Source organism: Anolis sagrei, chromosome 3 (assembly GCF_037176765.1).
Source record: "Anolis sagrei isolate rAnoSag1 chromosome 3, rAnoSag1.mat, whole genome shotgun sequence".
Classification (NCBI taxonomy): Eukaryota; Metazoa; Chordata; class Lepidosauria; order Squamata; family Dactyloidae; genus Anolis; species Anolis sagrei.
The window spans coordinates 191,772,389-191,916,567 of record NC_090023.1 but is presented as its reverse complement, the minus strand read 5'-3'; the positions used below and the strand labels follow the sequence as shown (position 1 = coordinate 191,916,567).

General features: G+C 39.6%; 1 pseudogene; it reads right to left on the bottom strand.

Annotated features, from left to right (window-relative positions):
- Nucleotides 1-69,593: 69,593 nt before the first annotated feature.
- Nucleotides 69,594-109,005, bottom strand: LOC137096587 (delta-aminolevulinic acid dehydratase-like; annotated as a pseudogene).
- Between the last annotated feature and the right edge of the window lie 35,174 nt (nucleotides 109,006-144,179).

Below are 144,179 nucleotides of genomic sequence, written 5' to 3'. Positions count from 1 at the left end.
AGAAAGCCATAACCACCTATGGAGTTGGAAAAAAAGAACTGGATGCAAAAAGTTTAGACATCACAACTTTACAAAAAGTACAGCAGGCCTTACTTTCCCATAGCCTCCCCCTAAAGATTCCTTGTATAGCAAGCAATATTCTCAGAGTTAGCTTTATTTCCAAACTGCTAGAATAGATATGTAATCTATTCCTCCTCTTAATCCCCCACTGGAATTCCAGCAATTTTCATAGAACTGATCTTAGAATATAATCCCTTTTCTCATTATTCATGTTTTTCCTTTTCTAACTAGGAAGGCAATCCTCACTCTAAACTTAAAGCCACAGGTAAGAGCAAAGACTGTTGGGAAATGTTGTCCCAAGATGTCATGTCATATTACGGTTACATATATATAAATATAACTTCTTCCAGAATATCTGGAGTAGAATCCTTTCTGGTCCTCAGGGAGTGCCATAGGAAATTCTGATGGAGACCATTAGCCAGGGGTAACCTGTCATAATGCTATGCTCTTTGTATGTGTAATAGTATAAAGGATGGCCGTCGGAGTTCATATTCCATGAACTAACGAAATATATACTGCACATAGTACTTATAGCACTAGATTCATTATGAAACATACAATCACCCTTAAAGCACTGGTGAGCATACATTCCAGAATTTTGGCATCGGTTGCTGACACATAGCAGGAAAAACTTAACATAACAACTGCTGAACCTCTGTTCTAAATGTCACCCTACGGGTGTCATCCGTAGGTATACCAAGGTGCTTGTCTATAAAGTTATTGTCCTCCCAACCCTGCTATATGCCTGCGAAATGTGGATTGTCTACAGGCGTCACATGCAACTCCTGGAACGATTCCATCAGCGCTGCCTCCGGAAAATCCTGCAAATCTCTTGGGAAGACAGGCAGACAAATGTCAGCATGCTGCAAGAAGCAAAGACTACCAGCATCGAAGCAATGGTCCTCTGAGATCAACTCCACTGGACCGGGCACGTTGTCCAGATGCACGACCACCGTCTCCCAAAGAAGTTGCTCTACTCCGAACTCAAGAATGGAAAATGGAATGTTGGTGGACAGGAAAAGAGATTTAAAGATGGGCTCAAAGCCAACCTTAAAAACTCTGGCATAGACACTGAGAACTGGGAAGCCCTGGCCCTTGAGCGTTCCAGCTGGAGGTCAGCTGTGATCAGCAGTGCTGCAGAATTTGAAGAGGTATGAATGGAGGGTGAAAGAGAGAAACGTGCCAAGAGGAAGGTGCATCAAGCCAACCACGACCGAGACCGCGTCCCACCTGGAAACCAATGCCCTCACTGTGGGAGAAGATGCAGATCAAGAATAGGGCTCCACAGCCACCTACGAACCCACCCCCAGGACACTGAACTTGGAGGACCATCATCCTCAGACTATGAGGGATCGCCTAAGTAAGTAAAGTAAAGTACTAAATGTCACCAAACCAATTTATTATATCTTCCTGTGACTAACCTGTATGAAAGATTTCTGTAATTTACACCCAATTCTGAAACAAGTATGCTAAATATGACTGAGCAAAAGGTGGAATCAAGGGGATAAATATGTTAAATTTCACCACTTCTTAACATACCTTATCTGAGTTAATGTCTATGGGATAACTTTGAAATTTGATACATTTGTAAACCTCATTAAACTGAGGTTTAAACACTATGGACTCAGAATACCAAGTTATTATCTCAGCATTCTTAAAAGGTATAGAGTTCTAACACTTCTAATTTTATTATCTTTGCAATTTACTTTAATTAAAGGGTTCACATGTGCCCCTTTAATTAGTCTTTTATGCACAAAATTGCCATTGTGTACACTTTGACTGTAATTGTTCACCATTGAACTCATACTTCAAAAAAGGTATCTACTGTTTTTTACCTCATGTTAGCTATAATTTTACCATATAATTTCAGCTTTTCCTTGCTGAAATGACAAGTACACTTCCTTTGGTTTACAGCCTTTGTTGTGAGACAAGTTTTCCAGAGAGAATGCAGAGATAAGATTTTTAATCAAGAAGGCTGCAGCACTATCAGTTTTCTTGTTAGATTCTCTGAGTGGGAAGGATGTAGATCACTTTATTGCCTGACAGCCACTAATGTGTTTTGCTTATGGTTTGCATCTCTCAATTGAGCTGGTATGATGACAGAATGTTTATGAACAGGGTAGTTGGTTGTATATTAAAGTTGGTGGGCGAGCATGGAGGCCCACTGAAGTAAGAGAACAGTGAATGGAATCAGCAAGTCAAAGGGCTGTCCATATCGAGCGGTTCTCCCCATTTCAAGTCCATGAAAGTATTAGGCTAGAAAAATGTTTCTCATTGGAATCAATGTGAGGCTTTCTTCTAAACCCAAGGAGAAATTATTTATTTCCAACATTTCTATCCAGTCCTTCTCAACCCCCGAGGGGGGACTCAGGGCAGCTCATAATTATGTTCGATGCCGCAACATAAGACAGATATACATAAATGTAACAATAGTTTAAAGCAATAAATAGAACATTGAGTTAAAAACAAGTTCAAATTGTCATCAAACCATATAGCCAGTTCCAGCCCGATTCAACGTCCAGTGTTGTTATACTTGCAGTCCGAAGGCCTGGTCCCAGAGCCATGGTTTAACCTTCTTCCTAAAAGAAAGGAGGGAAGAAGCCGACCTGATCTTGCTGGGGAGCAAATATAATCCCAATGAAAATATAATTCCAACAAGTGTTGGGATGGGAATTAGGTTTAGATATGCCATATTATTCAATCAACTCTGTGTAGTCATACTGTGTTTTGTACTACTGTTGCTTAGTGGTTAAAGTGTCAGACAGCCCATGAAGATCCAAGTTCAATTTTTCACTGTGGCACAAAATGCCTAGGGTGACCAATCATTATCTCAGCTAACAAAGTTGATGCACAGATAAATTGGAGAAAGGAAACCCATAAACAACACCATGAAGAAAAAAAGGGATACAAATGCAGCTAATAAACAAATTAGGCTTGTATAACCCTTCCTTTGGAACTGAGACATTTGCAGAAGGGTTGGTGGGATCCATGTCAATTCTAGGTTTCAGTCAAAACTTGAAGAGAGTTAACTATGATGTTGAATCCTAAATTCTCCCAGATAAGTCCCACAACCTGAATTGCACATTTGCAGTATGGACTAATCCCACTAAAGGATTCAATACCACAATGATACAGTAGCCTAAAGCTGTCCCTGGATCTTTGTGTATTTTCATTAGCTTACCCAGTCTCAATCTCTTCCATTACTCATATATAGGTCCTAGATCAGTAGTTCTCAACCTGGAGTCCCCAGATGTTTTTGGCCTACAACTCCCAGAAATCCCATCCAGCGTATCCATGCCAAAAATATCTGGGGACCCCAGGTTGAGAACCACTGTCCTAGATGGTTATCTACAGAGGAGATGTAGTCCTTGTAAAAAATATGTTTTTTAAAAAATAAAACAAAACATACTACTAGAAAATATTTCTGGCAAAGTGATGTTATGCATAATAGTAACATTATGTGCAGAATTATACAAATCATTAAAAAAATCACCCAAAATCTAGAAATGTCTATTCAACTCAGGGCCCTGAAATGTTTTGCATTGAAGAAAAATTAATCATCCTACTATAAATCATGGGTTCTAGGTTATCTATGTCAGGGGGCACAATTTCATCTGTTACAAAACACTGAAAACTTACTTTTAAAAAATGCTGTTTAAGGAAAGCAGAGTTGCATCTAATTAGAACCTCCCAGCAAGAACCTCAGAAGTTTTCTTATATACAGAGGTTCATGAATAATACCAAACAGTAACGGCTACAACAGCACTTGATGTTATTTGATTTTCTAAAATGAAATAAATTACTATCATTCAAATACACAACATATTAATTAAAACATAAGACAAATGAAACACCAATTAAAATGCACCAATAAAGGAAATAAAAATTTCTTTACCCAATAGCGTTTTCTGTAGCAGCCCAACTTAGCTGCTAAAATCTTATTGGAATAAAAATATTTTTTAGAGGAAATATAGCTAAGACCAGCCTAGGCTGCCTCAGCAGGGAGTTTCAGAGACACAGCTTGTAATGTTTTTGTTTTCTGCCCAATTGGCACTAAAGTCACAGGAAGTTCAGTAGGACAGTACTGGATGAGTGGATTTGAACATTTAATATTTTCTAAGCAGGTATCCAGCCTCTCAGGTCCCATGGCCTTTTCCAAAACACTTCAAGAATCATGTTCTTGCAAGAAAATAGCTAACAGTGAAGACTGGTTGAATCCAGTGAGACACAAAAAAATTCAGCATCTCTGTCCCAAAAGCAATGGGAATAGAAGCTCCTGAGACAACTTTTTTGTGTAGCTAGAAGCTTGAGCTGTCATTTTCAGAGAGTTGTGCCTTGTAGTTCCCATGTCAGTGGAAAGCTAAGTCCGTTCTGAGTTATAAACTGAACTTTTCATGAGGTATACTGAAGCTCTTTGGGGAATAAGGTTGAGGACTTGAGTATCTTCTTCTTCAGAGTTTATACTGAAATCCAAATGGGATCTACCCGACTTACATGGGAACTGCCAACCACCACTGATCTTCACTGATACTATCATGAAGGGGAGCTGAATCAACTCCATCACAGTTGAACAATGTATGGAGCTGATTATGTTTAAAGCAGCCTTGTATTGTATTAACAGAGGCTGCAGGATACTCCAGAGCTTCCCCTGAAATATGGGGAAAACCATGTTACTTTGAACCCACGTAAGTGCTGCACTCCAGGACAGGGGTAATCCTCCGACTTTAAACACCACATGTTAAATAGGAAAAAAACAATCATTTTATGGAAGATAAGTAAAAAAAAAAAACAGCAAAGTAAGAAGCACTTTAAAGAAATAGGTAAATCCAATTAGGTATGAAGATGAGCAGGAACAAATTAGTCCAAGGCAGAGATCAGCAAAGTCCATAAAAGCAAAGTCCACACAACTCTAATACAATCCAGAAAATCATGAATATGTTGATACAAAGGCTTGGGTAAGCAATCATGAGATCCAGGAATCAGAACCATGAAACAAGAAATATCTTAGCATGAAACTTCAAAGCAAGGCTTCCCTGAAACTAGGACAAGAACTTGGTGTGATTCTAAACGATGCTTCATCTGACTACATATCCCAAACTTGAGACTTTTATTCCTTCGTTAGCTAGGTCACTAGTGGTCAGAAATTGATTTCTCTTTACTTGAAGCTATGTTATTATTTTCTGTCAAAGCCTGGCAGAGTGCCTAAGCCATTGCACAGCTCTACTTGACTGAACTCTTCTCGTCTATCTCTTGGCTTGTTATCTACTTGCTCATTAATTTCTGCAGGTGCTGAGCTATTTTCATGTTCTCTCTCATGAGAACTCTCTGGTATCAATTCAGAAAGCACATCATCATCCCCACACCCCTCAGGGACATTCACATGGGAAACTTCCTCCTTTTCTCTCTTCCCTGTCTCACATTGCATTGTTGCTCTGGATATTGTCATTCCAGGTACTGAGCACTGTCCAGTGATATTTTTCTGCCTCAGGGTCACTGCAAACTCTAGAATCTAGATTGTCAGATGCAAGATAAGGATGACAGTGAAACAGAGCTCCACTCAGCCATGCAGCCACTAGCCAGCCATTGAGCCAATTCAAGGGCATGTAGTGCACCCAACATCCAGGTTCTGTACTAGCTCAGTGGAGTGGAGTTCAGCCTCCAGTGATGCTGACCTGAAATATCACACTCTGGATGAGCAGAGTGTCATATTTCTGGCTAGTGAAGATTAATTCCCCTTCTCCCTTAAAAATCTTAGAGAAGAATGCTGAAGAAAAAAAATTAAAATTCATCCCAGAATCACACATGTGATCCAAAGAGCTACTCGAGGCATACCCAAAGGTGGAGGTATCATTTTTGTCTTTGAATATCGGATCTCCATAAAATATCATAAGTTGCATTTAAAAGTGTTTCAGTTTTAGAAGTGATTTTCTATCTACCTTTTGGGCATTTGAAATACACAGAACTTAAGCCCAAGGTTCAGTCTGCTGATATAGGTCAGAAGTGAGAAACATGTGGTGGAGGGGAGGGAGTTCATTGCAGCCCTTACACCCAAGTTCCCCAAATTTCACAGAAGCAATTTTTTTTCTTTTCAGGAAAAAAGTGAAAATTTAGATTGAAAAAAGCCATTAGATCTATATGTGTTCATTGGCTTCTGCAGAAGGCCCTGTCCCTAAAGCAACCCAAACCAGTCAAGCATAGTAGCCAGAGCATTGCTTAATATATTACACATATGGAATTGGGAGAGCCAATAAAAACATCAGACCCTCCCCATGTACCCATCTAGGTGAAGCATGATTCATTTCCTAGGGGAAAAATTGCAAGAAGGGAAGGAAGAGCCGCCCTTTTTCTCTGGGCAAGGGAATATAGATCAACAGTATGGTATGATTCTGGTTGGACCAAGTCTCTGAATTATCCAGATTCCATTCATCCTAAAGCACAGGAACTAATTGTCCAGTTTCTATGCATTGCCATTTCATATTATCAATATAAATTGATAATATGAAATGGCAGTGCATAGAAATATAAATTTCTCTTTGGGGTGTGCATGATTATGGGGATATGGGAAAAAGCACTAGGGGTGTGCAATTTGGTTAAATCCCATGCCATTTTTAGTGTCTGTTTTTGGTACCCTCCCCCCAAATCTATTTTTCAGGAGCCTCCCAAATTTGGGTGGCAAAAATTCCATTTTTCGATCTGACAGCCAAAAGGTCCATTTCACCCTGGGAAGAGCCAGCCATTGGCAGCAAGGGCAGGAACTTCCGAGGCTCCCCTTTCCAGCATTTTTAGGGCACGAGTCTTAAGAAACCATGTTTTTCTGGGATTGTTTCTCCTCATATCCTTCAGTAAGACCTGGGTTAAGGCAGCAGACTTAAGAAACCACCTTTTCTGGGATTGTTTATCGTCATATCCTTCAATAAGACCTGTCTTAATGAATCAGACTTAAGAAACCACTTTTTCTGGGATTATTTGTTCTCAATACCCTTTCAAAGAAACTGAGTTAAGGCACCCTTTTTAAACACTTATTTCAGTGGAAGCCGCACCACCTGAAGGGGCATTTGTCATTGTTAAATATATATATAAATTACCTTCTCATTTTATGGCAGCTTTAGAAATGAAAAGATACCTCTACCCCACATTGAAGATTAGGCCATGTAAAGGGTACCATCAGTGGCAGTTTCTTAAGTGTGTAGAAACACTTATTTATTGCTATTTGAATCACATAGTAAGGCAAGTGACACAGAGCCGTGAATGGCACTGAGAATTTAGATTACCAGCAGACTGGAGCATGAGCTGTCTCTTTCAGAAGTCTGCTCACAACAAGAAAATGAAGGCCCAACCTGACTAAAAACACATAATGACTTTCTTCTGTTATGATTGGCTCAACAGGCAGAATTTACAGGGAAACCCCTATGCAGGTGTGTGGATCCCTCTCCACGGTCCATGTGTAGGCAATGAAACTGAAAGTAACTATGGTTGGCAGCCGCATGGTCGCTGGAAAAAAATGGCAGGGGAGTCCTCACCATTATGGCGAGCCAAAAGAGCTGAATCAGCCAAAGCCTGTTTTGAGAAACTAATTAATGCATACTAAAAAGCACTTCCATATCTTTTTGCACATATATTGAACATGCAAACATATATGCATGCCTTGACATCTATTAAGTATGACCTTGCTATGCTTTGACTGTGAATCTCTGACAAACATATGTTGCTTTTCCTGTAAAAGTTTTCTTAATGTCCCAAATCCTTTTACTGTACCATTTCTTAATAAAGATTAATTTTGAAGGAGTTCTACAAATTGTGTAATTTTGTTCATGTAAACTGGGGATTATTGCAATCAGAACAGTGTTTATGAAAATTGCTAACATTTGCATAACTGCTTGTGGCTAAAAAAACAAGACAGTGAATGTGATTCTTACCGGCATGTTGGAGGAAAAGAAGTTTGAACAATTTTCTTCTTCTTTTGTTTTATATAAATAAGCTATTAAAGCTAGAATTGGTAATTAATAGCTCCATGTGCACCTGTCTCACATGCAAAGTTACCAGACTACAGTTTAGATAATCTTTCTTGTCTCTAAAAATCCCTAGGTTCTGGAGTGACTCCCCACAGATGTTTGGCCATTAGTTCTCCTGAACAGAGATATATATATATATATATATATATATATATATATATGGTGAGGCAGCATAACTTCCTTTTTTCAAAATTTAATAAAACCCATTGTATGAATCAGAATTTTTTAATAATGTAGACACATACCTAAAGTTTTGTTTTATGTAGTTTTGAAGATCAAATTAGGTAGGTGACGTCCCCCATTCGCCATACACTGAGTAAACCAATTTCTGGCGTTCATCATTACTCTTGCCAGCATAGCAGGTGTTACGTTGGCAAATTCTTCCAGGATGTTGGTCTTCAAATCTTGTAGTCCTTGGACAGTTCACATAAACACGGGATTTCAAAAAAACCCATAGAAAAAAATCTCAAGAGGCTAAATCTGGAGAGCGAGCCGGCCACTCCAAATCCGCTCGAAAAATAGGCCTCAACGGCAAATGCGCGCTCCTCACTGTTCCAATGCCTGATGGTGACTGAACTGTGTCAGGACAAAACTTTATACTTCCGCCTCTCAAAGGAGACCACTAGCTCTCCGCTATGTCTTCAACCGACTGAATGGCGTGCATTTTGAAAAAGGAAGTTATGCTGCCTCACCATATATATCTGTAAGCTCACAGCAGCCGCTCCCAGAAAAGACACAGGACGCCAATCCGTAATCAATCAGGACTTTTACTACTGGAAAATGCATACACAACAAAAGCCAGGATTGGCATACAGACGCAAGTCAGCCCTTATATACCCTCCCCCACATTCGAATCCCCTCTTCCCGCCGACCAAAGATCCCGCTCAATTTTCCCCGCCAAACCACTAACTGCCCCTCCCAAGGCCACCAGCTGCAAATCCTTATCAGTCCTCCATGTCAGGAATCCGGTTTTTTGCGCCAACATCCAAGGCCAGGAAACCGAGTCCTGACATAACGTCCCCCTCCACCTCCTCTTCTTCCTGGAAGGGAAACATACATCACCATCATGTCCCTTCTTTGTCTAGCGGACCTTGGTATTTTTTCAACAAACTACAATGGAACGTTGGGTGTATTTTCCCCAACACCTTAGGCAGTTTCAAAGTATATGTCACTTCATTTATTTTGTCAGAAATCCTGAAGGGACCAATGTATTTGGGAGACAATTTCCGAGAGAGGGTATTTAGCTTGAGGTTTTTTGTGCTCAGCCACACTAAATCCCCTTCTTCTAACCTATCACCTTCCCTCCTTTTCCGATCTGCAAACAGTTTATATCTTCGTTGGGCCTCTCGTAGTGATTTTGCCACCTCCTCCCAGTTCGCTTTCATTTTGTCCGGCCATCCTTCCTTTCCCCCCAGTTCTTCCCCCCAACTCGGCAGTTTGGGTAAAGGGGTTACTTCCAAGCCGTATACTACTTCAAAGGGGGACTTCCCTGTGGATGCGTGACAGGCTCCATTGTATGCGATTTCTGCAAACGGAAGTAAATCGGCCCAATCGGTTTGGCATTGGTTTGTGTATGTCCTTAGGAACAGTCCCAAGGTCTGTTGTGTGCGCTCGACCCCCCCATTGGTCATGGGATGGAACGCTGAACTCAGGGTCCTTTCCACCCCCATCAACTGCATGAATCCTTCCCAGAACCGGGCCGTAAATTGCACCCCTCGATCACTAATCACCTGGTCTGGGCACCCATGCAACCGGTATATATGTTTGATAAACAACTCGGCCAATTTCTCGGCAGATGGCAACTTAGGCAGCGCTATGAAATGCGCTTGCTTTGAGAACAGATCCATCACCAAACCACTAACTGCCCCTCCCAAAGCCACCAGCTGCAAATCCTTATCAGTCCTCCATGTCAGGAATCCGGTTTTTTGCGCCAACATCCAAGGCCAGGAAACCGAGTCCTGACATATATCAGTGGTTCTCAACCTGGGGTCCCCTGATGTTTTTGGCCTTCAACTCCGAGAAATCCTAACAGCTGGCAAACTTGCTGGGATTTCTGGGAGTTGTAGGCCAAAAACATCTGGGGACCCCAGGTTGACAACCACACACACACACACACACACACACAGATATATATATATTCCTGGTTTGATGCTGGTTTCTACACAATTTCCCCGTATAAAAAATCCAGATTATACAGCACTTCTAGGTTTAACCCATTGGTGTGTGACTTGAGAATACAGACCTTTAAAAAAAAAAGCAAAATGACATTAAATAAATAACTGTTCTGGAAATAAACTAGTTATTTTATGGAATGGAGCTGTGATGAAGGTTCTCCCCATAAGTGCTTCCTTAAACACACATTAAATATCTCTGATGGGAGCTAATGATGGAACAGAAATTTCAGCTTAAGTACTCTGGCGATCAAATCTATTGTGTCCATAATTCTCATATATGAATCAAACTGCTATGACTATATATTTAACAATTACATATTGCTACCTACCTATGTTTTAAATACCAAATACTATGTTCTGTATACCTAAATACTCCATATACTATAAGTACTCCATCAGATACTATTTGATCTTAAAAGCTAAACTGGGTGAAAAAATGTTAACAAATACCAAGAGCTGTTAACAATAGTTCAGAATTGGCAAACACAGCCCAGATTATCCTTTCTGTACGAAAACTCTGTAATGGCGCTCCATCTAGTCATGCCAGCCACATGACCTTGGAGGTGTCTGATTTTTTTTCACAATTGTGGGTAATTTCTCCAAAATTATGCCATTACAATATGTCAGTTGTCACCAAGATCGATTACAGAATTGCAGTTCACATCAGCCCCAATTAACATGGCAACTGGTAAAGAATGTTGGGAAATGCAGTCTAAAATCAAGAGATTTTGATCATCCCAGTACAACATTTGCCAAAATTGGGTATAAGCCATTTGTTCTGTTGTAGTAATTTAGACCCAAGTATTTTGTCATTTTGTGCTTATTACAAATTCTCTCTTTTCTAATGAACAATGTTACTGAAACAGGGTTTTTGTTCTGTGTTTTATTCATCTAACTGTAATAAAAGAAAATGTTAATTTTCTACTATTTTCAAATATTTAGACACCATACCAGTGTAGTATTGCTGACCACACTAAAAATGTTGTAAGTCTTCTAAACAACCTTTTCCACCACGTGCAAATTAAGTAGCTTTCTGAAATACCCTTAAGCTCTAATTTTAGGACTTGACAGATTTATTTTTCCCACTACTTTGTCTACCATGATAGTCAATTAGCAGTTTCTAAAAAAATTATAACAAATTAGATGTAATCCTTCCCTCTTTAAAAAATAAATGCAAAATATCCTCATACAATGTATCAGAGATAAACCCAAATGAGTAATCACTATAAGGTCAGAACTGTCACTTCCTTTGAATAGTATTTTCACATTTATTTCCCCCTTTAGCCTAAATTCAGTCATACACATTTTAAAAAGTAGTTTTAATCCTATAAACATGGGAAGTGTGAATCAAAGAGCATCCCAGAGGCAGTGGGAAGGATGAAGTTCAATAACATACAATGCAAAAGATAATTTCTCTGCAGGTTTGACAATCCATGGTCAGAACTGGAGTTGCCATCAGCTTACTTGTCTAAATGTATCTCCCTCTATGACCCTCCTCAGAGACTAAGATCATCGGAAGAGGCCCTGCTCTCAATGCCACCACCCTCTCAGGAGTGGCTGGTGGGGACAAGAGACAGGGCCTTAATAATAATAATAATAATAATAATAATCCTTTATTTATACCCTGCTAACATCTCCCGAAGGACTCGGTGCGGCTTACAAGATGCCGAGGCCGAACACATCAATAAAACAACAGCATAGAAATACAACAATAAATAAACTCATAAAACAAGCAATAAACATTTAAACAATAGCATTAAACAGTAGACAACAACAACACCTTCTAAGTGGTGCCCTCCCAGCTTGGAACACCCACCCTAGTGAAATCAGATTGCCTCCTCCTCCTATGCTTTAGGAAAAAACTTAAAATTTGGTTGTGGGGCCAAGCATTTGAGCAGCAGACACTGCGATAATAATGAGAATAATTGATTGGGCTGACAATGGACTGACCTGGATTATGACTTGAACTTGCGTGATTTTAATTAGCTGTTTTATATTTTATATTTTAGCTATTGTTTTAAATGTAAATTGTTATTATAATTGTCTTAGTTTGGGCATCTAATGGTTGCAGATTGTGAGGCCGCCCTGATTGTGAGGCTACCCTCCAGGGGTGAGAAGGACGGGATACAAATGTATGAAATAATGATAATGTTGTTGTTGTTCATTCATTCAGTCGTCTCCGACTCTTCGTGACCTCATGGACCAGCCCACGCCAGAGCTCCCTGTCGGCCGTTACCACCCCCAGCTCCCTCAAGGTCAGTCCAGTCACTTCAAGGATGCCATCCATCCATCTTGCCCTTGGTCGGCCCCTCTTCCTTTTACCTTCCACTTTCCCCAGCATAATTGTCTTCTCTAGGCTTTCCTGTCTCCTCATGATGTGGCCAAAGTACTTCAACTTTGTCTCTAGTATCTTTCCCTCCAGTGAGCAGTCGGGCTTTATTTCCTGGAGGATGGACTGGTTGGATCTTCTCGCAGTCCAAGGCACTCTCAGCACTTTCCTCCAACACCACAGCTCAAAAGCATCGATCTTCCTTTGCTCAGCCTTCCCTAAGGTCCAGCTCTCACATCCGTAGGTTACTACAGGGAATACCATGGCTTTGACTAGGCGGATCTTTGTTGCCAGTCTGATGTCTCTACTCTTCACTATTTTATCAAAATAAAATAAATAAAAATAAATATAAATAAAATAAATAAAATATAATGATAATAAATATCTGGAAATCCTAGAATTCCATAGGATGGAACCATTACATTTAAAGTGGCATCATAGGACTATAAGTCTTTAGTAAGCCAAGGACACTGCCTTTTGATCAGAAGAGAGGATTAGAGGGTATGTGCTTTCTTTTTTAGTAGAGCAGGAATCTCCAACCCAAAGACAGTATTAGGCAATCTAGATTAACTTTACATGCTAGGAATACTCCATCACAGATTTTAGATAATAAAAAAAGACTAAAATAAGCTTTTTACATTTTCTACTCTTCAAAATAGGCATTTAGATTTGATTGGCTCTTTCTACAATTGTTAAATTATAACAGAAAAAAACTTCTTGATCTCATTGTAGCTGAATCCACAAGATTAAGGCCCCTTCTACATTGCCATATCATCCAGATTATCAAAGCAGATAATCCACATTATCTGTTTTGAACTGGATTATATGAGTCTACATTACCATATAATCCAGTACAAAGCAAATAACCTGGATTTTATATGGAAGTGTAGAAGAGGTCTCAGTTGCTTTTTTAACAATAAACAACCATGTCACATTTGTTTTGCTTTCACTGAGACAGCCAATGTCTGCATATGATGTCTACCAGGGAGAGATTTCTGACCCACACAACATACCTCCAGCATAAAAGTTAGTAAGATAATAAAAGGCAAAGACAGCTAGAAACAGAAGTTTCCACACTCAGGTAACAAAGCCTGTGCTTGTTTACTGTCAGTCTTTCAAAAGAACCCACTCGAAGTGTATGGGGAAAGGAAGTGTGACCGTTGCCTGTCATTATGTCAAGCTCATCACCGGAAAATCATCTTCCCTTGAAAATAATAAAAAAACAAGCTGCCTAGCAAATATGATCACAACTACTGTTCCATTTGTCACTAGATCACCTGATTACTAACGCTGCGAATTATGTCTATACATTGAATGTGCATGTTCTGATGATGAGATAGACATCAATGTGCATGTTCTGATGATGAGATAGACATCAATATGTCTATCTCATCATTGCTTATAGAATCCCCTGGTGGTGCAGTAAGTTAAACCCCTGAGCCAGCAGGAATGAAGTCCGACAGGTCGCAGGTTCGAATCTGAGGAGAGCACAGATGAGCTCCCTCTGTCAGCTCTAGTTCCTCATGTGGAGACATGAGAGAAGCCTCCCACAAGGATGAAAACACATCAAAACATCTGGGCATCCCCTGGGCAACGTTCTTACAGGCGGCCAATTCTCTCACACCAGAAGCAACTTGCAATTTTTCAAGTCGTTCCTGACATGACAAAAAAAATTGCTTATGGGATTCATTGACCAAGACAATTTCTTATTCTTTCAGTACTCAAGTTAGTATGTCTCTTTGTGATGTCTGTTGTTATCATCAGCCTTCAGTTTTTTAAAAAACATAAAATGTGTTTACACTGCTGCAGATTGGGATTACGTAGATCTGGGGTGGGCAAAGTGCAGCCTTCAAGCTGCATGTGAGCCCCAGGACTGTTTCTATGGCCTTCGGCTCTATCAGACTCTCTGGACTGCCAAAACAAAAAAAGGTGAATTGCCTTTTCTCAAAGTCACTGGGATTGGCAATTTGCCTTTTAAATATATTTATTCTATTTATTTATTTAACTTTTATTCTACTTTTTTCCCAATATGGAATCCAAGCAGGGAGGGGTCAACATACAAAATGTAATTAAAGGAAAGGTTAGTAAAAAGTAAAGGTAAAGGTAAAAGTTTGCCCTTGATACTAAGTCTAGTTGAGTCTGACTTTGGGGGGTAGCGCTCATCTCCATTTCTAAGCCAAAGAGCCAGTGTCATCAGTAGATGTCTCCAAGGTCATGTGGCCAGCTTGACTGCATGGAACACTGTTACCTTCCCATCAAAGCAGTACCTATTGATCTATTCACATTTGCATGTTTTCGAACTGTGAGATTGGCAGTAGCTGGAGCTAACAATGGAAGCTCACCCCGTCTTGCGGATTTGAACCTCTGATCTTCCAGTTAGCAAGTTCAGCAGCTTAGCGGGGTTTAACCTGCTGCACCATTGTGGCCCCTTTCAGTACAAAGTAGAATGGGTTAAATATTAAATAAATGTATTTTATATTGCTTACTGTATTCATATGTTTTATTTGTTTTACTGTGCTATTGTTTTGTGCTTTGGTTTTTATTTTATTGTAATATGCTGTTGGGCTTGGCCTCATGTAAACCGCCCTGAGTTCCCATTGGGGAGATGGTGGCAGGATATAAATAAAGATGATGATGATGATGATGGTTAAATAAACAATCATATTGAAAAACAGAACTTTTAAAGTTTTTAAAGGCTATTAGCATGACTGAGTGTGCATCTTCAGTGTCCAGAAATTGCAAAGTTGCTCTGGTGCGGTGTATACTGGATCAGTCCTGCTGGAGGCTACACTAGACATCCAAAACCTTTTGGATTTATTTTTTTTTACGCTCAGATAAAAAAAATGCCATTGTTAATTCAATTGTTAATTCAAGTTTTTCCCACTTTTGATAGGGTTGTGCAGCTTTGACCCATGCAAAAATGGAGAGCTTACTGCACAGCTTTGAATCAAATACATATTTTTAAGTGTTGGACAAAGATGTCCAATCTCTTATGTAGGGGAACTTGCACATGTGAAAGACACAGCTAGGATTCTGACTGGAATGTTTATTGCAACCCTTTAATGAAAGGTAAGTGGAGATACGGTAAGCCATATGTCATTATATGGCTGGATTTGATGGCTCATGAACACCTTCTCATCTTGTTTGGAGCCACTCTGTGAAGCATTTGCAAGTAGGAGAACATAACTCATTTGACGTATTTTCACATTTGAAGATGTTGTTCTGAGTACTAAGTTGCTCCCTGGTTTTGCTCAGTCATCATCTTGCCTTTTTTAAAAAGACGATGTGTACAGAGTTCTGCTTGCAATTACAGAGAATGCAATGAAATGAGTGCAACAGAGGAGAAAATGGAGCTGTACATTTGGAATTAAGCTAAAAGTCTGTCTGATGATGAATGAGCCAGAACAGAAAAATAGCTTCCCCTTCCCCCATCTCCACAGCTGTGCTTTGCTTTGCAAGGCAAAAGAACTCAAGAGGTATTTAACAATTGCTGACTATTACACTAAGAAAGCACTGTTTGGATCACTAGATATTCTAGTTTACAAAGAAAGCAAGCTCCAGTCTTAGAATCGCTTCATTTCATCGATTCTGATTTGGAGGCTATACTTTCGTCCTTTAAAATATTTAGTTGTACACAAGGGTTACTGATGATAATGAATTACACTTCCAAGAAAATCTAAATTAATCCAGAATTTTTATGCTTGTGTCATGTCTTTGAATGCTCACCAATAATAAGAAATTTACTGAATAATTAAGGCCCCTTCCACACAGCCAGATAATCCAGGTTATCAAAGCAGAAAATCCACATTATCTGATTTGAACTGGATTATCTTAGTTTACACTTTCCTTTTCTTGTCAATTAGCTGTTGGGTCTCATTGTCATTTTCGTCAAACCAATCTTGATGTTTCTTGGTTTGATATCCAATAGTTCTTGGCTGTGATGATGGAGATCTTCAGTTTGTTCCAATGTTCCTCAACATTTTGGGGGTGTTTTATGGGTAGTGCTGCTTGGAGAAGGGCTCGTTTGGAGAGCTCCTGAAGGGCTTGGGTGTTCATTTTGTGCCTTGTCTTTCTTCCGTGGAGTCTGCGATTGGAGGCGATCTTGATAGTCATCATGGATTGGATTAGCCCGTGGTCTGTCCAGCAGTCATCAGCCCCTGTCATGGCTCTTGTGAGAAGCACATCATGGAGGTCTCTGGCACGTATAATTACATAGTATAAGCGGTGCCAGTGCTTTGACTGGGGGTGCTTCCATGATGTCTTGAGCTTGTTTTTCTGATGGAAGAGCATGTTGGTGATGATAAGGTTGTATTCGACAAATATGGTGAGAAGCAGGATGCCATTTGAGTTGCTGTTTCCAACCCCGTCTTTTCCTATGGTCCCTGGCCACAGGTTGAAGTTTTGTCCGACTCTTGCATTAAAGACCCCCAGGAGGATGGTTTTGTCCTCCTTAGATTCCAGCAGTCACTAGCCAATCCCTCTCCAATGCCAGGCATACAGCTTAATGGTGTAACATTAGGAAATGTTGACCATTTCCACTACCTTGGCAGCCACCTCTCCACTAAAGTCAACATTGACACTGAAATACAACACCGCTTGAGCTCTGCAAGTGCAGCATTTTTCAGAATGAAGCAGAGAGTGTTTGAGGACTGGAACATCCGTAGGGATACCAAGGTGCTTGTTTATAAAGCTACTAGTCGTCTCCTGCCACGTGTTGCTGTGGCCAAGTTTATGTATATATGTGTTTGTGTGTGTGTGTGTGTGGGTGTGTGTGTGTGTGTGTGTGTGTGTGTGTGTGTGTGTGTGTGTGTGTATATATATATATATAGGTTTTTTGCATGTGTTGTAATGTATTTTTTTGTGTGTTTTGGCTTTTTAAGTCCCTTCCGCTGTGCTTTTTAGTGTTTTTATGAGTGATGGTCACTTATTGGCCCGATAGGTGTATTGTGTCCAAATTTCATGTCAATTTGTCCAGTGGTTTTTGAGTTATGTTAATCCCACAAATGAACATTACATTTTTATTTATATAGATTGTCTTCCCAACCCTGCTATATGCCTGAGAAATGTGGACTGTCTACAGATGTCACATGCAAATCCTGGAACAATTCCATCAGTGTTGCCTCTGAAAAATCCTGCAAATTTCCTGGGAAGACAGGTGGACAAATGCCAGTGTGTTGGAAGAACCAAAGACCACCAGTATTGAAGCAATGGTCCTCCGCCATCAGCTCCGCTGGACCAGCCACGTTGTCCAAATGCCTGAACACCATCTCCGAATGTAGTTTCTCTTCTCCAAACTCAAGAATGGAAAATGGAATGTTGGTGGGCAGGAAAAGAGATTTAAACACAGTCTCAAAGCCATCCATAAAAACTATGTCATAGACAAAGAGAATTGGGAAGCCCTGGTACTTGAGAACTCTAGCTGGAGGCCAGCTGTGAACAGCAATGCTGTAGAATTTGGAGAGGCACAAATGGAGGGTGAAAGAGAGTAACGTGCCAAGAGGAAGGCGCATCAAGCCAACCCCGAAAGGGACCACCTTCCACCTGGAAAAAAATGCCCTCACTGCTGGAGAACAGGTCAAGAATAGGGCGCCACAGTCACCTACGAACTCACTGCCAGTACACCAAATTTGCAAGACAATCTTACTCGGTCAACGAGGGATCACCTAAGTAAGTAAAGTAAGTAATTCTACACTGCCATATAATCCAGTTCAAAGCAGATAATGCAGATGTTATACAGCTTTGTAGAAGGGGCCTAAGTTAGCTTGCAGATAGGGAATGCTAGACATTTTTCTAATGCATTAGCCAATCACACAAACAATCTGAAATGAAGCACTCCAGGAAAATCCATGATTATATCCTTCTGCTAAATATACAGATTGGCTTTTACTTCCAATTAGTCACTTGAGTTCTTCAAGCACTCTGGCTTAATTGTGCGGACTGAACTGAAAGAGTGCATTCGTCAAACAATTATTCCATGGCTACACTCTCAGCTTCCCTATGCTATTGGAAAACTTAAAAGAATTACTACTTTATATGCTGCCTTTTAATAGCTTTTTCTCAAAATGGTAAACTGTAGGTTTCTGGAATCAGAACTGTGTTCAAAATGTCAAATATGGAATTAAGGATTAAATTGCCCTTTTGACAAGGAGAGAGTCGCAACAATAAATGCACTAATAGTATTTTCCCTCCCGCTTTTCTTCCACAAAAAGAAAATAATTGACTGTCTATTGCTAAATATGTCATATTTCACATCTCATTTGTGTCTACCTTGCACAACCAGCCTGACAGAAATGCCAGTTGGAAATAATTGCATTGTGTCATAAGTTCCAGTTGGGATATGGAAGAGTTGGACAACGTAGTGATGTGGTCACCAAATTATTAGCTACAGTTCAGTTTCTTTGGAATGGGATAGCACCAGGATATGTCAACAGGCAGTCTGAATGCCGGTTAGTCTTTCCTCCCATTCCCTGGGTGAAACTTAAAGTGGGCATCCTGTAGCATAAACTACTGGGGCATGTCCAGTGCTGTTACTACTGGATATGACAGACATCCTGGTCCCTGAACTGGTATCTTGAAATCATACCTTTTAAATCTAATGCAAGATTTCAAGATGAGATATACACTGACCATTTGCACTACTACCATCCCAGCCATTGCAAAGGCAGAATTGCATTCTGACCATCAAATGAACCCAGATTGACACTGGCCAAACAGCCACCTTTGCCATCCCTTCTCATTCTCCTTGTTGAGGTAGCCAATGGGTGTGACATGGTTCCTGCTGGAGTTATGTTGCTTGAGATACCAGAGCAATGAGAGGGAAAAGTGGAATCACCTTCTCCTCTCCCATTCCTTTCTCTAATTGCTTCATCACTCTAACCAATGCCACCCCAAGTGACTAGTGACAATCAGGACACATTTATGCCCATTGATCCCTATGACAAATTGACAGGAAGGGACAGTGAATGTCATCCCATGCCCCTGGGCCACCTGAGCCCAGGGAACATGAGATGACTGTGTACACATTTGTAGCCAGTTCCATCTCTGAACTGGCCCAACTATCTAGTGCAAAATTTGGTTGTCTGTATTAAATTGGATTGAATTTATTAGATCCGTGTCATGCCAAAAATTTGAGGATACAAACGTTCACCTTGTAATTTTTTGTAAGTTGTGTAAATGCCATAACTCTTTGTGACATAGTTTTAATTCACAGAACAAAGCAAACAAACACTACCGGGAGGTGAAGCCAAACACATTGTTATGCCTCTAAGCCAATCAAGGCTGAGGAAGGGGGGAGAGGAGATGGAGGTGAAGCCACAGCCATTGCTCTTTAAATTCATGAGCACTACACCACAGACTCCATTTGTAATGGAGCAGGGAAAGCTGAAAGAGCTCTATGCCGCACTGGGTTCAATTTGCACTGCAGGGAGGGTAGTATTATAGGCAGGCTGGCAGGCTAGCATCATGCCAGAGAGAGAGAGAAGGAAGGAGACTAGCTTACTAAGTTTTAGCTTCTTTTTTTTTCCAAATTACGTTTATTGAGAACAAATTATCTCCGATAGATTGGAGCGTGAGAGAGATTTTTAAAATCAAGATACGTTTACAACAAAAGTGTGAGAACAATTTGTGAAAGGAAAGTAGGAAGGGATAGAGAGGGGAGGCTGGGAATAAAGGAAAAAGAAGGGAAAATAAGGGGGGGAAGAAAAGTTTTTTTTGGAGGGACTAAACAAAACGAACATAACAAAACAAACATTAAAAAAAGAAAAAAAGAGAGAAAGGGATACACACACACACACACACACACACACACACACACACACACACACACATATATATATATATATATATATATATATATATATATATATATATATATCTTCCAGGTTCTTCTAGGTTGTGTTAACACCTCTTTGCAATAAGCTTTTTGTCAATCTGCCATCTGGATTCTATTTGTCCTTTTAGCCTTTGAGATTCCTTTATGTCTCTTGGACATAAATGTCTACATTGTCTTTTCTAATAAATTCAATAATTTTTTCCCAATTTGTTTTTTGAGTTTGTATATTATTGTCCGTTAGTTTTTGCGTGAGCAGATCCATATTCATTATGTCCCAAACTTTCAGTAGCCAGTTTTCAATTGTCAGTGTTTTGTTGGATTTCCATAATTGTGCCAGCTTAATCCTAGTTGCCATTATTAGGTAAATAACGATTCTGTTTGTGTTATTTTCCATTTCAAAATCTGTTATTCCTAGTAGGAAGTATTCTGGTTTAAACCCAAAGATTATTTATAAAATCAATTCTATCTTTTTGTGTATCTGCTGCCAGAAGGATTTGATATCCTTATACTTCCACCATGGGTGTATGAAGGTGCCTAAGCTTTTCCCGCACTTCCAGCATTTGTCACTAATTCTACCTTTGTTAATTTTTGCTAATTTTACTGGAGTTAGGTACCATCTGTAGAATAATTTATACCAGTTTTATTTGAATTCCGTGGAGTATGTTAGTTTTAATTTTTTCATCCACATTTCTTCCCACTCTGATATACTTATTGTTTTACCTAGGTCTCTGGCCCACTTTGTCATAACGTCTTTTACATGTTCTTCTTCTGTTGACATGCTAGTAGTTGTTGATAGATTTTTATTTGTTATTTTCATCTATATTTTTAATATTTTATCCCAAAATGTCTCTTTAATTTCAAAGCCCATTTCCCTGTCTATCATAAAGTTTTCTTTTAGCTTCTTTAGCTGAGGCTGACTCGAGTCCACACAAGAGAAAGAAGAGAGAAGCTTTGCATGCTGTACTGCTTATTCTTTTTTGGAGTGAGTGGGCGCCTTTTGCCTTATGACTGTTTGATCACTTTGCTGCATTTGAGAAAATCGTTGGGGGGTCCTGGGCTGCTGAGTGCACTGCTGACCTATTTCTGTTGTTTTTTGCAACATTTTCTAGTGCTACTGCTATGCTATCTGTGTGCCAAAAAGCACGCAACAAGTTGTTTCACTCAGGTACAAGTCAAAGCACTGAGTCCAAATCCTTTTGGGGGAAACAAACTATAAAGATTCCCTTTGTTTTGGGAGGTCTTATTCTTGTTTAGTAGTATTTAAAGAAATGAAATAGCAGTTCTAGAAAGTGTTTTCTAGAATTTCTAAGGTGTCTGGGTCATATCTAATAATGATGAGCTAAGGTGGTGGAGGAGGCTCCACAGGACTTGGGATGGCTCTTCTCCATCTGCAACTCAGCCTTATATTAGCAGGCCTTGCAATGCGCTGGGTCTTGGAATAGCCACATTCCTGATGGAGGAGGAGGCCTCACCAAAGGCCTCTAGCACAGTAGTTTTACTCAAGCAGGCCCTGTCCTGTGCCTGGCAGAAGAGGAGCCCCCTCTCCCACTCTCTGTTGGCCTTCCCCTTGTGATGAGGTGCATGGAGAGGTGAGTGGTTTGCCCCAGGGACAGGAAAGAGAGCGGGAGGGAGAGCAGCCAGGGCAGGGCCTGATTTCAGCCCTTGCCAAGGCCTCTTCTGCCAGGTGAGTGGCTCACCACAAGTGGAAGGCCGACAGAGAGTGAGAAAGAGATGAGAGTGGGAGAGCTTGTTTTGAACTTCATTATATTGTAGGTGTGGATAGGGCCTCAGTTTACTATCAAGAGTGGTATTTAGAAAATCTTAAAAATGTCTGTTTTTAAAATAGAATTTTTGCTATGAAACTGAAAATGTAAAAGAAAGAAAATATTAGCAAAATAGCCACTCAGGTGTCTGCCTCTCTGAAAAAATAAAAACACAAGCAATTTGGTAAAGCTTGTTCAATCCCGTAACAACTGTGGGAAAAGATGTTTCTTTATTCTAAAAATCCAAATGAAATCTAGGGATAACAGGAAAGCGCTCAACGGGTTTTTTGTTCTACATTCTCGAACTTTCTCCTTTTGTCTTCCAAAGCTTTTTTTTTATTCTTTTCCTGAGAAATGGGGAAGATTTTTTTTCATTACTAAGGTTTCAAACCAAGTGAAGATGTTCTTTATGAGCTAACACTCAGTCATAATGAAGTATGTTTCCCAACTGAGCAAGTCATAGAAGCAAAGTAAATAAAGTTTCCAACAAGTCTTCATAACAGCAGCACAATAAGCTGAAGTAGGTGACCTGACAGAGATGACCAGTTTTATGTAAACCTTAAATCTGGGATGGGAATGTTACGACCCTGTAGATGTTGTTGAATTGCAACTCCTTTTGTTCTTCACCTTTAATGATGTTGGTTACATTTGTTGTGAGTTAAATTCCAATAGTGAAAGGAGGAATACACAATGCTAATCCTGTATTAGATCCCAACCAATGCTGACATAGGGGCCACAAAAAGTTAAGACCACATCCAAATTTGTATCTTAATATGAAAATTTCAAATAACTTAATCTAACATGATCTTGGTGGTGTCTACGGACAATGCCAGCTCTTCAGCTTTGAAATGGAGATGAGCACCAACCCCCAAAGTCGGACATGTCCAGACTTAATATCGGCGAAAACCTTTACCTTATAAGGAATTGATACAATAACAATATAAGCACAACACAATTGCTTACAAAAATGGATACAATGGAGATATACATATAATATAACCAAAAAGATTTTGACAAAAAAGCAAAAAAATATTAGTGTCACTGACTACAACAATTGAAAATACATATATACATTACATACATAGTAAAACTGAATGTGAGACACAAGGAACAAGACAAATCGGGATTTTTTTTTGTCGTGTCAGGAGAATCCTGTTGTGAGAGAATTAGCCGTCTGCGAGGACGTTGCCCAGGGGATGCCCGGATGATTTTGATGTTTTATCATCCTTGTGGGAGGCTTCTCTCATGTCCACGCATGAGGAGCTGGAGCTGATAGAGGGAGCTCATCCGTCTCTCCCCAGATTCGAACCTGTGACCTGTAGGTCTTCAGTCCTGCCAGCACAGGGCTTTAACCCACTGCGCCACCGGGGGCTCCTCGGGAAAAATACATTGGGAAAAATACATCAAGCTCATAAAGACAAATTGAGTAAAAAAGTTAAGTCATTTTACAGTATTAAACAAAATCTGTTTAAATTTATTTGAATGGCTTAACAGGGCTTACATCTATCTATTCAACAATATAGATAAATTAGCCTCAGATAGCAAATGTAAAATAATATTATTCATAAAGGGGTGTTATCAATTTCTTTATACCTTGCATATTGTATATAGAAATAAATAGTCCAGTCCCTGAGATATTGGAGGCAAAAGTGCCTCACCTCACATCTAATATAAAAAAGATTTAGATCTCCTATCTGTCTCATTTTAATTTATCCTAATTCTTAAGATTGAAATATGTTGATGAAGCTTTACATTTCTTAAAATTTGTTCACTGTCAAACACTGAATTTACGAAAGAAATGCAACTCTTCTGAGGAACAAACAAATATTGATTTAAAAATGAAACTCTACATAGAATGGCAAGATCAAAAATATATTAACATTACATCTAAACCAGGAGTGCCAATAAAGTTCTGAGATATAGTAAAAGCATGGTTTTCTTGTTACTTTTTACTTCTCCACTCTTTATAATTATGCTACAATCCCATCCAATTTTTAGGGGTCAGAATCAAAGAGAAATGTAATCCAATCAAATCCCAGGGGTGTAATTGTCTACCAGTTTTCTTCTACAAGGAATCAACAAATAATTTTGCCAAGTGTTTTCCCACAGCTAGAAAGTCTTTGAAAACTGCGGTTTTTCCACAATTTGAAATTTCTTCTGGGTAAAGTTTATATATGGCCGTTGTGTACAGAAAACAGCATCTTCTGTACAAAAAACAGTATTTTCTATACAAAAATCATATTTCTATGAAGAAATTTGTGTACAGAAAAACTATTTTTTATGCTGAAAAATGCTACTGTCTCTGCAATTCAAGCACGTGATGTTGCACAAAATATTCCCAAATTTTGAAATTTTGAAGCTTTTCATCATTTCAGGGTTTTTCTCGTTTGGTTTCCGCGCACTCAGAGAACCTGATTTTCAACCATTTTCCTAATAATTTTAAATACTGTTTCTTTTTATAGTTATTCCTTTGTCAATTAATTTGACTCAAATCAATTACAAATAAGATAGTACATGCATTTAAATAAATTGTATTTACCTATGATTCTACCTCCATCCTCCATATAATTATTTAAAGATTCGTTCTTATTAACAAGTGGAAGTGACAGCTTTTCATGATGTATGCCCATCACACAGGACATAAAATCTGGGGCTGGTCTGAAGTATTACTGCTTCAAACCATCTCTGGATTCTGCCAAAGTTTACATCACTTTGCTCTTGAACTGTATCAGAGATGGAAGTTGTGTCCAGTGGAGCCAAATCTTCTTCAGCCCTACCCTTACCTTTGCCATTTTTATCACCATAGCAGCAGCCATCTTCCAGAGCCTTTGCCAATGTTAGCAAGGCACCTGTATGATTTGAAAGGCATTACCTGCTTTCTCCAAGTCATGCAGGCACCTTTACTAACCTCAATATGGAGACTGAGCAAAAGCCGGGAGTTCTCAGCGTCACCATGGGCATCACCACAGCAAAGAAAAATGACAAAGGTAAGTGCCATCCTATTTCCACTAAACCACAAAGAATGCAGAAAGCAGGATGGTTCATCCATATGAACAGCAGGATGGGATCTAAGTCAGAACCGGACCAGCTCAATCCTACCCCCACCCCCTGAAAGGGTTGAGATGCTCTGGAGCTTTAGGGAAGCTCTGAAACATTCCCTGGCTTTACCTAATATGGGACAAGTTGGATGTTATGAGGATTTTTTCCTACGCTGTGAGCAAAATGGCCTTGTGCATTATCTGTAACCTTTTGCACAATTTGGTATATGTGTGGTCAATGCAAAATAGGCCACAGGGGAGGTTTTTTGTTGTGTTTTGAGGGTTTTTTTGGGGGGGGGGGCTCTAAAGAGGTTTTTTGTTGTGCTATTTCTTCTTTACCTCTGATTCAAGTCTCTCTCTCTCTTATTCATCTTTTCCTTGTACTCCTTTAACCCTTCCCTCTTTCTCTACCTTTATGAGTCACCTTTTTCCCTTTCTTACTTCACCTTCTAAAGTATTCGAAAAGTTTGAGGACTCTGCAGAACAAATTACCAGGCCTACCTTGTTTCTCCTGTTTAGGACAGGTCTTACCACATGTGGCTAAAAATAGGCTATAGACAGATTTTTGTTAGTTGAAAGAAATTAATCATTTTCAAGAAACAACGCAGAGATGCAGAACACTTGGATTTTCTTAGCATTCATGATGGGTTCCAATTTCATGTTCCTGGAGCTATGGCAAAGCATGCCCATAATGTATGTGTGTGAGCACATACACAAAGTTATTAGTATAAATACTTGACATATTTTTAGAACAGCTAGAGGAACATCCGTATGTTCATGTTTTGAAATGCCAGGTTTCTCATTAGTGAAATATAATGCTAGGGCACTATAGGAGGTAACTATAGATATTTGTAATGTCTGAAGAAAAGATGACTAAGTAGAAATATTTGGACTATGGTTCTTTTAATATAGAGAAAGAGCAGCTGTCTGTGTGTGCATGTATGTATGTGTATGTAATAGTACCACATCCATTCACATAGTCAAATATCAGAGAGTACTGTTTTGAACATCTTGGCCTGAAGTCTCTCATCCAATCCAAAGCATGTGCTCATTTGAAAATTTTGCATGTGATATGACAAAAACTTTTGGGAAGCATGGTTTTATTATATGTGGGTTTAACCATTGTATAGTTCTAGTTAGTTGCATGCATCTGTGTTAACCCTGCTCTCGCCCCTTCTATCACAGGCACAACATGTAGGAACAAGGGAGAGTGCCTTCTCCACTGTGGCCCCTCGACTTTGGAATTCGCTACCTGGTGAGATTAGACAAGCCCCCACCCTAGTAGCCTTTAAGAAAGATCTGAAAACTTGACTCTTCCGATGTGCCTTTGGAGAGTGACCATTTAACCCCATTTCTGTTTATTCCACCTACAGTGTTGCCCCTATGATGCACTTTCTCCCATCCTAAACTGAAAACTTAACCCCACTGTTAGTCCTTTTGGGCTCCTCTCAAATGCGCTTTTTCTACTCCTACCTCATCCAGGGTTTTATCATTTTACCTTGTCCATGTGGCCTGCCCATTGCATTTTGATTTTATATTATGTTATTTTGCTTTGTTTTCTCTATTCTGCCATTGTATGTATTTTATTGTGATGTAATTTTGTTGGTTTTTTGTTTGCATTTAGTATTTTATTTTGCTGTATTGTATTTTAGGGCTTGGCTTCACGTTAGCCGCCCTGAGTCCCCCTCGGGGAGGTAGTGGTGGGGTATAAAGATGATGATGATGATGATGATTATTATTAACTGTGCTGTTGCAAATTAAAAGAGTGGTGCATTCTGTGAGGGTTCTTTTCATGCATAATTTGATGAGATTATTTGTATATACCATGTCACTCTGAGTAGAAAGGGATTTGGGATTAAACCCATGTAATTGTGTAATAACAACAGGCACTTAGAGGAGTTTAGGAATTATAATTTAAGAGAAAAGACAAAAACTCTAGCAGAGAATTTGAAGTACCCCAACATGTTACAAAGCTCACATGTTTAGGCTGGAGACATAACAATGAAAATGGAATAAAATGGATGCCATTTTCTCTGAGGTTAGAAACAGAAGCAAATCATGTACCTATTTTTTCTGTTCAATTCTTCTCCAACCCCCCCCCCCCAAATCTCCCTGATGTACTTAGTCAATGAAATGTTTTGTGAAGACTATAGTGTAACAAAGTGACAGAGTGGGGAGGGGGGGGGGGAAGATGCATCCAAAGTGCTAGAGACTGCAAAGTAGCAACTTGTATGATAAATAACAGTAGTTAATGGCTGGAGTATCCTGTATTCTCATTCGGTCAATTTCTTTTTGAATTATGGTTCTGGCTCTAGCATTTCCTAATGGATTACTGCACAAACAGGCCAAAAAAGAACATTCCCTAGAGGAAAGGAGAAAATAGGATGTATTGGGCCCTTAGTCCAGGACTATGTGGAACACGGGAACCATGAGAAAGGCTGAAGAAAACCCATTGGGAGTAGTGGGAGCTGAAGTCCAAAACACAAGGAGAGCCCAAGCTGGTCCATGCCTGCTTTAAACATTCAATGGAAAGCTATCAAAACACATTCAAAGCTAAATAGCCCAGCAGCCCCTCACCTCCTTCCTTTTACATGTTTTTAATGCTTAACATTTATTTATATCCTACTTCTGGATGTTATGTTTTGTGTGATTTTAGTTTTGTATTTTAACTTAAATGTGCTTTGATTTGTATTGTATTGTGAGCTGCTGTGGGTCTCTTAGGGAGAAAAGCAGGGTATAAATAAAGATTTGAAATTAGTATTCCACACAAAGAGGAACCCCCCCCCCCCCCCCGGAAAACCAGGCCAATTATGTAGTCTACTCACCTTGCTGCCGTCCCTGACTCCCTCTACTGGAGCTCTGAAGCCCAGGCAGCCTCAGAAGGCAACTTCTCCAGCTCCTGGAGCCATCTGCCAGAGGTGGAACTGGACAAAATGGGAAGCCAAAACCAGGAAGGCCGAGTGGAGACAGTGCCACTCCACCTGCAAGGCCCGTGGGGAGCCCGGCTCGGCTTCTTCCTCTTACCCGGCCTCCTGTTCCTCCTTCAGACACCGCTTACATCAATGCCCAGCTCTCCCTCATGCCGACGCCTCCAGCTACCCCTCGGGGTGAAAAAAGCGGTATACAAATACTGTAAATAAACAACGAAGTCCCTCCCAGCAGGAGGCAGCATCACTTCCTTGAGATGCCTGACTCCTCCTCTACACACTACAAACTACCGGCTCCACTCATCTCCATTCCCTGCCATTAAAATTTTAAAGTGTTCTTGCTGCAGCGTGCCTGGCCCACGGGCTGTAATTTGAGGACCCCTGCCCTATATTATAATATCTAGCACATCAGTAGAAATGAAATAAAAATCAAGTTTTGATCTTGTGGTACCAATTTCATTACTTTTAGAAGATATAGCTCTAACCAGATCTTTTTTTGCTTTTTTTTTTAAAAAAAGAAAACTACAGATTAAAGGAAACTGAATATGACAGTGAATACATCCCAATCCACTGATGTCTTAGAAGCAAAAAAGACCTTTCCATATGAACATTTGTGGCTCTTCATTCCTTTCTTCCTTCAGGAATGAAGATGATATACAGCATGATGAGAAACATTTTGATGAGAACCTTCCACAGTTCGATGATTTCTTCGTAGATTAAACATGAAGAATTTGAGACTGAAAAATGTTGAATGTAGGAGAGAGCAAAACTGTCAGTTTCACCCATCCAGGCAAAGGGCTTTGAATACAGAACTGCTGGAAGTCTAGCTTTGAATCTGTGTATTCAACCATATACTGTAGGTGGTACTGAACTAGAATTCTGACAGGTTCCTCATTTTGTATAGCTACATGGCAAGCAGGTACATATTCCTCATCATACTGGAGATACTTGTATCTGTTGAATTTGTCCAATACAGGGGGCTGAGACATATATTCAGTTCATTTTTGATAAGATCCTTTACAGATGATGTCCTACATTTGAGAGAAGGAAATTGAGGTTTTTAAAGTATTTTATGTAGAAAAAAGCAAACAAAAGACTCATGCTTTGTTAGAGAAAGACATATGCATTATTTTACATGTCCAAGAGAGTCTTACTCTTGAAAGAAGTGCTGGCACAACCCCCATGAGCAAGACCTGTGTTACACCATTAGGGAAGACATGGACTCAAATGAAAGATCTCTTGAAGATTTGTACAAGGATAATAGGCATATTCCGTTAGATGTCTCCTGATCACATATATAGGGGGTGAAACGATAGTAATCTCTAAGACAGTGGTTCTCAACCTCGGGTCCCCAGATATTTTTGGCCTTCAACTACCAGAAATTCTGATAGTTGGTAAACTGGCTGGGATTTCTAGGGGTTGTAGGTCAAAAATATCTGAGAACCACTATTCTAGGACATGTTACATTCAATGAAAAACTGAAAGGAAAAAGCACAGAGCACGTTGAAGATATGCCACAATCTAATTAGGTCCTCCAAAACACTCAAAATTAAAACACTGAAAGGACTAAAGCATGCATTTGGAATGCTGGCCAACTCCACTTGCACTATACGGCTGTTGTAATACATCTTAAAGGAACACAGGCACCAGCCATTTTTAATGTAACTGTATTTTAAATTGTTTTGTTGTATTTGTTGTAATGTTTATTTATGTTTTAATTAATTATGTCTTGCTGACTATTCTGTTATATTTTTATCTCAATGCTTACTCCTTTGTGGTAAACTCACTGTATTTATTTATTTATTTACTATATTTGTATACCATCCCTCTCAGCCCGTAGGCAACTCAGGGGGTTAACAAAGACAGCAATTCAATGCCAACTACAGTATAAAACATTTAAAAATATTAGCATAAAACAGAAAATCACAATAAAATCAGTTACTACATAAATCATAAGTGTCTTAGTTAAAAGCATTGCCCAATACCATCATCCAATCGTTCCATATTCCTATATCTGTTACACTGCATTGCCAAACGCTTGCTCAAACAGCCAAGTCTTAACTTTTCTCCGGAATGCTAAAAAGGAGGGGGCCAATCTAATGTCCCTAGGAAGGGTGTTTCATTGCCGAGGGGCCATCACTGAGAAGGCCCTGTCTCTCATCCACACCAGATGTATTCGTGACGCTGGCGGGAATGAGAGCAGGACCTCCCCAGATGATCTTAAAGTCCTAGATGGTTCATAAGGTTCATATTATTGTGCTCTATTGTGTATTTTGATATGTTTTATACTCACTTAGGCATTGAATGTCTACCTTCTTATGTGTAAACTGCCCTGAGTCCCCTTGGGCAGAGAGGGTGATGTAGAAATACAATTTTATTATTATTTATTATTATAATCTAATGTCTTCATCATATAGGACTTTTGCAGCATCCTAGGATGCTTCCTTACCAGTCCAGCAACTGATGGGCACACTGCCCATCACACGATGTCACTGGACTTCCAGCAGAGGCTCCACCCACAACCGGAGTGAAAGTATTGTAAGAAACTTCTCTCCAAACACATAAGCCTGCCTATGTTATGTTGGCTCCAATGGAGCCAGCTTGGATCCGCACAGCCTTGGCAATGCTTCTCGCATGTGATGGGGAAAGTGGCACCATAAGGTAGCAATGCACAGAGTGATAAGGTCCTAAGAGAAACTGGAAAGGTGAAACAAGACTGTTTGGGAACCCTGTGTGTGTGTGTGTGTGTGTGTGTGCGCGCGCGCGTGTGCATCTGCCTTTCCTCAAAAATAAGCATTTAGGTTGCAAATGAGGGCCTAAAACAGGGGGGCCTTCCTCGAAAACAAGGTTAATGTGAACCATGATTATCAATCAAAATTTACTAGGTGAAATAATCAATTTGTTCATCAAAAAAATAGACAGCTCCTGGTAAACCCCTCAAAAATACCAATTTGCTAACCTTTCTGAAATAATGTAATGGAAAGGGGGTGTGAGGTTGGTTTTGTTTTGTTTTTGTGGGAAGGGGTCATCAGAAATTCACAGCAACCTTCTTGGCTCTCAAGATGACTTTACAAGCAAGGATCTTGTATGTAAGGATGTTGTTCATATTGCAAAGGAGGGATGGCTGTCTAAGTTTTGACTAAGATTAGTAGAGCCAAATATGCCTGCCTATATCTATCTATCTATCTATCTATCTATCTATCTATCTATCATCTATCTATAACAATTCTCATGACAAACTACAGTGGTTGCATCATATACCTTTAGGGGGGTACAAAATTTGAAGAAGAACAAGAATGCTTATGATAAAGGCAAGTAAGTAATACTGGTAACTGTAGTAATACTGTTTATGATGTTGAAAGAGGAATTTCAAGATAACCTCTACAACCCTCTTAGCATTTTGGTGCAGATAGTTCTCTGTAAGGATGGGCAAATCTGTCATGTTTACTTTCACCCCATTCATATTTTTAAAGTTATTTCCATAAATAAAAAATACTGTGAACATGGTTAAATTTAATATTGTTTTATAGCAAAATTTCCTTCATTCTCTCAATATTATCTCCAATGTCTGCTAGAAAAATAGCAGAAGTATTTAACTTCCAATTTTGCTTCTAATGAATTTTGCATAGTTCAGCGAACAAAGGTTTCCAAAATAAATGCAAGATTAAAAAATATTTTACCAATTATTTTATTAAGATAATATGAAGGAGCCCCCAGTGACACAGTGGGTTAAAAGCACTGAGCTGCTGAACTTATTTTATTTATTTATTTAAATTTTTTATATTCCGATCTTCTCTACCTCTGCAGAGGGACTCAGATGGGCTAACAGCAAGAATTCAATGCTGACTGAAAGGTTGCATGTTCTAATCTGGGCAGTGGCGTGAGCTCCCACTGTTAGCCCCAGCTTCTGCCAACCTAGCAGTTTGAAAACATTCAAATGTGAGTACATCAATAGATACCACCTTGGCGGAAAGGTAATGGCGCTCCATGCAGTCATACTGGCCACATGACCTTGGAGGTGTCTATGGACAACACTGGCTCTTGGGTTTAGAAATGGAGATGAGTACCAATCCCCAGAGTCAGACACGACTGGACGTAATGTCAGGGGAAAACCTTTACTTTTACCTTTAATATGAAGTATTGATTTCCCTCAAAATGAACATTTTCTCATATATTTAAAATTTTAAAAGCAGACACTAATGTTGCCATCTAGAGGCAAGCTGGCGAAAACGATGTTTTTTGAGGACGTGTTGCATATACGTGAAATTTATGCAAGCTTGACAGGTAATACTAAAAATAATTTAGATTAGTTGCTTCCTGAAACGGTTTACATTTTCAAATTGTAAATTTATTTTCTCTGTTGAGCTTTTCAAGTAGCGCTGTTCATTCTGCAAAAGATGGAAAGACTTCCTTGGAAATGTGAGTTGTAAACTCTGTGCCTCATGCCTAGTCAAATTCTGTTTAAAAGGGGATAAGTCAGGAGTATCTTCAACAACTGCGTAAAAGGATAATGCTGAATAAAAAAGGATTTTATGCAGTATAACTTGTCATGTGAGAAGGGGGGGGGGGCATTCCTTTCTCTGAATAACTATTGAAGCTTCAAAGACCACATTGTCTTTTATATCTAGTCACCAGAAATCTTTTCATACCTGCTTATTAGTGGAAAACTGAGATTGCATGAAGAATGCAATCACACAGATTCAGTGGCTGATCTTGCATAGCCTTCCCTCCACAAACGAAGCTGAACCACTCTATATCTGTCCCATATATTCTCCAAGAGGAGCTGTCATGATAACAGTCTCCACTCCAGAAACCCCATGCAGGCTTGTGCACAATCCCATTTTCAAATTCTCATTCCATATTCTAAAAGAGCCCTTCTGTTAGAGCTTAGAGACATTTGCCTACAGAACTGAAATTCATAACCATGCTGGATTAAACTGAGCCCTTAGCTTCTCACACTTATCAATAGTGTCATGTTCCCTTCGGTTTAAACCCCTTTGATTTTCTTAAGGCATAATGTAAACTGTCACACCCAACACAAGAGAATGACAGATTTGCATTGTTATTGAATTCTGAAGACAGGTAAGATTAAATTAACTGAACTGGAGATCATTTCCCATTTTGGCAGAAAGGTGGGAAATAAATCCAACCAATAAATAAACTAATAAACTAATTATGGTTATAAGAATAAATTTAGAAAATGCATAAAAAAATAAACAAATTCCACTTTCAAATTTTGAGGTTTCAACTAGAAGAATGCCACAAAATTCAAAAGTTTTTATCACTTCCCCTTATCTAAATTTCTTCTCCCTTTCTTTCAGCTCAGATACATGGGATTAGAAATCATTGGGTTGTTGTAGGTTTTTTCGGACTATATGGCCATATTCTAGAGGCATTCTCTCCTGACGTTTCGCCTGTATCTATAGCAAGCATCCTCAGAGGAGTGAGGTCTGTTGGAACTAGGAAAATGGGTTTATATATCTGTGTAAAGACCAGGGTGGGACAAAGGACTCTTGTTTGCTGGAGCTAGGTGTGAATGTTTCAACTGACCACCTTGATTAGCATTTGATAGCCTGGATGTGCTTGGAGCAACCTTTTGTTGATTGTTTTCCCTCTGCTGTTTTAATTTTAGAGTTTTTTAATACTGGTAGCCAGATTTTGTTCATTTTCATGGTTTCCTCTTTTCTGTTCAAATTGTCCACATGCTTGCGGATTTCAATGGCTTCTCTGTGTAGTCTGACATGGTGGTTGTGAGAGTGGTCCAGCATTTTTGTGTTCTCAAATAATATGCTGTGTCCAGGTTGGTTCATCAGGTGCTCTGCTATGGCTGACTTCTCTGGTTGAAGTATTCTGCAGTGCTTTTCATGTTCCTTGACTCATGTTTGGGCGCTGCGTTTGGTGGTCCCTATGTAGACTTGTCCACCACACTCAGTTGGAGGCAGAGCATAAAAGTGATGATTCAAATCTCATCCTGCCTTTTTCTGACCCTCTTTGAGCTGCTTAATCCCCATCCACCTAGTGATTGTTACACAGTACTGAATTTGCTAATCATTTTAATGACAAATAGGTGTTTGTATGTTTATAATAGGGGCCTTCTGGTGGCACAGTGGGTTCAACCACTGAACTTACTGACTGAAAGCTTGGCGGTTTGAATCTGGGGAGTGGGGTGAGCTCCCACTGTTAGGCCCTGCTTCTAAAAACATGCAAATGTGTGGACCCTTCCACACAACCTTATATCCCAGAATATCAAGGCAGAAAATCTCACATTCTCTGAGTATGGACTCAGATAACCCAGTTCAAAGAATATATTGTGGGATTTTATGCTTTGATATTCTGTGATATAGGGTTGTGTGGAAGGGCCCTGAGTAGATCAATAGGTACGGCTTCTGAGGGAAGGTAACAGCACTCCATGCAGTCATGCTGGCCACATGACCTTGGAGGTGTCTATGGACAATGCCGGCTCCTTGGCTTATAAATGGAGATGAGCACCAATCCCCAGAGTCAGACATGACTGGACTTAATGTCAGCGGAAAACCTTTATCTTATCTTGTATAATATTTGCTAGACCAAATTATCTATTTTACTATTTCCTGGTTTTCCAGGCAGTTGGTGTCTAAAGTCAGTTTAATTTTCAGTATAAGCCAAAGAGGCCATTGCTAAACCGAAGCTGCTTGACAGTCACCATAAGGAAGGGCAGCTAGCTGGGCTGGGTGGGAGATAGAACACAGCATTCTGGGAAATGTAGTTTGGGAAGGTGAGGCAGCCAGTGGCAGATAATTCAAAAGGCCCTGTCCTTAACTACATTTCCCAGAATGCAGTGCTCAATATCTGAAAGCCTGAGGACTGCAACAGCCAGCTTTTTAGAGTCAGTCTAATAATAATACATACAATTATTGAATCTGCAAAGAGGACTAAAGTAAGTAAGTAATAGTATAAATCTGTGCTAAGTTGAAGTTCTATGGTTAATTGTGTGTCATATAGCCACACATTCTAGAGGATTGCTGTTGTGGCTTTTTTAAGATAAATGTTTTTTGTCTGCACTTTAAAAAATCGTCAAAAATCAGTAAATGTTTGAATCTTTCTGCAACATCCAGGGATTGGTGCCCTGGTTATCTTGTACATTGTACATAAAATTCTTGTAGGCTGGGATTTCTGCAGGTTGAAGTCCGAAACACCTGGAGGCCCAAAGGTTGAGAACCATTGTCCACACTGGCACATTCACTTGGAACTTGATAACATAGGTACTGCAAGACCAGCGAATGCATCCTAGTAGTGAGTGTGAATTAGTTAACTTCCAAAATGGAGCCTCCTCTCTCAATTCTTCAGTAATTTAGCAAACTATTCAATGAGAATAGCATATATATTCGATTGCCGCAAACTTTGATAAAAAATGAAACTGTACAGGTATTTTAATTTCTGATTAATTTTAATTTCAGTCCCTAACCTAATTTTCTAATTCTCTCTCGAACTCAAAGGTACAAGGATTTGGCCATCATTAATAATATTTGCCATCTTGGCCACACTCTTGGCCACATATGTCCTGGTCTGTGAAATGTTGGAGGGGTTTTTTTCCATGTCAGGATCGACTTGAGAAACTGCAAGTCACTTCTGGTGAGAGTATGAAACTGTGCATGTGCTGTCAAGTCACCTGATGATTTATGGTAACTCCATACATTTCATTACATTTTCTAAAGCAAAAAAATACTCAGACATGATTTTGCCAGTTCCCTCCACACAAATATAGCCAAGAGCACCAACTATTTATTGATATCTGCCTTCTACATACTAACCAGAGCTGACCTGGTTTAGCATCAAGATCAGATTAGAATTGGTTACTTTAAGATATTTAGCCCTGAGCTTTGCAACTAGCAACAGCAATTGCAACTGGTTTCTTGAATTTAGTTCCATCTAGTGCCAACGTACTTTCCTCCCTCATTCTCCGTTTCCCATAATTTTCCCCTTGTGTACCCTATTGTATTTAAATTGTAAGCCTGAGGGCAAGGACTGTCATATTGCCTCTCTTGTAAGCTATTCTGGGAGCCTTTTGGCGATATCTTGGGGTAGAAGTGTTAAAATAAATAAACTATGTCTGTAAATTGCTTCAGGAATCCAGCTAAGTGATGGGAAGGTGGCCAGAACATGGCTTGATTAGCATATTGAGAAGACATAAAAACCTCTCTTGGACTGCAGTCTTATACTCTGCTGCATAGTTTTCCATAAGCAACCCCTTTTCTGGTTGGATTCTGCTAAGTTGCGATTACAAATATTCCTGGCAACCATGTATTTGTTTAAAAGCTTGCGTTAAGAATTAGAAAACACCAAAGAAATTTATTAGAGACCTTCATTAAACTGTTTGCAAGAGGATGTGGAAATCTCATTTTAGAGCAAAATTTGCCCAAATCAATCTCCATTTTTAAAACTTACATGAGCATTTTATTAAAGTTCTTTATTATAATCATGAGCGTATACTGTCTAATGATCTTCTCCTAGTACATCTAGGAAGCTTTCTAATAGTTGCAATGATTCTCAGTATGCTCATATTGAGAATCTTTAGAGAAGACACCATATTAGATGAGGAGGCTATGTGCACATCAGAACTGACACAAAGCTCCTAAATATCAGGACTGATAAAGGACTTTCATTTCTACTCTTAAATTAAAAGCACAGCCCACATCACAGTATTTCAAGCTGCATGGATAAACTTGTGATATCCTTCTCACTGAGGAAATTAGTCTTTCTGGGTTTTATTCTGATCTTTGAAGGGGCTTTCTGTAATTTTGAGGTCTATTCCCAAAATACACATAGTGTTTTGAACAGCTGCCTTAAAATTCAGCTAAAACCCAGAGCAGATCCAGTGACATGGAATTTACCAGTCACCACTGCCATTCATTGTCAATACTTCAAGCACTAGAGTAGAATAGAGTAGAATAGGCAAACCTTTTATATAATACCTTCACCTATACAGTTGCAAATTCTGGCCAGCATCCTGTTAGTGACCTATGTAAGCATAAAGCCAATGCATACCTGTGTATTTCTTTTATTTATTTATTATTTATTAATTGTCTACATTAACAATTAACAAATTGTGAAGAGAACCATAGTATAGTTCTGCCTGTGGTACTTTTATACTATACCTACCGATATAGAATCTTCCCTTATGGAAAGAGTAAAGACAAACAATTAATCTATTGATTTTGTTATTAAGGTTTAAAACAAATCCCTAAAGACCTCATCACATTTGCCGCCGTAATTGCCACAGATTGTGGCAAATCTGGTGGTGTCCAGCAGGGGGCATGGGGAACCCCTTGTCCCATGCCCCTTATCACCTGACTTGCTCCTAATCTCATTCCACGGGGGGAAGCTTCTGCCACCCAGCTTTCCCGCATTGTTGCTAATGCAACATGGCAGAAAAACACCATGGCAGCAATGGCAGCATACACCAGTTCCTCTCTTTTTGCTCCATGGAGCCCCGCTCTATGTAGCTCTATGTCATGTGATGGGGGCATGCAGGCTCTGATGGGGCAAATGGAGAGGAATCGGCATATGCATATTTTGATCAATGTGCTGATGTCATCAGTCCAATACTGCTTTTGGTGAACCATAATGCAATAAAGCAAAACTGATATGCTGTGGCTATTATTAAATTGATCCCATTCAGAGGAAAGTAAATTTTCTTCCATTAGGAGCATGTTGGAACTCATAGAACTATCATGGATCTTCTGGGGAAGCCCTGCTCTCGGTCCTATCTCCTTTGCAGATGTGGTTGGTGGGGACAAGGGACAGGACTTTCTCTTTAGTTGCCCCTCGGCTGTGGAACTCCCTCCCCATTGATATTAGATCAGCCCCTTTCCTCCTAGCCTTAGAAAGAAAGTGAAAATGTGGCTTTGGGATCAAACTTTCAGAGAATAATTGTAGTGTAATAGATGGATACGAAATATGTGCAACGACTACTGGAATGGCCTGGATTATGACTGTGGATGGATTGCATGGTTTAAATGGTGGATGCAATGTTTTTAAATGTCTTAATGTGCATTAATTTTAATTTTAATTTTATGTTGTTTTTATGGCATTGAATAGTTAGTTGTCTTCATAGAGTAAAGCTGCCTTGCGTTCCCTTCAGGATTGAGAAGGGCAGGGTATAAATATGGTAAATAAATAAATAAGTGAGTAAACATCCTACAGTAGAAGAAGGCTAGAATTTTGTGGAGGACTCATATCTTTGTAAGTGGACTTATCTCTGCAGAAATTAAAATTGGGCCATTCCATAAGATCCATATCCAGTCAAAGGCTGTTGTGAAATTACTATATATATAGGAGCCACTGATGCACTGTTACCAATGTGCCTTGAAACTAGTGGGCCATCCACACAGGCTCTAAAATGTGTGCCCTCCTGCTTCTTTAAGTGGGGCATCCAGACAATGCTTCAGGTAAACGTTAATGGTTTTGGGACAAATCAGGAAAACTCTGCTTTGTCCCAAGGTAATTTGTCAGCTGCAAAGATGCAGATCTTTCAAAAGACTCATGTCTTTCCGGTTGTGGGGGCTGTGTGGATTGGGCCCGGGGATCGTGTTGCATGACTTCCAGTCCCAGTGTCTTGGCATTTTTGGGCTCCTGGAGCCAAGAAACTCAAGACAGACCCCACCTCTTCCCAAAACCCCTTTAAAAGACTTTTAAAAATAAAAATAACTCACCCGGCCTCCATCTCCCCTTCCCCAGACCTCTCTTGAGTTGTACTAATGACAATCCTGGAGAAGGGGGAGGAGAAGGGGAAACTCTCAGGGCCCCTTTCTACAGACCATCATTAGTATGATCCAGGAGAGGTCTGGAGAAGGAGAAATAGAGGCTGGGTGAGTTATTTTCCTTTTTAAAAGGCTTTTTAAGGGATTTTCTTTTGTGTCTGGGTGCCCTGCTAGAAATCCCAGCAGGGCATCTGGACCCCCTCCCCAGGAAAGCATACACTTTCTGGGGAGGGGTGGACTTCAGTGCAAGTACACTCGATTATAGTGGTGTGAAAATTATTTCTAATGCCTTTCTTGGTATCCACAGAGGATGACATGAGAGCACAGTTCTCTCAAATGATCATTTTTCAACCCATTGACAAGTGGAGAGAATGAACAAATATAAACAAATCATCCACATTGATTGTTTTTAGAAACTGCCTAACCTTTTACTCCATTTGCATTATCTTGAAAGGATTTCTTTTTGTCTGCCACTGTGCCATGTAACTAAGCCTAAGAAATCTCCTTTGATGAAACTGAATTTTCTCTGCCAGATCTTTATGTATGAAAACATGGTTTTATTTATGTATTTTGGTGTAATCTGTTCACATCTAGTAAATTATAATCATTATCACCATCATCATTTCTTACCCACCTCTTCCCATGGACTGAGGTGGGGAAAAACAATATATATAAATATTTCAGTTAATATTGAATATATTGAATCAATACATATTAAAACAAACATAATTTAAAATTCAAACTAAAAACATCTGGATTGGCCTTCTGGGAGAGAGTGATCGTTAATGCTGTCTTAAGCTCAGACAGAGTATTTAGATGTCGAATCTCTTCCAGTAAGTCATTTCACAATCTAGAGGTACCTGAAGAAAACATCTTCTGGGTGACCATTGCCAATCTAGTAGTGGCTGATTAGAGTAAACGTTCCCCAGAAGACCTGACTGTATGGAGAAAATTATGGAGGAAGAAATGATCTAGTACAGGGGTCCTCAAACTAAGACCCAAGGACCGGATATGGCCCTCCAAGGTCATTTGTCCGGCCCTCTCTCAGGGTCAACCTAAGTCTGAAACAACCTGAAAGCATGCAACAGCAACAGCAATCCTAACTCATCAGCCAAAAGCAGGCCCACACTTCCCATTGAAATACTAATAAGTTTATATTTATTGAAATTGTTCTTCGTTTTAATTATTGTATTGTTTTTAAGTGTTTTTTTGCACTACAAATAAAATACATACAGTGTGCATAGCAATTTATTCATATTTTTTCAAATTATAACCCAGCTCTCCAACAGTTTGAGGGACTGTGACCTGGCCCTCTGTTTAAAAAGTTTGAGGCCCCCTGATATAGGTGACATAGACACAAACCACATAGGGTTTTGAAGGTAATTATCAACACTTTGTATTTTTCCTGAAAACTAATTAGCATATAATATGCAGGCAACCCTCTGTACCCACATATTCTGCACTCACAGATTCAGTAATCCATGTTTTGAAATATTCCCCCCAAAACAAAAAATAAAACCTTGGTTTTGTTATTTTAAATAAGTGACATTACTCATAATAAAGGGATTTGAGCATCTATGAATATGGTATCCATGTGGGATCATGGAACCAAATTCCAGCAGATAAGAAGGGGCTGTTATATAATACATCATGATGTGCCACATGAAGATGCCTTGTTGAGTAATACCAAGGGAAGATTTAAAATCAGAGGTCCATTCAGATTGCATTTGCTACCTTTAGATAACTTACTCAGCCAGGGAATTGGGAGACATTATTTTGCTGGACAGCCTAGAGATCAACTGATAGGAATCATTTTGTCATTCTTTAAATTACCAACAAACTGAACTAGTCTTCAATTAGAGACAATGGTTCAGAACCTCCCTGTTACCGTAATGTGATTTATTATTTCTCTTGGGGCAAAGCTGGACTGACATGACACTTTGAACAGAATAATGTGAAGACCCAATGATCATTTGTAAGGATAAGGATAGCCACAGGGGACTTTACCATCAGGAGACAGAGAATGGCTCTCAGCTCATTAATACCAAGTATTTATAAGGCCACCTGCTTGAGTGGAGTTAAATGTGAAGCTGCAGGAAATCATAAATCATGTTCAAGGGTAGAAATACAGACACAGCTATAGACAAGGACCAAGAAGGTAAAATAAATGCAAAATATGCCATACGATTTTAGACATGGTATAACTTGAAGACCAGGTTCCACCTCAAGTCCATTTATGAGGCTTCAGTACAAAAGGTAATTAATTTAATTTCATTATTTTAAGTTAAGAGCCCCCTGATAGAAAAGAGGTGTTTCTGGGGCTTAAAACAAGGGTTAAAATCAGAATAAAAAGTTTCATATGGATATAGAAGAGCCTTTCTAATGAATTAAACTCAAAATCAAAATGGGTCACATGAAAGGAAGAAAGTACAATTTACCAAGGTTCCTTGAAGAGCAGTACAGTCCCCTACCCTTAACCATTATTCATCCCTATAAATAGTGTTTAGAAGCCTGGGCTCACAAGGATGTCATCTATATAAATAAAAATGTAATGTTCGTTTGTGGGATTAACAGAACTCAAAAACCACTGGACGAATTGACACCAAATTTGGACACAAGACACCTAACAACGCAATGTATGTCCTTCACTCAAAAATGGATTTTGTCATTTGGGAGTTATAGTTGCTGGGATTTATAGTTCACCTACAATCAAAGAGCATTCTGAACCCCACCAACGTTGGAATTGAACCAAACTTGGCACACAGTTCTCCCATGACCAACAGAAAATATTGGAAGGGTTTGGTGGGCAATGTCCTTTGGTTTTGGAGATGTAGTTCACCTACATCCAGAGATCACTGTGGACTCAAATAATGATGGATCTGGACCAAACTCTACACGAATACTCAATATGTCTAAATGTGAGCACCGGTGGAGTTTGGGGAAAATAGAATTTTGACATTTGGGAGTTGTAGTTGCTGGGATTTATAGTTCACCTACAATCACAGAGCATTCTGAACCCCACCATCGATAGAATTGGGCCAAACCTCTCACACAGAACCCCCATGTGGGCCACAGCAACACGTGGCAAGGGACGGCTAGTAGCAGAATATTTTTTTAAGTAGTATAACAACCCCACTCAAGCTTCACTTAATTTATGTATAATCTTGAGAGTATAGGGTGTGTGTGTATCTACTAACTTTGTTAGCAACAAAACCTTAGACCTTTTCAGGACCTTTACTGATCTGCCATAGCAATATCCTATGGAATCCTGAGGTTTATAGTCAATTGTAGGACATTGGGGGAATCTGCATTATAATTCTGAATACTTAAAGGCCAGTCCCACGATCCCTAAGGATGCAGTCCTAGCAGTCACAGTCCTCTTACTGCATTATGAGAACGCTTACACTCCAACATTTTCCAGGTGAGAAATAGGATGTGTGTGGCCAAGCAACATCAGTGTGTGTTCAAGATAGCAAAAATTATCAAGTGAAGGAGAACTCATAAGCTAGGAGAAGCTGAAAAAGTGTGCTTTTGTCCAAATTGACAGGGAAGGGCTCTGTCCACTTCCTGGTTGCTTCCCTTGCTGAGGCCGGTTCCATACAGGCCTTTAATCCACATCCAATTGGGTTTAAGAAACTCGATTTGGCATGGATTAGAGTCCATACACCTCCCACCAAAATGCACACTTTTTTGGAGGGTGGGTTCTAGATGCCGTGCTGAACCTTCCAGCAGGGCACCCAGATGTGAAAGAACCCCCCCCCTCCAAAAAGGGCTAAAAAGAAAAAAAATACTTACTTGTTTGCCATTAAAGTAGTGCCAGAGTTCTCCTGGCACATAGAAATGACATGCCATTACAACTTATACTACATATAACTCTATCACACACCTTTTATCTACTTATACATGTTGTATTTCTTTATAATTATGATTATAATTGTACCTTTTTCCCCTTCTTCCCTTTACCTTTATTTAAAATAATGATAAGAAATATGCTTAAAGATGTTTTTGATTTTTTTTCTTTGATTGTATATAATATGACATACTCTTTTGTCTAAGATGTTGTAAAAAGGGGGAAGAATGTATGCTTATGCATTTTGTTTGAGAATTTTAAAAATAAAATTTTAAAAAAAGAAAAAAAAAGAAACGACATGCCAGGAGAAATGAGGCAAGGAGCCATTTTCCTCCTCACCCTTTCTCCTGACATATAATTTCTACATGCCAGGAGAACTCCGGCACCACTTTAATGGGGGCTGGGTAGGTAATTTTTACTTTTTATCCTGGGGGGGGGGGGGGGGTTGGGAGGGGATGGGTGCTGTTTTCAGCTTTCCAGCCTGGCAATTCCAAGACAACTGTTTGGATTGGGCCCGGAATCATAGAATCATAGAATCAAAGAGTTGGAAGAGACCTCATGGGCCATCCAGTCCAACCCCCTCCCTCACACAACATGACCCCTGGGCCTAATCTATACAGGGCCTACACCTGGAAAGACCCGAGTCTTCCCAGGTGTCAAATTAATTCAGGACCAGGGAGGATTTTCCTGTTTTGTCCTGAATTAATTTGCATTTACCTAAGGCATTGTTTGTATGCCTCAGTTAAAGGTGTGGAAGCCCATGCATTTTGGGCACCCTGTGGATGCGCCCTGAGATAACTGAGATAACTGAATGGAAACTACTTTTGCAGTTTGGACTCAGTTGGCAAAAAACTGAAATAAGCTAATGACAAAGTGAGGAAGTAGGAAGAGATAAATTGACATTTTAAAAGTATTTGAAAATAGTACTACAATACAGGATTAAATTAGTTGCAACCATACTGTATAATGAATGCAATTAGGCACCACTTGAATTGCCATGGATTAATTCTATGGAATCTTTGGGTTTGTAGTTTGGTAAGGCACCGGCTTCTTTGTCAGAGAAGGCTAAGACCCTGCAAAACAGAAACCCCTATGATACCATAGCATTGGGCCATGGTAGCTGAAGTAGTGTCAAACTGCATTCATTCTGAATTGTATAAGCACTCCTATTGCCCCTGTCAAATTGGGGCAGTTGATGGGTATGTGAGAGGGCCCCTTGTCTGGAGCCACCTTTGTTATTATGTGAATTATTTAGTGTTGCCTTGGTATTAAATGGCCAATTAAAGACACTGAGTCTATACAAAGTCTTGTTCCCACTGGCAATCAAAACTCCTGAAACCAGTTCATTCAACAACATTGACAGCACTTATCTGCATTTTTGGATTCTCTGTGTGGATTTAACTATAAGGGACTGTCATTTTGAGTGCTTTCACGTCAGGATATGTCATTGCATCACTGATATAAAAGGATATGAAATTATGGGATTAGCTACTCTATGTCTATTATTATTGAGTGGAGGTGGAAGGAACATAAATCTGAATAAGATTTATATAGCTACTTTACAAGGACAAAGAATTATTCCAGCTATAATAGACAAGTACTTCTGAGTGTTTCTAACCTCATCAGGTGACGGATGTGAGACCGGTTAAGGCATGATCCCCTATCAGCTAATAAGGGCTCCCTAGGCTTTCCAAAATTTATTTTTCTATATTTATATTTGCTTATTTAATTCATATTTTCCTTTCTCCCAACATGGGATCTAAGGTGATGTACAACATTTTGAGAGCACAATGTTGTTTTAAGAAACTGTCCATACAAAAGTTAAAGCACCATTAAATTTAATTTCTATTTTCAAAAACACAAGTTAAACATAGTGTTATAACCAAATTAAAAATAGCACTAAAAGATACTTCAAAACTTAATAAAATGAAAACACACACACATCCCTTAAAAGATTTATCTGCCAAATACACTAAAAACGTAAATAAAAAGGTCTTTCCAGCCTTGCCAGAAAGCTGTCACAGGCTTTCTTCCTAAAATACAAAGTGTATACTTACTAACCTTAGCTCTGGAAGTCTCCTGACAGCCAAAAGTAATGCAGGCAATTGACAAGCTGTTTTCTGGGGGAGAATTCAATGAATTTCAGACTGCCACATGTTTCCTCAGTCAATCAATATGAAGGTTCCTGGGTTCATATCTACCTGACTTCTTTCTATTTGAAGGAGGTCTGCATAGAAATAAGCAACTAGCATAGACTAACCCTCCTCACATTGGCAAGACCTGCATCAAAAAAACCCACTTGATTTCAGTGAGGATTATAATATTTATCCATGGAACGAGCTGTTGGAAGAGTGGTGGCAGCGACTAATATTACTATAGGTTGAGCATCTGTTATCATAGAATCATAGAATCAAAGAGTTGGAAGAGACCTCATGGGCCATCCAGTCCAACCCCCTGCCAAGAAGCAGGAATATTGCATTCAAATCACCCCTGACAAATGGCCATCCAGCCTCTGCTTAAAAGCTTCCAAAGAAGGAGCCTCCACCACACTCCGGGGCAGAGAGTTCCACTGCTGAACGGCTCTCACAGTCAGGAAGTTCTTCCTAATGTTCAGATGGAATCTCCTCTCTTGTAGTTTGAAGCCATTGTTCCGCGTCCTAGTCTCCAAGGAAGCAGAAAACAAGCTTGCTCCCTTCTCCCTGTGGCTTCCTCTCATATATTTATACATGGCTATCATATCTCCTCTCAGCCTCCTCTTCTTCAGGCTAAACATGCCCAGTTCCCTAAGCCGCTCCTCATAGGGCTTGTTCTCCAGACCCTTGATCATTTTAGTCGCCCTCCTCTGGACACATTCCAGCTTGTCAATATCTCTCTTGAATTGTGGTGCCCAGAATTGGACACAGTATTCCAGATGTGGTCTAACCAAAGCAGAATAGAGGGGTAGCATTACTTCCTTAGATCTAGACACTATGCTCCTATTGATGCAGGCCAAAATCCCATTGGCTTTTTTTGCTGCCACATCACATTGTTGGCTCATGTTTAACTTGTTGTCCACGAGGACTCCAAGATCTTTTTCACACGTACTGCTCTCGAGCCAGGCATCCCCCATTCTGTATCTTTGCATTTCATTTTTTCTGCCAAAGTGGAGTATCTTGCATTTGTCACTGTTGAACTTCATTTTGTTAGTTTTGGCCCATCTCTCTAATCTGTCAAGATCGTTTTGAATTCTGCTCCTGTCCTCTGGACTATTGGCTATCCCTCCCAATTTGGTGTCATCTGCAAACTTGATGATCATGCCTTCTGGCCCTTCATCTAAGTCATTAATAAAGATGTTGAACAGGACCGGGCCCAGGACGGAACCCTGCGGCACTCCGCTCATCACTTCTTTCCAAGATGAAGAGGAAGCATTAGTGAGCACTCTCTGTGTTCGTCCACTTAACCAATTACAGATCCACCTCACCGTAGTTTTGCCTAGCCCACATTGGACTAGTTTCCTTGCCAGAAGGTCATGGGGGACCTTGTCGAAGGCCTTACTGAAATCCAGGTACGCTACATCCACGGCATTCCCCGCATCTACCCAGCTTGTAGCTCTATCGAAAAAAGAGATCAGATTAGTCTGGCATGACTTGTTTTTGATAAATCCATGTTGACTATTAGCGATGACTGCATTTGTTTCTAAGTGTTTGCAGACCGCTTCCTTAACAATCTTTTCCAAAATCTTGCCCGGTATCGACGTGAGGCTGACCGGACGGTAGTTGTTTGGGTCATCCTTTTTTCCCTTCTTGAAGATTGGGACCACATTGGCCCTCCTCCAATCTGCTGGAACTTCTCCCGTTCTCCAAGAACTCTCAAAGATGGTTGCCAATGGTTCCGAAATGACTTCCGCTAGTTCCTTCAGTACTCTTGGGTGTAGTTGATCTGGCCCTGGGGACTTGAACTCATTAAGAGCGGCCAGGTATTCCTGGACGACTTCTTTCCCAATTTGGGGTTGGATGTCCTCCAATCCCTCATCCACTCCATCTTGCTGAGGTTGAAGACTCTCTTTTTGTGAGAAGACCGAGGCAAAGAAGGCATTAAGTAGTTCTGCCTTTTCCCTGTCCCCTGTCAGCATTGCCCCATCTTCTCCTCGAAGAGGTCCTATCGCCTCCTTGTTTTTCCTTTTTCTACTGACATAAGAATAGAAGCCCTTTTTATTGTTTTTAATGTCCCTGGCAAGTCTGAGCTCGTTTTTTGCTTTAGCTTTGCGGACCTTTTCCCTACAGGTGTTGGCTATTTGTTTGAATTCTTCTTTAGTGATTTCTCCCTTTTTCCACTTCTTGTGCATGTCTCTTTTGTGTCTTAGCACAGTTAGAAGTTCTTTGGACATCCATTCTGGCTTCTTTGCACTTGTCCTATTTTTTCTCTTTGTTGGCACGGTTTGCAATTGCGCCTTGAGTATTTCACTCTTGAGAAATTCCCATCCATCCGTAGCTCCCTTGTCTTTTAGTATCTGTGTCCACGGAATGCTGCTCAGCGTTTCCTTCATTTTTTGGAAATCAGCTCTCCTAAAGTCCAAAATGCGGGTTTGACTTGTCTTAGTTTCGGCCTTCCTTTGTACCTCAAATTGCAGGAGCACATGGTCACTTGCCCCTAAGGATCCTACCACTTCGACCGCATCGATCAAGTCCTCCGCATTTGTTAGGATGAGATCAAGAGTAGCCAATCCCCTTGTTGCCTCTTCTACCTTCTGGACCATGAAATTGTCTGCAAGGCAAGCGAGGAATTTGTTGGACCTTGTACTCTTGGCCGAGTTTGTTTTCCAGCAAATGTCAGGATAGTTGAAATCGCCCATGATTACTACATCTCTTTTCTGTGCCTGTTTGGTCAACTGTTGGCAGAAGACTTCATCAAGATCTTCCTCCTGGCTTGGGGGTCTGTAGTAGACGCCTACAACGACATCTTTTTGAGTCCCAGTTCCCTTGATTCTTATCCAGATGATTTCAAGCTGGTTTCCCAGATTGCTGTCTTGAATTTCTTCTGCAGCATAAGAGTTTTTGACATATAAGGCTACTCCGCCTCCTCTCCCCTTTGTTCGGTTTCTGTGAAAGAGGTTATACCCCTCGATATCTACATTCCAGCGATAGGAGTCATCCCACCAGGTTTCAGTGATGGCTATGATATCATATTTGTGGTGTAGTGCTAGAAGTTGGAGTTCGTCTTGTTTATTTCCCATGCTCTGTGCATTAGTGTAAAGACATGTGAGCCCCTGGGATCTTCCCTTGAGCTGTTTAATTGGGATTATTGTGCTTTTGGTACTTGGTCCTTGTTGTGTTTGTGCAGCCCTCCGTTTAGCCTTCTGGCGATTCCCAGACATTATGGGTAAAGTAGTGTTCGCAAGGCTGTTGTCCCCCTCCCCCGGTGGACCTAGTTTAAAGTGCGTCTAATGAGGTTTGCGAGTCTGTGAGCAAAAAGGTGTTTTCCTACTTGTGTGAGATGCACCCCATCCCTTGCCAGTAGGCCATCCTCCTGGAATAGCAGGCCATGGTCGAGGAAGCCAAAGCGTTCCTCCTGACACCATTTTCTAAGCCAGTCATTGACCTGTACTATTTTTCTGGCTCTTGTGGGTCCGTGTCTTACAACAGGGAGGAGGGATGAAAAGACCACCTGTACATTACATTCTTTTAGCATTGCTCCTAGAGCTCGAAAATCATTTGTGATCTTTTGAAACGTATGCCTTGCAGTATCATTGGTTCCTACATGAATCAACATGAGGGGAGGACGGTGATAGGGCTTGAGGAGCCTGGTGAGCCTCTGAGTGATATGGTGTATTTTTGCCCCCGGTAGGCAGCATATTTCTCGAGCCATCCCATCTGGTCTGGAAATGACAGCTTCCGTTCCTCTAAGGAGGGAGTCGCCTACTACCAAGACCTGTTTACTTTCAGGAATGACAGGGCCCCTTTTGTGCAATGTAGTGTGTAGGTCTCCAGAAAAGTGATCCTGTTGGTGTGAATTGTGTAGGTGAAAAGTGTTGTCCTCCTCCTCGACATCCCCAGTGCATTCGTCAAGGACAATCCATTGAGATTCGTCCAAGAGCCTATCGTTCTCCTGTATGTGTTCCTGTTGCTCCTTATCAAAAGTTTCCAAATCCAAAATGGTTATAAATCCTAAATTGAACACATGGTGGGCGAGAGCATTCAGCTTTGCTTTCTGATGGTCCAATGGATGAAAGCTTTGTTTCTTGCATAAAATGAATAGGTAAAGGTAAAGGCTTTCCCCTGACATTAAGTCTAGTTGTGTCCAGCTCTGGGAGTTGAATAGGTAATTCAATCATTTATACCCTATGTGTATAAGATATAACCAAATTTTGTGTTTAGACTTAGGTTCCATCTCCAAAATACCATTATGTACCTAAGTGCAAAAACAGACATTCCAAAATCCAAAAAAATCCAAAACACTTCTGCTACTGCTGCTACTACTACTATCAATAATACGCTACTCCCATGTGTAAAAGTCCACTGCCTTATTTTTTTTTCAGTAACAGAATGTGAACTATTCATGATTAGAAGTAGGTGCAAGAAACTTGTAGCACACCAGTTGTTGTTGGATTCCAGCTCCCATTGTTCTTCACCACTGACATTGAGAAGGCTGATAGGAGTTGCAGTTCAAAGAAGCTTGCAGGTGGCCAAACCTCCATGTGAAACAAATGCTTTTCAAGAAAGGCATTTTGATTTAATGTGGAAATGTAGTTCGGGAAAACACATCATTTCATTGGCAGCAAATAATCACATTAATGGCATAACGTAGCTAAGTGTAAAGTAAGTCTTTGGCATATCTCTGCCAGAGCTTTCTCATGTGTTCTTAATAACTGGTGTAGTTTCAACGTTAACTGTAGCAATACTGAATGCTCACAGCAAGAAAGTTGTAAACCTTCTCAATGAATTTGCTAACACTCATTTGAAAGCATTTGCAATTCACAGACATAGTAGATATTACCTGGCCAAATGGGTGTGTTTACATCCATTTTCATCCTTAAAAACAGTATTTTATTCCAACACTAACCTACTTATTTTCTTCTTTTGTCATTGCCCATGCTGTTAGGACCAATATAATCCTATTTAAACCCAGTGTATGTATCCCTCCTGGCATGCAATACATAACTGAGGTTGGAATCATGTTGATGTAATGTATTAGCAACTGTACTTCTTCTGGGTTCACAAAGGGATGTTGAGAGAAAGCTTGGGTTCCCAGTTTCAAGTCCTATACTAGGTCCTTTTCTCTACAGCTCAAGGGGAAGAGGAATTTCAATGTCCCTCTGTGGGCCCATTCTGACAGTGCCTTATCCCCTGAGCTTCCATAGCAAATAGGAGGGTGGCCAGACACTGTTCCATGTAAACCCACAAGCAATCGCTACAAAAAGCAAAAAACGCGAGATTTCTGGGTGCAAGAATATCAAGGTTTTGAGCCAAATATCCAGATCTTCACATGTCTGTATGTCCCTGCAATCAAAAATCACAGGATTTTTTTCTGGGTTTGTTCCCAGGTTTTTAGATGCTTGTTACTGATTGGTCAGTTCCTGAAAAGAAGAATACACTTGAGTAGAAGCCAAAAACTTTGTTTGTGTGCCAGAAACTTCATTAAATGTGTGGAAGGCACATTTTCTCTGGCCAGGACAAAGTTGTACCCCTCTAGTCAATGTTGTACATGTTTTCACAAGAAGAGCAACCAGGAACAGCCATGTATAACCCAGGAACAGCAGCCTGTTGTTTGATGCCACAAGTACACAACCAAATCTGTCTAGACAGAGGGCTAGGGAGCCAGGTTCTAAAAATAGTAGATAATGACAAAGTTCTGTCTCTGGCTTAAAAGTGTGTGTTCCTGTTTCATTGTGTAGTGCTGACTTGGACAGAAATAGTCCTACCCCGTAAACCTTGTTTGTGTGCCAGAAATTTTATAAAATGTGTGGAGGTCACAGTTTCTCTGACCTGTACATAGAACCAAACTTTGGCAGTTATCTGCATAACCGAATCTCTGCATATCCACATCTCGCAGGCCTGTAAAAAATTGCCAGTTTCCGGTGGAAGTCTTACAATGGGAGTCTCTAAATCTCACAACAATGCATCAAGTCTTGACAACAGAGTCACAAATCCTGGGACTATCAGGTCTCTCAGTACACTTACCCATTGTCATTGTCTTTCAGTGTGAGAATAAAAACCAGGGAGTAGTGACATTTCACTACATTTCCCTGCTTTTAATGAAGCTTCTAAGTCTTACAGTTGGGATGTGAAGAATATTCACAAATTTCCCATTCCTCAGTGAAAATAGGCATCTCAACATGCTGAGTCCCCACATCCAATAAATAAATAAATAAAGAACTTGTGAGATTTTCACCTTTGTGCAAAAAATGAAAAGAGCATTTTTTTCAATATATTTTGCACAAATGCACACTTTCTGAAACTTTCTCAAAAGAGTTCTGATATATATATAGATTTTCCCCTCTTGACATGTGAGAATGGAATAAAAAAATATTCGAATCTCTGTCTTGCAGTATTATCAAAAATCTCCTCCTGTGACCTGACCATATTGTTTCTTAAATCAAAGCTAGTTCATAGCATGAGCTGTAAGGAATATGATCTCTACCCTACAAACCTGTGCAGTGCAATAGTCTTGTTTTTTCTTTTCACTTTAAGAATATGTAGTTCTTTCAGAATCCCTGGAATACAGCAACTTTGAATTGCAGGAACTACTAGGGGAGAATCTGAACAGCATGGCAGGATTCTGTCTTCATAATGAAATTTAACACAGAGAATATAACTTTGTCATTGCTAGGGGTCTTATTGGAGAAGGAAAGCCTTAACTATTTCAAACCACTGTTCAGAAAGTACTTAAATCAAACAGGCCTTTATTTTCCAGATAAGTCTGAATATCAGATATAAATAATTTTTGCTGAAAAAAACCCTCACAACTACTACTTGCAGTGAAACGGTAAATCTGTCAGTCCTGAATACTTTTAAAAAACTTGCTGCCACTTCGACATTTTGCATTTAATTAGCGTGATATTGCAGATGCTTAGAATCCATAGGTACATTCATTTGTATCAAGTTTGATACCAAGAACACAAGATGTTATTTTCATATGCAGTAGTATTGTATAGTCCCCTTTCCTACAGAACTGTACTTGTGATTTCATCTACCCTCATCTTACAAAATATGCCATCTCTATGAATTTCCTTTCTGGCCACTCTGAAGGAACTTCTGGTGGAACCAATTCTTTTTAATATGTTTCACTATTATCCAGATTTTTCTGTGTATATGGTAAGTTCAATAACATATCCCCTATGGATATGAGAGGATCATTTATCACCTCATCACACAAGGTGAATTTAGCATCCTAGCATGCTACCAGGATGCTTCCTTCTTGGAGCCCCACGTCACCTATCACACAAAATATGGTGACTTCCAGTGGGCTCCATGGAGGAAGAGCACTGGCAGCATGGCAGGACACTTCCCTCAGAACACGGGAGGCTTCCCATGTTTCATAGACAACCATTACCCCGCTGATTCACCACAGAAGGTCATGAATAGCCCCATAGGGCCTCATCCATGTGATGAGGTCCATACTGTATTTTGAAACTTACAATGGCAGACTATTTTTGTAGTCCAGATTTAAAGGGCATTTCAAAACCCTTTCAGTGTAAAAGGGTAGGCAAATGCACATATATGGTCTTAAAGTATATTTATTCAGGCAGTAACATTAGCATTAGAATGCTTTGTATCGGTAGCTGTGGAAATGCCAAAGTAAAGAGCAGTAGTTTACTCTTCACTGTGTTAGCAACTAATGATGTGGGAGTCCATTGATAATTCTCCCTCAGATAGCAAGAGTTCATTTGAGATGTAACACTGCGATGTAAATAATGAAAAGGATTCCTTACTTATAGCAGTTGTGTAGACGAGGAAATATAAGTGGGTGTTGTGTGCCATGTGCAAAAATGCAACAGTTTTCCAGTAAACACATTAATTTATGTTCAAACACTTTTTTTTGGGGGGGGGGGTGTCTTCTTTTGAAATTACATACAATCTTGTGGCAGCTGAGCATTTCCTTGATGTCCTAATGTGTTAAGACACTCTTTTCTTACAAGGATGAAAATTTCTAAACTTCTTCTTTACTTCCCTACATCAATAGGGATCAATAAGAACAGAAATGACAGATGATATTTCATGTAAAAATGATTTCAGAATGTGAGTGTGCCTTTGTGGGGGGTAGTAAAAGGGAGCAAAGTTTTAATAGTTATAATATTTATATCATAAATAGCATCAGTACCAGGCCCGTAGCCAGGATTTTGTTGGGGGGGGGGCTGAGTTTGGTTCGGGGGGGGGGGGGCTGAGTCTGAGTGAAAGAGGGTCTACCCTAGCAAACCTTTTGTATCGTTACCCCAATACCCCCATGCATATGGGATATATTGAGCATGGTGATCAGATCATGATATGAATAAACATAACAGTTTAAATAATGTACCAGTAAGGCCTTCTCCTCCAGCAAAGGATCGCCGCCTTGTCGGGGCGCTGGAGCTTGAGCACCTCAATGATGTCATGAGCGAAACTGTGAAGGGCCACCCAAGACGGGACGGTTGTGGCAGAGAGGTCAGACTAAGCGTGATCCCTGGGGAAGGCAATGGCAAACCACTCCAGTATCCTTGCCAAGAAAACTAAATGGACCAGTACAACCAGAGATATGTCGGTATGCCATTGGAAGATGGGACTCCCAGGTTGGAAGATGGCCAAAATGCTACTGGGGAGGAGCAGAGGATAAGTTCAACTAGCCCCAGATGTGATGACGCAGCTAGCTCAAAGCCGAAAGGAAGGCTAGCGGCCGACGGTACTGGAGGTGAACGACGAATCCGATGCTCTAAAGATCAACACACCATAGGAACCTGGAATGTAAGATCTATGAGCCAGGGCAAATTGGATGTTGTTATTGGTGAGATGTCAAGACTAAAGATAGACATTCTGGGGGTCAGCGAACTGAAATGGACTGGAATGGGCCACTTCACATCAGATGACCACCAGATCTACTACTGCGGACAAGAGGAACATCGAAGAAATGGAGTAGCCTTCATAATTAATAAGAAATTCGCTAAAGCGGTGCTTGGATACAACCCAAAAAATGACAGAATGATCTCAATTCGAGTGCAAGGAAAGCCTTTCAACATTACAGTGATCCAAATATACGCCCCAACCACAGCTGCTGAAGAAGCAGAAGTAGATCAGTTCTATGAGGATCTGCAGGAACTACTGGATAATACACCAAAAAGAGACATTATTTTCATTACAGGAGACTGGAATGCCAAGGTGGGAAGTCAAATGACAACAGGGATCACAGGCAAGCATGGTCTGGGAGAACAAAATGAAGCGGGACGCAGGCTGATAGAATTTTGCCAGGAAAACTCGCTGTGTATAACGAATACTCTCTTCCAACAACCTAAAAGACGGCTTTACACATGGACCTCTCCAGACGGTCAACACCGAAATCAGATTGACTACATCCTTTGCAGCCAAAGGTGGCGGACATCCATCCAGTCGGTGAAAACAAGACCTGGGGCTGACTGTAGCTCAGATCATGAACTTCTTATTGCCCAATTTAGAATAAAACTAAAGAGATCAGGGAAAATACACAGACCAGTTAGATATGATCTCACTAACATTCCTAGCGAATATACAGTGGAAGTGAAGAACAGATTTGAAGGACTAGATTTAGTAAACAGAGTTCCAGAAGAACTATGGACAGAAGTTCGAGACATTGTTCAGGAGGCAGCAACAAAGTACGTCCCAAAGAAAAAGAAAACCAAGAAGGCAAAATGGTTGTCTGCTGCGACACTGGAAGTAGCCCAAGAAAGGAGGAAAGCAAAAGGAAACAGGGATAAGGGGAGATATGCCCAGTTAAATGCGCAATTCCAGAGGTTAGCCAGAAGAGATAAGGAACTATTTTTAAATAAGCAATGCATGGAAGTGGAAGAAGACAACAGAATAGGAAGGACAAGAGACCTCTTCCAGAAAATTAGAAACATTGGAGGTAAATTTCAGGCAAAAATTGGCATGATAAGAAACAAAGATGGCAGGGACCTAACAGAAGCTGAAGAGATCAAGAGAAGGTGGCGAGACTATACAGAAGATCTGTATAGGAAGGATAATAATATTGAGGATAGTTTTGACAGTGTGGTGAATGAATTAGAACCAGACATCCTGAGGAGTGAGGTTGAATGGGCCTTAAGAAGCATTGCTAACAACAAGGCAGCAGGAGACGACAGGATCCCAGCTGAACTGTTAAAAAACTTAAAAGATGATGCTGTCAAGGTGATGCATTCCATTTGCCAGCAAATACGGAAAACACAAGAATGGCCATCAGACTGGAAAAAATCAACTTATATCCCCATACCAAAAAAGGGAAATGCGAAAGACTGCTCAAACTTCCGTACAGTGGCCCTTATTTCTCATGCCAGTAAGGTAATGCTCAAGATCCTGCAAGGAAGACTCCAGCAATACATGGAGCGAGAGTTGCCAGATGTTCAAGCTGGGTTTAGAAAAGGCAGAGGAACGAGAGACCAAATTGCCAATATCCGCTGGATAATGGAGAAAAGCAGGGAGTTTCAGAAAAACATCTACTTCTGCTTCATTGACTATTCTAAAGCCTTTGACTGTGTGGATCATAATAAATTGTGGCAAGTTCTTAGTGGGATGAGCATCCCAAGCCACCTTGTCTCTCTCCTGAGGAATCTGTACAAGGACCAAGTAGCAACAGTCAGAACTGACCACGGAACAACAGACTGGTTCAAGATTGGGAAAGGCGTACGGCAAGGCTGCATCCTCTCACCCAACCTTTTTAACTTGTATGCAGAACACATCATGCGATGTGCGGGGCTTGATGAATGCAAAGCTGGGGTGAAAATTGCTGGAAGAAACATTAACAACCTCAGATATGCAGATGACACCACCCTGATGGCCGAAAGCGAGGAGGAGCTGAGGAGCCTTCTAATCAAGGTGAAAGAAGAAAGCGCAAAAGCCGGGTTGCAGCTAAACGTCAAAAAAACCAAGATTATGGCAACAAGAATGATTGACAACTGGAAAATAGAGGGAGAAACCGTGGAGGCCGTGACAGACTTTGTATTTCTAGGTGCAAAGATTACTGCAGATGCAGACTGTGGCCAGGAAATCAGAAGACGCTTACTTCTTGGGAGGAGAGCAATGTCCAGTCTCGATAAAATAGTAAAGAGTAGAGACATCAGACTGGCAACAAAGATCCGCCTAGTCAAAGCCATGGTATTCCCTGTAGTAACCTACGGATGTGAGAGCTGGACCTTAGGGAAGGCTGAGCGAAGGAAGATCGATGCTTTTGAGCTGTGGTGTTGGAGGAAAGTGCTGAGAGTGCCCTGGACTGCGAGAAGATCCAACCAGTCCATCCTCCAGGAAATAAAGCCCAACTGCTCACTGGAGGGAAAGATACTAGAGACAAAGTTGAAGTACTTTGGCCACATCATGAGGAGACAGGAAAGCCTAGAGAAGACAATTATGCTGGGGAAAGTGGAAGGCAAAAGGAAGAGGGGCCGACCAAGGGCAAGATGGATGGATGGCATCCTTGAAGTGACTGGACTGACCTTGAAGGAGCTGGGGGTGGTGACGTGGGCTGGTCCATGAGGTCACGAAGAGTCGGATACGACTGAACGAATGAACAACAACAAGGCCTTCTCACCATGAGAATTTCGGGGGGGGGGGGGGGCTGAAGCCCCCCAAGCCCCCCCCCCCCCCCGGCTACATGCCTGATCAGTACTAAACATAATTGCTAGTATCTTAGACTGCTGGTACTCTAGTTAATTAATGTCATTTCCTCCACCTTTCTGGAGAATGTGTCTCTTGTAGAAGACCCTTAATATCCAATTTCTCCTTCACCAGTTATCTTGATGGACCTCCAAGTACTCCTCCAGGTCAGCAAGAGGGGAGTCTGAGAAGAAGTTCTTGTGAGTGAAGACAAACTAAGTATCTGATGCAGACCATCAGACACAGCAAAAGGCTACATGCCCACATTTGTGAGACATTCTCTCTAAATGAGCCATGTGAGCATGAGCCAAACTGAGTGTTGTTAAAAGCAGGCCACCTCATGACCATTAGACCCTGCTGTTGTGTGTCTTGGATTTAGAACCCTTGGACTGTTCACTGACTTTTACACTTGGATCTTGTTCTGATTTATAATTTCTTGGCCTTGGACTATTTATTATTACAGACCATTCATGCTTCTAAATTCCTTTTAGAGCAGGATCCTTAAACACTGAGTCGTAACTAACATCTCCTGGCCTACTCCTCACCATCACAGCCCATCTTAAGGAGCAGCAGCCAAATCAGGGAAAGAAAGTTTATTCAGCTTTTAGTTGTGGCACAAGGAGGAGGATGTTTGTGTTGTGTATACTGGAATCTGCCCTGAGTCCCCTAGGGAAGATAGAGAGGAATACAAATAAATTATTGTTGTTGGTGGTGTTTTTATCCTCTCTCACAAGTGAATGAGACTTCAAGAAAGACCCATAACAGCGTTCTGCTTATGACTGTCACAGGCTCACTTGCTTGCAGGAGAAGTGGTGGTAGAAATTGTCCATGAACTGTGATCAGAAGCTGGCTGGATCTCCTTCACCTGATCAGCTGAAGGAGCTGCCATTTACAAAGGTTTTCGGTAAGACTACTGAATACAGATCTGTTACAGAGCCATTATTCTAGGCTGTGAAGCTGTAATTGCAGCCATGAATAGCTGCCAATATTAATAAAATATATTTTAAACATAATTTGTGAGATCCTAGAGTAATGTATGGAAAACATAACATCTTGCATGCCCTTCCTTGCAAGGCAGGAATCAGGCCCTGGAGGCACTGCTACAATTCTTTACTCATGTCTGCAAAACTGGATCCAAGACAGTTGCTGCCTGGTCACCTCCATGCATTTGCCTGCCAGTAAATGTCCATAGCAGCACCCCATGGCCTGACAGCTGCCTGGGGGAAGTGTTCTTGGACACTGCACATGAAGCTAACAGAGAGTTCTTTGCAGAAAAAAATCCCGACTTACATGCATGTACATCACTATCTGGATTCCAGCCTGAAATACTAATATAATTGCAGTCACTTACATTCAGATGTGAATGAATTTCATTACAAAGTCATGCCTTTGTAGATGAAACTGATCCACAGTTTTACTCTGCTAAAGTAAAGCAAGAGAAGCACAGACAACTTCCTCTTACTTAACAGCTGCTGAAATTGCAACAACCATTTATGGATGGCAATCGTACTTTAAAGTACAGTAATTGAAACAGACTTCTGAACCATGATATTCACTGGTTCATGAACACAAAGGGCAATTTCATTCGCTCGACTTCTGTCTCCCACAATAAATTCAAATTCAGTATCTTCCAGACATGTGCCAAATCAACTCAGCATTCATTCAAGCAGTCAATTTGGTGAGGCTGCAACGTAATGGGCAATTTTGGGCAGTGTGCTGCTGTTACTACAACAGATGTTAATTTGTTCCAAAAAACAAAACAAGAAATGAATGTAGCATTTGAATCCAAATCTCCCTCTTGATAATAACGGCTAAACATAGTTGTTATTGTCAAGTAGAGTAGATCCATTGGATGAATGGGACTTATTAACTCAACATTTACAGTCTATAAGTTTCATTGATTTAATAGAGCTCCTCTAGGTGGAACTGAAATGGGATTTAACCACAGATGAATTTGTCATTCAATAAAATCCAGTACTTCAGAAATCACCATGTCATGACATATAATAGTTCTATTACATTCTGTATTGATCAGACCACATTTGAATTAGTTAGTTCTAGGCACCACAAGGACATGTAAAAAAGAATGTGACCAGGGAAAGGTAACCAGAACAATAAGTGGTGGCCAACAATGAATAATTGGGAGGATTTAGATTGTTAAACCTGGAGAATATTAATGGAAGGTATGATGTGAAGGCTGTTCCTATAGAAAGTGGAACAGATCTTTTCTGAGTTGCTGTGATAGGCAAAACTTGAACTAAATGGAGGAAATTTTCTAAGATGCTAATTTTAGCTAGCCAAAAGAAATATCTTAATGCTAAAATCCTACCGTTACAGCTGACTTGGGATGTGGTGGGCTTATCCTCACAAGAAGATTGGATGCAAATCTTTGAGAGTCAATTGTCAGGGATTATAACACTGTATCCTATAGTGCAAATCCTGATGACAAGATGACACCTGTGTAATATGATTCTGTATAGGGATATGGTGCATGGGGTTGCAACATGTAAACATTTTGCAATGTACAGCAGTTCTGATGAAAATTATCCCCACATTTGATCCCCTGGGGGGGGGGGGTCACAAGGGGATTTCAATGGGGTCGCCAAAGACCATCAGAAAACACATATTTTTGATAGTCTTAGGAACTCCTTTGGCAGAGAAGGCTGAAGATCTCTCTCTCTCTTTGTCTTTCTTTTTTGGAAATAGATGGTGTATCATCCCACCAAAAGCCCTCCTCCTGCTATGATTGGCAGCTGGACTCACAGCCAAGGGGAGGGCTATTTCTGAGATTCCAAATGGGGAGGGGAGAGTAGGCATGCTTGGCACATGGCAGCGTGGTGCATATACATGGGTGAAGGAGAGCACACAAGCCTGGAGGGAGGATTGTGCCAACGAGTCCCTTCAAGGTAGGGGGAAAAGTGCCCATGCAATGTGGGACTGAGAGTGGCCCAGCAGCATCAGGAGAAGGAGCAGCAGCAACAGCAACAGCAGCGGCTTAGGTAATTTGTAACGCTATTTTTTTAAAGAAAAAAAGCCAGTCTTTCCTTTTGTTGTTTATTAATGCTTCCATTAGAAAATGCATAAGAATGTGAGTGTACTACAACTCCAAAAATTGTGGTTCAATCCTCCCCAAATCCCACCAGGATTCACAGTTGGCCATGTTGGGTCTGTGTGCCAAGTTTGGTCCAGAACCATCATTGTTTGAGTCTACGGTGCTCTTTGGATATAGGTGAACGACATCTCCAAAATTCAAGACCAATGCCCACCAAACCCTTCCAGTATTTTCTGTTGTTCATGGGAGTTCTGTGTATCAAGTTTGGTTCAATTCCACCACTGATGCAGTTCAGAACGCCCTTTAATTTTAGGTTAAGTATAAATCGCAGCAACTACAACTCCCAAATGACAAAATCAATCTCCCCACAAGTATTCAACTTTGGGTGTATCAGGTATTTGTGCCAAATTTGGTCCAGTGAATGAAAATACTTTCTGCATATTAGATATTTACATTATGCTTCATAACAGTAGCAAAATTATAGCTATGAAGTAGCAACAAAAATAATTTTATGGTTGGAGTCACCACAACACGAGGAACTGGATTAAGGGATAGCAGCATTAGGAAGATTGAGAACCACTACTCTAAATCAATCTAAGCATAATCACAGGTACTATGTCAGAATAAATCTGGAGAAAATTTTATCAGTGGTTTGTAGTCCTAGTTTACATCTCAAGACAAATATACACAATGGTTTATGGTTCTCTCATGCCTCAAACTATAAGTATAAGCAGTCAAGTGGATAAGATCCTAGATCAGAATTGTGTAGCATATCTATATGTATGGGATGATGTACTGATTATGCTACCCATTTTTTCATTTTGAATGCATATTGTGCAAATGTACACTTCAATGCAACTTCACATCTGCATGTGCAATGGTGCCAACTTCTTATCCTCTACGTGAATTTTATATGGACATCCTGCTTTGGACAAAAATGCCCTGCTGCTTCCATAGGAGAATTTATGCATATGTAAAAAAGAAAACATTATTGTGGTCCTAGTGTCAGAAAAGAGAAAGCTGGTGAGGCTAAGGGCAGTTCCAGACAGGCCTTTACCCCAGGAGAATCCGCGTTTTAAAAATGCAGATCTTCCTGGGGCCTGTTCACACACCCCCCAGAAAGCAAGCGCTTTCTGGGGTGGGTGTCCAGATGTTCTTGCGGAACTTGCCCGCAAGAACATCTGGAGGCCCTCCTTGAAGTCCCCAGACCCCTTTGAAAAGTTAAAAAAAATACCTGGCCTCCATTACAGTCTTGGAGCAGCTCTCCCAGCTCATAAAAATGATGCACCAGGACAGCGGGGAAGGAGAGCCATTCCCCCCCCCCCCACGCCGGCTCTCCTTGTGCGTCATTACTACGCGCCGGGAGAGCTGCTCCAAGACTGTAATGGAGGCCGGGTAATACTTTTCAAAGGGGTTTGGGGGCTGTGGGGAAGGAGGTGGGTATTCCCACAGTTTTTCGGACTAATTTAGTCTGGAAAACTCTGAGAACGGTGTCTGAACTGCAGTCCTTATACCGGAAATAATTGATTTATTCCACACCTTCCAGGAAGGTACAGAATAAATACACTATTTAATTAATTCACCACAAACCAGGGTATTCCTGGTTTGTGAAGAATTAATTCAAGACTGTCCAAAATGTTGTCTGGACAGCCCCTTCTTTATTGAGAGAGTTAAAGGTTCTGTCTGGACGGACCTTAAGACTCATCATTGCAATACTATTACATGTGAAACAACTATTAGTTTCAGTTCTTTTAAAAAAATAGTCCAATGTTAGCTTTCATTTATATTGTGCAAAGTATCAGAAATGCATTTTAAACACAGTGAGGGTACCGTCGCAGGAGACATGTTATTAGATATAAAACTGCGGGTCATTGTTTGCGTCTGTTTTATGTAATTAACACAACCCTCAAGGACTAAGAATTCATTAAAGGGGGATTTTGCTGTAAAATATGAGTCTTGTTTTCTAGAGCTTTGCACTACTGTCTATATAATGTGACTCATTTGAATCTTAAATGTGTCTGGCATGATTCATCTTCTGCTGAATTATGTGGTATCCAGTAATGAAGGGTGAAAGCTACAAATGATTGTGACAGAATATTTCTCTGGGGTATCTAAAAATAAATGACTGCTATGAAAGAACACTTATGGTTTTTATTTATGCATGACATAGCAAATTATTATTTGCCATGAAAGCAAGTTATTATTTCTCAGAGCTTTTAACTAGCCCATCTTTCAGGTTGGCATGATGAAAGCCTACCTGAGTTCTGATCAGCAGCATAATTATCCTTTTGGAAACTTTCAGCTGCCAATTTGGCAGCTTGCATTCAGATGTGATGGAAGTTCACAATATCTCTTGTTATCAGGATGTGATTTGGTTCATGGCTAATACTTACATACAATAGTCTCCAAGTCACAATGTTTCTCACAATAGTTCAGTGGGAAGCACCAACTCAATTGTGAGAATGCTTTGCTTTTTCTACATAACTTATGGCATCTCACATCTAGAACAAGAATTTTTGAATTGTTAAACTAGATGCAAATTGGATGCATGTCCTAAAATGAGAATGGTGAAGCAAAACAAAACAAAAGACAACTTTCCTAAGGGTTCAAGTTACCACTGATTAGCCTTGGATGTTTATTACCATTACGCTTTGAATAACTTCCAAGATTTATATTTTTCTGAAACTATCAGAAATAAAACCATTTCAGATAATCCGCTGACTACTCTAGATTTTCTAACTTGTGTTGGGCAAAACACACAGTATTACAAATTTACATACAGTGTAAAATGGGATGAGAGAGAAAATGTTAGATATTAATGTTTTTACTGTTGCCGGTCCATATGAACTCTCTTCATATGAAAGTGTATCAATACTTTCCTCTCTGCCTATATTTATCTGTAAAATAACAACATAAAAAGGAGAAAAATGAGAGAAAGGGAAAATGTGTCAGCACCTTTAAGAATTCACTTTTTTATTTATTTTACATCATTATACATATAAGCCCATTCCTTCAGATGCAGTGTGAAATGGCATTAAGGCCTTTGGACCACATTGAAGTAAGGAATTTGTGTATTCTCTATGATCAGTTCCAATTATCAAACCAGGTGAGGACCTCTTTGGACCAGCTGATTTTATGTCGAGTTGTCAATGTCAATGTCAGTCCTACATGAAGCATGTTACATTAATCCAAACAGAATGAACTTAAGTTATGTGCTACCTGTGGACAGATCTGATGTCTCAAGTAATGGATCCAGCTACCAACCAAGCCTGAACTGTGTGAATACACCCCTAGTCAAAAGTCTTCACTATGCAAATACAAACCATGAGCACCTCCAACCTCTGAACCTGTATTTTCAGGAAGAGTGTAATCAAGTACAATCTCAGTCCCTATTTCTACTGGAGGTACTAATGATGATGCACATAATTACTTCTGGAAGCATTCTATGATACTTCCACTCCAGCTGGAAGATGGATGGGCATGACACAGGGGAATGTCTTGTGGAGGCCCCTCCTCCAACTGGAGTGGAAGTGATTTTTGACACCATTTTCAATATGCGAGGCTTCCCTTGTTGTGCCGCCCAGGTGACACTCCTCTGTGATATGAGGGAAGTGTCACTACGAAGGAGTGATGCGTGGCATGATGGATTCTCCCTAGCTGCTCATTTCCACATCAAAGCAGGATACTTCACCAGGCTAATATGATGAGTTCATAAGTGAATAGGAGTCAATCACTCTGTTGAGTAAGTACAGCATATAAAGATTTTAGAGCAGGAGAGAAAAAAAAAACAATAAAGCAGCAAAAAAAGAAAGAAAGAAAGAAAGAAAGAAAGAAAGAAAGAAAGAAAGAAAGAAAAAGAGCTAAGACTTGACTGGCTGTGTTGCATTATCAGTCAGTCAAGCCTTACTGGACAGAGAACACCATTAGTAAACATAATGAGAATGATATTAGATAATCACTCAAAAAGGTGACAACAGGGAGTGGGTAATACACAAGCTTTTCTAATTTATTTGGAAATCCTTTTACGAGGGTTGAATGAAAAGTAATGCCTCCACCTTCGTTACCTGGGTTTGGATGGGAATATTTTAATAAATCAAATACAGAAATAATCCTTAAAATGTGCTCTTTAACTACCACTATTCACTTTTCAACATAATTACCAGACAATTGGATACATTTCTGCCAACGATAAACAAATTTTCTAAAGCCGTCACGAAAGAAGTTGACACTCTGTTTCCGCAACCCATTGTGCGCAGATCTTCTGATAGCCAAGCAAAGCAATAATGTGACCCACAAGTTCTTGTGAAATGCCGATTATGCTTGAAATTTCTCTGAGTGATACGATGATCATCCTGAATCAATCTGTCAACCTTTTGCTTGTGAAACTTGGTGGTTGCGGTCACAGGATGTCCAACTCTTTATTTGACATGAAAGTCAGATGTTCCCACCTCAACATCTTTAAACTTACTCGCCCAATGCTGCAGAGTACTCACATCAATACAATCACCATAAACAGCTTTCATTCTCTGATGAATCTCCTTTGGGGTGACACCTTCTGCTGTCATGAATTCAATGACTGCACGTTGCTTAAGTCGCATTGACCGACCGTCTGAGCAGGGTTCCATACTTCACACTTTAACAACACAACTGTTCAATGCTAAGGCTTCCCGCCAAAATGGAACTGTAGAGGAGAATCTACTGAACAAGCCAGTACCTGCCACATTCCAGTACTGTCATCTGTTGAGGAGTTACAAAGGTGGAGGCATTACTTTTCATTCAACCCTCGTAGTTTACTGTTCAAGGCAATTAAACAATCTGGATATACCTTTTGGTCATATTATTTTGCAAATATAGTAGAGTTTTGCTTATTTGACCTTCGCTTATCAGACATTCCATCTTATCCGACAGTCTTATCCAACATCCCCCTTTTCCTCCAGCATTTCCGCTTCAGTTAAAAGAGCACTCCCCAACTCTCTCTCCATTCCCAATAAGTGAAAAAGGCAAGACAAGGAGGAGGAGGGAGGAAAAGGGGAAAACAAGCAGGATCAGAAGCAGAAGCATCCTCCATCCTTCCTTCTGTGATTTCCACCTTTTCTGCATCCAAGCACTTCCTGCTGGGCCACTCTAGCCCTGAGGAGTTACCTTGCTTTAACCCTTTGAGTCCCTGTTGTTAGTATTCTAGGTGCCTAGCACCACATAGGACGGTTAACAGTAGGACTGACTCTTATTCACAGTAGGAGACTCCGTATTATCCAACATTTTTGTTTATCCAATGTTCTGCCGGCCCATTTATGTCGGATAAGTGAGACTCTACTATGTGTCAGAACAGCCATACAGTTAAATTGGAAGTAGGAAGCACAATCTTCAGGAATATCTGATCTATTCAGTGGTCTCTTTGGTACTGTTCATTGCATGGGAGTTATACAATTTTTATTTTGATTCCAGTATTTCCTTAAAAGTCTAACATTTTATTATCTATACACTATGAGATGAATTGGTCAGGTATGTATTAGATTGTTGTGGTTATTATTAGCATGCCCTGTTGTTTCGGTCAACAGTTAAGTTGAGAAGAACATCAAGGTTTCAGGCTGGAAAATTAATCAATAGCTCTGGAAACAGCTGGTTTCTGGACTTGACCTTTGCTGCTCAGGTAGCAACACAAAACACATTAGGCAATGCAAAAGGCTAATGACTACAGTGCTATCAGCTGAAGTTAATGTCAACTAGGTTGTTGCTAAACAGGATGTTAATTGGATAACAGGTGAGCTTCAATTAGAAACATTTTAAATTTGTGTAACACAGTTTGGCTGCAGATAGTATAAATAAACAGTAAGATGTTCAGCCAGCTATGAGAAATCTTTTAGTTTAGAAAAATAGTGGTTTCTGAAACAGCTGAAATCTTAAAAGTTATCCTTTGATACATTATCTTTTGGCTATTCAAGTAAGACAAAGTTTAGTTTTAAAAGACTTGGCCAGAATTAGTTCATTAGGACATGCATAGTCATTGTCCCTGATCTCATTAATTTATTAAACATTATTTCTTTGGGTATCCAATTAACCCACTCTGCCAAAAAAATTTTTCCCCTTTTCTCCAATGTAGAACATGCTGTTATAAGTTGAGGAAATTTTGGCCTTCCAGCTATTAGAAATTTCAGCTTCTAAAAATGTTAAGAGGATAGGGGAGCTGTCCTCCTAAACATCTGAAGGTCATATATCCTCTGCTTTGGTATTATTGCTTTGGTATTGTTGCCAATATTTTTTTTTCTTCCACTCCTGTTTTCCTTTTAGTTTGCTATTCTTTTATTCCTATTTCCACTCTTATTTTGCTGCCTTCGACTCCAACAAAGAGATATAAACTCAATTTAGAAATGAATGAATGAATGATCAAAATCACATTTCCCATAAGAACATCTAGAATATCAGTGAAGCTTACACACATTTTTTCCTAGCTATTAAAGGTGTGTGGGTATAACTCAATCAATTCTTTGGCAATGGGTTGTTGTAGATTTATTGGACTATATGGCCATGTTCAGAGGTGGCCCTAGGTAATTTTCAACAGTAAGCAAACAGTATTTTGGCACCTCCCAAACCAATCACTGATATATATTTTCTGTTCGTCATGGGAGTTCTGTGTGCCATATTTGGTTCAATTCCATCATTGGTGGAGTTCAGAATGCTCTTTGATTGTAGGTGAACTATACATCCCAGTAACTACAACTCACATATGTCAAAGTCTATTTTCCCCCAAGAGCGCCTCAAAAGCACCCCTGGGCAAAATCAACTATAGTGCAAATGCTCACTTTGTGTAATGGGTTGAGCCGCCTCTGGCCATGTTCTAAAAGCAATCTCTTCTGATGTTCATCTAGAACATGGCCCTATAGCCCGAAAAACCCACATCAATCCAGTGATTCCGGCCATGAAAGCCTTCAACAATTCCTTGGCAATTATTTTTAATCTGAACTGGGATCCTCAATATTATATATGTATGTCTGAATTACAGATATACTGTACAAGATTCCTATGCGTCTTATATATAGGATGGAGATGTACTGCTAATATTGCACATGGAATTTAACACTCCTTCTCTCAGGGGTAGAGCCCTGTTGTGCTATATGCCAAAGCAATTGACACCTGCTGTGTTATCACCTCAGGCTTCTTGACTAGTGCTGTTTTCAAGCCTGTAGAGTCTAAAACACCACTGTGAACATTATTTACCATCACAATGCCTTCATTATAGGCTACCAAGTTGGCCAGGGAATATTGCCTCCCATTTAAATGCCTTTTGAGTGAGTCTTACCTCAACATAGCCTCAAAAATAGCCAGCAATAAATGTCAGCAATATGCATTAATGTATCACAGTGAAAATGGCATTTAAATTTATTTATTTATTTATCGTGTTGTCAGCAACCATACCATTTTATTTCAATTCTAACAGAACAAAACAAACACACAGATTAAAAAGAAAAGAAAAGAAAAAACACACAGATTTTGCAACTTGGTAGTTGGTTAAATGTCCTTTGACCAGTATCTGGCCACTTGGAGTGCCTCTGGCGTTGCTGCAAGAAGGTCCTCCATTGTGCATGCAGCAGGGCTCAGGTTGCATTGCAGCAGGTGGTCAGTGGTTTGTTCTTCTCCGCACTCGCATGCCGAGGATTCCACTTTGTAGCCCCATTTCTTTAGATTGGCTCTGCATCTCGTGGTGCCAGAGCGCAGTCTATTCAGCGCCTTCCAAGTCACCCAGTCTTCTGTGTGCCCAGGGGGGAGTCTCTCATCTGGTATCACCCATGGATTGAGGTGCTGGGTTTGGGCCTGCCACTTTTGGACTCTCGCTTGCTGGGGTGTTCCAGCGAGTGTCTCTGTAGATCTAAGAAAACTATGTCTTGATTTAAGTCATTGATGTGCTGGCTGATACCCAAACGGGATGAGCTGGAGATGTCTCTGCCTTGGTCCTTTCACTATTGGCTGCTACTTCCCGGCGGATGTCAGGTGGTGCAATACCGGCTAAGCAGTGTAATTTCTCCAGTGGTGTGGGGCGCAGACACCCTGTGATAATGCGGCATGTCTCATTAAGAGCCACATCTACTGTTTTAGTGTGGTGCAATGTGTTCCACACTGGGCATGCATACTCAGCAGCAGAGTAGCATAGCGCAAGGGCAGATGTCTTCACTGTGTCTGGTTGTGATCCCAGGTTGTGCCAGTCAGCTTTTGTATGATGTTGTTTCTAGCGCCCACTTTTTGCTTGATGTTCAGGCAGTGCTTCTTGTAGGTCAGAGCACGGTCCAAAGTGACTCCCAGGTATTTGGGTGTGTTGCAATGCTCCAGTGGGATTCCTTCCCAGGTAATCCTCAGAGCTCGGGATGCTTGTCTGTTCTTAAGGTGAAAGGCGCATGTCTGTGTTTTAGATGGATTAAAATGGTAACTGTCTATAAGGTGATTATTGCTACAAGTACTGTAAAGCCAACCAGCAATAGCCTTCATGCAGTGAAATTTGGGGAAATCTTTGTATATTATACCCCAGACCATACACTTGCTTTCTAATATAGACAATGATAAATATCAGAGCCTGTGAATGTTTGAGAAACAAATGAGAAAATGCTAGGGGTGTGCAATTTGGGAAAACTGAATCCTATATACGGGATCATTTTTGGTTGGGATTCCATTCTGTTTTTTGGGAAGTTCCTTAAATCAGGAGGGGGGAAATGCCACTTCTTGGATCTGCAACCAGAAGCTCATTTTTTGCTTCAGGAAAATTCAAACATTGGTTTTAATGGGGGAAATGGAGAGACTCCTCTTTCCCTCATTTATGGCTATTGGGATGAAAATGGCCACACTTTTTGGACACATTTATCCCTGTAAGCCTTCTAAGTTTCAGAGAGTTTGGATCATCCAATGCTTTTTAGGATTTTTTTAAGGAGAGAGAGATTCAAAGAGGTGAACTAACAAGAAGGGCTTGGGGTGGGGGGAGGTTGCTGGACTGGTGCAGGTGCATACAAGTCAAAAGGTAGGTCTGGGGAGGGTATAGCAGAGACTGAGAGTCAAAGAGGTAAAGGGGAAGAGGAGGAACTTAATATCATTCAGTCCTTTTATTTTACTAGTAATTTTGCTACGAAGGAGTGGTCCACCCATCCCCCCCTAGAGAAATTGCTAGTAAAATACAAGAAGGACTGAATGATATTAACTATAAAAAGTTAATGCAGAAGAAAAAGGAATTCTTAAAAAAAACCCTGATCCATTCCCAAAGCACTAAACAGCGGCACTGAAACACACAGAGATAGTGTATCTCTCCCTCTCAAATGCCAGCTTTGCAAAAAGACACAAGATACACTTTCATTTTCTGAAGGGGAGGATGAAAAACCCACATGTGGCTGGTCTTCTCTAGTGCCAGCCAAATACAGCTGAATACAGAGATTGGCTACCACATGTCCCATTATTGTCGGTCTCTGACTGCTTCGTTCACCTGTCTCGTATCCAGGGATTCAGTTGCTGATTTTAGCTGGAACATTAAGCTGATATCGTGCATACCCCTAGAAAATGCTCGGATTTTTTTTCATTTTTCAATAAAAATTAATGTTTTTCATTTTAAAATAATCATATTTGACAACAATTCTCATCTATAGATGGAGAATATCATTTCAAAATACATGATGGACAGATAATTAATCTAAAGACAATAATAATTTTCTTTTCTCTGATTTTTCTATATGTCCTTAAAGTATGAAAATAGTTCCAACTCTTCCAGCATAAAAATAGGGCAGGGGAAAACAATGTTTTGTTTTTTGTTTTTGTTTTGGATGAGCAGCCCCTTTTGGGGTGGGCACCATGGCACTATCAGAAAAAAAGCAAGTGTATGGCTGAGATCAAGGAGCACCCCCTGAAGAGGTGCTGCATCATGACAGCAATGCCTAGGGCAACTGGTCAGCTCAGGGGTCCACCAGGGCTTTGGAAGAGGGTGTCTCTGTGTCTCTATCTGGGAATGACCTGTCAGCCTCCTTGCCATTTCTGGGTGAAGGACAGACAGATGGACGCAGCATGGCTCAGGCCTGGTCCTCCTTCATCAATTGCAGAATTTGCAGCACGAAGTATGCGATGATTGCATTGGTCCCTGCTCGCCTGAACCTGGCCAAGGGTTCCATCACTACGGCCTACAGGTCAAAGGCCCTGGCCTGCACCCTGTGCCAGAGCATGGCAAACTCCCCGGAGACATGGTAGATGGCCAGCGGGTGGTTGGGGTGTCTGTCCTTGACCTCCCGCACCAGGTCCATGCCAGGCCATCAGCAGGTTGGCTCCCTCCTTCACATCCCAGTCCGCTGCCTGCAGAGCCAGCCCTTGGGATCCCGGGGAAGGTGGTAACACTGCTGGTCTTCAAAAGCAGGCTTGGACAAGGCTGCATCCCGGAAAGGGCCATAGAAGCAGGAGGCAAACTTGGAGCTGTAGCTCATGATCAAAACCTTGTTGCCCAGGTCATTGGAGATTAAGTCCTCCTTGATGGCCCGGATGCACCCATCCATCATGTCTGAAGGAGCCACAATGTGGCACCCTGCCTTGGGGTAGGCCAGGGCCACCTCCACCAGCCTCTGGCAAATGGCCTCGTTCTGAAGGGTGCTGTTGGTCTGAAGGATCCCACAGTGTCCATGGGAGGTGTAGGGACACAGCAGACATCACAGGCAATGAGCAGCTCAGGGAACAAGGAGTTGACCCTTCGTATGGCCTGGATCATGGGGGTCTCTTCACCGTCGGCTGCAGAGCCGCACTCATCCTTGATGGCTTTGTTGGGAACCCCAAACATGAGGATGCACTTCAGCCTGTCGGCCACCAAGGGGTGCAGCAGCTCCTCCAGATGGTTGACCCCATGCTGGGCCAGGCTAGGGATGTTGGCAATGGGCTCCACCACATCTGGGTTGTCGCTTGTACAGGACAGCAAATGGCACAACTTGCAGGAAATTAGGCAGGAAAAGGCCTTCCCTTCTTCTCTTCCACCCTCTGTATGCCAGAGACTTCTTTATTCCTTAATACAAATTCCAGCACATTTTCATAGTCCATGAATGGCAGCCACAAAATCGGAGAGCAGCATGAGTGGAACAAATTGCATTTGTATATATAATGCAGTCCCATGGAAATCACTATAATTAATTTTATAACTGCCTTTACCTAGCTGCACATTCATTTCTACACACATGAATTTCCTAATGAGGCTGATGATTATTTCTTATTCTCTTATGGAAGCATTTTATTTATAAATATTAAATTAAAATGGGATAACTGAAGGGAAAAGTGGCAGTCACATAAATACCAGATGAATTCGTTATGATAAGTGCTACTCCAATAAAAACCAAATTAGTCCAATACCAACAGGATGCTTAAAATGAAGTGTTATCAGAACACCTTGCAAGGTACATTCATGGATCATTTCAAATGTTTTCAGAGGATATTAAATGCTGGTATGTAAATGTGTGCCCCTACAATGCTTTATTGGAAATATTGAGTAAGCAAGTACCCTCCTACGGAATTTTTGTTGGATCAATACAAGAAGTCAAATCCTGTGTGACGAGATCATCATTCTTTACTTTAGAAAACACTGGAGTCTACTTGGCATCATATCAGGAACTGGCCCATGAGTGATATATTTTATTATATTGTGACTAGATGAGTGAGTCAAAGTTTTGATGAAATGGACAAGACTTGACAGGGGTCTTTAATGAAGCAACACAGAGACTTTTAAAAAAGTAGTGGCACTACAGCCAAGGAAATTAGGGGTGTACTGTGGATTTGGACAAATCCCAAATTGAATCAGATGGATTTACAGCTTATTTGAAAAGTTACTTGTAGGAAGAATGAATATCATGGCATGAGTCCCAGAGAGTCACTTTAGCATTACTCGTTTCTGGATGGCTTCAAAATATCATTATATCCATTCTTCTTAAACAGTAACTTCTCCAGCTCCACTGGTTTATAGATCAAGGAGGTATCCGAATTCTCTGAAGCAACCAAATCTCAATCTTTACTCTTCTAAAGATTCATTAATAGTTTGGATTGGAGGGGCACAGAAACATACTTTTTCAAAAAAAGGATTGGATATATGAAAAGGAAAGCAAGAAATGGGGAAAATACATACAAATAAGCATGGTGAATTTAAAGATGTTAGTGAAACTGTGAATAGGGATAAAGGTGTTCATCACCAGCCAAAGATGTACTTAATTCTTCACTAAGGCCCTTTCGCCACTGCCCTATATCCCACAATCTGATCCCAGATTATCTGCTTTAAACCAGATTATATGAGTCTCTACTGCCAAATAATCAGGGATAAAAAGATAATCTGGTCAGTGTGGAAGGGTCATAAGGCCCCTTCTACACTACCATATGGAATCTAGATTATTTGCTTTGAACGGATTATATGGCAGTATAGACTCATATAATCCAGTTCCAAGCATTGGTTTCCAGGTGGAAGGCAGTCCCTTGACGCGCCTTCCTCTTGGCACGTTTCTCTCTTTCGCCCTCCATTCGTGACTCTTTGAATTCTACAGCACTGTTGGTCACAGCTGATCTCCAGCTAGAGCACTCAAGAGCCAGGGCTTCCCAGTTCTCAGTGTCTATACCAGTTTTTAAGGTTGGCTTTGAGCCCATCTTTAAATCTTTTTGCCTGCCCACCAACATTCTGTTTTCCATTCTTGAGTTCAGAGTAGAGCAAGTGCTTTGGGAAACGGTGGTCGGGCATCTGGACAACGTGGCCGGTCCAGTGGAGTTGATGGCGGAGGACCATTGCTTCAATGCTGCTGGCCTTTGCTTCTTCCAGCATGCTGACATTTGTCTGCTTATCTTCCCGAAAGGTCAGTGGTTTAATCCAGTGAGTGGAAGAGCTCTCATCTGTCAGCTCCAGGATCTCATTTAGGGACATGAGAGAAGCTTCCCACAGGATGATAAAATATTCTAGCGTCCCCTGGGCAACATCCTTGCAGATGGCTAATTCTCTCACACCAGAAGCCACTTGCAGTTTCTCAAGTCACTCCTGATGTGATTTTTTTTTCTAGTTATCCCCTCCCAAATAAGGCATATATGATGAGATCCAATAAATCTTGACTACTGCCACTCAGCCCACTCCATCATTTTCTTTTGAACAAAAGCATTGTTGTACCTTTTACATTCCTTTTGACACCAATATCACTATTGCCCTGAGCAATGTTTCAACAATGCGAAAGCAGAGAGGAAGTATCATGTTCAAGAACTACCTCAATGTCTCAAATGAGACTTCAAAGACACTTCAGTGTAAGCCATCAAAGCTCAATTTGTAGTATTTAAAGAGAAGAGATTGACACAATGAATCCAATATCTGCATCAAAGTATGCTGTTCCCATGGCAGCCCCCCCCCCCCCCCCACGCACAGAGTAAAAGGAGCATCCTAAAAGCTATACATAGTAAAAGAATTGGTCTAACCTCTCTCATTTTAGCAAGGGAAAGGAATTAAATGAATACATGAAGTGAAATAACATTTTCTATTTTATTTTGAGTAGAAAAGACCCACTTTTATTTTTGAAAGCCATTTTTTCAATAAAATCAAGAATTGACTATAGTTACACACAGTGTAACTTTTTAGACACAACAGAAATACTTAGTTTTGAACTTCAGTGCCCCTATTATGATCAATATAATAGCTTTGCTCTAGTAACTCCACGGGGTTACATAAAACAGACTTAACCAAGGTTTTCACTGACATTTACTAAAGCCCATCAAGAACATATGATGCCTGAAATACATTTAAGTTTTCATAGTTCAGTTTATGGTTGTCCAAGCCACCAACATTCATCAAGGTCCAATGTACTGTGCACAGATAAGCCACAAGGGATGTTTCTGTCAAATCAATACCCAAAAAGTTGTTTGCATTGGAGCTGCTAAGTAATTTGAGATAGCAGACTCTGAAATAGCAATATTCAATAGTGTTGATATTTGGGTTGGGGTGGGGAAGATGTAAGTTCAAAATGGAGATATTGAGCAAATGCATGTACTGGTTGATTTGTATCCAGTGATTTATGAATCTCTGGGCCTTTCTACACATTCTGTAAAAGCCAGAAGTAACCAGGTTAAAAGAGGGGGTGGCTAAACAACATTTAACCAAAGTGTGGGATTGATCAGGTTAAAAGTCAGAAAGCACGTGTTAAAAATGTGCACTCAAAACCCAATTCGGTCTGAAAAAAGCATGCATTTGCATGACTATATATCCTATATCATGCAAAACATGTGCTTTCCTTCCCTTCCCACTATGAAGACTGCTCCAGTGCACATGCACTTTTCAAAAGCCCGAAACAGCTGATCAGCCGATTGGGATATCAAACACACACATAGGTGGTTCAAGGTGAGTATTCGCACAGTTAAAACTTGTGCGCCAACTGCACCCGTACCTTGGGAAGTCTGACTTGGCCACGGTAGTCCACGCTCTGGTTACATCCCGTATAAACTACTGCAACGTTCTCTATGTGGGGTTGCCTTTGAAGACTGCTCGGAAGCTTCAAATGGTCCAGCGTTCGGCAGCCAGGTTCCTAACAGGAGTGGCACTCAGGGAGCATATTACTCCTCTGTTGCACCAGCTCCACTGGCTGCCAGTTTGCTACCTGGCACAATTTAAATTGCTGGCATTAGCCTATAAAGCCTTAAACGGTTCTGGCCCTATTTACCTCTCCGAATGCATCTCCTCCTATGAACCGACTAGGACACTAAGATCATCTGGGGAGGCCCTGCTCTCTGTCCCGCCTGCATCACAGGCGCGCTTGGCAGGGACGGAAGACAGGGCCTTCTCAGTGGTGGCCCCTCGGCTGTGGAATGCCCTGCCTGCAGATATCAGATCGGCCCCCTCCCTGCTGGCATTTCAGAGGAAAGTGAAGACCTGGCTGTTCGAACAAGCATTTGATTAAACAGTGTAATTGAACATAGGAATATGGAATAATGGATGATGAGACTGGATTCTGATTTTACTGTTGAGGCGCTAATGATTGTTATACTGATGTTTAATTATTTATGTTACAATTGTTTTTAATTGCCCTATACTTGTCTCGTGATGTTTTGTATCGATGTTGTTCACCACTTTGAGTCACCTGAGGACTGAGAAAAGCTGTATATAAATAAAGTAAGCAAGTAAATAAATAAATAAGGTAAGCACAAACAGAGAGCAATTAGAACTCTCTGAAACTCTTTGTTTTACATTTTAAAATCTTAAACAGTGGATGAATTAACAATTGGAGAAAGATCTGTCAGATGGTTTTTTTAAAAAAAAAAATCCCTCTTCTATGCACTGGATCTCATATGCGCACATGCTAATCTGCTTGTGTTTATATTAAAATGTTTGCATGTGTACATATACAGTACATTGCATAATGGAGGGATTTTTAAAAAATTCAGCTGGATGTCCCCCATTTGGCCTCCATCTTGATCTGCTTCAAAAGAAGGCTGTGAGGATGATGGGGGACCATTTTCCAGGACTGACAAGTCTGTGTGTGAACCTGTTGCAGGTCTCATTATTTTTTACTCAGTTCTAAAACACGGATTTTTGCACTGTCTGGAAGTGCCCACTTTCTCGCAAATTGTACACAGACTCAGTAAATGTAAGTATATATATTTTAAAAGAATCTGAATAACACTCACCAAGCACACCTTAAAATTGGTAATAAAGCATCATCTACCATAATAGAAAATGGAATAATATAAAGGCATCATCTGACACACCATCAATAGATAAATGGAATTGCCACTGAAGAAATGGTCTCTGAATTTGGTTTCATTATAGAGAGTTCTTTAACTGTGTTGTCAAAATATATTACTGTCAAATTGGCTTAACTAATTATCTAATTAAGTTTAATTAAGTTATTCTTTCACCTAGGCAGTCCTGGTTACTGGGTAGCAAACACTCCTTTTTTTACATGCAATATATGTGACTTTTACAGTGAATCGATTTTTTAAGTTCCATGGATTCGTACTAAATACATATACATGCCAGTGTTTCACACCTTGTTGCTCTTCTATTTCCAACCTTCATCTGTTTTTCTGCCATACTTCATATGTCCACAACTGTACCACTACTTCAATTCAGCAGCCCTCTTTCTTGGACATACCCACCACATCCCTAAATAAAAACATAGCAATAACCAATTTTGTGTTTTTTTAAAAAATAAATGTTATGATAAAAAGATAATAATTTCCCAAAAAATCAGTGAATTGGTGAAACGTTCTGAAACTTAGGAAGCTTGCATTCATAAATGTCTCCTACAATTGTGCCAAGTTTCATCCTGATAAGTCTAAAATTATATAGAAATGAGTCTCTAAAGTTTTCTTATTAGTGCCAATGGACCAAATCTTATCAGAATGAAAATGGAACTCCAGATTCCTAATTAGGGATCCAAACACTCCACTCCTGAATCTCCTGATTTTTCCCAAAACCAGAATGGGGAGGGGAGGAATGCAAAACAGAACCAAAATAATACGGACTTCACAGTGCTAGCAGATTGGTCATTATCATGAAGATATGGGGTGAATTTTACTGTTAGTTCTATATCAGAATAGAATAATGAGAGAAGAAACTATCCTGTGTGTTTTTGGACTGGCTAGGTGATTCTAGGATTTATAATTTAAAAGCTGAGCAAATAAGCCACAATCAAAGTTAGAAAGCACTAGTATTTTACTAATTAGAATACATTGAACTGGATGGCCCTTAGGATCTCTTCCACCTATGATTTTACAAACTTTGTTGATGTAGTCACATTGATAGAGTGTCTCAAAAATACCTGACTCTTTTGATTAGTATAACCATTCTCACTGAAGAAGTTACTTGAAAGCCTGCCTTGCTTGAGTTGCATGGGTCCAGTTCTAAACTGCCCCATTGTTCTTGGCTTAATCCTATTATTCTCTACTATACTGAGTGGCCTGTATTTGTAACCTTCATACAATTTATCCCATAACACTTACATTTTTAAAGAAATGTATCATGAACACACATACACACATAGTGCTGTGACCAAACACTGCACAAGATGTAACAGAACTCCAGAGGATTCAAATGTTCATGGTGGTTGAGTTGATATGCTAGGGACAATAATACTTTGTTGGAAGATGTTTCCTGTAAAAAGCAGGCATTTCTGCAGCTCTAAAGTAAATGTTCCCATTTCTATTACCTCTAGAGATATTGTTAAGCACTGTCCTAAAGCACAAAAGAGCACTTTTTCATGTTGTCATGAGATTTATAACTCAGGAGCCATCACTGAAAGCAGAGTTGTTTTGTCATCTATTTTTGAAAAATCAGCTATAGAGAGAAGGAGCATCAATGAGGTGTAATAGTTTGTGAATCAGACTAAGGCACTGGGAAAACAGAGTTTTGAATTCAACTGTCAAAGTCAGTTGAATGATCTTAGGCAATGTATACTCTCTCAAATGTAGAGGAGGGCAATGACAAATATTAGACTCATAGAATCATAGAGTTGGAAGAGACCTCATTGGCCATCCAGTCCAACCCCCATCCAAGAAGCAGGAAAATTGCATCTTCTTGAACTCTATGATAGTGTCAACACAAATCTGTATGTAACAACCCCGTATGTGTGCGAGAGAGAGAGTGAGTGTGTGTAGAGGGAGATACAAATGGGTTAAAAGCTGTTTCACATAGTAACAATTGTGAGTTTTGTTTCCAAAAGGTACCAAATCCATCTGAACAATTTTTACATAAATTGAAAAAAATGTGCTGAGAATATTCATTCTCTTGCTATAAAATGCACTTTGATACATTTTAGTTTGTATGGAATATTTTACTCCTAGCCAACAGTGTGCTGCTACTTATAAGACACTTTTCATTTTTATTTCTTATTTTTTGATTTTATACTGTTTGGAAAATATTGCACAATTGACTATATGGGAACATTTATACTTGAGCTCATATGAAATGTCTATCTATAGAATATTTAGTATTGTAATCAGGGTTATTCACAAACCTCTAGAGTCACTTCAGACCCCAATGTAAAAATTGAAAGAATATTCAACAGTATTAAAAAAAAACATTGAAAAATCATAGTGTTCAGGATCTCCAGCAAGAAAAATCCCAGATTGGTGAGAATCTTTGCAATTTGGGATTAATCTGTGCAAAATTCAAATGTCCTTGTTTTCCACAGAAATCAGCATTTTCTGCTATTTCCAGTGTAGAAATCTTAATTCATGCAGTTTTATGTAAAGAAAATGCTATTTTCTATGGATTCTGCACAAAATTAATCTCCACTCACAGTATTTTCTACAAATTAAGATTTCTCCATTAATATATTATTTTTCATGCTAAAAAGGCTTAGTGCAAAACAACCATATTATTTATTATTTATTTATTTTCAGTGTTTATATACCGCTTTTCTCACCCCTGGGGGTACTTTACAAAAATAATGGCCAAATTCAATGCCTTACATACATAAATCCAATCATAAATCAAACAACATATGTCTGAGCATAAACTACAATAGGGCAAATTCTCCATAAGATAATAGAACATTTAAACATATACAAATTAAAAACAGTTAATAAAAATATTAAATTCAGATGATCCAATCCCATGAAACATATATGATGTTTTTCACTTCAGAATGAATCCCAAATTGTAAATAGCATTAAAAAAAACTGCATGGTTTTGAAAGACATTCTTGAAGTGGGGAAACTTCACTAATACATTATATTTGAGTTGCCATATCCTCCTTCAAAGAGCAATGCTTGAGAAGCAATGATTAACAGTACTTATCACACTAAAATAATAACAATATTATCAGTCGTTATCTTATTTCACAAAACATATATTCCTTTTCCTTCCAAAAACCATCATATTATAGTTAACCAAAGGAATTGAAAGGGTCTTTATAGTTGCCAAACAAAAGAAAAATGATGGCCTGATACTTTCAAAGGGTTTAAGACAATGTTTTTCAATTACTGCAAATTTTATTTATTTGCACCCAGAAGAGAACTGCATCTGCTGGATTGGATTCAGGGTTTTATTTTGCTAAGAGGCTCCTACTGGTTGAAGGAATGAGGTCGTTATTTGCTAAATCACCAACACCACCTCCCCTATTGTTTGGAAAGGGTCCCCAATGGACCAGAGTTTACTTTGTGGAAAGGGACAGCCATGGGACATTTCAAGAACAAAGAGAGGAAATAGCCAAGATTGCTTCCCCCCAATTATCTAGTGGAAAAGTTTTGCTGATTCTAACATTTCCAGAGATTGGAGAGATACTTCTGTTTGTTGGAAACTGATGCTGGCTCCAAACCAATACTTCTGTACATAATGCTTTTTTGTTCATTATGCAGAACACAACAAAGTTATAGATGATAGATAGATAGCTATAGATATAAACTGTAGGAAAACAACCTTAAGGGAAGAGATAAGAAAGATTAAACCAGAAATAAACCACTCCACATTATTTATGGGAAAAGAAAGGAACAACTTCTAAAACAGAGATGAAGCAGAGATTAAAAATATGAATATATATATATATATACACACACACACACACACACACATGCACAAAAGGGAACACAAATAAGCTTAACAACAGCAAAAACAAAATGAAACTAAACAACTATACATGTACTAGTATAAATTAGTTTGAGGCCAGTCATTTGGAAAACTTTTATAAAAAATATTTGGATAGCTTTCATAAAGCATTTTGAAGTTTTGTGTGCATACTCTGTAGAGCTTTAAAAGATTTTTGTCTTCTGTTTCATCTTAGGGCCCTTCTACACATGCCCTAAAGCATGAAGGAAACCGGGATTAAAGGGGGGGGGGGGTGCCTGAATGACTTTTCATGAAAATTCTCACCAATTCACATTAACAGCTAAAAAACATGTCTTAAAAAGGCGCACTTAAAACCCACATAAGTGAGAAAACAGATTTAGGAAGAATTAAAACTACAGGATGGGATTTGGTTTATGGATCTCTAATATTTTATTATTCCTTTACACTGGTCTAGCAACAACAACAAGTTTGACATGGCCTAAACCATTTGTTACTTCAAAGCAGACCCACTGAATTAACTGATGAATGAGCATCCAACACTTATGTAAATCTTATTGATTCAATTGGTTTAGTTTAGTTAGTACTAGCTATTAAATCTTGTGGAGGTATAGAGAGACAGCATGGAATAATGATATGAGCACTAGCCTGCAACTATGGAGACCAGGGTTTATATCCTGACTCAATCATTAAACTCACCAATTGACTGGGTTGTTGTAGGTTTGGCCATGTTCTAGAGGCATTCTCTCCTGATGTTTAGAACATGGCCATATAGCCCGAAAAAACCTACAATAACCCAGTGATTCCGGACATGAAAGCCTTCAACAATACATCGCCAATTGACTTTAGGCAGGGGGACGGCAGTGGCAAACTTCTTCTGAACAAAATTTGTCAAGAAAACTCTGTGATTGAATCACCCTAGGGTGCCATAGATTAGAGTCATCTTGAAGATGCACTACAACAACAAACAGTTGAGGTATTGTTAGACTGTAACTACCATCACTCTTACCCAATAGAGTCAAGTTGAAGCCCCAAAACATATGGAGGGCTGATTCAACTTTAGTTGAATATTTCTCATTTTTATTTAGTAATCTAAAACAGCTCCCCCCCCCCCCCCAAGTTGTCATCCTTGGGATTTTGAGAGCTCCAACTGCCACCATACTCGGCTAGGAAAGCTACTTATTTGAAGAGTACTAGGATATGGGAATAAGATCTAAAGCTAGCCATATAGTTGTGTGTTTTCTTTTTCTGTTGCCCATATGTTAGCTTCCTCTTAGAATTCATTTTAATATCACCTTACTCTGCTCATAAAATAGCTTACTCTATAGGCCAGCCTCCAGCTGCCTAACTGAATGAGCAATAATACATATGTGGGTCATCCCATACAGTGGCCTCATTTATTCACCATCTTGAAAAATACATAATGTCCTTTCCAGCCTTAGTATATTTTATCCCTAAACAAGGGATGGTGCCATCACATACATTAAGTTATAAAATATCATTTCCTCCTCCTTAGCTACAGATAACAATGTGCACGCATTATTCGGTGTAATGTGTCACATTTTCATCATCCCTTTTGCAATTTCTCTAGTGGGCAGAAAATGTTACTCCTGCCATAAGCAGGAACTCGCTGAGCTATGCATGTAATTTCACTAACTCTTCTGAAGGGCTTTAAGTACGGTCCCTAAATAATCTCATTAGCAGTAGTTTTCAGACTGATTGACTCCGTGCAAAAGTAGGTGTAATCCTGTTTCTGACACTGAAAGTTTCCTTATTTGAGCTTGCCTGTATTCATGACTATGACACATGAGACATACAGTGGTAAATTTAAATGGCAGGGAGACTGAGCTGAATCCCGCTGAAGGAATTCAGGAGTCAGCAGCAGTCTTTATCCAATTAATTGGCATGTCACAGTAAAATAACATTAATGTAAAAATATATACAGACCTTGTGTGTATTTTCACAGAAAACAAGCACTATTAATAATGGCCAAGCAATCATCTGCTAGTTCACAAACCTGTAAGGGGCTAGACTTATGTATTGATTTTTAGTAGCAAATTTAATGTAACATTTCTTCATCCCAATTCATTTTATGATGTTTTAAAATTAAAACTGTGATAATACCCTCTCACTTTTTTGTATGTACCTGTAAAAGTGATTGGGTTTGTTTCTTACATATCCTTTCTTCCTTCCATTCATCAAAGAACATATCTATAGGACATGCTTGTAGATAAATCATAGTCTAATTGAGATCTTAGGAGCCCATGTTATACTGAATCAGAAAATAATAATAATAATAATAATAATAATAATAATAATAAATTATTATTATTATTATTATTATTATTATTATTATTATTATTAAAACCAATCTTTCTAGTTCATATTTGGATACAATGGGAATAGGCAATATGCACACTACCAATTTTGAGGCTGTGTTGTTAACTGGCCTAAAGTTGCATTTGAGTTATGGCCACCCTATGAATGAGAGACTCCAAAGGCACACTGTAATAAACAGCCCTGTTCAAGTCTTGCCAACGTTTTTCATGGAGTCTGTTGAATTGTAATGTAGGCTTCCCCTTTTCCTACTGCCTGCCATCTTGCCAAGCATCATTGCACTTTCAAATGAGTCACTGCTTCTCATGATATATCCAAGTATGGCAATTTCAGCTTAGGGTGCTTCCAGACATAACTAAAACTCACATGGAAATGTGGTAAAATAACCTGTTTCCACATGGGTTTTCGTCCCCAACCTCAACCCAAACCTCAGGCTTTCCCTATTAGGGAATTTTAAGTCCCTCATCTAACTGCAAATCCTAGGATTTCATAGAATGAAATAATGGCAGTTGAAGTACCGTCAAGCTGCTAGAATTTGTAACACTCTAAGTATGAATCTAGTGCATTAGGAAACTGCCCTTCCATGTTCCAAAGTATCCTTTTAAAATGAGATGGGGGTATACAGATAGAGAAATAGAAAACCTGGAAATTATCTTGGTGTTCATGTAGTCAGAAGGGCAACTGTAATTGAACTAGGTGTGATCCTCAGTGGCAAGATATATTATTAAAGACCAGCGTCAGAGTTATTCATATCATAGTATTTACAATGTGTGTGTATATTTGTGAAATGAAGACAATTAAGAGAGCTAACAGGGAGAGAACCAATTCATTAGAAGGTTGAAGGTAGTGATAGAGGAGAGTTCTTCAATCACTATGGTCTGCCAAAAAGGGCTAATCAATGGGTCTGATATAAATCAAGCCTTAACTCTTAAAAAAAACCAAGATGACTAAACTAAAGTTATCACATTTTGGAAAACCCATTAGGAATTAGGAACCCATCCATTGAAAAAGCTCAGCAAAACTGAATGCAGTTAAAAAAGAAGACCATATTACAAATATAATGACTCAATAAAGGAAACTACAGCTTGGAGCAGGGCTATTGATAACAGGGGTTCACAAAGGTCTGTCATTTGTAGGATAGTCATAAGTCAAAGCCACCTTGACAGTGAATAATAACAAAAAATAGCATGTTCTATTAACCCCCTGTGAAATAAGTGTAGCCAACCTTTTGATAATTCTGTAGGATATACATACTTCGTTTGTTTAATGACATTGTACTGCACTTTGTTTACTGAAATGTGAAATTTCCAAAAGACTACAAGAAGTCTCCACATAAAACATTGGTATAAGTATACATGTTTTCTATTAGTTAACATTCCTGTGAGTGAACACTAGAACAAAATGGAGAAGTCTGTTATTTATTGAAAATAATATCCCTTTAATGGGCAATATCAAAACACAGTGCTATGAATATAATATTGAAAATGATCTACACATATTTCACTAAGCCTCTATTATTTTAAAAGGTTGCTTGTTGTTTTATTCTACTTCTCCATTACCCGCAAGCCTTTTTTTTACAACTATATGAGTGATATCATGAAATGAGACAGCAGCTGCAGTATAAATCTAGATTATAGCAGCATGTCTCATCTTGCCTTTAAGGGGTATGATGACAACATCCACTGAGTGTATTACCTGTTTGCTACCTTTATGTTGTGCCAGACTGTCCTTGTACTCTCAATCAGGCATGATAAAAACATAGACCATGCCTGCCTATGCTTTTTCTTCAGAATCCCTACCAGTTCATCATTAAATTTGCTTTGGCAGCCATAAAATCATCAGTTTTCTAAACATGTAAATAAAATCTGTTAGAGCTGCTAAATGCAGTTGATTGTAATGCAGAAGACTAACACAAAACTCCACAAGGCAATTCTGAAAATAATTCTATGCAGAATTACACTACGTAACACAATTTTTGTCCCTGGGTTATAAATGTCAATTCCTAATTGGTTCTATCATAAAAAACATGCAAAAAAAGTTTATCCTGCACCACATTTTGCTGTAGTTTTTCAATGAATATCTGGTAGAGTCTCAGCCAATTCAACATAGTTTGTGGCAGCAAGAAAAACGAAAAATTCTGAATATAACAACTTCTTTCAAAGTAAATACTCACAATTAAACAGGAAATAACAGTTTTAAATTAGGAACAGATAATATTTCTAATTTTGTTGCATAGTGTTATCAAGGGTTTGAATTTGAAAGGGCTACCACGGAGATGAGGCAAACTAGGGGTTGTCAGCAGGCCTTTTAGACACAAGTAGTTTGGCCTGCTCTCTAAGGACTTTGAGCTCACTGGATTTAAATTGAAAAGCTGGAACATGAAATTCATGAAGTCAAAACTTAGAGCATTATTCTATTGGCCACTGACAACAATAAAAGACAGAAGACCAGCATCCAGCCATTTATATCAAACTTGCTTGATTATTTCAGAGATTTTGTCCTGCCTTCCAGTTACAGGGGTTGAAACAGTTTTGATATGCCTAAATCTATTTGCACAAAATGTTTACACTTCCATGGTCAAGTCAAACATTCCTAGATCTTCTCCATTTGGTCGTAGAAAGAAAGTAATAATAACAAAGCATTCCAAATATGGCAATTATTTTGACTGACATTAGCTTCATTTATATATAAAAATTAATATGTTGTTGCACCGGGATTGTGGCGCAGGTGGATGAGTGTCAGCTGCATTAAGATCACTCTGACCAAAAGGTCATGAGTTCGAAGCCAGCCCAGGCTGGAGTGGGTGTCCAGCCATTGTGTAGCCTGTTGCCGACCTTTGCAACCCGAAAGACAGTTGCATCTGTCAAGTAGGAAAATAAGGTACCACCTTGTGTGGGAGGCTAAATTAACTAATTTATGAGGCCATAAAGAAAACTCCGGGGAATGTGGAATGCGGAAGAACTTAATCAGTGTCGCTGACAGACGATGAAAGCAGCAGCTCCCCTGGCGGCCAGAAAAAAGTTAAATAGCCTCTGTATATTGTCTGTATTCGTTGTCTGTCAACTGGCATTGAATGTTTGCCATATATGTGTATACTGTAATCCGCCCTGAGTCCCCTGCGGGGTGAGAAGGGTGGAATATAAAAACTGTAAATAAATAAATAAAGATATTATTTATTTATTTGTGATATTTGTATATTGCCCTTCTCAACCCCAAAGGGGATTCAGGGCAGTTCACAGCTGTTGCTAATGCTGTTGTTCTATTTACTAGGCCTGGGCGGTTTCGTTTCGTTAATTCGTAATTCGTTAATAATTCGTTAATTTTTCCAATTACAAAACGATAACAAACCATTCTGGAGCAATCATTAAAAAAAACGAATTTTTAAACACGTTTTGTAAATGCTTCGTATTTCGTTATTGTATTCGTTTCGTTATTGTTCTGATGTCGTTTCGTTATTATTTCCGCATGTCTGGGCCAGTTTTATGGTTTAATTAGTGAAAAAAAATTATAATATCACACCAACAGTCAAGAACAGAGGGAGAGGGAAGCTTCAGAAGTTTTTGGAGGTTTTTTAGCATATTTCGCGGTCGCGTCCGCCATTAACGAATCGATTCGTTATTGTTTCGGAAATCGATTTGTTAATTTTTTACCATTTACGAAATTTCGTAAATATCGAACTTTTTAAAAGGAAAATTTTGTAATTATTTTAAATATCAAAACAAAAAAAAACCCCAAATACAAATCGATTTTAGAAACAAATTTTTGCATTGTTACCCAGGCCTACTATTTACCCCGTAGCTTAATAAAAATCAGTCTAAGTCTTTTTAGAGGAAGAATAAATTAACAGAACAGTATAGGATGGAAGTTAACAGTGCTGATGTTAGTAGGTGTGTGACCTGATTGATTCTTTATCAGGCTCTCATGTAATCTAAAATGTCAACACCTGGTGAAAGCATGAGAAGAGCATCCTTATTGATCTCAAACAACACTGAAGTATCTGTTTTTATCTTACATCAGAATGTAGAATGTTTTCTTCTTGGAAATATATGTAAGATGGTTTAATCCAATTTTTAAAAATAGCAGGATAATATTTATAAGCCACTTGGGCTCTGAGACTAATTATGGGATGTGAAACTGTGGCTAACCTAAGCTAACAAGCACCATTACTAAATCTTGAACCCCCACTGTTGAGTAATTATTCCCTTGATGAAATATTCATTTATTGGACATTTTAAAATATATTTTTCTGATTCTTAACTTTGTCAGTTACCCCTTCCAGTAGAAAACCTTTCATGTTACATGAAAATATTGAGTCAAAATGACATAAACCATTGGTTTAATGGAATGTGGGACAGTGAAGTCCACTGATTTTTGCTGATAGCTCTGTTGTTGCAGTTGTTAATAATATTCTTCAAAGAAACTTCAAACTGGTGGTCCATTTCTGAACTGAGTTGGTGGAGAAATTGTCTATCACTAAAATCCCAACTGCTGGATCTTTCTAATTTTCCTTTCATTTTTACACATGTTAAAATGAAAAAGCTACAATGGAGTATCAAAGACAAACTTTCAGGTTTTTTTTAAGTGCTATCAAATGAGGATGACACATTCCAAAGTAAAATTAGATGCTAGGATCATATCTGTAGTCATACTGTGAGCTCTGTTACCATGAATGTCAGAAATTCACTAGATATATTTTGTCTTCTTTTCTTTTTTTTACTAAACAAATATATTGCCATTTAAACATCTTAAAAGGCACAACATATATCCGAGTCTCATTTTTGTGTTAGTATTATGCTAACTTCTTTCATCCATTTTTCAATAGCCTAGAGACAAACAAGGTAGCAGAGTGACCTGTACGATAAATGATCTGTACCTCTCATTCTCCTTTCTGCAAAACCAAACAATTCATATTGTGTCCCCTTTTCCAAAATTCTTGACTGCAACCAATACAGAGACTTGCGAAAGGCTTGTGTGTTCCTTAGATTTATGTATCATCACCATATTTTGTTGCCTTTGTTTCTAAATTAAATTCACATCAGGGTTTTCCCCTCCATTCCTTTAGGAAAGAAAGATCTTCAATAAGAAAATGCTTTGTCCTCCCTATATCCAAAAAGAACTAAGCAACTAAAGAAGTGTCTTCCTTATAATCATATCTATAACAAACACTATGAATAGAGCAGAAAATGCTTACTGAAGTGATCATTTAACAGGCAAGGGATTTGATATAATTCAAGGGTAACCACAGTATTTTGCAAATTAGACTGAATGTATATATGCCTAATGGACATTTGGCTCAGTAAAGTTCATACTGCCATATTTGTTTCTAGCACATATGCTTTCTCTTTCTCCAATGTTTTATTTCTCTTTAGTGTAACTGATCACTTATATAGTTCAACAACTATAACCAATGAAAGACACTTTTGAACCCTGTTACATTTTCATCAGGGTAGTCTTACCATTAGCAAAGTGTGGGAACTGCCTCATTCATCAGATGTTGCAGAGATGAAGTATTGAGGTGCTGCAATACAGAGGTGTACTTCCAAGTGACCTGCTCTGCATACCTACCGCGTGTGCTGCCAAAAAGTTCATTGACAGATATTGTGTGCTTTGGCTAATTAAGACTTTCCCTACATGGAATAGGGCATGGAATAATGAGACATGCCGCATTATCACAGTGTGTCTGCGCCCTACACCACTGGAGAAATTACACTGCTTAGCTGGTATTGCACCACCTGACATCCGCCGGGAAGTGGCAGCCAATAGTGAAAGGACCAAGGCAGAGACATCTCCAGCTCATCCCCTGTTTGGGTATCAGCCAGCACGTCAACGACTTAAATCTAGACATAGTTTTCTAAGATCTACAGAGACACCCGCTGGAACACCTCAGCAAGTGAGAGTCCAAAAGAGTCAAACCCAGCACCTCAACCAATGGCTGATACCAGATGAGAGACTCCCCCCTGGGCACACAGAGGACTGGGCGACTTGGAAGGCACTGAACAGACTGCGCTCTGGCACCACGAGATGCAGAGCCAACCTTCAGAAATGGGGCTACAAAGTGGAATCCTCGACATGTGAGTGTGGAGAAGAGCAAACCATTGACCACCTGCTGCAATGCAACATGAGCCCAGCCACATGCACAATGGAGGACCTTCTTGCAGCAACACTGGAGGCACTCCAAGTGGCCAGATACTGGTCAAAGGACATTTAACCAACTACCAAACTCACAAGTTTTGTATTTTTCTGTTTGTTTGCTTTGTTCTGTTAGAAATGTAATATAATGGACTGGTTGCTCTGACACGACAAATAATAAACTGGAAATGCATTTATGTCACACATTTACTCTTTTTCCTTTATCAAAGAAGTGAACAAAACATGTTATGTTTCTCTTTTAAAGACTAGGAGAAGCTCTATCTGTACTCTCAATATAAAAGTGTTATCCCAATGACTGGGGGAGGGTGCATATCTTTTCTTGATTTTAGTGGAATTTGGAGGACTCTTAGCAGAAGTATGTACTTCTTATAAGCACAGCTTGCCATGAAAGGTAGTCAGAGAGAACAAGAAGGGAAAAAAATAACTGGACTTACAGAACAGCTTCAAAGAAGAGAGCAGAAGGCGAACTGTGTTTTGGAGAGGTCATCCTTAACTCTTTCTATTTTTTAAATACTTTGTTTTGGATCATATGTGCTCTCTGAGCACACAGAATATGCCCCCTCCCCCAGTCACTGACTTACTTGGGCGCAGAGTTAGAAACCACTATACAACTGCTTCCTCGAGCTTTCAAGCTCAGCCTCTGAGGGCCATCAGTGCACATAGTCATATCAATAGCATTTATTATAATCTGGAAAAATTGGAGCAGATAGAGCAAGAGATGGAGAAAAGATTATCCTTTACTGTATATCACAATGTTTGTCTTCTTGTAGAAAACCTCACTGATCACACTTAATCTGGTGACTCTCTTGGAAGAGAAGCACAGCACACTTCAGCTTTGTTTTGAGACTCTTCAATACAACAGAGAACACAAGGGCTTCCTGAATAGAATAGAGAGAGAATTGATCCTACAGAACCAGCTGGAAGAAACTGCAAATGAAAACAAAGAGAGCTGTAACACTAATGGGGCAACCTGGAGAGATAGCCACTGTCAGGAGTACACCGTGTACAAAGGATCTGGAACTGTTCCAACTGAGCAACTCCTTCCTATATCTTCTTGAGGAAAATGGTGATGAAGAGATCCAAACAGGAGAGCAGCAGCAAAATATTTTGCATAACAGGAAAAGAGCCAACCTAATCACCAACTGTAGCGAAAAAAAAATATGCTGGTGACAGAGGATTTATTGTTCAGGAGTATCGGTGTACCAGCTAGTGAAGTTGTGCTATCTTCCTTGCACATCTCTCCAGGGTATCACTGACTAGTTGCACAAGCTCACCAAGAACACATATATGAATTGTGGAAGATACAATAGATAACACAAAGAATTGGATTATCAGAATAGAAGAATTCGGAAAGGTATAAGGCGTCCCAATAATTAGGAATATAATTTTTTTTCAAAAAATGAAATAGAACCTTATCGAAATGTATTTGGCGGGGGAAGGAACCTAGAGTGAAACATGCAATTTTGATAGATGAGACAAAGTAGACTAAGTCTACCAGACTTAAAATTATAGTACGAAGCCTGTGGACTGATATGGATAAAGGATTGGGCTACACTGAAAAGAGAAAAAATAACTTTGGAAGGTTTTGATTTGAGAATAGGGTGGCGCGCCTATCTTTGGTATGAAAAATCTAAAACTGAGAAAAGCTTTGGGAATCACTTCATAAGATCTGCCCTAATAAAAAATTGGGTGGCAAGCCTGTCTTTGATATGAAAAAAACCAAAATTAAGAAAAGCTTTGGGAATCACTTCATAAGATCTAATAAACATTTGGGAAAGATATAAACAAAGACTGTATACTAAAATCCCATTGTGGCTATCCCCATTGGAAGCAGGACAAAGATTATCAGAATGGGAAAAATGGCCCACACATACAGAGAAATTTTGAAAAAAAAACAAACAAACAAAATAGGACATACAAGATGAGAACACAAGCAGAGATAAACTAATTATATAAAAACATCTCTTGGTTCCAATATAGGCGACTCAAGGAATACTATAATAAAGATAAAAAATAACTGGACTTACAGAACAGCTTCAAAGATTCCTTTTGGGATAAAATAATATTAACAGAGAAAAAGACTATAACAAAGATTTGCAAAAAAAAAAAAAACAACCCAACTTTTGTAATGGTCCATGGAAACAGAACAAATAAAAGAATGCATGATAAAATGGGCAGCCAATATATGTCACCAATAAAAACTGATGAATAGGAATGTATGTAGAGTAAGAAGCTGAGAATATTCAATAAAACAATGCAGAACTCAATGTGGTACTCAACAGGTAATGTTCTACCATATGTGGTAGACATGCGAGAAATTAAGGAAAACCTGGAAAGAGATACAGGAAATATCCCAGAAGATACTCAATATCAAAATTCAAATGAAACCAGAATATTTTTATTAGGAATAACAGACAGACATGGATACAAATACAGATACTCTCTTCAATTATTTAACTACGGCAGCAAGAGTCAGATTTGATTTAGGGCTCTGACTGCAGAGTCTGTTCCCAAAAGATGTCATTCACATCCTTTGGGATGTGACTCTACTAGATTCTATTTCAGTATAAAAACCGATTCCTAAATGCCCTAGCATAGAAATAGTGAATGCGTGGAGTACTACTTCCATGAGCTCTTACCATTGCCTATGCTGGTTAGGGTGGAGCTGCAATCTGATAATGTTCAAAGGCAAAACCCTCTCATTATACAACTGTCAGAAATTAGATCAGCAGAAGGAACATCAACAGAGGACCGTTTTTCACACCCATGATAAAGGTTTTCTTCTATGATGGTTAGAAATTGTGGAATGCATTCCCTCCATAATTATGATTTCCATCTGCCACACTCTTGTGGTATTCAGAAAAGTAAGGGAAATTCTCTTCAATGTAGCCATTCCCAATATTTTTACCACACTATGTTTTAATGGTTTTGTTAATTGCATTCTTTCTTTTACAGCTTTATTTCAGTTTCTTTGTGACTTTTCAGCAAATATAAATATGCTAAAAATTGCTAAAACTAGACTATATATTTGAATTTTTAAAATAAATAAATTAAGCGTTCTGAGCTTTATGATGTCATGGTTGCACATCAACAAAGCTTGCAGAGAAACCTTGAAAGGTCTACCAGGTAGCTATAATATGATTCATAACTAAATGTTCTTCATGCTCTGATCTTTTTTACCAAATAAACGACAAATATTGTGTGCTGGAAGCTTATACAGGGAGAATGAAGCCTTGCTTGATCACTCAACCTTATTCCCCAGAGGTTGCACCAAATTTTGTCTTATTATTTCCCAGCGAGTTGCTTTGCAATTTGGCTCAAAGTCCTATTTTCATATATATTCTAGCTCTCTCTATCTCTCTCTGACTTCTTCCTTCTTCTCTCTTTCTCTTTTCCCTGTCCTCTGAATTCACCTTTTCCCACAAGTGGGTGCCTTTCATTAATGCTGACATTAATACTGAATGAACCAACAGCTGCCTTTTACTAATGAGTCCTACGTAAAAAGAGATATATCTCAGAGGCTGCACTTTCCCACTTGGCAACCTGCCCTCAGAAGTCTAATAGTGAAAGCTAGCTTTCTAGAAATGGAGCTCTGACTCCCCACCCCACCAGCTTTCAGATTGACAAATATCTCCACCTTTCCCAGGCTGTAACAGGCAGGTGGTTCAGTCAATAAGGCTTAAACTTAAAAGTTTCTATGTAAGCCACCCCCACTCTTTCTCTTGACTCAGCTGAATGCTCTCAAGTTCCATAATATGATGCCAGGTATGGTACCCTTTTCCAGTTCAAAACAAAAATCATACGTTATCCACACATATCCTAGCAGGAGCTTACCACCTCTCTTTCTTTTTGGTAAGGATTAAGGCAGCAAGATGCAAACAGAAGTGTCACCCAACAAGTCCAGTTGTGCAGAATTCTGTTTTCTACAGGAAGCAACAGACGAAGAGAATCTACACTGGGAAATTCAACAAGATTTTAATTTAATTTGAAATGAATAGGAGCAATTAGTATGGTTTTAGTCCAGGGTATCTGAAAGAACATATTTTCCTATATTAACCCACCTGACCCTAAGATGTTGGAAAGGTGTTTTCTTATAATTCCACCACTACTGCAGATACCGTATTTCTTCTATTCTAAGGCACCTTTGATTGTAAGATGCACACTAATTTCAGTACTACCAACAGAAAAAAAGTTTAATTGAAGACCCATCTCTTCTGGCAGGCCTAGCAGGTCAATTTTAAGTTGTGAATTTTAATCTGTATTGATTTTAACTTGTATTTTACCTTTGTTTCTTGTTGTATGTCTTTTAATAGTGTTTTATCTCTTTTTTGAATATATTTTTATTGAGTTTTCTGTGACAAAGTTAAAAACAGAAAATAGGAAAAGAAAAAAGTGTGTGAGAAAAAAATAAGAAGAAAAGGGAGGAAAGAAAAGAGAGAAAGAGTGTAGAAAAAGGGAAATAATAATAATAGTTTTAAAAAAATATTGCAAATGTTATAGCAATGTCAATACAAATTGTTGGAAATAGTGTTTTATCTCTTGTTTTAATGATGTATCCCGCTTCGAGGCACAGATAATAAATCCATGATTGTTTTTGTTGTTGTTGTTGTTTTTGTTTATAAACTAGGGTTATCTGGAAAGTAAGGTTACAAGATTTTTTAAAAAATACAAAGAATAAATATATTTTAATAAAACTTGCATACATTGTAGCATAGGTATTACATTATCTTTACACATAATCACATAGGATGGGTTTTTGATGCCTCTGTCATAGAAGTTTCCCTCCTCCGTTTTCAGCCAGTTCATCACTTCGATTTTCACCTCATCGTCAACCAAAAGGTATTTTCCTCCAAGGTGTTCCTTCAATTAAGTGAACAGATTATACTCACTGGATGTGAGATAGGGATGTGAGAGGGGTAGTTTAAAACATCCCGGCCAAATGAAGTCAACAACTGTTGTGTTGCATGAGTGGTGTGCAGACACACATTGTCATTAAGGAGACAGACTCCTGCCATCAGCATCCCACGACTTTTGTTTTGGATGGCTCTGTGAAGTTTCTTCATGGTCTCACAATATATCCCGTACCCATTTTGTCACATGCTGTCTTGACATTACGTCCTCTCCATAAACTGAAATGATTTTGTGATGAATTGTAGTGACATTTGTAGTGTATTATAGTGTGAACTTCGCACTTGGAGAGAAACGGAATGAGGATGCTCATCCATAACCTTCACCACAATGCCAGTCAATGAGCTGCTCATGACTGGCACTGCTCATTTGCTTCTGCTGACTTTCCGCTACATGGCAGTGATAACAACTTCCCCTTTGAAAATTCCCTGTAAGAGCAACATGCCTTGTAACCTTAATTTCTGGATAACCTTCATATTTAAAAAGCACATGTGATTATAAGGACTCTATCACACAATACATTTTCTGCATCCTAGGATGCTTTCATCCCAGTTGAGCCACAGAGCCCCATGCCACACATCAGATGAGACAGACTCACTTCCAACAACATGAGAGCTTTCCCGAATTCCATTAGGAACAACGGGGCTAGTGTGGGGGGAAGCCATGGTATGGGAGACCTCATTAATGTGACAAAGTCCTAAGACATACTCTATTTTAGATATGTTCATGGGTGGGGTGTGTCTTAGAATCAGAGAAATACAGTCTGTTTGGTGTAGATATCAGAGAGGATGATCTTGGTGGATATTCTTAGAATGTGGAATTATTTTCCACAGAAAGCTAGTATGCCCCTTTCCTTTTTCTCCTTCCACTAACAGGCAAATACATTTATATTTAGACTAGCTTTGGGCCAAGAATTTGTTATTGCAGAAAGAGCTTGTAACAGAATGTATAAATGCTAATCTTTGTGTTTTGGGGTGTGTTTTAATCTTTGCTGTGAGCTGCTCATGATCCCGTGTTGGAAAAAAAAAGGATGAAAAAACAAATATTTTCAGTTTTAAAAAGGGATATTGTTTATATTTACATTTATTTATTTATTTATTGCTGCTGCTGCTGCTGCTTCAGAATGCCCTTGCATAAATTCCTCTCTTTGGAATAAAACTCTTTCGAAGTTTTAAAGCCATTAAAATAATTTCATTTTCAACTGTTTGACCAACAAGACCAATACATGCTTATGACAGAATGATATAAATGCTTTAGTAAGGTTTTGAAATATTAAACTCTGCTCTTGACACACATATCATTTCCTTGTCACTGAGGAAACTTTTGGATATAGCATTTTGGAAGGGATTGAAAATGACGTTCAAATATATTATACATGCCATGGACAGTCTGTATTAACAGAAGACTAAAAATCCAAATAAAAAAATCAAAGTGAAGATCAAAAGCCCAAAGGAACTATGCTTGATAAAGCTTGTAAGGCAAATTCACACCCATGAAATATTACTCCCTGACATCAGTCAGAAAGATATGAAGAAAAACCAGCCAGAAGCTACATTTTTCAGAACCTTTTTGTAAAGATTATGGCAAAAGGTGTTCAAAATGTCTAGGAGCACCATGATCTTATTTGAATACAATGCCTTTTCTTCTTCCAAGAGAAAATCATTCTATAAATTATTTCCTCAAGTCTTTATAATTTATATGAATCCTGGATAAGTTAGGGATGTTAACAGAGTGCCACACTGCTCTACCTATATCTCCCTCTTCACTGTAAGCTTTAAGGCCATCAGAACAAGCTATGTTATAAATCCTCTTTTGCCAGCAAAAAATTAGAAGATCATTTTTAAATTGGAGTAGACGACTTCAATGGATTCAGGAATGAGTTTCACTGGTGCATTTCTGTCACCAGCCATTATTAATATTCACTGGCTTCTTCATAGCATATGACGTGGAATTTCTTCAGTGGTTAACTCATTGAAGGTTGGTTCTATTATATCATATTAGTTTTAACTTTGAAAATCTGGGGCATTTGTAGATGAAGAAGTTATTTTAAATTATATTGTTGCAATGTAGAACTTAAATGGTAGTCAACAATGTTAGGCCCTGCATGGTTTAAGTGCTGGAGAATTCCACATTCTCCATTTGTTGCTCAATGGGTTTTGCACCATATATATATATATGGGGACCCAGAGCGGTTTCCACATATGCAAAATAATACAAAAACATACAATATAAAACAAAAATAACATAGGCATAAATTGTTAACACAACATATACATTAAAATCAATTTAAAACCAGTTCCGCTCTCTTCTTCATGTAAGGTAAGCTGCCAGGAGCCAAGATTTCAATAATGGACCTGGACTATTTGGAATGGGCTGGGCCAAGGCTAGTGCAAGGAGAAGGGGGAAATGGGGCTGGCTGAATGCTACAGTGCAAGGATCGGTGAACAGTGCAAGGATCGGTCCTAGGGCAAACCTATTATGGGATTTTTAGAGAGGGTTCACCATTGAGGTTGACAGAGTGTGACGTCCAAAGATAACCCCATGTGTAATCATGGCCAAATCATACCGTGGTTTCATAGCCAACGCTCAAACCACACTGGAGACTGAAAGGCCACATGCAGGAATTACTTAGATTATGAATGTTTTTGAATTCAGTCTCTGAATTTCCATATGAACTACTGTCAACCAAGCCTGTTTGAATACAACAAAGATTGTAATATAACTATCTGGAGTATTTCACAGTTCTTGGATGATACATGAACAGTTTGAATAATATCACATAGCCTGAGCAGTGTCAGATAATTTCAACAAAAAAAAATCAAAGTAAAAAAGTAAAAATGACCAAAATATTTTAAATGAATTAACTCATATGAAATGAAAAATAACATTAATATAATATAAAATAAAAGAGAACCCAGTCTTTATATACCACTGGTAAACACAAAAATGATTTCACTGATTGCATTTTGGTTAATGTTCTTAAGCAGATGTATTCCCTTCCATATAATGCTAAGGCAAACAGTTCCATAAGGAAAATGCCTTTGTAGAAGCTTCTGATGTACCAAACTTCACTAATATAGGTATCTACCAGTAACATTATGGTAGAGATAGGGGTAGCTAGTGTGGTGTAGTGGCTCGAGGACTGGACTGTGACTCTAGAAACTAGGGTTCAAATTCCTACTTGGCTGAAACCCAATGGACACGTTACACTCTCTCAATCTCAGTGGAAGAGAATGGCAGTGGTTCCATTCTGAATATATCTTGGCACGAAAACCCTGTGATAGGATTGTGTTGAGGTTATCATTGGTCAGCAATGACTTGAAGGCACACAACAATAACAACAACAAAAACAACAACAACGTGGGATTCCGGGACAGGGCTCTGTGTTATGAAGTGTGTGTGTGCAGACATGTATACAGATAATGTGGTAGTCAGGTTCTGCCTAAATATGGTTTTGATCCCTCCATTGCTAGTGTGTGACCTTCAGCTATTGTATCTATTCTAAGGAACTACAGACAATATTGGATGAGAATGTCCCATATATAATGTAGATCATCACTTCACTTTTCTACCCTTTCTCAGATGGATTTTCATTCCTTCTAAAAAAAAAAAGACAATATTTTCTGCATATATTTTAAAATAGTTTCCCATAGATTCCTTAGTTGCTTAGATTGAATTGGCAATAAGGTGTAGTAAGCAAATAGCCTCATGAATAAAAGACTAATATCCTCCAGTTTTGTGACCAGAATCTAGAGGCATCAAGAATGGGCTACCGTGAAAGCAAATATGTGTTTGTTAACACCAGTAATGATGGTAAATGTTTTTTTTCTGTATCGTCTGAGTCTTTTTTTAAAAAAATGCTAACAGACCACTGCAACATCTTTGCTTCATAAGGGAAAAGTCTTTGAAATTCATCGAAGCCCATTCCACATCAGAGATACTTATAATAAGAAAATGATTAGTATTTGTGACAACTCCCTGAAAAGAATTTAAGTGAACTGTCTCAATCATTTAATAATTTTGATTATTAGAAATAATTTGGCCACGCTCATTCCACAGCACAAGGGAAATGAATATGATATGCCCAGAGAGGTAAAGAATTTTTATTCTTCATTTACAGAAAAACAATATTTTTTTAGAAAGAGACTTTTCAAGTTGGATTGAGTTAAATTCAGGTGTTTGGTTAGAGTACAGCAGGGGTCCCCAAACTAAGGCCTGTGGGTCAGATGTGCCCCCCTCCCGGTCATTGACCTGTTCCCTGCCCTAAACTTTAGACTGAGGGTTGTCCTGAGTCTGAAATTACTTGAAGGCATACAACAACAAAATTCAAATTAATTTGAGTATCTCATCAGCCAAAAGAAGCCCCACACTACCCAATGAAACACTGGTAAGTTTATGTTGGTGAAAAGTGTTCTTCGTTTTAAATATTGTATTGTTCTTTCACTGTTTGTTTGGTTTTTTTGCACTGCAGATACAATATATGTAGTGCGCATAGGAATTTGTTCATTTTTTTTCAAACCATTGTCCAACCACCCAGTAGTCTGAGGGACCATGAATTTGTCCTCTGTTTAAAACATTGAAGGCCCCTGGACTTGAGCATATCTTTCATAGAATTTAAATCATTTGATGAATGTGAACTAAAGACATTTAAGGAAGGTGCATCTCCACTGCAGAAATAATGAAGTTTGGCACACCTTTAACTCCATTGGAGGCTGGGTAAGTACTTTTATTTTTAAAAGGGAGGTTATGGCTTTTGGTGTCCTCCTGGACCAGTCCTGGAAGGACATCTGGAGACCCACCCCAGAAAGCGGTGAGTGTGGACAGGGCCCCAGGAACATCCATGTTTTTTTAAATGCGATGCTCCTGGTATAAGGCCCTGTCTGAAAGAGCCCTTGGTCACATGCTTTCAGCATGTGATAGCTTTACCTTACAGATGCCATAAGCTAGAAACAAAGGTAGACACATGATGACAGCAACAAATATTTAATTTGGATGCCAAATGGATTATTCATTTTTAATATGGGAGGAAGCTCAACAATGCCTGAGAAGTGGCAGTTTCTGTTCTGTCCAAGGCTGAATCAATGTTCTGTCCAGAAGAGAACAATCTTGGTGTTTTCCTGTAGCACATTCAACTGCCTTCCTTTATAAGGAAACCAAGGTTTGCTGTTTCAATTGAATTTGGCCACCTGTGGTTTGAGCTTACTTTGTGCAAACCAAAATCACAAGCCAGCTTTATATATATATATATATATATATATATATATATATATATATACACACACACACACACACACACACACACACACACATACACACATACATACACACACACACACACACACACCAATGGATTGCAGTCATGAGAAAAAGGCTTACTCCCATAGTATCAAATAACGGTTTGCCATCTGAACCAAGTGAATATAAAATCCCCTTTATTCTGTAATGTGTATGTGGCTACACAGAAAAAGTAATGTTTGACCTTGTGCACTATGTCAATATGACCTACTTCTTTTAAACTTCTATGGTTACTTCCCATGGTACATTTTAAAAAATCCAGTGCATTTCATTTTTTTTTGTGAGGAAGCAATACCTGCCATGCTAGTAGTGTTGAAAGAAAATAACCTCTTCTTTAATAAACAGTAGAGGTTACAACACCACAACAAACAATTATCTATGAAACTTCTGTGTGAAAGTCCCATCAGACAAAGGTTGAAAAGAAAATGAATGTGAAATTGAAAAGATGATATAAAATGTTATATCCTAAAGGTGCCAGATCTTGGTTGGTCTTGAAAGCTAAGCAGGATCAGCCCTGATCAGTACTCGGATGGGAGACGACTAATAAATACCAGGTATCTTAAGCTATATTTCAGAGGAAGGAATTGGCAAAACCACTTCCGACTATTCCTTACGTATTAAATTCATGGGGTTGCCATAAACAACCGGTGACTTTGAGGCAAATACACAGACATAAACATTAGAATGCCATGGTATTTTCTTTTTGCCGTGTCTCCTGGTGACTCCTGGTGTGAGAGAATTGGCCGTCTGCAAGGACGTTGCCCAGGGAATGCCTCGATGATTTGATGTTGTTATCATCCTTGTGGGAGGCTTCTCTCATGTCCCCGCATGAGGAGCTGGAGCTGATAGAGGGAGCTCATCCACCTCTCCCCGGATTCGAACCTGCAACCTGTTGGTCTTCAGTCCTGCCAGCACAGGGGTTTAACCCACTGTGCCACCGGGGGCCATGGTGAGGCATAATAAAATTACTACAGAGAATTTTTTTTTCTGAAATGACAATTGAAGAACATAACCCATCTTTCTGCGCTGGCAGAAAATATACCAATGACCACTGCTTTATTTTATTTGAATGAATACATTTTCATCTGATTGTGGAAATTTCTTACAGCCTAATCCCTTCACAAATTCTCTTGAACTGTGCTTTGGTGCCATTCTTGCCAAGTTATTCTTTCAGAGAAGTATGTCCTGGTGATTTATATCTTTGGGAACCTGCAATGATCGCAGTTTGTAAATATGTTATCATGGCATTTTCTTTGTTTTAAAAATGTGGTTCCTAGGGATATTCAAACAACCAACACTATAATATCATGGCTTTGTGATTTTCCAGTTTCCATATAGGTCCCACCCCTTAGCTGTTGTCAGTGTGAGAGCATTATGCTAAAACATCCTCTCTCTTTTCCTCTGGTCACTACCATTGCAAGGGGGCCTCTGAGAATTTTTGTGCAATTGAGTTTGGTCCTTAAGTGGGAACAGGTTTCTCTTCTTTGGCCTCCACATTGTGTCAATTCCTTCCTCATTTAAAGTCATAGCAGAAACAATATAAGCCAGTCCCTTTTAAGGAGTGCTCTATTGAAATATTGACATGAAGGTTCCACCCTCAATTTTACGTACAATTCATGTTAAATGATGAACCCTTGATATTTTTGTTTTTTAAAAGAAAATTTAGAAAAAAGTCCTATCCATTTTCTAATTTGTATGAGATGGAAAAAATGAGTGGGTGGACATTTTGTAAAGCCAATGAAAAAAGACAGAGAATTTAAAGCATGACAACCAATTTAGAGGGTTCCTGGCTGAGGGGCACTTGAGAAGCATGCTTGAAGAAATGGTAATTATGGTTTCAAGATCACCCCATCAGTTATCAGTTGACTGGCATTTTAAATAGGAAATTCGTTTATGATATGATTATCTTTCGACTAACGAGACAGGGGTTGGCAAGAGCCATTGCCATGTTTTGTCCTCAGGGCTCTATCTGATCTTACAGTTTGTCAATTTAAGTGACTTGCAACACATTAAAGATAATCTACCCAGAAGATTGCTATTTCTCAATATTAATAGGCTGTACATCAGTGAAGGCAGGTGGCTCTGATGTCAGTGGGTTAATGCCCAATCTTTAAAGGAGGAAGCCAAGATGTGGGACCTGCTTTGGGGTTAAATCTCAGAGCCTTGGATAGCTTTTTAGAGCTGAAACCTGGAGAAGGTGTGATGTCCCACTGACATGGAAGCCTTCAGCTTGAGGGTCACACATGGCAATTGAATGGGAGAGCGAGGAGGGTATTTTTGTATGCAGGCAAATATTCATGTGCAGATGAATACACACATTATATCTGCTTATGAATAATTCTCAAAATTTTAATCAAACCCCTGTGTCAACTTATCCATGGAACAATGTACCCGAACTCTTACCAAAAAGGAACCACCACCCCCCTCCCTGAGTAGAGGCAAAAGGCAAGAACATAGTTGGCACTGGGAGATTCTAAAAGAAGCACCAAGCTATCTCTGCAATGGCATTGCTTCTGGCATTTTTGAATGCCTGGATGAGAAAACTTACTGTGGTAGCCAGTAGGCATGGTTAGGTACTGTTGGAATCTTCATAATTTGGAATAAATTGGGAAAAATTACCATTTTTAAGAAAACCAGAAGTCCATTTGCCCTTCCGAAGCTTCTTCCGCCATTTTTGTTACAACTCATAAAGTAAGTCAGAAATTATTCAGCATTTCCCTGCTTCTGGTCCCTGGTGTAGGCTCAAGCCAGAGAAGCCAGTTTTAAACCAGAGAAGGAAGGAATTTCCTGGCCTCAGCTCAAGCCAGAGAAGCCAGTTTTAAATCAGAGAATGAAATAATTTACTCTGCTTGCTTTTCCCCACTTCTAGTCCCTGGCATCGGCTCAAGCCAGAGAAGCCAGTTTTAAATCAGAGAAGGAAATAATTTCCTCTGCTTGCTTTCCCCCACTTCTGGAGTAAAACAACTTCTTTCAAAGTAAAGACCACCGAATGAAACAGGAAATAACACTTTCAAAAAATTAACGAAAGGATTCAGAAGTTTCGGAAGTTTCAAAAAGTTTTGAACATTTTTTTTCTGTGAAAATCGGAATTGACATTATAATCGAACCACCAGTACCTCCTACATCCAAAAATGAGTTTGGAACCATTTTTTAAAATCAAACAAGCCTAGTAGTTAGAGGCAGTTGGCCCTCTGAGGGTGCTTCCATATAGTGCCTATGAGATGTATGTACATTTGCAAAGTCCCATTTTGGAGAAGGCAGCTTAATCTCCCAAAAGAGCATTTCAGAAAGAGGCAACAACATGTGTCACTCAAGGCCAACAATGTCCAACAAATTATTCTATGCATTTTTGGTCAGTCTTACAGTTTCTAATGTTAACATTGACAAATAATGTAACTGCAACTCAGCATGTTAAAAACTTTCCCTACACATTATTAACATAAATAAATTGGATGTTTATGACCATTTATGGTTAATGAATTATGTCTAATGTTGCCATTTCTACTTTAAATAGGGAAAAGAAGCAAGCTGAAATGGCTCTTTTTGTGAAATGTGCAGCAAAAAAATGCAGAGGCAGCAGTAAAAATACAAAAAAGTACATGATGAAATTCTACATGAGATCTAATGTAGAAGAATAAATAAGCTGATATTTAGCATTTAAAGTTGCAGAGAACTATTCATTGCTTCAGCAACCATTGGCAATATCCACCCCCAGCCCAGTTTCTGTTATTTCATTTAGTGGAGCAGTTCTGAATGTCAGGACAAAATTAGACAATTAGGCTTTCCCTGAAAGGTGAGCAAGTAATATGTACAGCAAATGCAAGTGCTTGTATTTTATTCCCCTGAGCCCATTGTGCTTCTGGAAATCTACCAAAGCAGCAACCTCAAATGTCAAAGAGAAAGAAAAACAGAACAAAAATGAGATGTAAGGAAGCACTGAGACTCTTATTTGGACTCTATTCTGACTTCCTCATTATATTATGCTGCATAGTCTTGTTATCATGAAGAAATATAAACTTTTCTGCCTTATTTCATTATCTCTGGATCCATTATATCTGGGTTAATGTAACATCCTCATCCTAAACATTTATAATGTGGCATTTGCTCACAACAATGTTGTCATAAGTATACTTTGGGAATAACTACCTGTTTAACTAATTGAGATTTCGTTTTTTAGTGATTTCACGTAACTTTTGAAATTCCTCAATTAATTCTGCAATTTTAAATATGCTTCAGTGAATAAAGTTGTTAGAATTAGTTAGATGAATGCCTTTTCCTCTGTCATATCCCTGAAAACAGATAGAGTTGCTACTTCGGCAGAAAACTCACTAGAACTGGAAGAAAAATGTCACATTGCTATATTGTTAGGTATTAATCTGATTTTTTGGAGAGGGTGAAGTCAGCAAGGAAGTAGAAAAGGGAGAGAAAGAAAGAGGGAGACCTTCCTATTGACTTTTAGTCACAGAACCCCCTTTACCTCCTTGGAACCCTAACTATGTCCCTATGCATTACAAACACACAAAGTTTTTCCTTCTTTCATCTACTCCTATTGCCTGAGTGTCTTGTATAATGTAGTAAATTTGGGAAGAAAGAAAAAAACATTTAAATATAACAACAAACCTTTATTTTGGTACCAGAAAAAGTGATGAATTAAATTGTTTCATTTTTGTTGTTAAAATAATTTTTAAATTGGTCTAAGTATAAGCTAAAAAACCTGATTTTGCACTGATAGATGGACATGAAGGGGGACATTGTTTGGATAGCCTTTCTGAGTACTGACAGCTGTATGTCTATCAGTCCTACCCAATATTCATGACACAGATTAGAAATTCATTATTAAAGCTAAGATACATTGAATTTCAATAAAATCTTCATATTCTGGCACAGACTCTTCATATTCTGGATTTTTTTTTTTTTTTTTTTTTTGCAGAATCCCAATGCTTTGCAGTACCCTAGGATTCCAGGGAACACGCTTTCGGAACCACTGCTATAGATTACTTTCTGTTGTATATTTTGGGATAAAATGCAATTAAAGTTACATACAAAAAGGAAGCACTCCAGGGGAAGTATACTGTATTTAGTTCCCCTCCCTCCAGTTTATTACATTCAGTCCAGAATATAAGAACAATGCAATATTATTTCAAGTGAACTGCAGTGCACCCCTTTGCAGTTCTTTAATGTATTACTCACATAGTGCTAGGCTGTTGGATCCTCAAGCTATCTCTCTTTTCCCCAATCTCTTTGCTATGTCATCTATCTCTCATATTTCCATTCTTTTCCTCCACCATCTCCATTCTTTCTCATATTCTTTTAATTATAAAGTTACAGTAAATTGGGTACAGAGAAGAATGGGCCTGTCAGGTATATGATCATGAAAACTCTAGATGCCTGCAAAACTTGCGATCTACTAGAGATCTTTGCACACAAAACTTCGGAAAATCAGAAAGCAAAACATGTTTCAGTGTTGCAGTTGTGCTAGGAAATATCCTGCATATACTCAGAGACTTTGAAAATACTTCAGATTAAGAGCTGTATATTCTTGATTCACTGACTGATCCTTCCCGATATCCACTTATAGCTGTGCTTGAGGTGAATCAATGCCCTCCAACTGAAATAAATCACTCCTTGAACAAGCAAGACATTTAAAGAACGAGTGAAGGGCATGTGTTGGTATAAACATGACAGTTTCCAGGTGTGTGGGACTCTTGCCATTCCCAGGCAACAATTCTATCTTGGGTTTTGTAATCCATACAGGGAAGAAATTCCAGCTTGAAAGAAAGAACATTTTAAGATTTAAGATTTTTTTAAATGAGCTAGTAACAAATATGATTTCTTAAGCTCAACAGTGCTAACCTCCATCCTGTACTATGTAATTTCTATGGCCCAACCCAAGTGGTAAGTTGCAAATCATAACATTTCAGTTATATATATTTGTGCCATCAAATTAATTTTCCTATTTCTAACATATAACATTATAGAATTTGTTTTCAAAATTAGTATTCCAAGGTCTAGTGATAACACATTAATTATACCAAGTGTATCCTATTTTTGTCTACATCATGCTAATGCATTAGCATATGTCATCTCAATAAGCACTGTATTTTTGAGGATGTTATGGGACATATCTGTTAAAGTCTTATTTCACTGTCTTACACTAACACGCACATCAAATTCTGCTATCTGCTCCCAAGATGGTGACTACTGAAACTGAATTTTGATGTGTGATTTTCCTAAACAAAATATATTGTTTACATACATTCTGTCACTGAATCATTAACAAACAAAGGTCTGGATTAATGATATTCATGGCAAATGCACTACATCAGGAATGCATATTACCAGCTTCAGATGATATACCAACTGTGCCCCTTCCTAGAATTGGGGGACTAAAGCACTGGGGAACTTTAAGGTTGGACTTTTGCAATGCGCTGTACCTTGGGCTATCTCTGTACCAAGTTTGGAAAACACAACAATTGGTCACAGGAACATATAGGAGTGAGCACATTTACATCCATATTAAAGCTACTCCACTGGTTTCCAATTAGCTTCTGAGCAAAGAACAAAGTTTTGGTTTTGACCCTACATGGTTTGGGTCAAGATTACCTGCAGTAGCATCTTCTCCCATACAATTCCCCCCCCCCCAAGAAATTTTGTTTCTCGGGGGAGGGGGCTCCAAACAACCAGAACCCAACTGCTAATTGTCACCCAAAGGATCTTTACATCAGCAGTCCCATGACTGTGAGATGACTTGCCAGAAGAGAGTCAACAGCTAAATCAGCTGTCAGAATCCAAGACACAACTGTGAATTTTAACCTGCCTTTTATTGGTGTTGGTGTTTGTCTCTTGGTATATGCGTTTTAAGAGTGTTGTGTTTTTTCTGTCTGGATCAATAGTGTTGTATTCCACCTCGAGCCACAAGAAGAGGCAAGTAACATAAAATAATAATAATAGTCTCTTCCGTGCATTATGAAGGCACATTTTGCAATTTACCAGTAATGTTTGAAATCATACTATAAAAACATACATTCACACATAAAAGAAAGCACATTGTAATTCTGAGGCAGAAATATGAAAATTCTGGTGTTTGCTATTTATCTAGTTTAAGAAACTATTATAGAATTTTTCCATTCAGAGATTATTGAATTATCCAATGATTACCCAATATATCTTCCAAAGGATTAATAATCTTGCCAAATTTGTGCAAATGCTACAACTTTCTCAACAGCTCATTTTAGGAAAATAAAATCACAAACAACACATTGTTTTATTTTAATAATAAGTGAAGCAAAAGTATCCTAAATTCTCATACCGGAGACATAATGTCCAAATCACAACTGGAATGAGATATCATCAAAAAATGTTAGAGACAGCTAAAGATCTTGTAGAGCTCCAGCTACCAAGATCTCATAGCTTTGAGTCATGGCAGTTAAAGTAGTGTCAAACTCCATTAATTCTACACTGGAAATGCCCCCCGGATTCTTCAAATGTGGAATCAAAAGGAACAGCTACTGTAGGTGCTTGACATATTTAGAAAGCAACCTATGTATTTATGACTGGATTTCAATCTGAACAGAAAAGTGTACTATCTCCAGGAGAAAGAAACTTGCCTGTGGTAAAAGGAGTTAGTTCAGAGAGCATGCTGAGGCTGAGTGGAAAGAGAACGTTTTTCGGCCAGAGTCATACTGAGAGGATGACATTTTTGTCCTAAAGGAAGCACTTCAAATTGGAAATCAGTGCTTCGAAATCCAGAGTCATACTCAAAAGGTAGCAAAAATAGAAAACATTAATTGGCTGAGTTTTACCTATATAACACCTAAAAGTTCTTCCTGATGTAGCAGTACAAAAACTTCCTGAGAAAGTCAGTGTTTTCTGCTTAAGAAAGGGGCCTGTGGCTTTACAAAAGTTAGAGATACCCCAGAACCCAAGAGGAGTTAAATCACTGCTTTTGATTCACATTTTTACTATATTTTGTCTTGTTTCCCACATGGCCAAGAGGAGATCTTTGCCTTTACTTGACCAACCAGAACAGAAAGAACATTTGATATAGAATGTAAGTATTCAACACTCACACCATCACTTTTTTTTTCCTCCAGTATGTTTTTAACACCTTTTGCCTGGATGAAAAAACCTGTAGTTTTGGAAAGGCATGACCTTTTAGAGATCATAAAACAGAGAAAGGATTCCCCAAAGTACATGGGCAAGAGGCCACTATTTAAAAAATATAATCCAATAATATAAACCACAAGAATGTTTTTCATATATATGCAATGGTCATAGAACATTCAATGTACAATCAAAGCTTATCGAAGTTCAAAGTATACTTAACAATGAATCAAAATGCAAGTCTCTTAACCAAAATCATCTTTACATGGGAAAGACAGATGATTCCTAAAGCAGAATCCAAGGGAATATAATCAATGTATTACAAACATACATACTTACAGAAAGCATCTTTCTTAAATCAAGGTTTGTGAGTCCAATATCATACAAAGTTCATGTTCCACATGGAGGACTACTCATATGTATTCCCTATAGGTCCACTTCGTCATTGATACTTACATATTGATTTACTTGAAGAATTTTCTACATTGGAAAATTGGATTGTACTTACAATCTGTGATTTACATAGTCCTCCATGTGGAACATGAACTTTGTATGATATTGGATTTGCAAACCTTGATTTAAGAAAGATGCTTTCTATAAGTACGTTTGTTTTTAATACACTGATTATACTCCTTTGGATTCTGCTGTCTTTCCCATGTAAACAAGATTTTGGTTAAAAGACTTGCATTTTGATTCATTGTTAAGTATACTTTGAACTTCAATAAGCTTTGATTGTACATTGAATGTTCTATGACCATTGCATATATATGAAAAACATTATTATGGTTTATATTATTGGATTATACTTTTGTTTATAGTAGCCTCTTGCCCTTTTAGAGATCATAAACCTTTGGAAACCCCGTGAATAAAAACAGCTGAATTTCAGAAGAGTTTTTCAGTGCCCAAAAATATATCTACTCTCCCTTAAAAACAAATAGTTTTATATCCTTCACTCAAGAGACAAAAATGAATAATGTATTTGGTTTATTCACAACCTTCATGTATTCAGCATACAGGTACCTAACTAGACAATCCAGTTACAGATTATTTTGAAGTGGTTTCTCTATGCAGATAACATGGCTTTTTTTTATATATATAATCAACAGCAATGCAAGTTTGTCCTTAACAGTCCAAAATCTAATAGTATCTCTATGTTCTAAAATGGAGTCAGCATCAGCAGTCCCAGATCTGATCATGTGGTTTGCAATCTCTCTCACAACCTCAAAAAGCATAGAATAAAGGGAAAACTGCATACCAGTTTTCCCTTTGGTATATGCATACCAAAATATACCAAAATATACATATACAATACAATAAGCAAGCAGAATCATGTACAAATAACTTGTGGAGGCTTGAAGAAGACTGTTATTTCCAATATGTAGAACTTTGAAAGCATGTATGATTTTTCTTTTTGCCCTGCAGTTCTGTTTGCCAATAAATTTCTCTGTTCTGGATTTTGAATTTCATTTTATTAACATGCATAAGATATTATTTGAAAATATGCACAAAAATGCTTTAGTCAGTGGGAAAATATGTCTCATTTGGTACATTGAAAACATAATATCAATGCAAGTAAAACTTCTTGAAACTCAATACAAAACAAGGAAGAGGGGAAAATGCAATCCCTTACTAGCATTTAAAGAAATGAAATGAAGTTGAAACTGATAAATCTTTACATTTGAAAAACTGTCATCTTCCTGTTTTTTGGTTGATTCCCCATTTGGGATTGAGAAGGAAACCATATTTCTTCTATTTCTCTTTCAGTACAGACAAGAGATTGCTGTCCCATTCTTCGGATCCTTGACACATAGCAGCAATATGTCCCCATATAAAAATTCTGCACAGTCAAATGTGCTGCAAATACATGGTACAGAAAGGCCATGTCTTTATGTGTAATGTGAATTTTAATAAGCAAATTTTCATTCATTGATTTAAAAGTGTTTGGCTGTGTGATGCCATCATGTTGTGAGAGCCAATCCAACACTGTGATTTCAAATTCGCTATGAAATTTCAACATGGGCATGCTGTTCCTGGCTCAAATTACTCTTTAAATAAATGCTGGCATTCCAAATTATCTGATCTTATTTCCAAACCGAACCAGTGGTTTAGGAATCTTTTGTTCTTCATTTCCAAATTTCATAGAGAGCTGTTAATGCATAGTTTGCTGCAGGATTCAACTTTTCCACATGTGCTGCCTTTTGTTTCCAATATACATGTGTGCATTAATAAAACACTACCAAAAATGAATCATTCATGTAACTGCACATAAAGATGTATTGGTATCATTACTATTCACATTGCTTGATGCTTTACTGATGCATAAGTGGACACATGGGCATCTGAAAACATTGCAGAAAAATACTTTGGATAAAATAACACACATGGTCCCTTCATGACATATTTTGTGCATTGTTTTATCAATATGCTAGAAATATGGAAGTGGAAAATGTAAGTGAGCTGGAAAAAAACCTGCAGGTAATGGCCTTGCTCCAATTTTGAGTGAATTGTATAGTCTTTGTTTACCTGAAATTCAGAAGTGTAGCACACAACTGACAAAAATTAATGTAATGGGAAAAATGTCATACTTTTTCTGACTAGCTAGAATTGTTCATATTTTAAAAAGAAAAGGAGATACAGTGTTCTCTCACTATTTGCTTATTGCAGTTTGCTTATTGCAGACTCCCCCTGGGAGCTGTGGGGGGGGGGAGGAGGAAGAAGAGAAGGAGGTGAGGGGGAGCCAGGCGCTGGGCCTTACCCTGGGACTTGTCTCCGTGCCCATCAGTGGCGGCCTCCTCCTCCTCACCGCCCCCTCTGCTTCCCAATCCTTCCTCGGAGGCCTCAGCCCAGCCTGGCAGTGCCATCAATGGTGCCCAAGGGGCCTCTGAGGCCAGGAGTAGTGGAGGTGGTGAGAAGGAGGAGGCTCTGCCCACTCACCAGTGGCCTCCTCCTTCTAGCCGCTTCTGATGCTCCCGGCCTCAGAAGCCACTTGGGCTCCATTGACAGCACTGCCAGGCTGGGCTGAGGCCTCAGACCAGGCTTCAGCCCAACCTGGCAGTGCCGTCAATGGTGCCCAAGGGGCCTCCAAGGCCAGGAGCAGCAGAGGCGGCGAGGAGGAGGAGGCCGCCACCGCCAACTGGGCGGAGCATCCCTACTTCACGAATTTTCACTTATTGTGGGTGGTCCTGGAATTGAACACCCATGATAAGTGAGGGAACACTGTATTGCCATTAAACTCTACAGAATTTCCCCCCATGATGTCTGCATGCATCTATATAGAATCTTAGTTACTTAGAGGCAAGAATTTGGGGATCTGAGGCAAGAATTTCACCTCCCTGTGAATATTCAGTCTATTGATAACCTGATCTTGAAAATCATTTAGAATTATCATTTACTTAAACTGAACTTTCAATACTGTCAAAAGCATTTCCAAAAAGATGCTAGTAAATTACGTGTTCTTTCAATGTTCATTGCAATATAAGCAGAGAGCACCTTTCTTAGAAACCTCCAGGTCCTCCAGAATGATTCTATAATTGCTGCCAGATCACACTGAAATACCTAAAATTTTCTAGGAAACTGTTCAGTCTAGGCATTTAGATTTTCTGCCATTACTCTTTGGTACACTTCTGGTGCAAATTGCATTGGAGCACCTAGAGCAGTGGTTCTCACACTGTGGGTCCCTAGGTGTTTTGGCCTACAACTCACAGAAAAAGATCTTGGAGTCCTCGTGGACAACAAGTTAAACATGAGCCAACAATGTGATGTGGCGGCAAAAAAAGCCAATGGGATATTGGCCTGCATTAATAGGAGCATAGTTTCTAGATCTAGGGAAGTAATGCTATCCCTCTATTCTGCTTTGGTTAGACTACACCTGGAATATTGTGTCCAATTCTGGGCACCACAATTCAAGAGAGATATTGACAAGCTGGAATGTGTCCAGAGGAGGGCAACTAAAATGATCAAGGGTCTGCAGAACAAGCCCTATGAGGAGCGGCTTAAGGAGCTGGGCATGTTTAGCCTGAAGAAGAGAAGGCTGAGAGGAGATATGATAGCCATGTATAAATATGTGAGAGGAAGCCACAGGGAGGAGGGAGCAAGCTTGTTTTCTGCTTCCCTAGAGACTAGAACGCAAAACAATGGCTTCAAACTACAAGAAAGGAGATTCCATCTGAACATGAGGAAGAACTTCCTGACTGCGAGAGCCATTCAGCAGTGGAAATCTCTGCTCCGGAGTGTGGTGGAGGCTCCTTCTTTGGAAGCTTTTAAACAGAGGCTGGATGGCCATCTGTCAGGGGTGATTTGAATGCAATATTCCTGCTTCTTGGCAGGGGGTTGGACTGGATGGCCCATGAGGTCTCTTCCAACTCTTTGATTCTATGATTCTATGATCCCAGCCAGTTTACCAGCTGTTAGGATTTTTGGGAGTTGAAGGCCAAAACATCTGGGAACCCAGAGGTTGGGAACCACTGGTCTAGAGATTCCTAGAGAGAACATATTAATGGAATTTGTGAATAATAGAACAGCTCACCTTCAAATGCAAAAAGCCAATGGTACATTGATGGCACTATATTCACCATCACACCCATGACCATTATCATAAGCATCTTCATCATCAACATCATCAGCATCACCAGTACCACTCTGGTGAACTTGCTTGATTTTAAGTATCTACAGTTAACTCCTGAACAGGACTTGTTACATTCTTCCCATATTTAAAGAAACAATGAGGTAAAAAAATCACTTAATTGAACCAAAACAGCATGGTAATTTTAAGCAATATAATAATCTACACTGCAAAATTGCTTACTGCAAGATCATAACAAATAACAGGGAGAAGAAAAATGCTTCTTTGGGCCAAAGGGACTTTGAAACCTCTTCAGCCATTCATTAAAACACTTGACTTGGCCTTGCTCATACAATATGGAATTTGCAGTCCGTATTTTGCAATTAGAGGCAAGCAAAGAATACACCTGAGAACCATTATCCTGCAAAATGTAGAAGCTTTCTTTATACCTGTTTATTTATTTCTGTAAAGGAGATTTTTTCTCTCTTCTGCTTTATCAGAATGCTGTTTAAACTGGACAATTATTCTCTGGATGGAACTGGAGGACAGAGATGCTAATATCTGGGTTTCCCAAAAACCACATTGTTGTTGTTGTATAATTCCCATGTGATTTCTGATCTATAGAACCTAAGACAAAATTATCACAGATTGTTTGTGGCAAGAATCATTCAGAAAGGATGAGGCTGAGACTTGTCCAAGATCAGATAGTACTTTTCATGGCTATGTAGTAGGGTTGCATAGGTTCGTTCGCAAGAGCCTGAAAGTCATAAAAAAACTTCCGAATTTAGATTTTTGAAGCAGTTTTGAACCATGCAGGAAAGGGGGGGGATCCTAATTTGAACCCCTTACTGCAATAAAGGTACTGTCTGGATGGGCCCTATGGAGTTTCTCTGCCTTTGTGTAGGAACATTTAGTAGGTATGATAGGATTTCCTCTTGAAATATGTAAATTTGCATTGTCAAAGTGACAATCAGAAAGTGCAGGCAGGTCCCCTTCCTTACGTGTGGAGATTGCAAGCCATTAAATGGCTACATAAAGCTAAACATATCCTTTCTCAAACATTTGTCAGAGTTTTACTATGACAAGCAATGTGAGCTATTGCTTCATTTCATGATAGAACTTTCAAACTGAACTTTTCTTTCATGCCTCATGAACCAGTATGTTTTTGATATGACTGTGGTATGGGGATAGAAATTATTTGTTTTACAAGCTTGTGCTGGTTTTTAAAAACAGTGGGCTCTTCTCGTGTAAAAAATCATGAAGATTACCTTGAGGGCAAACTGTAAAGATTTAATGGCAGAATTGCCAAAGAAAATCTATGATTATATTAGAGTATCTGCATGTGTCTGTGAACCTTCAAATTGCTTGTTGACTTATGATGGCCTATGAATTTCATAGATTTTTCTTAGGGAGGGAACACCCAAATGTGTTTTTGTCCATTCCTTCCTCTGAAATACAGTCTACAGTACCCGGTGTTCTTTGTGACCTCCCATTCAAGTACAAACTAGTACAGGCATAGCTTAGCTTCCAAAACCAGATGGGTACTGGGCCTTTAGGGTATTTAGGCCTATAGTAACAATATGTAATGTACTATAATCTCATTTTATTTTCTTTGAACATTTATACTTAGAAGACAATTCTATTTGCAGCACAAAAACCTTCACAGTATACATTAGAGGCAATATACTACAAGATATTTTCACTTTCATTTCTCAAATTCTAATTGCCCCCAACATGGCAAGATTGCTTTCATATTACGGTATTGCCTATGGCTTATTTAAGAAGTATAATGGTGACCTTGGCCACATGTAATTTTTGGTTTGTAATTTAAATTATTGAATTAGTTATCCTTAGTTGAGAATTACACTTTTAAATCAAAGGTAGAATCCAATGCATTTGTAATTGGCAAAAAATACATTAACAGAACCTTGGGAGTAAAGCAGGGAGTCGGGGAGGAAAATTCACAGCTCAGGCAAGCTCCACTCTTTAATAGAATTTACCTGCAGGAGTAGCTGTTTTCAACTAATTAAAACTCTCAATTATGCTTTCTAATTAAGAGTTTAAGCAAAAAAGAAAAATCTTGTCTGCTGAAAGGAACACTGACTAGAATTTCAATATCTCAGATTTGGATGAGGATTAGACAATTATAATAATATTTTTAAAGTATACAATAATGTTTTAAAGTAGTATTTGGTTGAAACTTTGTGCCGCTCATTTGATAACTTTCTTGGCCAGTGGTGGTGATGGCAGATTTTCAAACCTGTAACAACCTGTAATTGAATCAATCCATTTTGTAATTCTTAACAAAATCAGTAACCAAATTGTTTGAAATCTTGTGCTGGCAGAGAGTTTTGTGGATCCTTTACATTGCCAAACAGACAAAAAAGTGGGTCTTAGTGCAAACAAAGACTAAAATGTCATTCAAAATCAAAATGACGGTGGTGTACTTGGACACAAGGCAAGAAAATGGGACTCACTGGAAAAAATAATGCTGAAGAAAATTGGAGGCAAGAGAAAATAGACCAACACAAATGTGTTCCTTCATTTGTAGAAAGCAGTAACGTCAATAACAAACCCTCTTGAAGGTTTCTTCTTCATAGGGTGCTACTAGCTTGGTTGATCAAAAAAATGGTTTAAAACTCATTTCAAATTTAGGGGGCGCTGGTGTTTCGATTTTAAAGTCAATTACGATTTTTTTAAAAAAAAAATCAAAATTTCCAAAACTTCCAAATTGATTCGTTAATGCAGACACGCATGCACAGTAGGAAAAAGCAGAACTGGTGAAACTTCAGGGGATTCTCCCTCCCTCATTTTTAGACCAATCCTGATGAAACTTGCTACAGTGGTAGAACACATGGACCTCTGTTAGCTTGACTTCTCCATGGAGTTTTGGTAAATTTTCAAAGTTTTTATAAAAAAAAAATTAATAATAAAGAAAATCTGTTCAAAACCAACACTTTTTACTTTGCCTGAAATTTAATTGGCAACCAATGGACTGACAGTAGTATAGGTGTAATTAGGCTTCGCTCCCTTCCCCAGCAGCTGGGAGTTAAGCAGAGTTGTGCCCAGAGGACTCAGGTTTCTCACCCAAGTTAGCTTAGGAGGAGGTCAGGCAGCTGCTAGAAGGAAAAAGATCACAGTAAGCATGGTTCCTTCAGATGTTGTTATATTAAAAACACTAGCAGTCCTAAGGAATGATGAGCAGACATATTGAGCAGGCCTGCACAACCTGTAGTCCACCAGGCATTTTGGACTTCCAGATTTCCTGACCATTTGATAAACTGAGAATCTGAGCCACAAACACCTGGGGGGGGGGGGGCATAGGTTGTGCAGGCCTGAAAATGTGAGATGCACTTTGCCCACCATTGTTGTACAATGACACATTCACGTGACTAGTAAGTGCAGTGGCAAATTATTACTAGCTGTCCCCTTCCACGCGTTGCTGTGGCCCACATGAGGGAGGTTTGGCCCAATTCTATTGTTGGTGGGGTTCAGAATGCTCTTTGATTGTAGGTCAACTATAAATCCCAGCAACTACAACTCCCAAAGGTCAAGATTCTATTTTCCCCAAACTTCACCATTGTTCACATTTGGGCATATTGAGTATTTGTGTAACGTTTGGTCCAGATCCATCATTGAGTCCACAGTGATCTCTGGATGTAGGTGAACTACAACTCCAAAACCAAAGGACACTGCCCACCAAACACTTCCAGTATTTTCTACTGGTCATGGGAGAACTGTGCCAAGTTTGGTTCAATTCCATCGTTGGTGGGATTCAGAGTGCTCTTTGATTGTAGGTGAACTATAAACTACAATTCCCAAATGACAAAATCAATTTTTTTGTGGGAAGAACATACATTGTGTTGTTAGGTGTCTTCTGTCCAAATTTGGTGTCAATTTGTCCAGTGGTTTTTGAGTTCTGTTAATCCCACAAACGAACATTACATTTTTATTCATATATTATTTAAATAGTGTATAAGACCCTTCAAACTATAAAGTTGGTCCTAGTCTAGACATCTGAAAATCTGGAGTAATCTTTTTTTCCAAATATTATTTTCCAAACTTTTTTTCAGATTTGGACCTGTATTCACAAGAACATATACAAAAACGTATCCCATTAAGCTTTTTCCTCCTCCCCATCCCCCCTCCTCCTCTTCCTTTTTTACTGTTTACTTTACTCCTTCTGGCCCTTAGAGTACATACCTTTCAAAGGAATATAGATTGCTTTAAAACAGTACAAATGCCGTTAGTCTGAGCACAGCCACAACCTTGCTTCTTTTCATATGGTAAATGCAGTTTGAAGGGAAAAAATAAGCTTCAAAGACAGGTTCTTTTCTGGCTGTGATCTCCCAAAGTGCACCCTTGCCATCTGGAGCTGTTATTAGTTGGTTAGTAGTAATGCCACTATAATGATATATTATCCAATACTAAGAGCCAGCTGGCAAAACATATTTATGAAGTGTCAGATTCTTCAGAAAAAAAATGGGGGTTGGAGGATAAGCAGTCAACAAATAGATCTCAGTATAAAGTAGACAAAAACATGTCTCGTGACTTCTTTTCAAAACAAACTATGTTTGGATGGATAAGGAGCTGAATTAATTTGGAGCTGAAGATTGCTAGTATTTATTTTAGAAAGGTAACCTACTTTTCTCTATATAAAGAATGCAGGGTAGCCTGAGAAAACGTACAACAACCTATAAAAGAATTGTTGCAAACATAGATGTGAAGATATTTTTCTTCTCTTTTAGCATTGTGTTCTTCTACCACATCATATCCATTTAAAAATCTGCTTATTTTTCATGTTTTGCACTTTATGTTATTACAAAAATTGCACCAATTTCAGTGACAATCCTCTGTCCAATTTTGACATTTGTATGTATTTTCAAGTTGCCTGTGGCCTTTTGGCAATCCCATAAATTTTGTAGGATTTTCCCAGGCAAGAAGTATCAGAGGTGGCTTGGTCAGTTGTGTCCTCTGAAATTTAGCATTTAGTTTACAAGGAATTTAAGGCAGTTTTGAAAAACCTCCAGTTTACTCCAGATGCTCTGATCCTCAAAATGGGATCAAGGTTGATTGGACTTGAGGAGGTGGGACATGTGGTAGTAAAGCGGTAAAACCGAGTGAGGCTACTATGTCTTGCAGCTGGGATACTGTCCTTGTGTAAATAAATACAGCCTTCCTTGAGTAGAAGTTCCTTATGAGATTCAGTCCCCTGGCCTTCTGGCATACATATGATTTCAGTCAGTGGTTCTCAACCTGGGGTCCCCAAATGGTTTTGGCCTACAACTCCAAAACTCCCAGCCTGTTTAGCAGCTGTTAGGATTTCTGGGAGTTGAAGGCCAAAACATCTGGGGACCCCAGGTTGAGAACCACTGATTTAGGTCTTCTCATTCTTTTAAGAAGCACTTCAAGGCCATGATTCAGCTCTCAAATACTAGCAGATATCAAAAATGGAGATCCCACTACTGTCACTTATTGGAATGTGATTTTTCATTACATTTCTTCTCAAAGAAAAGCACTGTGTAGTTTGAGCAAAGATGGCCAAGAGCTAAGCTGATATAAGGTCACTTGTTGTTGCTTTCAGCCTAGGGATGTTAGAAATCACTATCTTCCCCATGGTCTAATGTTGTGTTGACATTGTGGTTGTACCCCTGGGCTGAGGAGAAGAATGAATTGTATGTAATTTAGCTCCTCCTCTGCCTCATGTCTTCTCCTGTCCCCTTTGGCTCTTCTGCAAGCAGTTTTAGTAACAGTGATCCGTCAACCGATCTTTAAGATGGGGCACAAGAAGGGCATTTTTGCCAATGAGAATGTTTCATGTCTAATCTGTTACATCCTTGAGTCAGGATTGAACTGCACAGCTGTAATTCTCTCGCCACTTACCACTGAGAAAGCTCCATTAATAACAATGAGATTTATCTTTGACTTATTATATACCCATGTGTAGGATTGTGCCATTAATATTTTATAAAACTACATTGAAATTTCAGATATAAATAGCTATCAGCTATCAATTAATCCTCTTTGTCCCTTACAGAAGTGTGACACTTCTGTTTCCTGTTTGCAATATCCTTAAAAACAATTTACCATTAAAGACATTCTGGAATCATCCCAAGTCATATAAAATCCCATGTACTCCCAGATATGAATTTAAAATAAGTAGTGGGTAATATATCAGCATTGAACTGCATGAACTTTGAAACTGAAAAGCCTTATTTTTGTTTGCATATCCTAAAGGGAGAAGAAATACAATCTTAATATTGTTTTAACACTTTTCAGCTGGAAAAATTCTTATCTGTTGGCCAGATAAGATAATTGCTGGCAGATCACTGTGTTAGGTAGGGATTAAAAGCATATTTGAAAAATATTTTTAAAAAACTGCCCCGCAGTCCAAAACTTTTTCTCAAGTGTTGAGAAACCCTGATGAGAAGAATCCTAGACTGACAATAATTGTCAATGTTTGGGACTTACTTTGTGCTAAATTTGCACATTGTATAGAAAACAGCAAATTTTCCTTAGAATATAATATTTTTTCACAATCAATACAAACATTTATTTATTTATTTATTTGTTTACTTTATTTATATACCGCTTTTCTCAGCCCTCAAGCGACTCAAAGCGGTGAACAACATCAATACAAAACATCACGAGACAAGTATAGGGCAACTAAAAACAATTGTAACATAAATCATTAAACATCAGTATAACAATCATACCAAGCCACCTTGTCTCTCTCCTGAGGAATCTGTACAAGGACCAAGTAGCAACAGTCAGAACTGACCACGGAACAACAGACTGGTTCAAGATTGGGAAAGGCGTACGGCAAGGCTGCATACTCTCACCCAACCTTTTTAACTTGTATGTAGAACACATCATGCGATGTGCGGGGCTGGATGAATGCAAAGCTGGGGTGAAAATTGCTGGAAGAAACATTAACAACCTCAGATATGCAGATGACACCACTCTGATGGCCGAAAGCGAGGAGGAGCTGAGGAGCCTTCTAATCAAGGTGAAAGAAGAAAGCGCAAAAGCCGGGTTGCAGCTAAACGTCAAAAAAACCAAGATTATGGCAACAAGAATGATTGACAACTGGAAAATAGAGGGAGAAACCGTGGAGGCCGTGACAGACTTTGTATTTCTAGGTGCAAAGATTACTGCAGATGCAGACTGTAGCCAGGAAATCAGAAGACGCTTACTTCTTGGGAGGAGAGCAATGTCCAGTCTCGATAAAATAGTGAAGAGTAGAGACATCACACTGGCAACAAAGATCCGCATAGTCAAAGCCATGGTATTCCCTGTAGTAACCTACGGATGTGAGAGCTGGACCTTAGGGAAGGCTGAGCGAAGGAAGATCGATGCTTTTGAGCTGTGGTGCTGGAGGAAAGTACTGAGAGTGCCTTGGACTGCGAGAAGATCCAACCAGTCCATCCTCCAGGAAATAAAGCCCGACTGCTCACTGGAGGGAAAGATACTAGAGACAAAGCTGAAGTACTTTGGCCACATCATGAGGAGACAGGAAAGCCTAGAGAAGACAGTTATGCTGGGGAAAGTGGAAGGCAAAAGGAAGAGGGGCCGACCAAGGGCAAGATGGATGGATGGCATCCTTGAAGTGACTGGACTGACCTTGAGGGAGCTGGGGGTGGTAACGGCCAACAGGGAGCTCTGGCGTAGGCTGGTCCATGAGGTCACGAAGAGTCGGAGACGACTGAACGAATGAACAACAACATAACAATCATTAGCGCCTCAACAGTAAAATCAGAATCCAGTCTCATCATCCAAAAATATTGTTCTCTGTATACAGTATGTGAATTTTGCAGAGAACCACTCTCAAATATGTTTGAAAACTGCCCGGTTTTTTTTGAAGACCTCATTACAGCAAGAACAGAATTACTAAAATTATTAGTAGGAAAGGATTACATCCTTAGTTGCCAGAAATGCCCCGCTGTTTAAGATTTGCCAGTATCAACAACAGAGTTGAAAAGAGATGAGAAATTTTGTCAGACACAAAACTCAGCAGATAAGGGATACAAACACACTACCAAGACGACAACACTAGACTAGGATGTCACTATTTGTAATTAATTTCATCTTGAGATGTTTGGGATTTAGATTCAACAGGGTCTCAGTGGTCCTAGCAATAGTTCATCTCACCTTTCGTCATTCTGGTCAGTTGATTGTGCTCGAACTTTCTAATTACCTTAATTTCTGATATTTTGTCTGCCTGTTGTAGAATAAAACTTTTCAAGGGATAGAATATTGGTTAGTCTTAAATTGGCTTTTTAGCTATACGTAAGGGTGAGAAGAGGGACAGCCAGACCATACTAATTTCTGCGTCTTTCCCTTTATTTTGGCAGTAGCATCATGTCTGAAGATTAAGGTAAAGTTAAAGATTCCCCTTGACATTAAGTCTACTCATGCCCAACTCTGGGGCGGGGGTGCTCATCTCCATTTCTAAGCCAAAGAACCAGCATTGTCCATAGACACCTCCAAGGTCAGGTGGCCAGCATGACTGCATGGAGCGCTGTTACCTTCTCGCCAACGCAGTATCTATTGATCTATTCACATTTACATGTTTTCAAACTACTAGGTTGGCAGAAGCAGGGCCTAATAGTGGGAGCTCACCCCTCTCCCCGGATTTGAATCACTAACCTTTTGGTCAGCAAGTTCAGCAGCTCAGCGGCTTCACCCTCTGTGCCATTAGGGGGTCTGCAGATTATTTCCACATACATTATTACATTTACAATTCCTGATATTAATGACAAATGCATATAAATGCTACTTTAAGATTATTTATGGGGAATCCAGGCAAATTCATCATACTTTCTGGGAAATTATCCAGAAATGTATGTGTGGGTAAAAATGTCCCCTGCAGAGCATCACCATTGCTATGGTATTACCATGAGATTAAAAGACCATCTTGACTTCTAAGACAAACAGAACACCACAGGATGCTTTGATGCATCATAGCCACAGGTGAAGTGTGACATCTCAAGTACACTTAGTCCTTGCTGAAATAAATGTTCATAGTTCTATATTTTTGCACAGCTTTACCTGTCTGGTAATGACTATAATATTCCTGTGGAGCTGGCAATAAATCACCCACAGTAATAATATTCTGTAACTATAAAAGAAAGACCCTGTACTCCATTATTAAAGATATATGTCTTATTTACCTCGGACAAAGGAGGATACTGATCAAAGATGCAATCCTGGTGATGTAATGTAAGAAGTTTCTGCCACAGGAAAATAAACTCCTAAGGACACAATTCAATGCTAAAATGGCTTTTGATAGCTCTCTCTTTTCCCTTCTGAACCACAAAATAGGATTTGAAACAAATATACTTCCAACATGCATACACCTTTAATAACTATCCAAATAATTTTAAACAAGAATTTAAAGATTTTCAGTTTTGATACACTGAATACAACTTTAGCTATACAATAGACTAAGCAGCTATGTTGTCCTTTAGAGGAGTAGCATCATTCCAGGAAGCTAATAGCCTTTAAATGTGGTCAAGAATATTGAAAAGGGGTTTTTAAAAATGACAATTATAGTTCTCCATATATAAAATTAATTTGAGCTGAGGCAGGCATGTAGCCGGGGGGGGGGGGGGCTTGAGGGACTTCAGCCCCCCCCCCCCCCCCCGAAATTCTCATGGTGGTTCGCGAAAAGGCCTTACTGGTGCATTATTTAAACTGTTATGTTTATTCATATCATGATCTGATCACCATACTCAATATATCCCATATGCATGGGGGTATTGGGGTAATGATACAAAAGGTCTGCTTGGGTAGACCCTCTTTCACTCAGACTCAGCCCGCGCCCCCCCCCCCCCGAAACAAACTCAGCCCCCCCCCCCCCCCCGAATCGAAATCCTGGCTACGGGCCTGAGCTGAGGCTTTGTGATTGGAGAGGAATTGACAGCCCACTATTGGAATGGAATTTACAGCCCATTGACCCATCCAGACAGACCTTAAAACTGAAACCTGTTTGGGTTTGTACCAGGGGTATTCAAATGATGCCCTTGGTAAAAATGAATTAATTCAGAATAACCCCGGTTATTCCAAAGTGATTAAATACCCCATTAAATCTGGGCCTTTCTGAAAGGTCTGGGTCTAATGGGGTATTGGGTCTGTGGGAACTCACCCCTGGTTAGTTCCCACAGGCCCAATACCCCAATCTGGGCTGGTTGTGCAATGAGGCAGAGTGAGATAGTTAAATCAGGCAATGAAATTTAGAAATATCACAACAGGGCACCAAATTGTTGGTTAATTCATTCATTCTGATTGCCGATTTGTAACAGCTGGGAAGGTTGCTTCTGAAATGATCTGCATCACATGACAAAATAACTTGATTGGTTGGGCATTATGCACATTGATTTTAGAAGAGGGCACTTTTTCCTATTCTTTCTCAGGCAGCAAAATGTCTTACTTGGAGTTATTTTGGTGCTTAGAGACGATAGGGGTACCTATATTGAGGCCTGTCCCTCCTGTGACAAGTAGGATGTAAGGAGGAAAGAGAAAAGCAAAGCTTAACAAATGAATATGTATGCAAAAGTGTGGTGCGTTTGAGTGTTGGATTGGGACTTAAGGAAGCTAGAGCTTGATTCCTTGCTCAACCATGGAACTCCATTGAGTGACCTTAGGCAAGTCATGCACTCAGCCTCAAAGAAAGGCAACACTGAACCTCTCTGAACACATCATTGAAATGTTTGCCTCAGGATCACCATGAGTTGTAAACTAGAAGCCATAAGCAAGCAAACAGGCAAGCAAGTAAGCAATGAGTTTATTTGACTTATCAAGGTAAGGCATTGAAGTTCTAGGGATTGACAACTCAAGACAAGATAAAATACATTTTGTCCATCTTGTGTTTTTCTATTAAGGCTTACTGAAATGCAACAAAATAGATGAAAATTTAGTTCTTTAAGAAAATGAATACAGCTTTACCGAATGTGAGTAGACACCTGTTTAGCCTAGCAGCTCTGGGAAGTTCAGGTCAGGACACGGAGATGCTGTAATCATCATGCAGTCATGTATACTAGATATGCATGAATAAACTAGCCCAAGGGCCCTTCCAGACAGGGTTGGGGGTGGGGAATAGAACCCATGTGGGAGAGGGTTATTTTAACCCATTTCCGCATGGGTTTTATCCATGTCTGGAAGCTCCCTCAAGCTACTCAAAATCCTCATGTTACCCATCTGGAAATAAAAAGCACTAGATAAGAAAGATTACACAGAAAGTATGTGGTAGTAAGTGAATCTGCTTTTAAGCAAAGCATGTGAAACACACCCAGGCTTGTTTTATTTATTAGTGGCACTTATCGAAATGCAGGCATTTCCTTTTGAAATTATAAATTACCAGGCCTACAGATGGGTTTTTATAGGGAAAAGGGAGGGTGAGCACACCCAAGATTGTTACCCAGAAAGAGACTAATTTCCTATTCCTTAATTAATCATCTACATTTCCCTCTTCCATTTAAGTTTATTTGGTGAGTTGTAAATTCTAAGTTCAGATACAAAAGCCAGGAAGAGTCCCAAATTGTTCTTCTAAAGTGAGACAGCACTTACCAGGTATTTTAGCATGCCACCATTAGTGTTATGTTCAATGGTGGGCAAACACCTAAGCTCTGTATGCGCCAAGTTGCTTGTTGATTATAGTGATCCCATGAAATTCATTAGAGATGGTTTGACCAATTCTTTCCTCTAAAGAATACTAAAATGCTTCCCAGGAAAATCCTCACACTATGTTGTTGTTGTTCATTCATTCAGTCATTTCTGACTCCTTGTGACCTCTTGGACCAGCCCACGCCAGAGCTCCCTGTCAGCCATCACCACCCCCAGCTCCTTCAAGGTCAATCCAGTCACTTCAAGGATGCCATCCATCCATCTTGCCCTTGGTCGGCCCCTCTTCCTTTTTCCTTCCATTTTCCCCAACATAATTGTCTTCTCTAAGCTTTCCTTTCTTCTCATGATGTGGCCAACCTATTCAACTTTATGCAGAACACATCATGCGATGTGCAGGGCCTGACGAATGCAAGGCTGGAGTAAAAATTGCTGGAAGAAACATTAACAACCTTAGATATGCAGATGACACCACTTAGATGGCCAAAAGCGAGGAGGAGCTGAGGAGCCTTCTAATCAAGGTGAAAGAAGAAAGTGCAAAAGCTGGGTTGCAGCTAAACATAAAAAAACCAAGATTATGGCAACAAGAATAATATATCCACTTTCAATTTTTATGAATTTGTACATCCTTGAACAGTGAGATAGAATTATTGACTGCTTTCATAATCTTCAAGTATAATGCAGAGGGAACAAGATGCATAAATGATTTGTGCTTCACAGTCTCTACATGGTCCTTGCTAATCTTAGAGGATGTCTCTATAACAGATTGACAAGACGAGCACTCTGCAAACGTACCTTTTCAAGTCTTTTCTTTGTCTTACATCCCTCTGTATCCCACAAGTTTAGCTTCCACTTCAATCAATCCTTCCTTCCTTTATAATTCATTTCATGTGAAGATAGGGATGCTGGAGAATTTCCCCAGCTAATGGATGCATTTCTGTGATCAGCCCATATAGACAGATGTGTGATGGCAAGATTACAGAGAAAGAATGCAGATTCTATACAATTTTTCAGTGTGTGTTTGCAGGGAGGGGGGTTATGCTTGCAAAATGTATGAACATATAAAATGGTTTTAGATCCTCACTGACTTTTGTACCCTATGCAACATTTGTATATGGCTGTGAGCAGGCATGTAGCCGGGGGGGGGGGGGGGGGGCTTGAGGGGCTTCAGCCCCCCCCCCCCGAAATTCTCATGGTGGTTCGCAAAAAGGCCTTACCGGTGCATTATTTAAACAGTTATGTTTATTCATATCATGATCTGATCACCATACTCAATAGATCCCATATGCATGGGGGTATTGGGGTAACGATACAAAAGGTTTGCTAGGGTAGACCCTCTTTCACTCAGACTCACCCCCCCCCCCCCCCGAATCGAAATCCTGGCTATGGGCCTGGCTGTGAGCATAAGTATACATCATATTGGGCTTTTTAAAGGACAGGGATCACAAATACATGTCCCAAGTTTTTTCAAGGGCTATAAAAACTTGAAGCCCCCAAATGGGTGACAGTCATTGGAAATGGAGAGATGCAACAGGGAAGCACATTAAAAAAAATCTTAAGCAAAGTAAGGTTGCATGGAAGTATCTATTGATTCAGATATTTTGGCATAGTACAGATGGTAACAAAGCACAGATAGGATTGTGAATAATTCATGAAAGAAGAAAAAGGGGGGAAGAAATCCTATTCAGTATGACAGAGTAGACAACAGTGAACAAATCAGCAGAAGATTCATGGAGCTGATGCATGCATTTCTAGATGGAGATGGTGTTTCACTCGTTTGTCTAGAGAACAAAAAATGAGGACTCGTTTTTGGATTTCCTGGTAATGCAGAACATACTTAAAATTAGCATGGAACAAATAAACTCCTAATGCAAATTATCAAGTTATGTTCTCAGCTAGGTTCAAAATACAAAGAATTTTCTTCCCAGGTTTCAGTTCATGTAAACCGAAGCTATGATGAATACTTTCAATTTGGCTTTCTTATTGTATTAGACCAGCCCAATATTTTTGATTATGTACGCATGTGACAAATATCAGTCTTAAAAAATAGCAATCACTAGTCCTGGTAAGAAGAAGAGCACATCGAGGAAGAATATATTTTGCATTTTCTGCCTTGGCTCCCAAGATGCTACTTCTCTTTTACCACTGAGAACTGGTAATGGAATTTATTCCTCAAGAATATATCTAGTTTTGTTGTTGACTGCCATCAAGCTGAGTTCAACATATGGTGACACTATAAATGAGAGATCTACAAGTAACCATATCATCACCAATTCTGCTCAAATTATGCAAGGTCAGGACTGTGGCTTCCTTGATCCTATTCATTTAGAACAGTGGTTCTCAATCTGTGGGTCCCCAGGTGTTTTGGCCTACAACTCCCAGAAATCCCAGCCAGTTTACTAGCTATTAGGATTTCCTGGAGTTGAAGGCCAAAACATCTGGGGATCAACAGGTTGAGAACCACTGATTGTTTTCCTCTTATCTTACTGCTGTCTACTTTGTCAAGCATTATTCTCTTTTCTAATGAATAATATCTTGTCATGATTTAACCAAAGTACAACAGTCAGTTTAATAAGTTTTGTGTCTACAAAAAGTTCAGGTTTTATTTGTTCTGGGACCCATTTATCTGTCTTTTTAGCAGTCTACAGTATCTGCAGAACATTTCTCCTCCACCACATTATCAAGGTTCTTCACTGTTCATCTTTCATAGCTATACATAGAAATTAGAGATCCTTTTTTATTTTATTTATATGTCAGTATCTTGTCTAATTGCTTCACAATAGGCCTTCCAAGTCACTGTGTTTTTCAAATTTCTTGACTGCAATCTCTATTCTGATTTATAGCTGGGACAAAGTATGGTTAATTTTAAACTATTCCAACATCTCCATTGGCTATTTAAAATTTATGCCACCTTTGGTCATTATTTTTATTTTCTTAAAGTTCAACAGGAAACCTGTCTTTGCATTTTCTCCTTTGAATTTCTCTAGCAATCATTTGTCTGTTATTTTCTGCGAGTTGCCTGTTAATAACATTAGTTTGTTATTTTCTGCTAGGATCTTCGTATCTGAAATCCTTGCTGTTCCTTCCTTCAGTTTTCATGCTGAGTCTAATCCTACTATGTTCTGCTATATAAATAGGGTGATAAAATACAGCCTTGTTGACTCTCTTGCCAATTGGAAACCATTATATTTCTCTGTATTCGGTCCTAACAATATCCTCTTGTCCTGAGGATTCAGACAACCAAATTTTGTGGCAACACTGGCGTCTTGCACCATAGTCCAGTTCACAAACAACTACATCACTTTGGATCTCAATAGTTGTATAGAAGTCAGAATTTCATTAAGTGATGCTTGCCACATAAACCATTTTTGCTGTAATTCCCTCTTCCCTTTATCAAGCAGCTTTGCATAATACTTTTGATTCTTGACCATAAGATACAAATGTCATGCCTCATGATGTGCATTTTGCTTCCCCCCAGAATTGAATATGGACATAAATCCAGCTTTTTACAACCACATTCTAGCCCTTAAAAATGCATATAGGTTGAATATCTCTTAACTGAAAAGCTTGGCACCAGAAGTGTTTTAGATTTTTTATTACCTGTATCTGTGTGAACATAAATAATAAGATATTTTGGAGATAGGATCCAAAACTAAACACAAAATGTATTTATTAGGCTTGTTTGATCAAGAAAAAATTTGGTTCTAAACTCGCTTCGTTTCCAGGGGGCGCCAGCATTTCGAATTTCTGAGGACTTCCGAAATTTAAAATTTCAAAATTTTGAAATTTACGAAATTTCGTTAATTACGAATTGATTCGTTAATGGCGAACGCGATTGCGCAATGTGCTAAAAACACCTCCAAAACGGGACAGGGGGAACTTCTGAAGTATCCCTCTCCCTCTGTTGCTGACTGTTGGTGATAAAACTTACAACTAACAGAAACCAAATTGAAATAAATTCAGGATGAAATTAAAATACATTAAGTTAGTAAAAATACAAATTAAAATCACTTAAAATTAATTAAATAATAAAATAAATAATAAAATAATAAAATAAAATAATAAAATAAGTAATAAGATAATAAAATATCTCCAGGAGGAGGAGGAGGAGGAGGAGGAGGAGGAGGAGGAGGAGGAGGAGGAGGAGGAGGAGGAGGAGGAGGAGGAGGAGGATGGGGAAGAAAGGCAACGCTAGCACCTTTTCTCTCCTTCTTTCCCGTCTTAATAATTACGAAATAATTACGAAATAATTACGAAAATTTGGAAAAATTGTTTCGATTCTTAATTACTCTTCACACTATTCCTGCATGGCTCAATATTGGATCGTAAGCTAATTTAAATACGAATTAATAATGACTTTAGAAACTAACGAACACAATCAAACAAGCCTAGTATTTATGTTTAATATACACCTTATGCATATTGCTTGAAGATCATTTTATACACATTTTATGTACATTTTTAATCATTTGTGCATGAAGCAAAGTCTGGGTACAGCATTTCCTCACTTATCGTGGGTGTTACGTTCCAGGATCACCTGTGATAAGTGAAAATCCGCGAAGTAGAGACGCCAAATACAGTAGAGTTGCTTCTGCCTTAGAGGCTCTCCCTCTCTCACTCGCTCACCCACCCGTCCTCCCTCTTTTGCTTGCTACTCACCGGGCTGAGTCGTAGTTCTGCCACTGGGACCCGGCCCAGTGAGTGAGCAAGTGAGGGAGGGTGGGTGAGTGAGTGAGCGAGCAAAGGCAGCAAGGGCAGCAGCGGTGGCAGAAGCAGGAGCCTGGCCACCTCTTCCAGGCTCCTGCTTCTGCCTTTGTGGCCCTCGTTCACCTGCCCTCCCTTGCTTGCTACTTACCGGGCCACATCCCAGTGGAAGAACTAGGATTTGGCCCAGTGAGTAGCAAGCGAGCAAGGGAGGACAGGTAAGTGAGCGGGCGAGGGACGGAGGGCCGCAAAGGCAGAAGCAGTGGCAGAAGCAGGAGCCTGGAAGAGGTGACCAGGCTCCTGCCTCTGCCGCTGCCTTTGCCACCCTCGCTCGCTCATTCACTCACCCACCCTCCCTTACTTGCTCACTCACCAGACCAGGTCCTGGAAAACTGCAAAAGAAGCAAGTCAGCCAAAAGCGAACCATGAAGTAGTGAGGGAACACTATACACCAAACCATCAGGAGCCACAGGACTCATTTTCATAGCCACCCATGTGGACATTTTTGGATTTTGGAGTACAGTATTTCCAATTCTGGATAAGAGATACTCAACCTGCATTTTCTCTCTCCATCACTTTTCCACTTTAAATTCTATTTATCTTTCTCAGTTCCCCACAAAACTGTTCCCATTTCTGTGATGGTAACAACAACAGCAGCAATAACAATATAGTTACAAAAGTACTGGATATACTGCAATGTGTGAATCTTTTATGTAAAAATTAAACTGAATTTAAATTCAGGATTTTTCTCCCTCTGAATTGTTCTAGTCGCTGAAATGCAAACTTAGCTGCTCTGATAGACAGATTCTCACTGTGTGCTCACAGTCATTGTGCTTCGGCTCCAGGAAAAAGTTGATGAAACGCAAACCATTTTGACATGTGGTGGCTATCGCAGAAGCTCAGCTAATGGAGGCCTTCATTTTGTACAACCCCAGTACTCACTCATATTACTCAGCTTGAATCCCATTAGTCCATTATAGCCCAAGAACCATTTAATACTGTCATATTTCTATTAAGGCTACAGTGTGTGTTTTTATGTGATAGGCATATTTTATGTCAATCCATTGAGAACATTGTTGACAGCAAATGAAATATTTATTCTGCAGTAAAATCAAAGTTATTCTATTAAAATATAACTTTGCCTCAAGAAAAAAAAGAGGAAAGCCATTTTTATGTCACATAATATCAGAAAGCATAGCATTTGTACATTTATAGTGTAAACACACACACTTACTTACTTACTTACTTAGGCGATCCCTCGTTGGACGAGTAAGATGGTCTTCCATCATGGGTTTCCTTGTGGGTCCGCATGTGGCTGTGGAGCCCTATTCTTGCTCTGCATCTTCTTCCGCAGTGAGGGCATTGGTTTCCAGGTGGAAGGCGGTCCCGGTCGGGGTTGGCTTGACGCGCCTTCCTCCTGGCACGTTTCTCTCTCTCACCCTCCACTCGTGCCTCCTCGAATTCTGCAGCACTGCTGGTCACAGCTGACCTCCAGCTGGAGCGCTCAAGGGCCAGGGCCTCCCAGTTCTCAGTGTCTATGCCAGAGTTTTTAAGGTTGGCTTTGAGCCCATCTTTAAATCTCTTTTCCTGTCCACCAACATTCCGTTTTCCATTCTTGAGTTCGGAGTAGAGCAACTGCTTTGGGAGACGGTGGTCAGGCATCCGGACAACGTGGCCTGTCCAGCGGAGTTGATGTTGGAGGACCATTGCTTCAATGCTGGTGGTCTTTGCTTCCTCCAGCACGCTGACGTTTGTCCGCTTGTCTTCCCAGGAGATTTGCAGGATTTTCCGGAGGCAGCGCTGATGGAATCGTTCCAGGAGCTGCATGTGACGTCTGTAGACAGTCCACGTCTCACAGGCATATAGCAGGGTTGGGAGGACAATAGCTTTATAGACAAGCACCTTAGTATCCCTACGGATGTCCCGGTCCTCAAACACTCTCTGCTTCATTCGGGAAAATGCTGCACTTGCAGAGCTCAGGCGGTGTTGTATTTCGGCGTCGATGTTGACTTTGGTGGAGAGGTGGCTGCCAAGGTAGCGGAAATGGTCGACATTTTCTAATGTTACACCATTAAGCTGTATCTCTGGCATTGGAGAGGGATGGGCTGGCGACTGCTGGAACAGCACTTTGGTTTTCTCGATGTTCAGTGACAGGCCAAGCTTTGTGTATGCTTCTGCAAAGGTGTTGAGAGTGGCTTGTAGATCTTCTTCTGTATGCGCACAGACGACATTGTCATCAGCATACTGGAGTTCTATAACAGATGTTGTTGTGACCTTGGTTTTGGCTTTCAGTCTGCTGAGGTTAAATAGCTTGCCGTCTGTCCGATAGATGATTTCCACTCCGGTGGGAAGCTTCCCATCAACAAGGTGTAGTATCATGGCGATGAAGATGGAGAATAAAGTTGGGGCAATAACACATCCCTGTTTGACGCCCGATTCCACCTTAAATGGGTCACTTTGGGAGCCATTGCTGTCCAAGACTGTTGCCATCATGTCATCGTGGAGGAGCCGCAGGATGTTCACAAATTTGCTTGGGCACCCGATTTTTTGGAGGATGGTCCAGAGAGCGCTGCGATTCACTGTGTCGAATGCCTTTGCAAGGTCGATGAATGCCATGTACAGAGGTTGGTTTTGTTCCCTGCATTTTTCTTGGAGCTGTCGTGCAGTGAAGATCATGTCCACAGTTCCTCTGGAGGGGCGGAAGCCGTTCTGGGATTCTGGGAGGGTGTCTTCTGAGAGGGGCAGAAGGCGGTTTGCAAGGATTCTTGCGAGGATTTTTCCAGCAGAGGTTAGAAGGGAGATACCTCGATAGTTTCCGCAGTCTGTTCTTTCCCCTTTTTTGAAGAGGGTGATGATGGTGGCATCCTTGAAGTCTGCTGGGATTTTCTCGGTCACCCACACTTTTTCTATGAGCTGGTGGAGTTGGTGTGTCAGCTCGGGTCCTCCCTCTTTAAAGATTTCAGCAGGGATCCCATCTGGTCCGCTGGCTTTGTTGTTCTTTTGTTGGCTGATGGCATTGCTGACTTCTTCCAAACTAGGCAGTGCTGCAAGCTCATCCCTGGTTTGTTGTTGCGGGATTTGTGAGAGGACCTCTTCGGCCACACTGGAGCTGCAGTTTAGGAGGCTTTGGTAGTGTTCTTTCCAACGTAGTGCAATTGACTTTTGGTCCTTCAGGAGTTTGGTTCCGTCTGATGAGCGTAGAGGCTGTATGCCATGGTTTCTTGGCCCATAGATGACCTTTGTGGCTTTGAAAAATCCTTGAGCATTATGGGTATCTGCCAGGTGTTGGATTTCTTCAGCCTTCTTTGTCCACCAGATGTTCTTGAGTTCTCTTGTCCTTCTTTGGACCTCAGCTTTTGCACTGGCGTAGATCTTTTTCTTAGCAGCACAGTTGATGTCTCTCTGCCATGTTTGGAAGGCTTTCCTTTTCTTGTCGATTAGCTGTTGGATCTCGATGTCATTTTCGTCAAACCAGTCTTGATGTTTCTTGGCTTGGTATCCAATAGTTTCTTCGCAGGCTTGGATGATGGAGGTCTTCAGTTTGTTCCAATGTTCCTCAACATTTTCAGGGTGTACTGTGGGTAGATGGTCCTTGAGTGCGGTTTGGAGATGGGCTCGCCTGGAGGGCTCCTGAAGGGCTTGGGTGTTCATTTTGCGCCTTGTCTTTCTTCCTTGGAGTCTGCGCTTGGGGGCGATCTTGATAGCCATCGTGGATCGGATTAGCCTGTGGTCGGTCCAGCAGTCGTCAGCACCTGTCATGGCTCTTGTGAGGAGTACGTCACGGCGGTCTCTGGCACGTGTGATTACATAGTCTAAGAGGTGCCAATGCTTTGACCGGGGGTGCTTCCATGATGTCTTGAACTTGTTTTTCTGGCGGAAGAGCGTGTTGGTGATGACAAGGTTGTGCTCCGCACATTTGGTGAGAAGCAGGATGCCATTCGAGTTGCTGTTTCCAACCCCGTCTTTTCCTATGGTGCCTGGCCACAGGTCGAAGTCTCGCCCGACTCTTGCATTGAAGTCCCCCAGGAGAATGATTTTGTCCTCCTTAGGTATCCCCGATAGGACAGTGTCCAGCTGATAGTAGAATTTCTCCTTGATGTCTTCATCAGCGTCTAGTGTTGGTGCATAGGCACTTATGATGGTTGCCCGTTGGTTTTTGGCAAGATCAATTCGGAGGGTGGAGAGTCGTTCGTTGATGCCAGTGGGTGCTTCGGACAGATGTTTCACCAGATCATTCCTGATAGCAAAACCAACTCCGTGCATTCTTTGGTCTTCTTCGGGCAGTCCCTTCCAGAAGAAGGTGTAGCCTCCTTTTTCTTCCTTCAGCTGTCCCTCTCCTGCTCTCCGGGTCTCCTGAAGGGCTGCTATGTCGATGTTGAAGCGTCCCAGCTCCCTTGCGATGATGGCAGTTCTGCGTTCGGGGCGTTCACTGTCACTGTTGTCCATCAGTGTCCGTACGTTCCACGTACCGAAGTTCATTTTTCTTTTTTGACCGCAGGATGGTGACCCCACTGGACGCGGCAGTCCAGTCAGGGATAAGTGAGGCAGACTATGTTTAGGGCACCTTTTCTAGCCCCCTCCCCGTGTGGGGTGAGCAGAGTGGGTCCTAAAAAGGGCTGCTCAGTCGCGGATACAGCTGCCGAACTACTCAACTGCCTCGGACCTTGAGGTAGAACGACTGAGTCCGTACCCACCGCCCATGTGCCAGTCTGTGACTAGGGGCTTCCAGATTTCACAGTCCTGCCCCCGTCGCCACTCGCTGATCGCCATGGGACTTTGGTTCCTTGGTTTTTATTTTCTTTGGAAGACGCCTGTGCGTGGGTTTTTTAATGTGTGGAGGTCAGTGCACAACTGAACAACACACAGTCTTCACAGATGAGGTTCCACTGGTGATGTAGTTTAACACAATGACCGTGGCTTCTCAGTCTGTTGCAGCCTTCTTCCGCCTTCGCAGCCGTTGTAACATGTGCCATGTTATCCTCCGCCTGCTCCGCCGTTGAGGTCTTTGGGTCTTCGGACTGTGCTTGGTCTGGGACCTCCCCCGCGGCCACTCCTGGGAGTGCACGACTCCAGTTGTTGTGCCCACAGGTTCATCGGAACACGCAAGCCCCCTCACCACGACAAGGTGACAGTCCATCGAGGGGGGGACACACATATAGGGTGTATCAACATTGAAGAATTAATGCACTTTGACACCACATTAAATGCAGTGGCTTAATACTATGGAATCAAGGGCATTTTAGTTTAGTGAGGTAAAGACATTGCAAACCTATAGTGCTCAGTATTCCATAGCACTGAGGCATAGGAGTTAATGTGATGTCAACCCACATTAATTTTAAAATATAGATGGACCCTACTTTCTTGTAATCATTGTTGGAAAATGTGAAAAAAAATCAATCTTAGCGTTTTTACAACAAAACCAGACAGCACCTTCTGGGTTTTTTTTTTAGTTGTCCTTGAATTGAACAACAAAAAGGAAGCACATATTGTTGTCCCTTGAGTCAATTAAAAGACAGGATGTATATATTCAGAATAAAAGGCTCATACATGGCCACACTGAGAGACAACCAAAAAGAAACACATAAATGCACTCTCCATAATGAAACGTTGTCATATCCTGGTGAATTATGTAGGGACCGACCAAGTTCAGTTTGAAGTAAATCCTGTGTTAATCCTACTTCAAATAGACTCTCTGAAATAAATAGGACTTATTACTTGTGACTGTCAAGTTCAAGGAATCTATTTTAGGCTCAAGTAACATTAGGTTTCCCCATTATTGACTGCTGAATTGCATTCTCTCATCTTCTCTTTCTTTGGTTCAGATATCAGCAAGGAGTAGGATGGCTTAAAAAGCAGACTAAAGTTATAAAGACCCATTTATAAAGAAACATTTTCATTTTTTTCAAACTTAATCCAGGTCATGCAGCTCAGATCTGCACAGTTTTATAGTTCAGCCCACGTATTATCTCCTGCTGAAAAAGAATGTAGTACACAAATATTTCACAACAATCACAAGTACACATTCTGGATAGGGTTGTTGATGTCAACAACATTATCTCTTATGGATAAATATCTGACATTTAGTTATATCAACTGTGTTTGAACATGTATAAGCCATGCTATTCACAATGTCACACAATCTGATTCAGTATCTAATCCACAGGCAGTATAGCATTGCCAACATGGCATTAAGTATAATGGAGAGGTTCTCAAACCGAAAAGGTAATATTTAAGTACATAACTACTATTATATAGTGTTTTTGTCCATGAAAGCTTTCTTTTATCCATTTCTGTCCACAGCAACAACAATATAAAGCATAATTTTTTTAAAAAAAAATCTCACTCTTGCTCTCTTAGGAAGTAAACTCTGTAAATGTTATCGACTGGATTCCACTAAATGGGGAGATAGATAGGAAAATGGAATTGGGTGGAAATCTGTAGTGCCTTTTCATTACAATAACTTTTTTATTAATGCAGATCTTTATATCTTTTTCTTCAGAGTAAAATGTATGTGGCAAATTAGAGAAAATTAAAACAGAGATTGTGGTTTAAATATCCTGTCGGATGTTGGAAACTAAGTGGGTCAGTCCTGGTTAGCATTTGGTTGGAAGACTGTCAGTGAATATTAGATGCTATTAGCTATATTTCAGAAGAAAGGATTGACAAAACTACCTCTGAGTATTTCTTGACTAAGAAAACCCATGAAATTCATGGATCGCCATAAATCAAAAGGCGCCCTAAAGGCGCTTAGACACACAAAGTAGGGGTGTCTTAATTTTAAGGAAAACATACTGCGGAGTAGTTATGTTGGCTTACCCCAAAACATAACATATATTATGCAAGCCTTTGAAACTTCACTGGTTTTTTCATCAGGAAAATTATACAGGTAAAAGTTGTGATGATGTCTGCTGATGTTCCTTTAAAAAAAAAAAGCAGAGTGCTGTTTGGTTTTATTGTGTTCAATTGACATTGAGTTATTTTATCACAATTTTCAACATTTAGCTTAGGCCTCTTCTATACTACCCATATCCCAAGATCTGATCCCAGAATATCTGCTTTAAACCGGATTATATGAGGGCCCTTCTACACTTAACTAAATCCTTAGAGGAACTGGGATATATGTGGGAGGGTATAGGGATGTAGTCCCCACACCCTCCCACAACCATACACTTTATTTTATTTATTCATTCATTTACAGTACTTATATTCCACCCTTATCACCCCAAAGGGAATTCAGAGTGGATCACAGAACACATATATGACAAACATTCAATGCTCATTATACAATGACAAGACAATTTGTACATAGATAGAAGTATATATAGGCCTTTTCCACCTTCAACATCTTGGAGACTGTGCTCAGTTCTGTCCATTGGGGTGCTGTTGCTCCATCTCCCCTGCCTAAGAGCTTTTGTTAATAAACTTTACTCCTGGGTCGAATTGCCGACATTCTCTGGCATTTTAAAGTGGAGATTTATTTACAGTATTTATATTCCGCCCTTCTTATCCCACAGGGGACTCAGGGTGGATTACAATGCACATATACATGGCAAACATTCAATGCCATTTTAAACATACACCATATATAGACAGACACAGAGGCAGATTGACCCCCTGGATGACAAAAGCAGTCAATTCCCATAGGGACTTCGCCCGTAAAGATCCAGACCTTATCTTAAGGTCTGGAACTTTCCAGGTGTTAAATTAATCTGGAGCAAACTGGGATATTCCAGTTTTCTGTGGATTAATTCAGTTTTATCTGAAGCATCATTTGGATGCCTCAGGTAAAACAAGACAAAACCTGAGTCTCCACTGGCAGATATCTTGGGATCTGATCTTGGGATATAAGGGCAGTGTAGAAGGGGCCTTCAAGATCGTCCGGGGAGGCCCTGCTCTTGATCTCACCTGCGTCACAATCATGTTTGGTGGGGACAAGAGACAAGGATGAGAGACAGGTGGGGACGAGAGACAGGGCCTTCTCATTGGTGGCCCCTCTGCTATGGAACGGCCTTCCTGGGGACATTAGATTGGCCCTCTCTCTCTTAACATTTTGGAAAAGAGTAAAATCTTGGTTGTTTGAGGAAGCATTTGAAAATGCAAAGTAAAAGACATAGGAATTGGAACGACTGGACAACGAGATGGGATGTTTTTTATTAAGAGACACAAATGATCTATGTTTTAATATTCTTGTTATGGTTTATATTATGTGTTGATGTTTTAAAATGTTTTATGGTGTTTTGGGGCATCAAATCATTGTCATTGTAAACCGCCCTGAGTTGCCTGAGGGCTGAGAAGGGCGGTATACAAATACAGTAAATAAAGTATGTAAGTAAGTAAGTAAGTAAATGTGGGTTTGGGAAGTAAATGGGACTACGTCTGCACTGCCCCACGTCCCAGGATCTGATCCCAGATCATCTGCTTTGAACTGATTTTTTTAGTCTATTCTATTAAATAATCTGAGATAAGAAGATAATCTGGGGTCAGATTCTGGGAGATATTGCAGGGTGGAAGGGGCCTGGGATTAATCATATGCATTTGCATGAATGACAGCCAGGATTGTGTGATAGAGAAAAGGGTATATTTGTAAACATGATTTGGCACTTCATACTTAATCCCTCATTTTGTAGGTTCTCAATAAATCTAATTATTTTCTCTGAAAAAATAAAAAAGGGGAATTACAGCAATTGTAAAGGGGAGGATAACAAATGAGGAATTCCTACATTTAAAGTGATATTAATTGTGGTATAAAGTTGCATTACAATGGTGATGTATCAGAACTAAAGGAAAGTACAACTTATATCCCCAAAATTATATTTTAAAAAATCCAGTTCAGCTGTCAGTATTTAAACAGTTATCAAAACTTCTGATAAAAGAATGTTCATAATTAGAGATAGTTCAAACTTCTTAAGAATGAATTAGTGTCATAATAGAGTCCAGATGTAAAACTGTAATTTTCAAAAGTACAATTGAATGTATTTAAGGAAATCAGCATTTGCATGGCTTTGAAAGTCAATGAGAAGGGCATGCTCAAAAGATAACTGAACTATCTGTCAGTGTTTTTACACACTCTCCTGGCCAGTTTATCTGGCCAGGAGAGTTCTAAGGATGCTTTGTCTGATCAGGATGATGTCTGCAAATAGCTTTTTAACTTATCTCCCAAGATGGCAAGAATCATATGTTGGAGACAAAAAGACTCGGGGAATCAACCAAGACAATCCACATTCTTCCCATGATACCTAACAAAAGTAACTTTTCCAAACAAAAAAGTACCCTTTTTTTTAACTTCTCTTCTGCATGCACACACACACACACACAATATTTTTTGGCATCCTGTTAGTCCCAACTAGAGTGGACCTATTCAACCAATTGTTGAATAGTGAATCAACATATAGAAAAATTATATAGAATAAATAGATTTACTTTAGTCAGGATCAACAATAGGATATTAATCGTTTTTAAAAGACACAGATGGTGGTCTGTTTCTCTCAGAAGTAACTTCTCTACCCACTAAGAGGTTACCCTAAAGAGTAAAAGTGAGCTAACAATTGTTAGTGGCCTGCCTGGATAATTTTACTGCATCCCATTCGACACAATGTAAGTTACCCAGATGTCAGTTCTTCCTTTACCTATTCAGAATGGATTGCCCCACTTTTTCTGCCCCACCAAACGTGAACTGACACTCCTGAATGCCTCCAGAAGTTGTGATTCACCTTTCAGTGCGTTAAAAAGGCTCTCTGCATTGTTTAGCATAAAAACAAAACTTTGATTACTCGAGTTTGTGTGTGTCCCCCCATACCTTAAATACCTTACAGTATATTTAACTATTCAGCTGCCCTTCAGAGGGTTGCAGGGCAAAAATATAGTCCCTGGACCCACTGGTTGCCCATCCCTTATTAATAAAATTTACCCAGCAAGATAAAATAGAAGAGCGGAGTGGACTGAGAAACAGAATGACACAAACATACAACACAGCCACACATATATGTATACAGATATTTATTTATTTATTTATTTATTTATTTATTTACTGCGCTTGTAGACCGCCGTTCTCAGCCCTAGGGCGACTCACGGCGGTGTACAACATATAAAAACAATTTAAAATAAAGGCAATATCACAAACAACAATAACAACATCATTATCAATAATACAATTACACTAAATCATTTGCGACGTCTCATCATAGAATCACAATCCAATCTCGTTATCTATATTCCGTTCCAATCATCATTGCCAATTGTTGTAGCACTTAGTCAAACGCCTTCTCAAACAACCACGTCTTTAGATATAAATTAATTAATGCACAAACACCAAAATAAAATAAAAATCCAATAGAAAATTGGGTCAATATCCAAGTCTTTAAAACATGGGATTTAGTCAACTTTTAAAACCCCATCTAATTAGCATCATTTGCATCCACCACAGAAAGGGTGTAATCATCAATGAAACTCAACATGGAATCTGATTGTAGTAGGTTTTCCTTGTTCCAGAGGGGCAGCATTATTGCAGTGTTGGACTTCCTTGTCTCTATGGAAATATTTATCAAAATGTTTATATGCATGTCCATGGAAAACATGCACCTCATAAGCACTGATGTGGATATAACAAAGTGCACACAAACAGATTTCTATTCATTGTCTCTCCTCACCCTCCTGATGCCTTTAAGTTTGCCCTTTTGAATTTCATTTCCCTTTAGGGTCACTCACCTGCCATGCTGGTACCTACCATGTAAATCCAAGCTGTATTTAATTTCAGAAATATAAGAACAAAGAAATGGCTGGAGAGATTTCTCATGGGGATTGCTTTCCTCTCATGCTTCTATTTGGCTCCATCTATTTACATCCCCGTTTCAGTGTTATAAAATGAGAATAAGCACTGGAGCAGTCTACACCAGTGTATCACAAGGAACTCTCTCTCTCTTTGGGTGCAGGAATATACAGCAATCCATAACAGCACATTTTTTGCTTAGTCGTGGATTTTAAGCAAAGCTTTTTATCACATGTTTTTATGCCATCTTGCGATCCAGGGTGCATTTTCAGTATGCATCACCTATCCGTTTCCCTGTTTATCCCACTTTCTTCCAGAATTTAAGGCCTGTGTAGAAAGAACCTCACTCTCTCTATGACTGCCCTATATCCCTGGATCTGATGTCAGATTATTTGCTTATTCCAGATATAGCAGTATAGATTCAAAGCAGATAGCCTGAGATCAGATCCTGGGATATAGGGCAGTGTAGATCCGGCCTAAGCTTCAGAGGAAGGTAATTGAAAGCTTCCTCTGAAGCAGTCTTGGCAAGAAAACTGCTGGAGTTAACTTGAACACATAGGACAAATACTTAAGTAGGGAAAATATTCAAAGACATAGCAAGGTTAGTTTGGATCAATATGCAAAGGGATCTTATAACATCTTTGAGACTAATTTGGAAAAAGAAGTTGGTAGCATAAACTTCCATAGACTTAAGTCTTCTTCATCAGATATATGGAGTGAAGTACTGGGGAGAGACCTTTATAGCTATGAATGAACAGGTGGTTTGTCTGAATAGCTATATTCTGAATAGTCTGAATAGCAAATGTGGATGTGGTGATGAGATTCTGCTTAAAGGATGGCCATTTGGGGGGGAGGGGAAGGCAGGAAGAAATATGTTGTCAAAAGTAAAATGTATAGATAACCAAATAAATGGTGGAAGGAATTGTTCTGATGTTGTGTGATGCTGGCTGGGAAACAGAAAGTAGAAGTGATAAACTGGCCTGGAGAGCCCCCATGAAGCGATTGTGTTAACTAGAGTTACAATGTGTGACATGTGCTAGGAAACAATTGTCTTTATTCAACCTACTTTTGATAGTCTGGTTTTTGTGAGTTTATTTTAGCTCTACTGTTTGTCTTTCCAGTCTTTCTTTGTCATGTTGTTGCTGAGATCAAAGACAGAATGCCCAAGAAGACTGAGTGGTGTTTATGTATTCTTCCTAATGTCTGATGTATGTTCGTTAATCCTTGGACAGAGAGACTGGCCTGTTTGCCCAATGTAAAATGCTGACAAAGGATGACATATTTCACATAGAGGATAAACAAGTCAAAGTATCTCTAATTTGGTGAGTGATATGATTAGGTCCTATGATGACATTTCCCAGAGATATGCATGAGCAGGGTTGGCATCCAGGATTGTGACAAAGGGCTTCATCATAAAGGCCAAGAAAAGCATCCTGTTTCACTTGGCAACCAGGGGAAAAGAGAGGGGCTGTGTGGTGAATCTGTTGCACTGTGTGCAGCTCCCTCTCACCATCACTTTCCTTATTACATGGGGAAAGTGTCAACCTCCTGGCAAAGCTCCATGCTGGCTGCATTGAAGCCAGCGTAACATGGGAAGCCTCTCGTATTGGGAGGGAAAGCATTCAGCTGGAACTCACACAATGTTATGTGATGTCCAGCATGGACCTCTGTCCATTAGATGGGGTGAAATCATCCTAAGATGCTAAATTCATCCGTCTGATGAGGCCATAAGTCTTGTACCCATCTCCCCATCTGTATTGTTGGTAAGTAACTATTTGGGACTAGGAGAGTGTCTGTAGGCAACTAAAGCCCTGTCATGAAGAACTCTTGAGAAAGCAGCATTATTGGCCGGAGTGGGTTGTAGTTCATTGATAATACAGTGGACTCAATTGAGAGCTGGACAATAATGTGCTAATTTTGGAAGCATTGCCTGATGCCTCTGCTATTGTTATTGATGTTGATGATGCTAGAGATTCCAAAACATTTATTTGCAAAGAGAAATACAAATACATTGCATTGTATCAACAGGCCTTGTTGAAAAACGTATAAGGTTGTGTGTGTTATTTTTCTGCCCCAAATCAGCTAGAGTATATATATAAAAAGAATAATCTGGAAAGCATGCTGCAGATGATAAAGCAGATGGGAATACCCTGCTGAAATACATGAGAGATGGACTTTTATTTGTTTGTTTTAAATTGATCAAAGTGTGTGATTGTTAGCTGCCTTGAGTTCCCTTGGGGGACTCAAGTGGAGAAAGGCAGGATATAAATATGTTTCCAGGCACAATTCAAAATGTGGGGTTTGACTTACAAAGCCCTATACAGCTCCAGTCCAAATGATCTAAAGGACTGTATCTCTTTCTATTAACATGATAGACATCTACAATCAGCTGGGGGCAGGGGGCTTCTCTTGCTCAAGCACGCTTGATGGGAACATGAAACAGATTGAAACTAAATCCAGACAAGACAGAGGTACTCCTGGTCAGTCGAAAGGCCGAACAGGGTATAGGGTTACAGCCTGTGCTTGAGGGGGTTACACTCCCCCTGAAGGCGCAGGTTTGCAACTTGGAAGTGATCCTGGACTCATGGCTGAGCCTGGAACTCCAGGTCTCGGCGGTGGTCAGGGGAGCTTTTTCACAATTAAAACTTGTGCGCCAGCTACGCCCGTACCTTGGGAAGTCTGACTTGGCCATGGTGGTCCATGCTCTGATTACATCCCATATAGACTACTGCAATGCTGTCTACGTGGGGTTGCCTCTGAAGACTGCCTGGAAGCTGCAATTAGTCCAATGAGCAGCAGCCAGATTACTAACAGGTGCGGGGTACAGGGAGCATACTACTCCTCTGTTGCGCCAGCTCCACTGGCTGCCAATTAGCTTCCAAGCACAATTCAAAGTGCTGGTGCTGACCTATAAATCCCTAAACGACTCTGGCCCAGTTTACCTGTCCGAACGGATTCTCCCCTATGAACCATCAAGGTTGTTAAGATCTTCAGGAGGGGCCCTGCTTTCGGTCCCACCACCCTCGCAATCGTGTCTGGTGGGAATAAGGGACAGGGCCTTCTCGGTGGTGGCCCCTTGGCTCTGGAATTCTCTCCCATGGAGATTAGAACTGCCACTTCTCTCCTGACCTTTAGAAAGCTGGTGAAAACTTGGCTCTGGAATTTAGCATTTGATGAGTGAGTCAATAACCCTTGAACACATGGACGAACTGTGATTTCGTTCTGACGACTTGGCCTTATGTAATTATATGATTGTATTTTAATGCATTTTATGTATTATGCCCCCGGTGGCGCAGTGGGTTAAAGCCCTGTGCCGGCAGGACTGAAGACCAACAGGTCGCAGGTTCGAATCTGGGGAGAAGCGGATGAACTCCCTCTATCAGCTCCAGCTCCTCATGCGGGGACATGAGAGAAGCCTCCCACAAGGATGATAAAACATCAAAAATCATCTGGCCGTCCCCTGGGCAACGTCCTTGCAGACGGCCAATTCTCTCACAACAGGACGTTCCTGACACGACCAAAAAAAAATATTATGTATTATGCATTAGTGTACTATGTGATGTGATGTTTTAAACTATTGTTATGAATCTTTTGTTGTGAACTGGCCTGAGTCCCTCTTCGGAGGTCGAGAAGACCAGTATATAAAAGTTCTAAATAAATAAACAAATAAACATGGGAGACGACCTTTTCAGTGACTGTTCCCAGACTGTGGAACTCCCTTCCAAGAGAGACCAGAATCATAATAATATTGCCTCTCAATATAAGATCCGAAGTAGGTTTCCTTGATTTGTACATCACGAATAAAGTACAATCATCCCAATAAGTAAGTACCCTAACAAGTGTGTAAACAGAACATGCTTTTGACTTAACCAGTATCACCTTCTTGACTAATTAGAAAGATCAGCAGCCTGGCATAGGGAAGTAGTAGTATTTTTTGCCCATTTCTTGATTATTTCAGAGCACCTCTAGGAATGCTAATATGGGTATACTATGGCATTAGGTATTCCCATGGATATTTAATTGTAAGCAGTTAAGGATTCATACAAAGCCTCTCTTTTAAAGAAGTTTGACAAGACACTTCCACAAAAGAATTTGCAAACAAACATCCCATCCCTCTGCACTATCAAAAAAAGGTAAGAAAAAAAATATTCATTTCTTCCCTTTGATCGTGATGGGATTGTTGAAGAGATTTGTGAAATGGAGAATGGGAATTTGTCATGGCAAAGGTCTACGGTGCTTATTTAAATATTGATGCTACAAATTACTGCTTATAGGTGATTTCTCACGTCACTTTTTCAAAATAAAATATAGTCATTAGAGTATGCCACAAATATGCTTTGAATACCTGTATCCAAGAACACATTGTAAGACACTTAAGTCAATATTATCATATGAAGAGCTTTCCAACTAGTTGTTTCAGTCGAGGGCATTGCTTTTATGGTAGATATATGCATGAAAGGGGGGAAAGTGCAATGCATCATGCTGACTAGTGAGAAATAGTTATTGAGGTTTATGTATCTCTGTTTTGGATCAAACTATTCCAGTAGAATGCTTTCTCTATGGCTAAAAGATGGGGAAATGAAAAGCTATCAATGAGTGACACATCACTGGATTCTAAAGGGTGAACACAAATAAAATAAGATGCTGAGTGTCATCTATAAATACAAGCTTCATACAAACAGTTTACATTTATATACTCATAGTCCTTAATACATTTACATTTTTAGCACAGCGTATTCCATTTTCAGCATGTCTGTATCAGCAAAAACTCTGATATGTAACAGCTTCCAATGAATTTGGTTGCAAGAGGAACCCTGTTCCTCTTCGATACAGCAAGCACTCTTCAAAACTGTTGAATTGGAAGAACTTAAAAAGGGAAATGAGAGCACTACATTCAGCAGCAGTCCTCGGGGAATTGTGGAAAGGAAATGCATTTGATAGTTTATGCTTATTCGGTTTTCTACATCTGGAAAGTCCTGAGAATAAACAGAGGTATTCGAGAAAGCTAAAAACAGAAAGGAAACACATTTCCAAGTTAATGTTTATGTTATCTGAGAATGCAAGTCTTCCTGAAGATCTTAGAGACTTTGTAATTTATCCATGGTTGGCAGACCAGAACAAGAAATATGGTTTGAAAGGTGTTTACCTGTGTTTCAACATGAGAAGAGATATGGCAAGAACAGGAGCAAACATATAATTTTACACTGAAACTGCCATTGTTCATCTTATATGGAAAGTTACATGGTCATACTTGAAATGTGAGTTTGAAATTTTGGGGGACATGAGGAGGCAACTTTAATAGAAGACACGTAATATATAGTTTTCTCTTAAAATAGATCTTAAATCCAGAGTGGCTTGCTTTCTCTCCCTTATTTTGGGAGGGAATTAAGATATTAACGACTGAACATGATATAGGACTGTCTAAAGGAGGGATCCCCAAAATAAAACCTGCAAGCCAGATGTAGCCCTCCAAGGTCATTTACCCAGGTCTCCCTAAGTCTGAAATGACTCCCTAAGTCTGAAAAGACTTGAAACAACATAACAACAATCCAGATTAATTTGACTATCTCATCAGGCAAAAGCAGGTCCACAGTTCCCATTGAAATACTGATAAGTTTGTGTTGGCTAAAACTGTTATCCATTTTCAGTATTGTATTATTCTTTTTAATGCACTACAAATAAGATATGTGCAGTGTGCATGGGAATTTGTTCTTGTTTTTTTCCAAACTATAGTGTTTCCCCTGTCCCATCCCCCCAGTCTGAGGGACCGTGAACCAGCCTTTTACTCAAAATATTTTGAGGACCCCTGGTCTAAAGATTCATCTCGATTGTGCAGCCCTCAATTCAGTATACTCATAGAATCATAGAGTTGGAAGAGACCTCATGGGCCATCCAGTCCAACCCCCTGCCAAGAAGCAGGAATGTTGCATTCAAAGCACCCCTGACAGATGGCCATCCAGCCTTTGTTTAAAAGCTTCCAAAGAAGGACCCTCCACCACATTCCAGGGCAGAGAGTTCCACTGCTGAACGGCTCTCACAGTCAGGAAGTTCTTCCTAATGTTCAGATGGAATCTTCTTTCTTGTAGTTTGAAGCCATTGTTCTGTATCTTAGTCTCCATGGAAGCTCGCTCCTCCCTGTGACTTCGTCTCACATATTTATACATGGCTATCATATCTCCTCTCAGCCTTCTCTTCTTCAGGTTCATACTCCAAATGCTCCAAGATTGGACCTCACCGGACTGTTCTTAACTGACTGCAGAGCTTTATCTGAGCTCCTGGCTATCACAGGTGCTTCTGCTGATATCATAATGGGATGCCCACATGACCAGCAAGGAGGGGGGGGGGGGCAGAGCTCTTTGTTCAGTTAGAAGTGGCAGCAGCAACAAAAGCATGATAAATCCCTTTTTCCTATGTTGATTAAGTGCAGATAAAGGGTAATGGTGGCAGTGTCCATCTCATTTTGCTATCCAGACTGCTCCAGAAGGCTGGGATACTCTGGAGCTTCTAGCAAACTCTGGAGTATTCCTTAAGTTTGCCAAAATTGGTGCAAAGTTGGTGTCAACTAAAACCCCACCAACAATAATAATAACCTCATTATAAACAACAATGAATTTATGACTCGCCTCTACCTGTGGCTCAAGGCGGGAAACAACATCATTAAAACAAGA